Raw genomic sequence first — 144,179 nt, forward strand, 5'->3', positions numbered from 1 at the left:
TAGCCTCGATGGTCTTTACATTTTGGCATGTGTTTGCAATGGCTGGTACCGGTTGTTCCTTTCCATGTTTAGTGCTTCCTTCAGGGTCTCTTGTAAGGCAGGCCTAGTGGTGACAAAATCTCTAAGCATTTGCTTATCTGTAAAGGATTTTATTTCTCCTTCGCTTATGAAACTTTGTTTGGCTGGATATGAAATTCTGGGTTTAAAATTCTTTTCTTTAAGAATGTTGAATATTGGCCCCCACTCTCTTCTGGCTTGGAGAGTTTCTGCCGAGAGATCTGCTGTTAGTCTGATGGGCTTCCCTTTGTGGGTAACCCGACCTTTCTCTCTGGCTGCCCTTAAGATTTTTTCCTTCATTTCAACTTTGGTGAATCTGGCAATTATGTGTCTTGGAGTTGCTCTTCTCGAGGAGTATCTTTGTGGCGTTCTCTGTATTTCCTGGATTTGAATGTTGGCCTGTCCTACTAGGTTGGGGAAGTTCTCCTGGATGATATCCTGAAGAGTGTTTTCCAACTTGGTTCCATTTTCCCCCTCACTTTCAGGCACCCCAATCAGACGTAGATTTGGTCTTTTTACATAATCCCATACTTTTTGCAGGCTTTGTTCATTTCTTTTTCTTCTTTTTTCTTTTGGTTTCTCTTCTCGCTTCATTTCATTCATTTGATCCTCAATCGCAGATACTCTTTCTTCCAGTTGATCGAGTCGGTTACTGAAGCTTGTGCATTTGTCACGTATTTCTCGTGTCATGGTTTTCATCTCTTTCATTTCGTTTATGACCTTCTCTGCATTAATTACTGTAGCCATCAATTCTTCCACTTTTTTTTCAAGATTTTTAGTTTCTTTGCACTGGGTACGTAATTCCTCCTTTAGCTCTGAGAAATTTGATGGACTGAAGCCTTCTTCTCTCATCTCGTCAAAGTCATTCTCCGTCCAGCTTTGATCCGTTGCTGGCGATGAGCTGTGCTCCTTTGCCGGGGGAGATGCGCTCTTATTTTTTGAATTTCCAGCTTTTCTGCCCTGCTTTTTCCCCATCTTTGTGGTTTTATCTGCCTCTGGTCTTTGATGATGGTGATGTACTGATGGAGTTTTGGTGGAGGTTTCCTTCCTGTTTGATAGTTTTCCTTCTAACAGTCAGGACCCTCAGCTGTAAGTCTGTTGGAGATTGCTTGAGGTCCACTCCAGACCCTGTTTGCCTGGGTATCAGCAGCAGAGGCTGCAGAAGATAGAATATTTCTGAACAGCGAGTGTACCTGTCTGATTCTTGCTTTGGAAGCTTCCTCTCAGGGGTGTACTCCACCCTGTGAGGTGTGGGGTGTCAGACTGCCCCTAGTGGGGGATGTCTCCCAGTTAGGCTACTCAGGGGTCAGGGACCCACTTGAGCAGGGAGTCTGTCCCTTCTCAGATCTCAACCTCCGTGCTGGGAGATCCACTGCTCTCTTCAAAGCTGTCAGACAGAGTTCTTTGCGTCTGCAGAGGTGTCTGCTGCGTTTGTTTAGTTTACTGTGCCCGGTCCCCAGAGGTGGAGTCTACAGAGACAGGCAGGTTTCCTTGAGCTGCTGTGAGCTCCACCCAGTTCGAGCTTCCCAGCAGCTTTGTTTACCTACTTAAGCCTCAGCAATGGCGGGCGCCCCTCCCCCAGCCTCGCTGCTGCCTTGCCGGTAGATCACAGACTGCTGTGCTAGCAATGAGGGAGGCTCCGTGGGTGTGGGACCCTCCCGGCCAGGTGTGGGATATGATTTCCTGGTGTGCCTGTTTGCTTAAAGCGCAGTATTGGGGTGGGAGTTACCCGATTTTCCAGGTGTTGTGTGTCTCAGTTCCCCTGGCTAGGAAAAGGGATTCCCTTCCCCCTTGCGCTTCCCAGGTGAGGCAATGCCTCGCCCTGCTTCAGCTCTCGCTGGTCGGGCTGCAGCAGCTGACCAGCACTGATCATCCGGCACTCCCCAGTGAGATGAACCCAGTACCTCAGTTGAAAATGCAGAAATCACAGGTCTTCTGTGTCGCTCGCGCTGGGAGTTGGAGACTGGAGCTGTTCCTATTCTGCCATCTTGCTCCCCCAACTCTTTCTAACCAGTAAAAACTTTATTTGCTTAAAATTGAAGCTGACGTACAGTAAGATCTCAATTAAAGTTAATGAAAATTGTAATCCATGGTATTTTAGTCAGGCTCTTAAGAAAGACTAGGCTTTACTGAATGGTTGTAAGTATACATTTTCCAGGTTCAAAAACCTGAATGAGTATAAGGAAAAATAAGTATAAATCATGCCAGGATCAGTGGCTCACGCCTGTAATCCCAGCACTTTGGGAGGCCGAGGCGGGTGGATCACCTGAGGTCAGGAGTTCAAGACCAGCCTGGACAACATGGTGAAACCCTGTCTCTACTAAAATACAAAACTTAGGATGGGCATGGTGGCTCATGCCTGTAATCCCAGCACTTTGAGAGGCCTAGGCTGATGGATTGCCTGAGCTCAGGTGTTCGAGACCAGCCTAGGCAACACAGTGAAACCCCATCTCCACTAAAATACAAAAAAATTAGCCGGGCATGGCAGTGTGCACCTATAATCCCAGCTACTCGGGAGGCTAAGGGAGTAGAATCGTTTGAAGCTGGGAGTCATAGGTTTCAGTGAGCCGAGAATGTGCCACTGCACTCCAGCCTGAGCTACAGAGCGAGATTGCATCTCAAAAAAAATTAGCCAGATATGGTGGCAGGCACCTATAATCCCATGTACTTGGGAGACTGAGGCAAGATAATTTCTTGAACCCAGAAGGCAGAGATTGCAGTGAGCTGATATCGCACCACTGCACCCCAGCCTGGGTGACAGAGCAAGACTCCATCTAAAAAAAAAAAAAAAAGAAAACAAAGATTTATAAATCAAAAGCATAATAAGCACAATTAAGAGGCTATGCATTAATCATTTTTTGTGAGCATTGTATTAGATCATTTGTGCTGATATCACAAAGTACCTGAGACTGAGTACTTTATAAACAATAAAAACACAAATTTATTTCTTACACTTATACAGGATGGAAAGTCCAATATCTAAGCACCAGCATTTAGTGTTTGGTGAGGACCTTCTTGCTGTGTCCTTACATGTCAGAAGAGCAGAAGAGAGCAAACTCATTCCCTCAAGCCCTTTTATAAGGGCTCTAATCCCATCCTTGAGGACTCCATCTTCATTACTTAATAACCTTTTAAAGTCTCACCTCTTAATGCTACCACATTGGGTGGTTCAGTTTTGACATGAATTTTGGAAAACACATTCAGATTGTTGCAGGCATTCAAGTCATATAATAAGAAAAAGGTTGGAAAGTTAATTAGAAACATAATTATAAAATGTGTTAAAAGTCATGAAGGCAATAGATACCATGGCTGTTTTAGGAGCCAGACATCATCAGAGATTTTAAAGACTATTCTGTCAATAGCATGCAGAATGAGTTGGTATTGGGGTAAATGTCAGAAAAATGGCATAAGTAGTTACTAACATCATCTAGTTATGAGATAAAAGTATAGTCTAAGAAAATAGTAAGAAGTTAGTTAAGTATAGACAGACAAATATAATCAAAATTTACTTCATCTCGTGAATAAATGAAATGTAGAAATGGAGTAAAGAGAAGCAAAGTAGTTTCAAGCTAAAATGACTAGAATGTTGTTGGTAAGCACAGGCACAGCAAGGCAAAAGAAACATGGTTTTTTGGAGAAGGGTGAGAAGTTAAAACTTGAAGTTGTTAGCTAGTAAATGACTAGGCAAAGCTTTATGCTTCTGCCCAAAGCTATTAGTAACAATCCATTAGGTAGGGCTACTGCATTGTTTTGTTTTGTTTTGTTTTGTTTTGTTTTGTTTTGTTTTTTTGAGATGGAGTCTTGCTCTGTTGCCCAGGCTGGAATGCAGTGGTGCCATCTCCACTCACTGCAAGCTCCGCCTCCCAGGTTCACTCCATTCTCCTGCCTCAGCCTCCCGAGTAGCTGAGACTACAGGTGCCCGCCACCACGCCCGGCTAATTTTTTGTATTTTTAGTAGAGATGGGGTTTCACCATGTTAGCCAAGATGGTCTCGATCTCCTGAGCTCATGATCCGTCCACCTCGGCTTCCCAAAGTGCTGGGATTACAGGCGTGAGCCACTGCGCCCAGCCTGCATTGTTAACATGAGTATACGTTTTGTATTAAAATACTATTTAAAACCATAAAGTAACATTATCAATTTAAATTATACAGAATGTACAAAAAAGTACAGTTAATATTTTCTTTTATCAGAATAATGTATGTGTCCCATCCAATAATTCAAATTTTACAGTTTACAAGGAGAAGCAATATTCTTGTGCCCAACCTCTCCTTTCTCTAGACTCCCATCTCCAAAAGCCATAAGCTTTAAAAATTTCTGATTTTAATTCTTATGGCAACAGATACGTCTCTGAATAATGTAGTAATAGTGCTCTTTAATTGATTAATATTGAATATCTATAGGCATTCCTGCTATGCTAGATGAGAGTTGAATTCATCTACATAAGCCCTCATCATCCTTCCATGTTACACTATTGTTATAACAAGATTCTAAGCTCCGCTGCACATTAACACCGGACACCAAATAGTATACTAAAACATTCACTTATTTTTCCATCAACAATTGTCTATGCCAGTTCCCCAGATTGTGAATATTGCCAAACATTAGATTCCTGCCCTGGTCCTGGGAGTGAGAGACTCCTTGTGGTCACCAGCACCCATTTTTTCCACTTCTTTCTTGTGCACACATCTTGATCACATTTTCCAGTCTCCCTTTAAGTTGGGTGTTGCCATGTGACTACCTTACTTCTAGCCATGAAAAGTTACCACAAACAGGGGATGCCAGGCTCAATCTGGTTTCTAAAACCTTTCCATATATTTTTGTTCTCTTTCGATGCTCACAGGCTGAAGAGAAAGAAATCTGAGTGCAGATTTTGGGAAAAAGAGGGAGTCTGTTTCTCGGAATACTTCATGAAGCCCCTTTCTCTACCAAATTGTGATGTGAAGAAGAAACTAACTTTCATTTTGTTTAAATATTGAAATTGGTGAATTTTTGTGCCAGTACTTAGCCCACTCTGATCAATAGAAATATCACAACTAAAGCTCAATACTACCAAGCAAAAACATTTGCTAGCATTTGGAAAGAAAGGATCAAGGGATATTGGTGTATTGGAGAGCCTCATTAGCCAAATGTTTGGTAAAGCTATAACCCACAGCATCTTTGAAGACAGATCACGTATTTACCAGCTCAATGGGAAGTGATTGGAAAGAGACATAATAATAGTGTGTTGATTATAACTGGCCAACTTTAGTAATGTATCATTAAAAAGGAGTAAACTCAGGAAAAGGATTGGTGGCTTACAAGCAAAAATGAAAGAAAACAGAGAGAGCTGAGACAGTTGGAGCTCTAAAGGATTTGAAAAGCTGACTGTTTCTAAATCTAAAATGGAAGAAATAACAGTTAAAATTGCATTCAAGCAACAAAATCTATTAAAATCAAGTATTGCAGCAAAGATCAGTTGAGGAGACTGGCTTTTTCACCTAAGCCTGATGGTTTCACTGTGAACTTCACTAAGTTAAGAAAGATTCTTGGAGGTGAGAAAGCAAAGACATAAACCAGGCTTGAGGGTTAGGTGTAGAAGAATAACCTAGATGTGGCTACTGACATATGGAAATGAACATGTAGAGCCTAGAACCATATTACTTTTAAAGGGAATTCATATCCAAATATGTTATAAACCTAAGTTTAAAATAAAAAGCCTTTATTTAGTTATGCCTGTATGAGTTGAATTGTGTCTTCCCAAGACTCATATGTCCTAACCCCCAGCACCCTAGAATGTAATCTTATTTGGAAATAGGGTCATTGCAGAGATAATGGGTAAAGATGAGACCATACTGGAATAGAATTGAACCCTAATTCAGTCTGATTTATTTTCTATAAAAAGAGAAACTTTGGAAAGATGAACATTTATACAGGGAAACACCACGTGAAGATGGAAGCAGAAACCTACACACCAAGGAATGCCAAAGATTGCAAGTAAACCCCCAGAGGCTAGCTGGGAGAGGCACTGAACGTATTCTCCCTCATCACCCTAAGAAGGAACCAGTCCTTCCAACACCCTGATTCAGACTTCCAGACTCCAGACTGTGAGACAATAATTTGTTGTTGTTTAAGCCATCTAGTTTGGGATGTTGTGTTACAGCATCCTTAGGCAACTAATACAATGACTTATAAAACAACAAACAAACATAAAATACCAATGTCCGGCGTCCTCTTTTATCAAAATTTCATGAAGGAACTCCAGTTAGTTCCATTAGTAGGGGTCCTCTATCACTGCTGCTCAAAAAGTTACCACATTACTATGAATAAGTAAGTATTGTTTGAATCATGATTCTCCCTAGTGACAGTAACTTTCTATTATTGTCATCCTATGACTGCTAGATTTTTTTAAATGGTGAAACAGATAATTTGTCTCTTTAGTTCACGAATTTGCCAAGGGACAATCTTAGGACCTGAAATTCATCCTCGAAAAATCTTGGATAATTTGCTAAATGCGATACTTTGATGGAACTTCAAAATCTTCCCCGAAGGACAGATGAAGGTCTTTTATGTGGAGTAGAGTATGAACTCTATTTTCATGAAAAGAGGGGTGGATTTTTCAGAGATTGCTTCTGTTGTTCAATATTATTTTCTAGCCTTCCTAGGAACCACAGGATTATATTTTTCAGCTTTACTTGCAATTAGGTATAGCCTTCTGACAGCATTCAGTACAGTGAAATGTTAACAGAAGTGACACATGCCACTTTCAAGTCTGGTCCATGAAAACCATTCTTGCATGAATATACTTATCTTTCTCCATCCACATATTAAATGGAGAGGATTCTGAGGCTGCCAAGATCAATTGTCCCGGCTTGCCTGGGCAAATTGGGATAGCTGACCAATCTGCTGAGGATACTGAGGAGTGTACAGAAAAATGAGGGGAAAATGTGGGGTCTATGAATGACCATAGAAAGCAGAGGTTTTTTTTGTTTGTTTGTTTTTTGTTTCTTACCAATGCACGCTAGATTGTGATATAAGGAGAAATGAGCTTTTGTTATGTAAAGAACCTGAAGTCCCAGAGTTGTTTTTAACAAATTATAATACACTCACATCTTCCATATTTCCTTTTTCTCATGCCCATATTTTTCTACCTTTCAAGACATCAGCTCTACTTTCACTTTTTAATCATAACTAACACTAATATTCTGTTCTGTTACTTTAATTATTATTTGTAATTACTTAAGTTTATTGTGAAAGTTGGAAACTATATAGATTGGTTCATTGACGAAAGTTAAAATACAGATATTATATATATACTAAGCAGGAATAAATTTAATAATGGGGATTTAAGAACGTACACATTGTTGAAAAGGCTGAGAAGGATTGTGAATGGGTCCATTCCAATGACTTCCAGAAAAATTCATAATTAGTCCACTGTGGAAGTGCTGACAACCCTATCACACTCTAGTGAACCTATTTATGTCTATACCAGAAACTGCCATTCCACAGGCTATCACATCTAAAGATGAAAATTGAGCACCCAAAGCTATGGCCCAAATTTTAGGAAATCAAACCAAGAGGTTGCTGCTACTGACACATTTTCACAAAATGCAGCGAGCATAGGAGAAAAAGGAAATTCATTGTAGGAAACAAAAACAAAAAAACATTATATTGTTAGCCTTACTTAGGTAAGGCTAACTATAAAAAGTAAATGTCTGTATTTCAAAGTATGACACAATACAGGTTAGTGTAAGTTTTATTCCTTGTTCCTGTAAAGAGTAGGCAGCTCTTCTTCAAAAGGTCATTTAGGGACCAAGTCTCCTTTCATCTTACATCTGCTCCATCTTAAACACATTTTCTAGGGATCCTGAAAAAAACATTTGATGCCAGTTTTACTGTTTCTCTTTTGTAGGTGGAATGCTATTTTTATGTGTAAATATTTATAATCTTTTTTTGAATGCTAGGGTTATAAATTACAAACTTATGTTTTAGGTCTAAATCTTTTTTTTTTTTTCATTTATTATGTTAGATGTTTAGTTGAATTTTGATTTGGACACATGGATTCTCATTCAGCCTTGGAACTTATCTCATATCTAATTTATTTGTAATAAATCCTTAGAAGGCTGCATGGAGCACAGCAAAAAAATACCGATGGATGATTAAGGGCTAATAAAGGCCACAGCAACTACTCAGGGAGAGTGCAGCCCTGGCATCAAAGGAAATGCAGTTGAAAGTTCCAAAGATAAGAGCAATTCTGCAAAGATCCCACAAAAGCAAATGAGGAGAGAAAGGCAACTCTCTAGGACAAAACTGCTTAGACTCTCTTAGACTGCATGAATCAAGTAGGAACCTTCAGTGTCCTTTGCCGTGCTTCATATGCCCTGACCCTTCCCAGAAAGATCAGAAATTTGGGTAAGCAAGCTAGCCTCGAAGAAATAAAAGTAACAGGATGGGAAAAATAAAAATCTAACCAAAGCCCTTTTACTCATTAGCAGATTCAAAGAGAGAAATGCCATATTAGTTACTAAAGAGGAACACTTAGCATTTGAGAGTGACTAGGAATTGGCCTAATTTTTTGTTAGAGAAGCACAAACCCACTAACTAGGTTTGAAAAGCCTGCAAAACAAAAATTAAATCACTTTATAAAAACATTCCTGAAGTCTTAGTTTTTCTAAGAAGTTGTTTTAAAAATGCACTATGTATTATTGAGACATTACTCTCTGGCCATTTTATCAAATGAATTTTTAAACACCTGTTGTGAACAGTTGTAAAGAGAAAGAAACAAGCAGAGATTATAAAAATTATCCCAGCTTCATTAAAAATAGGACGTGAAAAACTACATAAGAACTCAACATATAATTGTACAAAGCCCTTTAAAAATCTTACTTTTTCCTTTGGAAAATACAAAAAAATTGAATTAACTAAATAACAATGTGGGTATAATAATCTGTAGCCAATTTTATAGCCACATCCAAAATGTGTTAAGCAATTAATTAATATCAGTAGAATAAGATATTTTACTCCTGTACTTTTGGATATTTCTGTATCTTGGGTGATACATACATGGCAACAACATCAAATGAGCAAAATAGAACAGTTTGGAATAACCTAGCTAGTATATTAGATCCAAATATTCCCCAAATCAGGTAGGATTAAACTTTGATAAAGGCGTATAATTTATCAAGAAGGAAAATACAGTTCTACATTTCAGTTTAAACATTTTATTTCATAGAGATGGTTTAGTATATCTTAAATAGGTTACAATGAAAATGATAATGTAGATGAAAAATATTTTGTGCCTACTTTGTGGAAAGTTACTGATTAAACATTTTCACATAGTACACTTAGCCCTCACAATGGTACTATCCAATAGATATTATGTTTACTCTCATTTTTGTAATGTTAGGAAACTGAGGCTTATACAAGAAAAAATGAAAATTCTGAATTACAGTCATTCCCATTGTGAGAAACAATATTTTGCTGTTTAGTGGCCTGAAAGTTCAAGCCAACTGCATTCTCTGTTTCTCCAACATGGCTTAGGATTAATGGTAGATTGATTCTTGAATGAGAAACACTAGACACATACAACTCCTTCTCACCAAGCCACAGTCTTTCTTCATTAGTTACAAATCTATAGAAGCAGCTTTATTTGCTTTAATGAGCACTCTAAGTACAGCATTAAAAAGTCTTCTTTTACTTTAGGCTTTACTCCTCAGAGTACATCTGTACAATTGCTCGTACTTTCTATTTTCTATTAAAAGTGACACCATTTACAAGGTTTTAGATTGAATATGGGACCACAGAACAAGGAGAAAGAATAAAAAGGGGGTGACACAGAAATGAATGTTTCTTTTGTTTATTCTAATTCCCAATTTCTCTTTTTGAAATTGCATATTAAAAGGGCATACTCAGCCCTGTCATTTTTAATCTGGGCTTTCATTTTACTTTGAGCATTTTATAATTTATGATGAGACACTATAGGGGATAAGCGGGTAGCTTAATTTTGTTATCTCATTGGAAGTCCCAGGGAGATACAATGTAGATTATGAATAAAGAAATAAAATATTCAGATTAGTTTTGTGATCCAATACCTAGCATCTCTAAAACTTAGCATCCCCACAACTAACTGTACTTGACATGGAATAGCTACTCCAAATAAATTTCATTGATATGCAATCATTCAGCTTTATCCTACAATCAGATTTATTAGGAGGTTGCTATTTACATTTCCAGATCTTTGTCATTATTGCTATTATCACTTGATGTAATAATATCAAAAAGAGATGTTCATCTGACACCAGATCAAAGTCAGATATTATGTTCTAGGAAAAAAAAAATATAAGCAGTAATATAAGCAATTTCTACTGTATATCATATAAAAACATTAAAAACTTTAAAAAATGTATAATCAAATGCAGGAAATTAAGCACTAGTTATGTAATATTTTAGAGACCACTGTAAAAATAAATAAATCATCATGACGCATAAAAGCCACACAATTTTGACAATTTATATTATTATAAGACATTATATTTTAACACATAAGATATATCTGTTAAAAATGATCATTTTTTCCAAGTACACTTTTTCCAGTGTTAAAGATCTAAGCTAAATAGGAGTACAGAGTGGATAAGGTGTCAGCCCAGAAGAGAGAGTTTTGATATAATTTGTCTGATTGTCACAACATTAAGCAAAGCATTTAAAGCCCCTAAGAAAAAGTTGTCTCATTTTTGAATAAGAGAATCAGATGTGTTAATCTCTAATATCTTTTGGATCCAATTTTCTATTGTTCAATTATTCTACTTCAGTACTAAATAAAAAATTATTCTATGATATTTGTTTAAGTGTGGTAAGGAAGACCATATTCAGGACCATTGCAATAGGTACAGGGACCCCTGTAAAGGGGTCTTCAGTGCAGGAGGGAGATTGAATTCAATTCCAAATGTAGCCTGGACAAGCAGAAATATATAGCCAAAGGGCAGGGTGGGTTCAGTGGATGGAATATTGCTAAGACGAAGCTTCAGGGATGAGAGGGAATTTGGGCAAACTAGCCTAACAGAATTCTTACTGAAGACAGAATAGAGTGACCAGACATCAGCTGGGGGATGGTGGAGCATGAGGAACCTGTCATATATGGAAGGTAATGAGACAGGAAAGGTTTTTGTCAACTGACTTAGCAGATTCTTTATGAAACTGGATTTTACAGGGAAGTGCACAGAGGGGCACAGAAGTTTCAAGAGCCTAACTTGAGTTTGGCCAAGCAAATAAATGTTGCTATAAGAGTGAAAGTTAATCACAGTAAAATTCTACTGGTTTTTTAAAAAAGCTGCTTCATAAAATGTTTTACTTTTTAAATTTAAAACATTTGTTACGCATTTCACACTGGATCTTATCCCACACTGACCTAAAGTAATGTTAGTCTTTCCTAAATGAATATACTAGCTCAGAACAGTGTCTGTTTTCCTGTTTCCCAATCACTTTGCAGAAAGGCATCATAAATAGAAAAGCATCATAATCTGCTCAAATAAATTAATGTTAGTTTTGCATTATATTTAAATCTAAAATGCACCTCTCATTTCTCTTGAATCTTGAAGCTATACAATGTTCCTTACTAATCACCCAGTTTTGTGGGATTGTGTCCCCTCTCCTCATGAGAGCATCCATTCCTCACTGAGCTCACAAGGGGAAAGAAAAGAGGGAAGGGAAGGGAAGGGAAGGGGAGGGGAGGGGAGGGAAGGGGAGGGGAAGGAAGGGAAGGGAAGGGAAGGGAAGGGAAGGGAAGGGAAGGGAAGGGAAGGGAAGGGAAGGGAAGGGAAGGGAAGGGAGGAGAAGGGAAGGGAAGGGAAGGGAAGGGAAGGGAAGGGAAGGGAAGGGAAGGGAAGGGAAGGGAAGGGAAGGGAAGGGAATGGGAGGGGAGGGGAGGTGAGGGGGAGAAGAGAAGAGAAGAGAAGAAAAGAAAAGAAAAGAAAAGAAAAAAGAAAAGAAAAGGAAGGGAAGGGAAGAGAAGGGAAGGGAAGGAGAAAGGAAAGGACAGGGAAGGGAAGGGAAGGGAAGGGAAGGGAAGGGAAGGGGAGGGGAGGGGAGGGGAGGGGAGGGGAGGGGAGGGGAGGGGAGGGGACCATCTGCTTTCTTGGAATAAGCACACCAGGCAGGGCCTATTTTCCCAGGTCCTCTAGTTTCATTGTCTTTGGTTTTAAATTAAGTACATGGTCCCTGTGTGGGTTCTTGGATGTTTTCAAATGGGATGTTTCAGTTGTGGAAATAAATTGTCATCTCATGTCTACAAATCTGGAGGATTACTGGACCTTAATCTACATTATTATCTTCATTGTTATTTTTTTATCTACATTATTAAAGATAAACCTTTCACCCACTCAGCATCCTACCTATTCTTCATTGATTAGAACCAGGAAGGAAGGAAGGAAGGAATGTAATTATATTACTATCCCTAAAAAACTATAGTGTTATTATCCTGGGATATTTTAGGAAACTGGGTACTTCTAGCATTCCCAAAGAAGACCTCTTTTTACATTTTTCAGCAAGCCTCCTGTTTAATGGATTTGTATTGGATAATATTACTCTGCTCTGAGAAGTATCACTGTATATGTGAATGTACATTGTTATGCATTAGTGGACACTTTAAACATCATCCAACATTTCAATAACTGGTAAACACAAAATATATTTTAGTTTAATTTTTCAAGCAAGATGATTTTAAACATCAGAGGAAGTGGGGCTTTTAAGAAAAGTATAATAAATTCTCCACTAGTGAAATGTGAAGTCTCCCATTCAGTACAAGGACCATTACCATGAAGGGACTGAATTATGCAGTGAAACAATGCCCAGAGAGTGAATCATTCTACTAAGCGTGACCTCATTCCAAAAATCCATTTCTAAAATAAAAAACATTATCTTTTGAAAAACTAATTGTGAGAAAGCACCAAAAACCTTTTAAAATATTTCACAATAAAGGAGATTCAAGCCCATCAAAATAGGAAGAGATGGTTCAATGGCCATTTTAAAAATGACAAATAGTTTCTCTTTTATATGTAAAGTCTTTAAAGTTAATTCTGTTTTTCACTCACATTTCATATTTTCAAAAGTTTTTATGATAAACTTAGATAATGTTAAACACAATAAATATCAACTAAACAGTAGGAATAAGGACATTGTTCTAAAATTAAGAAACCAAGATGCAAATAAAGATTTATATCATTTATTTGTAATGTATGAATAATGGTCTCTAAGCTTCTTTATATAATGCATTCAGTAAGAAAGATTTTCTGGTATTTAGTATGGCAGAATTTTTTATTGCCTATTTAGGAGAGCCCTCAACCTTTCTATATTGAGGAAAGAAATACTTTATCTTTCCAGAAATTTATTCATTTGCCACACTACTTAGGGATGGGTAATCTCAAATTTGATTAAAGAGATCCTGATCAGCCTAGGCTAGTCATAATAACCACATTCTCGTTTGCCAATGATTGACAGGGATTGATGTGTGACCAATCTTGGTCAATAAGATTTGAAAGAAAGTTGGTACTGAGGCTTCTGAAAAGCTATGTTTTGTGAAGATTGCTGTGAGGTGATGTTGGGATGTGCCACAACCATTTTGCAAGCATGAAGAGAAATATCCTCTAAACAAAGCCAAAACAAAAAACAAAAACAAACAAACAAACAAAAAGGCCAAAGCATAGAGATGGACATAACATTTCTATGTAAATGCAACACATAGTATCATCAACCTTCCCACCTCCCATGCCTAGGAACATTTGCATATATGAAAAAGTATATAATATCACTGGTGTCTGTGACTTGTGATGGAGGACATGATAGCTGATAAGCTAAGAATATAACTGGTTTTAACTCAGCAAGGAAGCTGTTGGAGATAGAGTAGCACTATGCAAGTCATGAATGATTTAAAATGTTAATAAGAATTCAGCTAAAGAAATTCTAGAAATTCTAAAAAATGTGATATTGTAATTGTTTATCAAGCAACATTAATAAGCAATTTTATTTTAATGTTCTCAGTAGAAAAATTAAAGAAGAAAAAAGTATAGTGGTCAGATTTTTTCACCTTCAGTTTCAGAGAAGAGTGTAGAGACCATTGAAATCTTTGAACGTTGCTTAGTCATATTCATTTGACAGTGTCTCAGCTAAATAAAGGCTTAGCAGAGAATTAATTATCCAATCCATTAGAGGTGCCCAGATAAATGATAGTTACAATTCAGGGTTTTACAATTTAGACACAGTTCTTGAAAAATTTCAAGAATGTTTAAATTAGGCATTGTGTTTTATTCATTCATTAATTTATCCATTCTTCATCAATTTATCATTCATGCATTCAATTCATAAATATTCATTTAGGTAATACATATGTACGTCTCAGAAGATGAGGCACACTAGATATATTGGAGAGTATGAAAAATGGTTTGCTTTCTTGGAGGTAATAATCTAGAGGAGAAAAAGATGTCATAATTAATCAAATAATTAACTATTTATTTTAACTGTGGGACCCACTAAGATAAAAGTTAGAGTTGTAAGGCAATGGATCATGAGTATCTGGCCCAGTGTGGAAGTTGTTTATGAGCAGTGGCTTACGAAAGGAGATGAGTATCAGTGGGAATAGTTGGCCTCATGGGAGAAATATTCTATCATTGACATTCAGAATTGCCAGTACATTATGATAATAGAAAGCAGATCAACTTTTAGTTGGCTTTATTATTGCTTTAAAATTTTCACATATTCCCCAAATAATAAACATCTCTTATTCCCTGCAGCATGGATGGGCTACTATTGCTCCCCTGTTCTTGGTAAACATTGTCCATAAAGTAGTGACCCCTATCGAAAATTACATCTTCACAAAATTCTTAACCATGTGACTCAATGAAAAACTAAGATGCATGTCACTCATCTATCTATCCCACACCAAAGAAACTCAGTTTAAGAGCTATGAACAGATTTTAAATGTGGAGATTGAGTCTATCCAATTTTCCATACTCTTATTTCTCTGAGTCATGTCTCTACTTCCCTACCCTGTTCCTTTGTAGGTTGACATAGGGTCACTCTGAAATATAATAATGGACATTAAGAGGAAACACACACACACACACACACACACACACACACACACACACATTATCTACTCCATTTTGAAAACATGAAGTAGCTTCTTTCACACACACACACACACACACACACACACACACAATCTTTTGAGGGGATCCTTGAAATATTACATCATAGGGATTGTTTCCTAATTATATCAGAGGGATTTTAATTCATTCCTCTCTAGAGCCTTCTTGTATTAGATAAACTTTTGTTTCTGGGATTGGTTAGTTGGTAGAAAACATCATAGCTACAGAGATGAATGACTGGTAACTATATTTTTATCAAAATCTAGAACGAGGATTACATTCTGGAGAAGAGTTCTTAGTTGTCAGACATCTTGCCTTGCCATTCTTAGCTCTGATTAAATTTTCTGTTCTTAAGCTAGTGATAATTTTCTCAAATTTTAATATAAAATTTTAGTTTAAAATATTATTGACCTTTTTGAGTATATGCAGCATTCAGATCTGCATCATTTCTACATTTTTAAACTAGTTTTTAAAATTAGTTTTAAATTTTTAGTTAGTTTTTAAACTTTCACAAAGTTGACAGTTTAAAAATATGTAATGGCCAGTTATGCTTTTAGTCAGAAGCATGAATATAGATGCCAGAAAATGAGACATATATTCTTTATAAGTGACATAAGGTTCTAATGCCAATGTACATTAATACAAACAATTTTGAAAGCTCAAATATATATATGTTCAATCAAAAGGAAAAGCAAATATTTTTAATTTGAACTAAAAAATCAGTTTCATTACATAAAAAATCTGTAACTATGCAAAATGAATTTTTAGTTCTATTTTTGGCCTTTTGTAATTAGGAGACAATTTTATCAGTGCAAATAAGTCATACCACTAGTGTCAATCTCATTGTGTATTTGGAAAAATTGGAGCTAATTATAGAGATGTGCTAAATGGAATAGAAATATATAAGAACCCTGAAAATATTAAAATTCCTTTAAAGGTTAGGATTCTATTTTAACATACATGTTTTCGAAGATCACCTGTGGTTTATTACTGGGAAAGGACATTTAAACAACAAACCACATTTAGATATACTTTATGTCTTAAATAAAAGTTTTAAATCTTTGAGTTTTAAATATTTGCTATTAATTTTATTTCATATCTAGTAACTGAATGGATCTTCTTTGAAATCAGTGTTTCCCAGCCTTAGCACTCCTGACATTTTAAGGGGAATGATTATTGGTTGTCATTCCTCTGCATTATAAGAGCAGCAGCATTATTAGCAGCTTCCCTGGACTCTGTCCCCAGATGCCAGTAGCACTGCCCCTGCCCAGATATGACCCAAAAATACATCTCCAGACATTGTCAAGTGTGCTCAGGGGAGGAGAATCACACTTGCTTAAGAACCACTTCTCCAAACACTATGGGGAAAATAAGAGAAGGGGCCCTAAAATACTTGCTCTAACAAGAAAATAACTCCAAGTCTCACGTGGAAACAAGAATCAGGAGTAACATTTCAGTAATTTTTGTTAATTTTTGTTTTTCAGGTAATGTGTGAGTCTCCATGACGGTTATAATAGAAGAAAACCAAGCAAAATATTTTAAAATGCTGAGATGAGAACGCTCCTAATGAGTGTTCTAACTAGTGCCCGAGGGCAGGATAATTTATAGGGTTCTAGCAGAAGATTCAAAGTTCACCCAAAATTCAGAATGTCCAATGAATTACAATATAATTCACCTATTCCCCCAAACAAGTTCACCCTGGTTTGGAAAGCAGGAGTATTATCTTGTAAGTACCACTCATTGGACAATCTGAATTTCGTTCAGATGAGTAGCAAGCCACAACTGGGGATTAACTATCATGTGCAAAGTTGGAGTGGGGATAGAAAGGAATGGCTGCAGGGAACAAGAACATAAGAGGGCCTTAGTGAAAAGATCTCAATCTTTCATTGTACTGTCTTTCTGGGTCTCTCCCACATGTGCTTAGCAATGTGCAATAGTTTAATCCCCAGATAGCTCTCGTGACTCTTTGTGGCAGTAAGTTGCAGGTTTTGGTTCTCTGTCCATAAGACTGATAGTTTTTCTCTGAGCTCTACAATCTCTGCATATTTGATTTCCTCACATGCAATTGACAGATATGCTAAATACAGAGTAGAGCCTGTTGCAAAGGAATTACGCTTTTAACTGTATGATAATGTTAATGTGTTATTGAGATTTACTGCAGACAAAAACAGAATTGATTTTTTATTTTATTAAAATTTTATAGTATCTATGACAAGAGAAACTATGTTTTTATGGTTCACAGCATTTCACATCACTAGCATGTTTTGTAAAGGAGTGAGTGAAATGAATGAATATATCAGAGTACTAGTCTATTTGCCAGGTTTTCCTACTGTGGTCCACAGAATTTTGGCTCTCAATTCCAGATAAAGTAAAATTAGCCAAGTTGTAAGTATTAAGACAGACAGACACACACACACACACACATGCATGGAAGTACACACACAGGTTAACTGAAAGCTTTTTAAATCTAGAATTTTATCAAGCTGACAAAAAATTGTTAAAAATAACTATAGTCTTATGCTACAAGGATTATATATTAGTTACTGTCCAAGTCATAGTAAGTTGAGAGAGATTTGATGTTGATACTAGTATAATTTTAGGCAATATAATCTGATTACTTTGATAACAGATTCACGACTCAACCATTTGTTAGCTCTTTTTTATCTTTGAGTATGCTTCCATTTTTTAAAACTAGAGATTCAATATTCTATCATAAGATTATTTAAAGAATCAGATAAAATTGTGAAAGTAAAATACTTCACTGCTTGATGTAGTGTTAATATGCACTCAAATATTAACAAATGTTTCGTAAGTGTTGGATCTGTTAATATTTTACTGTCCATCCCAAGAAACTGAAAACCATGCTGCCAGCACTTCATTATAATCAAAATTTCATTTTTCTTCTTTCAAATTATTTGATGCTTCTTCTGCAAGCCCCATAATGCTCTTACTTCTTATGTCTGGACTTTTGTTTTTATTCTTCCCATTTGAGGGCTCTTATTGCAATATTCTTAGTGTGTGGAACCTTAAATGCTAGTTGGCTGGTTAATTTAACAACTAAAACTTTATTTTTTTATTTTCATGGAAGGCTTTGCATAATCCAAATTGTGTATTAAAACCCTTGTTGTCTTCCTGGATGGCCAATCTATGAAAGACTTGAACAATGCTATGTTACTTGCTATCTTTAACCTTGAGTTCAACTTCTCTGGCACCCAGCTGAGTATCTCTAGTACAATATCATCAATACCTGCTCTGACAGCATGTCAGGATGTTGTTTAGGCATTTCATCCTTTCAATTACATGGCTGTAGGAAAATGTCCCAAGACCTTCAATGTCAACCTAATTGTAGTAAAGAAAACTCATTACCTTTCCTGCATTATTATTTTACCCATGTCGCTGAATAAAGGCAAAAATGTAGAAGCAATTACATAACTCACTACAGTTATTTGTACACAAATAGATTCATCTATAAATGCAGGAGGACTCCATGTGATCATGAATAATAGTACTGACCAGGTTCATGAAGACCAATCAATGTTAGGAGGTCTATAGAGCTCGATTTGATATGTTTTATGGAGAGAAAAAATTGACCATATTGTCAAAGATTTAAATCAAAAAGTAGTGGAATCATGGAAATTGTAACACAAACCTCACACACAAGCATCAAACCAATTTTAAAATGCCTCTTTGTATGTTATATTGATTTTTCATTATTTTGACCTTATGCTTAAGCCTACTTGGTTGTGATACTAATTTTCTACTCAATCTTTGTTTAGATCCCACTGGGATAGTGATACACTGTGATTATTCATAAAGGCAGAGAAAGAGGAGATTAAGACTCCCTGCTAATGAGAACAAGGGAAGGAAAGAGAAATGTGCCAATCTAAGTGTTCTACTTGTAAATTGAGCTGCCAGACTGAGGAAATAAGTAATGTTTCATCACAAATCTCTTTCTGATGCAAAAAAGGGTCTAAAAATAAACATAAAGCAAAACACACAGATTAGATTGACTACAGGGAAGTAGCATAAATTTATTATACTGCATTTTAATAATATTACAAATGAAAATTATCTTCAGATTATTATTCTATGTGACTATACACCATATTATTTTCTAAATAATTTAATTATGTTGTATGAATCTAAATATGACACATGTAAGGTACATATGTATTAGATTCACTTTAAATATGCTTTTTTATTTATTATAGTATATATAACCATAAATGGCAAGTTAATTATAATATAGAAGTATTTGTATTTATACATGAAAAAGTAAAATAATTACAAATAGTGTTATTTGTAATATTAATACCCTATTCTTATAGTATGAGGCTTCTAACAAGGAATGAAAATAAACAATATCAGAATGTTACAACTTCTGAAATATATATGTGCATATATATTTCTATATCATCACTTCATAATTTTTATAAATATTTATTTTTGTATAGGCCAGGCGCGGTGGCTCATGCCTGTAATGCCAGCACTTTGGGAGGCCAAGACGGGCGGATCACAAGGTCGGGAGATCGAGACCATCCTGGCTAACACGGTGAAACCCCGTCACTACTAAAAATACAAAAAATTGAGCCAGGAGAATAGCGTGAACCCAGGAGGCGGAGTTTGCAGTGAGCCGACATTGTGCCACTGCACTCCAGCCTGGGCGATAGAGCGAGACTCTGTCTCAAAAAAAAAAAAATATATATATATATATATATATTTATTTTTGTATAAACTTTTAGCTTTCATTTATTTTCTTTAACCTTCCCCACAGTATCTCTAATATGATGCAATGTAAATAGTTGAATTTTAAAAGTGAATTTTACTATAAGGATTATAGACACTTTTAAATCTTGCAACTATTCAGATATAACCGGAAAACATATTTTTAAATGTCAATTATATTGTGTAATTCTATATTCCATTTGGCTCCTCATTTTGAAATGGATATTCTGTGAATATTAATTAAATCCAAATGTTCAAATATACCACTCAGTTTTCATTTTCTCTCAAAATTGAATTTTCTTCTGCATTAATCTGATTTTTTGAGAATAATTTAAATTGCTTTAGCCACTCTCTTTGAATGGGTTACTAAGTTAATAGACATAAACAGGATTTGAGTTGCACCGGATACAAAGAAGTAAAGAGTATACTCTGAGGATGTATTAACCATATACATTTAAGTGGACCAAACAATGCCTGGAGCTTTCTGCTTGTGAAGCAGTCTGGTGTAGTTGCTTAGTTTGGGAACTATGAAATCTGATGAACTTAGGTTGGGAAGCACACTGTTGCTTCCTAGATATATGAATGTGGTCAAATTGCTTAATTTATCTAAGCCTTAGGTTCTTTATCTGTATTAGTGCTAAAAATACCTCTTTGCTTTATAGGGAAGTTGTTGGGTTGCTATAGGAAAATGAGTATACTTCACTTAATTGCTTTATATGCATTTATCATGATGATGTTACAGTATTATTATGTTTGAGTATCCTATTTATCATATTTGGAAGGAAATACAATGAAAGAGGGGCAAAAGCTCTCTGGTTGAAGTTGGCACTGATTAGAGTAAAATAGTTCAGAGGCAGAAGAGAAATAAAGTGAAGAAAATTCTGCTTCTCTGAAATTGGTATTTGTCAATGAAAATGCATCCTATTTTGAACAGTATTTTGACACCATCTGGAAATGTTGTATGTGTTGGTAATTATGGCATCATGGACTTTTAGGACTGGTTAAATACTATGTGCATAACTCTCTTCATAATAATGTTCTCCTTAAACAGTCTCTGACATTCTTTCTAAATTGTCACTTAGAGTAGTGACATGCTTTCTAGTATAAATTTCTGAATCAGAGGCTATCTATAAATCCACATATAAAACAGCAATTTGTATTACTTTTGAAAAAGAAAAATACATTTTACAAAAATCAAAACAGATTTTAGTATTAGGACTGCTTGCACCCCTTCAAATATATTTATTGAATCATTCAATTGACATTTTCAGTTAATTTGAAAATGGTGAAAGGATTTTTATTTGTGATACATTTCAAACTGCAGTAAAACAAGTTGAGGCCTATAAATACACCCATGTAAACATGTTAGTATTTTTCTCATACTTGTTGTAGATATTGTATAGATATTGTATTTTTTTGGTAAAGAAAGACAATAATACAGATGTATTTAAATCTCTTATCTCATCCACTTCTAACTTCTCAGAAGTAATCATTATCTTAAAGATGATATCTATACTTTTGGTTCATTTTAAAGTATTTACTTAATTTCATGTTTTATTATTTGATGTATTTTGATACTAAATAAAGGTTATCTTGATTTATACATCTTTTGTAACAATCTTATTTTATGCAACATCATTCTTTCCAGATTTATCCACGTTGATAGATAGTTGGTCAAGGTTCTTCCACTTCAACAGCTCTAAATTATTCCATTGTATAAATTAATCACAACTTTGTATCCATTCCTATATTGGTGGACCTTTACATTGTTTCTAATTATTTTATATTGTCACCAATTCTTCAATGAATAGCCTTTCTTCATGGTCAAAATTTTCTCTAGGGAATATATATTTTATTATGTCTGTATATATAATAAAAACATATATGTGTATATATAAACACACATATACATACACACACACACACACACACACACACACACATATATATATATATATATATATTTTTTTTTTTTGAGATGGAGTCTCGCTCTCTTGCCCAAGCTGGAGTGCAGTGGCCGGATCTCAGCTCACTGCAAGCTCCGCCTCCTGGGTTCACGCCGTTCTCCTCACTCAGCCTCCCAAGTAGCTGGGACTACAGGCGCCCGCCACCTCGCCCGGCTAGTTCTTTTTTTTTTTTTTTTTTTTTTTTTTTTGTATTTTTTAGTAGAGACGGGGTTTCACCGTGTTAGCCAGGATGGTCTCGATCTCCTGACCTCGTGATCCACCCGTATCGGCGTCCCAAAGTGCTGGGATTACAGCCTTGCGCCACCGCACCTGGACAATATATTTTTAATATATGTGGGCAGAATTGCTTTTAACTATAATATTTTCAACTTAACAATAATTTCCACATTTCTCTTCTAAATGATTGTACAAATTCACATGCCCATGTGCATAAAAGTTTCTTTTTCTCCATAGTCCATTCACAGTTTTATTCTGTTGCTTTTGACTGTGTTGCTGTGCCTACAAAAACTTAGGCAGGTCCCTTAGTCACTGTTTTCCAGTTTTTTCATCTGTAAAATTTGTATATTCTTACCTGTAGGAATCACTTATAAGTAAAACGATAATCTAAAATCAAATGTATTTAACTTTCCTATTTAATATTGAGAGAAAAAGTAATTGAAAATAAATATCTAAATTATATTTTGAATTATCTATATATTATAAGGTACTTCTGAGATATTTTGGCTTACTGCATATTGAACCAGTCAATTAACAATATTTAATGAGTTCTGTATTTTGGTTCCCAAATTTTGGTGCGGTGTGTGAGTAAAGAAAATGTCAAAGTCCTTGCTCTTCATGTAGGGTAGCTAGTCTAGTACCTTCAATATAGCAGAGTTCTGATAGCGTGTATGGAAAGAATGGAAAGTGAGTCTTTACCTACTAATAGTTTAGAATCTAACATGCTTAGAAAGAAGGTAATTATTTAACAATCTTACAATTAATATTCTAATTTTAATTTAATTTCCTAATTTAGAAAATTAAAATTAGGAAATTAAATATTATATGTTCAATTCATGGTTCTACTACATTCTTAGACAACTTTCTTAACCTCTCTGTGCCTAATTTTTTTAATCTGTAAATTGCGGATGATTATAGTACCCTCCTGACATACTGTTGTAAAAATTAGATGAGTTAATACCTGGGAATTATTGACAATAGGGTCTCATACATAGTACCACAAAATATTTGATGTTATTATAGCATTTGAACAAAATATTGACTGTCTTAAGATATTACTCTACCATTTCTAATTTTAATAGCTCTTTCATCTTAAGCTTTACTATGGTCCATCTATCCAATAGATCTTTTGAAAATGTAAGTGCAATAACTAGTGACCACCCACCCTGTTGGTGAAAAGTCAGATGAATATGGCGGATGAGGCAAAATTTCATTGCCCAATTCATTCAACTTTTAAAGCTTGGTTGTGCTACATGCCTTCGAGTGTTTTCATGGAGAAGAACTGGGCCATTTCTGTTGACCAATGTCGGCCGCAGGCATTGCAGTTTTCAGTGCATCTCATCCATTTGCTGAGCATAGTTCTCAGATATAATGGTTTCGCTGGGATTCAGAAAGCTGTAGTGGATTAGACCAGTAGGAAACCACCAAACTGTGACCATGACCTTTATTTGGCTTGGCTTTGGTAAGTGCTTTGGCTTTTGTAAGTGCTTTGGAGCTGCTTCTTGGTCCAACCACTGGGCATTCTGGTTGTCGTATAAAATCCACTTTCTGTTGCATGTCACAGTCTGATCGAGAAATGATTCGTTTTTGTTCCGTAGAATAAGAGAAAACGACACTTCAAAATGACGATTTTTTTTTCAATCAACTCAGGAGGCACCCACTTATCAAGATTTTTCACCTTTTCAATTTGCTTCAAATGCTAAATGACTAGAATGGTTGACATTGAGTTCTTCAGCGACTTCTTCTGTAGTTGTAAATGGATCCCCTTCGATGATTGCTCACAATTGGTCATTGTCAACTTCTAATGGCTGGCCACTACACTCCTCATCTTCAAGGTTCTCCTCTCCTTTGCAAAACTTCTTGAACCATCACTGCACTGTATGTTCATTAGCAGTTCCTGGGTCAAATGAGTTGTTGATGTTGCAAGTTGTCTCCTCTGCTTTATCACTCATATTCAACTCAAATAAGAAAATCACTCAAATTTGCTTTTTGTTTAACATGATTTCCATAGTCTAAAATAAATATAAAATAAACAGCAAGTAATAATTAACAAAAAATAAAGCAAGAAATGCACATTAATAATGTATAACATAACCATATTTTTAAAAGAAAGTATTCCAATATCAAATGGCAAATTTCAACAATGCAAAAACTGCAATTATATTTCCTCTAACCTAATACTATCCTGCGGATGCAACTCAAGTGCTGCCTTTGTATAAGGTCTTCCACTGACCAACATATTTAAAGTTCTCCTCTCCTGCATTTGACAGGTACCGTATAGTTTGTTAACATAAACATGTTTTAGTATACAATATATTAATCAATTGTATCATATATAGGTATACATATATGCATTTAGTTATACATAAAATATTTAGACCCAGAAAACTATAGAAGAGGTACTCAAGTTTAAATGATAACTGATAAGCTTGACTTCTACTTCAAAAGGCCTAAGAGTAAATTAAGTCTGTATAAAATTTTTAAAAAACAGTATACAGAATAACCATACCTGATGATGCATACTATATCATCTACTGAAGAACTGCTTCAGTAATACTTCATATTCAATACAACATAGTTATAGAGGGTTGGCTAACTAAAAGGAGGAAAATACAGTGAAACCTAAAACGTTTCCACTTTAACAACATTCTTAGTTGCTTTATAAAATAATCTTGAACATATTGCCAGTATATTATTTAATGCCATTCATTTAAAATTCAATGGATTTAGTCTTAATTTAAATATAAAATGTAAAAAGTTTCTTGCAGATAAATGTGAGTAATCAGTTCTACTTATAAAATTAAATAAGGGGGGCGGAGCAAGATGGCCAAATAGGAACAGCTCCAGTCTCCAACTCCCAGTGCGAGCGACACAGAAGACCGGTGATTTCTGCATTTTCAACCGAGGTACTGGGTTCATCTCACTGGGGAGTGCCGGACGATCGGTGCTGGTCAGCTGCTGCAGCCCGACCAGCGAGAGCTGAAGCAGGGCGAGGCATTGCCTCACCTGGGAAGCGCAAGGGGGAAGGGAATAGGAGTAGGGCAGGCCAACATTCAAATCCAGGAAATACAGAGAACGCCACAAAGATACTCCTCGAGAAGAGCAACTCGAAGACACATAATTGCCAGATTCACCAAAGTTGAAATGAAGGAAAAAATCTTAAGGGCAGCCAGAGAGAAAGGTCGGGTTACCCACAAAGGGAAGCCCATCAGACTAACAGCAGATCTCTCGGCAGAAACTCTCCAAGCCAGAAGAGAGTGGGGGCCAATATTCAACATTCTTAAAGAAAAGAATTTTAAACCCAGAATTTCATATCCAGCCAAACAAAGTTTCATAAGTGAAGGAGAAATAAAATCCTTTACAGATAAGCAAATGCTTAGAGATTTTGTCACCACTAGGCCTGCCTTACAAGAGACCCTGAAGGAAGCACTAAACATGGAAAGGAACAACTGGTACCAGCCATTGCAAACACATGCCAAAATGTAAAGACCATCGAGGCTAGGAAGAAACTGCATCAACTAATGAGCAAAATAACCAGTTAATATCATAATGGCAGGATCAAGTTCACACATAACAATCTTAACCTTAAATGTAAATGGACTAAATGTTCCAATTAAAAGAAACAGACTGGCTAACTGGATAAAGAGGCAAGACCCATCAGTCTGCTGTATTCAGGAGACCCATCTCACACGCAGAGACATACCTAGGCTCAAAATAAAGGGATGGAGGAAGATTTACCAAGCAAACGGAGAACAAAAAAAAGCAGGGGTTGCAATACTAGTCTCTGATAAAACAGACTTTAAACCATCAAAGATCAAAAGAGACAAAGAAGGCCATTACATAATGGTAAAGGGATCAATTCAACAGGAAGAGCTGACTATCCTAAATATATATGCACCCAATACAGGAGCACCCAGATTCATAAAGCAAGTCCTTAGAGACTTACAAAGAGACTTAGACTCCCATACAGTAAAAATGGGAGATTTCAACACTCCACTGTCAACATTAGACAGATCAACGAGACAGAAAGTTAACAAGGATATCCAGGAATTGAACTCATCTCTGCAGCAAGCAGACCTAATAGACATCTACAGAACTCTCCACCCCAAATCAACAGAATATACATTCTACTCAGCACCACATTGTACTTACTCCAAAATTGACCACGTAATTGGAAGTAAAGCACTCCTCAGCAAATGTACAAGAACAGAAATTATAACAAACTGTCTCTAAGACCACAGTGCAATCAAACTAGAACTCAGGACTAAGAAACTCAATCAAAACCGCTCAACTACATGGAAACTGAACAACCTGCTCCTGAATGACTACTGAGTACATAACGAAATGAAGGCAGAAATAAAGATGTTCTTTGAAACCAATGAGAACAAAGATACAACATACCAGAATCTCTGGGACACATTTAAAGCAGTGTGTAGAGGGAAATTTATAGCACTAAATGCCCACAAGAGAAAGCAGGAAAGATCTAAAATTGACACTCTAACATCGCAATTAAAAGAACTAGAGAAGCAAGAGCAAACACATTCGAAAGCTAGCAGAAGGCAAGAAATAACTAAGATCAGAGTAGAACTGAAGGAGATAGAGACACAAAAAACCCTCCAAAAAATCAATGAATCCAGGAGTTGGTTTTTTGAAAAGATCAACAAAATTGACAGACCACTAGCAAGACTAATAAAGAAGAAAAGAGAGAAGAATCAAATCGACGCAATTAAAAATGATAAAGGGGATATCACCACCGACCCCACAGAAATACAAACTACCATCAGAGAATACTATAAACACCTCTATGCAAATAAACTGGAAAATCTAGAAGAAATGGATAATTTCCTGGACACTTACACTCTTCCAAGACTAAACCAGGAAGAAGTTGAATCCCTGAATAGACCAATAGTAGGCTCTGAAATTGAGGCAATAATTAATAGCCTACCAACCAAAACAAGTCCAGGACCAGATGGATTCACAGCTGAATTCTACCAGAGGTACAAGGAGGAGTTGGTACCATTCCTTCTGAAACTATTCCAATCAATAGAAAAAGAGGGAATCCTCCCTAACTCATTTTATGAGACCAACATCATCCTGATACCAAAGCCTGGCAGAGACACAACAAAAAAAGACAATTTTAGACCAATATCTCTGATGAACATCGATGCAAAAATCCTCAATAAAATACTGGCAAACCGGATTCAGCAACACATCAAAAAGCTTATCCACCATGATCAAGTGGGCTTCATCCCTGGGATGCAAGGTTGGTTCAACATTCGCAAATCAATAAACATAATCCAGCATATAAACAGAACCAAAGACAAGAACCACATGATTATCTCAATAGATGCAGAAAAGGCTTTTGACAAAATTCAACAACCCTTCATGCTAAAAACTCTCAATAAATTCGGTATTGATGGAACGTACCTCAAAATAATAAGAGCTATTTATGACGAACCCACAGCCAATATCATACTGAATGGGCAAAAACTGGAAAAATTCCCTTTGAAAACTGGCACAAGACAGGGATGCCCTCTCTCACCACTCCTATTCAACATAGTGTTGGAAGTTCTGGCTAGGGCAATTAGGCAAGAGAAAGAAATCAGGGTATTCAGTTAGGAAAAGAAGAAATCAAATTGTCCCTCTTTGCAGATGACATGATTGTATATTTAGAAAACCCCATTGTCTCAGCCCAAAATCTCCTTAAGCTGATAAGCAACTTCAGCAAAGTCTCAGGATACAAAATTAATGTGCAAAAATCACAAGCATTCTTATACACCAGTAACAGACAAACAGAGAGCCAAATCAGGAATGAACTTCCATTCACAATTGCTTCAAAGAGAATAAAATACCTAGGAATCCAACTTACAAGGGATGTAAAGGACCTCTTCAAGGACAACTACAAACCACTGCTCAGTGAAATAAAAGAGGACACAAACAAATGGAAGAACACACCATGCTCATGGATAGGAAGAATCAATATCATGAAAATGGCCATACTGCCCAAGGTAATTTATAGATTCAATGCCATCCCCATCAAGCTACCAATGAGTTTCTTCACAGAATTGGAAAAAACTGCTTAAAAGTTCATATGGAACCAAAAAAGAGCCCGCATCTCCAAGGCAATCCTAAGTCAAAAGAACAAAGCTGGAGGCATCACGCTACCTGACTTCAAACTATACTACAAGGCTACAGTAACCAAAACAGCATGGTACTGGTACCAAAACAGAGATATAGACCAATGGAACAGAACAGAGTCCTCAGAAATAATACCACACATCTACAGCCATCTGATCTTTGACAAACCTGAGAGAAACAAGAAATGGGGAAAGGATTCCCTATTTAATAAATGGTGCTGGGAAAATTGGCTAGCCATAAGTAGAAAGCTGAAACTGGATCCTTTCCTTACTCCTTATACGAAAATTAATTCAAGATGGATTAGACACTTAAATGTTAGACCTAATACCATAAAAATCCTAGAGGAAAACCTAGGTAGTACCATTCAGGACATAGGCATGGGCAAAGACTTCATGTCTAAAACACCAAAAGCAACAGCAGCAAAAACCAAAATTGACAAATGGGATCTCATTAAACTAAAGAGCTTCTGCACAGCAAAAGAAACTACCATCAGAGTGAACAGGCAACCTACAGAATGGGAGAAAATTTTTGCAATCTACTCATCTGACAAAGGGCTAATATCCAGAACCTACAAAGAACTCAAACAAATTTACAAGAAAAAAACAAACAACCCCATCAAAAAGTGGGCAAAGGATATGAACAGACATTTCTCAAAAGAAGACATTCATACAGCCAACAGACACATGAAAAAATGCTCATCATCACTGGCCATCACAGAAATGCAAATCAAAACCACAATGAGATACCATCTCACACCAGTTAGAATGGCAATCATTAAAAAGTCAGGAAACAACAGGTGCTGGAGAGGATGTGGAGAAATAGGAACACTTTTACACTGTTGGTGGGATTGTAAACTAGTTCAACCATTATGGAAAACACTATGGCGATTCCTCAAGGATCTAGAACTAGATGTACCATATGACCCAGCCATCCCATTACTGGGTATATACCCAAAGGATTATAAATTATGCTGCTATAAAGACACATGCACACGTATGTTTATTGCAGCACTATTCACAATAGCAAAGACTTGGAATCAACCCAAATGTCCATCAGTGACAGATTGGATTAAGAAAATGTGGCACATATACACCATGGAATACTATGCAGCCATCAAAACGGATGAGTTTGTGTCCTTTGTAGGGACATGGATGCAGCTGGAAACCATCATTCTTAGCAAACTATCCCAAGAACAGAAAACCAAACACCGCATGTTCTCACTCATAGGTGGGAACTGAACAATGAGATCACTTGGACTCAGGAAGGGGAACATCACACACCGGGGCCTATCATGGGGAGGGGGGAGGGGGGAGGGATTGCATTGGGATTTATACCTGATGTAAATGACGAGGTGATGGGTGCAGCACAGCAACATGGCACAAGTATACATATGTAACAAACCTGCACGTTATGCACATGTACCCTACAACTTAAAGTATAATAATAATAAATAAATTAAAAAAAAAATTAAGGGAATATTCATTTCTTTTCTCACCATGTCCCTATTAGAAAAATGTGTTCATATGAGTCCGGGAGATTCGGTATTGTTATCACCCTATCACAAGTATACATGAATCAATATCTCTTCCATTTATTTTAAATAGATTCTGTTAGCTTAAAAATGTTATTTTGTAAATTAGATTATAAATTATGAAGATATTGGAGCACGTTTTTGAAAGAAAAATACAAGGTTTCAAAGAAGTGCCTAAAAATACAGAGTTTCTAAGAAATGTTGACTGCTATTATCATGGAGATAACTTTTTCTGAGAAGATACTTGAAATAACTGAAAAAGAATATGTAGGATCTGAATGGGTGATGAGGAAGTGAGATCCTGTGTCACTTCCAGGGAATTAGTTGTAGTAGAAATAATCAAGACATGTTTGTGGAATCATGAAGAGAACCATATGTAATATAAAAAGTGTTGAGCTAAATAAATTTGGCAGTCTGTGTACAGGTCTATTTCCTCCTACATCTTCAGTTATGCTACTCTACAATTCACAGTGATGACTCTTGAGCATCTTGAAATTCTCAGCAATCAAAGAAAGATTAAATAACTTTTAGTGAGTTGTACTTTTAAAGTATACCATTATACTCGGAATAGGTTTCTCATCATAGAAAGTTTTAAAGGACCACTATTCAAAATTTATTTGAGAAGATAATATAAATACTTCAATCTACACATAAACAATTTTTTGTTGCTATTTGGAAGCATTTTATTCAACTATAACGTCATAAGTAAAAGAGTTAAAAAAAAAAAAGCAAGTCGTAGGTAGGAGATAATAAGTGATTTTATTTATTTATTTATTTATTTATTTATTTATTTATTTATTTTTGAGACAGAGTCTTGCTCTGTCACCCAGGCTAGAGTACATGGCACAATCTCGGCTCACTGAAGCTTCTGCCTCCTGGGTTCAAGCAATTCTCCTGCATCAGCCTCCTGAGCAGCTGGGACTACAAGAGTGTGCCACCATGCAGGGCTATATTTTCTGTGTGTGTTTTTTTTCTTTTTGTATTTTTAGTAGAAATGGTGTTTTACCATGTTGGTCAGGCTGGTCTCAAACTCCTGACCTCAAGTGATCCGCCCACCTCCCAGAGTACTGGGATTATAGGCACGTGCCACCATGTATGACCAAGGTGATTCCTCAAACATTTCTAATGTTAAAATTCTTGAATATTCAAAACTCATTTTCAAATATAAAAACATTTTCTTAATTTCAAAGGCAACAACTTTAGTTGTATTCTAACTTTAGTGAGAGTTTTACATGTTAACTTAGGAGGCATTTAATTTTTAAATATACTTACCTTCCAATAGGGTCAAAATATTAAAATTATTGAAAAAGATACACATTCCATCTGTACCTGGCATAGAAATTGTTGTGTTAACACTTCGTTAAAATTTAAGTTTCTTAAAATATAGGCAGCTGTGCCTATTCAGCAGTAGGGATTCCACTGGATCTCTATATGACATTCATGTTTCTAACAATTTGAGATTGGCAAAAAATTCAAACAGCTCAATAACAACAAAAAACAAATAAAATAAGCCCATTAAAAAGTAAGCAGAGGACATGAACAAAAATTTTGCAAAACAAGACATACAAATGACCAACAAGCATATGAAAAAACATACTAGACATCACCAATCAACAGAGAAATGCAAATTAGAATCATAATGAGATACCATCTTACATTAGTCAGATTGGGTGTTATTTAAAATGTCAAAAACAAAATAGATGTTGGCAAGGGTATGGATAAAAGGAAGTGCTTACACACTGTTGGTGAAAATGTAAATTGACACCACCTCTATGGAAAAGAGTATGGTTGTTTCTCAGAGAACAAAAAATAAATCTTCTATTTGATCCAGCAATCCCACTACCCAAAAGATAATAAATCAGTATGTCAAAAAGGTGCCTCACTCATACGTTTATCACAGCACTATTCACAATAGCCAAGATATGAAATTAACGTAAGTGTCCATCAATGAATAATTGGATGTAGGAAATGTGGTGTACAAACACACACAGACACAAACACAATGGAATACTAATCAGAGCTAAAAAGAGTGAAAACATCTGTTTTGCAGCCACATGGATGGAACTGGAGGTCCCTATCCTAAGAGAAATAACTCAGAAGCATAAAGTCAAATACCTCATGTTCTCACATATAAGTGGAAACAAAATAAGTATACACATGGACATAGAGAGAAGGACAATAGACACTGGAGACTCAGAAGAGTGGGAGGGTAGGAGGGAGCCAAGGATGAAAAATTACATAATGGGTACAATGTACACTATTCAAGTAATGGCTACACTGAAAACCCAGACTTCCTCTAATATAGCCATGCATCGAAACTTCACTTGTACTTGCTACATCTATAATTTTTTTAAGAAATTAAAAAATAGATAAAGAATATATATATATATATGCCTTTAATATAAACATACTTTATATGTTTGTGTGGCATGTTCTAAAGTTTATTAGGCCAAAATAATGAAGACTGTTTTTTTATTTATTTCTTTCTTTTCTTTTTTTTTTTTTTTTTAGTCTCACAGATTCCAATAGCACAACAAATGAATAAAATAATCATAAGCTAATTTTTAGTTTGATTTGAGGCTTTTGACATTTCTGTTTTTTTTTTTTTTTTTTTTTCCAATTTAAGATATATTTGTTGGCCGGGCACAGTGTCTGACCCCTGTAATCCTAGCATTTTGGGAGTCCAAGGCAGGCGGATTACTTGAGATTAGGAGTTTGAGACCAGCTTGGCCAACATGGTAAAACTCCATCTCTACTAAAAGTACCAAAAAAAAAAAAAAAAAAAAAAGCCGGGTGTGGTGGCAGACACCTGTAATCCCAGCTACTTGGAAGGCTGAGGCAAGAGAATCACTTTAATTCAGGAAGCGGAGGTTGCAGTGAGCCAAGATGGTGCCACTGCACTTAATCTTGGGTGACAGAACAGGACTCTGCCTCAAAAAAAAAAAAAAATTATTTTCTTCAAAAGCATTCTTTATACCTACATATATAAGGAAATTAAGCATATTCATATACAAATCATGATATGATAAGATAAGCTATATGTTCCTTTACATTATGTGAACCAAATGTGGATATAATATTCAATATTATAATTCACTTACAATGAAGATTTTACAATATACCTATAAATAACTTTAGGCCTTTTCCAAAGAAACAAGGCCCATATTGTACACTATATGTATACTGATAAATTTATAATTCCCAGAGGGTCCATGATTTTATTCATAATTTATTATGACTATGACATCAAATGGCTCTAAAATATCAAATAGGATGCTTGGGAAATTGGAAACCATTTCTCTCAGACTTCGTAATTTCTGAACTTTATTTTAAAGATAATTAATACCCAGTTATTTGAGTTTATGGTATATTAAGTTTTAATTTACTTAAAAGTAAAGCAACAAGAAAGGGAAACATTTATTTTAATTACAAAAGAACTAAATCATATTTGTATTCATTTTCTAACATTTTAAGACCAAAAGAATCTTTCATGGGGAAAATATTCAAATTACCAGAATATAACACATTTTGTTTATAGCTGTGAATAAAATATCAACTACAAGCAAACTACATTTTAAACATTAATTAAAAATCTCAGACAGAGGATGGCAGGAAAAGCTTTATGTTAATTTAGCTGTTTTAATTCAATCTGACTGACTTAATTATACTGTTATACTGGGTTGAAACAGAAATTTTTATTCTTTTGATAAATTTAAAATATGCAAAACTTACTATTCTTTTCTGAAATAATGGCACAATCCACAGATTACTGACACAATGTGTAAAAATGCAAAATGATGGTCTAATTTGTTTGCTAAATTCAACTATATATTTCATTTATATTTATGAACAATTTTTTCTGTGCTCTAAATTAAGAACTATTTGTGGTCCAGAAAAGGTGTATGCTAAGACATAATGAATGAAGAATACCATTGCTTGCACACAATAATTACTTTTTCAAATTTGGTCAAGATTTTGTTTATATTCATCTTGTTTATATTAATTTGTTGGCCATGCTGAAAGAATCTGCACAGACAGTTGATCTTAGTTTGGACCTTATATGAGTTTACCAAGCATTTAAAGGTGTGTGTGTGTTATGCTTACTTTCAGAGTTTTGTTATTTGCTCACCAATTTTACCTTTTTATATATAACTCTTGTTTCAAGGACAAAATACCCAAGATATTCTAGACTGCTCAAAACTTACATCAATTATGTAATGTATGAAATAATTATTTGATAATGTTCATTAATACTGGTAAGTTTTCAGAACATAGGGCAATGGGAAAATATTTTAAATTTGGTAGTAATGAGTTTCACTCCAAACTCTATCATAGGCACCTCTCTAAACTCTCCAGTTTAGAGAACCACACTGGAATTATTTCTACTTTTACGTCAGCACATCTCTACGATGATAGGACAGTCAATACTTGTAATCAGGACTTGCATGTAGTGAACTTTGGTCACCTTTGGTTATATAAACCATCTATTAGAATATCTAGAATCCCAGAGCCTTAAAGATGGATGAAAATACAGATTTTTTTCTCATGGTAGATAACATAAAGATTCATAAATTTCACTTCAGTGAATGTCTCCTTGTTATGTAGTTTGTTAGTGGAAGACAATAATTAAAGCTTTGCTCAACTGACACTCAGGCCAAGGATCTCAAGATAATATGGCTACTTAAAAACAACATTCATATATGAGAATTTTTAATAAGCATTAAACACAGAGGTTGATTCCATCTTTCTTTATATGAATGTTTCTAATCAGATGACTTTAACCACATTCTCCTTTCCCAACTCTGACATATCCACAAATTATTTACTCATCAGATAAATTCAGCTGTGAATCCAATGAGAAGTACCATAAAAGCAACATTAATTCATGTTACACATTTCTCTTCTTCATATCCATTGTCATTATCCTCCCAAAACATTTAGACTCATTCGAATTGATGGATTCCATCAACAAATTAAAAAACAATACTCTCTAGACTTCAGTGATGAAAAATATACATAGTGAAACAATATGTTCTTCCGAAATGGAGCACTTTGTTATCTTTATGGTGCAGAGTGAAAGACAAATTAAGGGAAGAATGCTGTGCAAGCGGTTTTTATTGCTTTTATGATAATAAGAAGATAGTCCTTATTTGTTCTGATTGGGTGGTGCAAATTCATTGTCCTGCTAGAATTTATTGATTCGGTTAAAAATCAGTGGATGCCTGGTTGAAAACTTACAGGTGTTTTCTTCTGATAGTTTACATTTGCAATTTAAATTGCATTTATAATCTTAAATGGCTCATCCACAGCTACAAGATTCACTTCTCCTTATAGGAGATGTAGAACATACATTTTATGAAGCAATTTTTTTTGTTAGTGCTCAGTTGTAATTCATACAATGATTTCTTTTGATAAAGAGGTAAATGCTATTTATTGTGAGACAAGTTACAATGAGAAACTAAGTGAAAAGTAATATTTATTACTTATAGAAGGCAAGGGAGAAATTACAATATTTTTATTAGTTTTCAAAGTTTTAAATTAGAATTAAATAATTTTATTGTGATACTCAGGGTACAATTAAAAGCAATCTCCATTTTCATATAAGCTTCCCTTGGTGTTGCTCCTCTCTCTAAAATTTCAGAAATCAAGGTATACTTTTATTAGATTTAGATAAGGAGCTCAAATATGAAGATGATTCCTTGCAAAATGCAATGAGTACCTATTATTGGCACAGTGATTTTAACTGAAATCATCCTTAATCTCTCTCTATAATACTCTAATACTGCTAAGAACTACTTCTTGTGTTTGTTTCAAGTTCTGGTATTGGCTGGACAAAAACTTTATAAGAATAAAATATATATTTAAAAACTACTCTGTATTGTTGCCTTGAGTTAGTGTATATGGATTATCTTCATCAAGTTTTAAAGTAGACTAATGATGCATAAATAATATGGAAAAATAATGTTACTTTAAAATTTTATACTCTTTCTTTTGATGTGTTTCAACCAAGAATAGCAAAATTTTTCTTGCCATGGGAATTCAAAATAGTCCTGACTCTTTTATTCTCTGGTTATTTTTTGACTATATAGTAGCCTCATTTCAATGGAAGAACAAAAACCCTGTCACCTCTTTCTGAAGCCACTGATTTTTTTCCTCCTTGAAAAAAGAAGTCAAGGATGGCAACCAGCAATCATCAAAATCCCCGTATTCTTATGCCAGGTACATAGATACTTTTTAACATTAAAGACAGGACTCCTCAGCTGTGTGTGTAGAATCTGTAAATGAGAATGGAGTGCACAAAACTATTTTCTAAGTTTTTGCTTTTCTTTGCTTTTACAAAGAAGTTCAGTTATTACTATAGGTAGAATTATAATTTGTTTTGGGTTGAAAATAATAATGTTTTTAATATTACTTTTCCTTGTCAACTCCTCCTTGATTTTCATCCCTCACATTTGCTATGGAGCATTGTGATTAGACGTATTCCTCCCTTTCTCAAGTATGTGTTGTCATCAGACCTCACTTCATGATGCCTTATTTCCTGTGAAACATTTCCAGTAAAAATCCACATGAACAGTGCAACTCACTGACATCTTCAAAGTCCCAGATTAAGAATGCTTTAAATGGGGAGTTTCCAGAAACATTGCAAGTTCATATTGAAAAGAATGGCAAAGTAGAATATTGATATTTTCCTGGATTATAGATCATCAGAGAATATTCATAGACACTGTCTTTCCTGAAAATCTTCATTTAGATCACTTCTATTTAAAATGAAAATTTTTCCTCAGGGTCTGGAATATTTAAAAATCACTGATGTATTAGCAGTGCTTTCACAAAGGGGAAAAAAAAAAAGAGATCCTAAAGGAATAAAAATTCCTGGCAATGAAAATATGGAAATTTGTAGTGTTACTTTCTAAGCCTATAAGTAATTATTTATAAACTGCATTCATGGTGTAAAGACATGTCATTTATTTATTTAAATTAGCTTCCATAAATTGTCATGTCATATCAGAGGATAGTGACATAAAACTTCAAGAGTTATTTTGAAGAAAATCAAAGCACCAATGCAAACAAGAACAAAATGAAGAGTACATGCTTTTGTTTTTGATTTAGCACAGCCTTACAAATAATAGAGTAGTTCTTGTCATTTTGTTTCTAAATGATTTCTTTTTAGTAATCATATGTAGTCTAGAATAAGAAATTAGCTAGGTGACAGTCCATACGCAAGAAACTGTAAAACTGAACGGGCACAGCTGTCACCATTTACTTCCATCAATAAGTGACTCCAATGTACTCATAAGGAATTAAAACACTTTAAGTTTCAATAGTTTTAAGGACCTATGTACTTTCAAGTCTTATGCAATAAGTATTAAACTTCTTACCTTTAGTCTTTGTCCCATCGTCATTGTAATATAGGAAACTAATTTTTTTAAACAAAGTGGAATTAGAAAACAGTCAAAGCATAGCTATTAACCACCAAATTCTGCACCAGACAATTTACAGTTGTGAGAATCACCAGCAGCCATTTAAGAAACTTGAGAGAGTGCCAGTCAGTACGTTACTAATTCAGAGACACAGCCATCATCTTTGGATTTAAAAAAAAAAGCACAAGATCACAAGGGGTTTATAAATCTTCCAATTCACCCATTGTGGAGTCACAGGCATATAAATGCAGCTGGAGTGTACCAAAGGAGTGAAAACGCATAGCTCTGAAGACCAAGAGGGAGAGAAGTTGGTAGTTTCAGGTCACAATGGAGAAAAAGAACTACAAATGTAAAGGTTTAGTTGCATATTAATGTTTTACAAAGATTCTTGGCACCACGTGTGTGTGTGTGTGTGTGTGTGTGTGTGTGTGTGTGTGTGTGTCTAAGATAGATTTCAACGAGTAGTGGCCTTTCTCTACCTCCTTCATGTTGGAATTCCATGACCATTCATGACCATTGTCAGGGATCTCTCCCTTCCCAACTCTTCTGTGCTAGAGAGGCATAACAGGCCAAAAAGATATGAATGCAACCTACTCCTATCTTCATCAGTCAACCAAAGGAAATAATCACTAAGCAACATAATAAAGGTTATTTTACTATGCATTGATAACTCTCTTCCACTAGAGCCATTCCTGCATAGACTGAGGAAGTCATTTATGTTTACACAAAACTTTTAAGAATAAGAAGAAAAGGACTATGAAATACACATTAGCAATATTGACATTAATGCAGTACTAAAGCATATCAAAGCCTAATGCAGAATATTCTCACAGCACTCATCTCAAGTAAATGAAAGTTTGAGAGATCTTTGAGAGCAATTTGTTTCCATCTGCAGATAAAGACAGTTTGAGAAAACTGAGAAAATACATACAGAATTGCTTGGCACCTGCCTCATTCTACAGTTAATAAAAGATTCAATAAATGAATCAATATGAAGGACTGAATCAATAAAGTTAGAGTCAGACATATAGCTATTAATTTACTGTCTCCCAACTATATGATGGCACATAATGGATTCACTCATTATTCATTTTGAAACAAATTATTAATATAATTGGAGGACTTTAAACAGTTTGAAAAGATGGAATATTTAAATCTGATGTTATACATACACAATCAAGGGTTGAATTATTGCTTATGGTATTTTAGTTTATCATTGCATATACAAACAGTGATTAAAAAGCAAGTCAAATTTTTCTAAATACCTCTTGAATATAAGTGTTAATTCTTTTTTTTTTTTTTTTTGAGACGGAGTCTTGCTCTGTTGCCCAGGCTGGAGTGCAGTGGCACAATCTCGGCTCACTGCAAGCTCTGCCTCCCAGGTTCACATCATTCTCCTGCCTCAACCTCCTGAACAGCTGGGACTGCAGGCACCTGCCACCATGCCCGGCTAATTTTTCTTGCATTTTTTAGTAGAGATGGGGTTTCACCTGGGATTAGCCAGGATGGTCTGTATCTCCTGACCTCATGATCCGCCGGCCTCATACTTAAGGTTTGTTGAGAAGTTATTGTGTGCGTGATCAATTTAATGGAGATATTGGCACACTCTAGGGCTCTAGTGTCTTCTCTCTCTACAATATTTTTCTTTCTGTCCTTTTATTTTCCCACTTGGCTTTCAGTCACCATGCTCTCACCTCTGCCTTTGATGTCTGTGTGGTGGGACCATTCTGACCCCAGATGCATGCTGGCTCCTTCCTGCCATTCAGTTCTTGACTCAACCTTTGTCTAACCAGTAAGATCCTCACTTAATAACCAAACTGGATTTTCAAATTTCTCTCTGTGTCATCCTTTTTTTTTTTTTCCTATGAAGCCATTGACATATTTGTAATTAATTAATATTTATTTTTTAACTTATGTAATACCCTGCTTCTTTGCTCATGGATTAGCAAAATGAAGAGAGAGACACCATCTATATTGCCACCACTATATTGACAACAGTAAATAGAATTTAATGCATGATGGTTGTCTGGAACTATGTTGTTGAAAAAAATGAGCATGAGTCACAATGATAAAAACTCATGATAAAGGAGCAAATAAAAGATAGCCTGTCCTTGAGAAGCATATTGTCTATATGGTTGAGTTTTGAATTAAAGAAATCTTCAGACCATAAAATATATTTCACAATTTTGTTACATGAGAAAAAACAAAAGACTACTACACAATAAAATAAAGAACATATCCTACTCATGAAAAATTATCTTAAACACTTTTTATTTTATATTACCATATCCCTGGGGTGGGGAGATAGGGAGAGGAAGAGAGAGAAAAAGAATGGGATAGCATTTTCATATCAATTAGAAAGGTAATACAGCTTCAAATTGTATTTCTACTGTCTCTGAAGATGTGAAGATCCTTTGGAACAGGCTGTATTTCTGAAACCAGACCAAAGTAGGTAGGAGGGATCTTGGTTTGGAAAATAAGCCGTACTCCAGAAGGGATCATGAAATTTAGAGTATTCATTAGCTCATTAGTCAACCAGTGAAAATTGCACTTTTAACTTAGACATTTTCATATCTTGGCAAATAACATATTCTACTATTAGAACATTCATTTCCCCCTTAATTGTGCCAGTGTGTATGTGTATGTGTGTATACTCATACAGGAAAGTATTTCTAGGTGTATAGAAAAAGGATATGAAATATGCATATCAATATAATAACATGCATATTCCATGGAAATAGTACTGCATCTGACTTATATACCACTGACATCCAGTTCATACCAGTATCTTTCTCAAAAGAATGTTAATAAATAGTTGTTAAATATGTAAATAAGTGAAAAATTCAAACTTATGTATAACCTTGAGTTCATTTTATATTCCAAAATGAACTGCTTTTCCATTAGTTTTGTATACAAAGCAGAGATGAATTAAGGAATCCACATATAAAATCAATTAGAATTAGAAGTCTCATTTGTCCTATGTATATAGTGAATAAAAGTATTTACTATAAATGTTAATGATGAGGTATGGGTAGGAGTATAAATAGAGGTGTGGATGTAGATAGGAATATTGCTGTGAATAAAAATAGATATGAATAAACAATGACAAATGATAGATAAGTAGCTTAGATGGTACAATCATAGATATGGACACAGAGAGAGACAAACTGAAAGAGAGAAAATGAAAGAGAGATTGCTTTAATAATATTTTATTCTTGTGTACACAAATGTCTGATTTCATAATTTTATCTTTGATCCCAACATTTTTTAAAACAAAAACATTAGGTCAGATTTCTGCTTCTGGAAAAATAGAGTATATATTTATATTTATCCTGCTAAGTACAACTAAAAAACATGAACATTATATATAAAACAAATATTTTTTCAAAATATTCTGATCTGTGGAGAGAAAAAAGTAGACCTACTAGGGACTTTGTGACCCTTGACATAATTTTACTTTGCAGCAAATATCCCTGACTTGGAGCTCAATAAGTCAACAACTCAGAAACACCAACAGTCAGAGGCAAAAAAAAACAACAAAAGCCTGTTCTTTCTCAACGAATGACCCAAAAAGGGGCAGCCTAGAAACACAGAAAAATTTTGACAGAAGTCTTCTATTCCATACACACACACACACACATATCTGTGGTCTCATGCCCATAAACACCATCAAAACCATCAAAATGAGTGAAAAGCCCAGATTTTCATCCTCAAGAAGCAGCAAAGAGGGTCCCCAATACTCACATCAGAATGGTGTTAGGTAATGCCAAGTGAAATGTTAGAACTTTCATTATTGTCTAGTGGTAATAAGGCCACCACCACCATGGTATCCCTGGAGACCTTGTAGGGAGATGACACTTTCACCTCTGCCCAGTTGAAATAAGAAGTTTCTATGTTCAATTTTCAAAAAGTCAAGTGAGAAGACAGGATCTGTACCCCAAACTGGCAGTACAAGGTAGTACACACATTTTCCTAGCCTGGGCAATGTCAGAGAAAACCAGATAAAGTGAGTTATCAATCAAAAACAAAGTATCATAAAATAATATTAAAATGTTCAGGTTTCAAAGGAAAATCACTCATATCAAGGATCAAGATCTATTAAAGTTGTATGTATAAAAAAGACAATTCATAGTGATAGCACCAAGATAACTGAAATGATACAATTATCTGACAAATATTAAAGTAGCTATCATAAATCGTTTCAAACAAAAATTATAAGAACAATTGAAGCAAATAAAAAAATAGCCTCAACAAAGAATATAAAGTCTCAAGCTTTTCTAGTTTTCAAATGTCATCGTAGAATAAAGCTTACTTCAATTCTGCCAACAGAAAATAAAATACCAATACGTAGCATGGAGTTTATCACCAGCAGTATCTCAGAATTCAAATACAAGAATGAGGCAGTTCTCAAAGTCACAGAGACAAGAAAAACACTCTGAGCAGATGGTAAGAGAATCAGATATCCATGTCCACAGTGCTCCTTCTCAAAATCTTCCCAATATCAAGTGAACTAAAAATTTCTCCCAACTCATTGTTTCTACGCTGGAATGGGTGAGATTCTCCAATATTTTGGGTTCTCTGACAAAGGACTTGTCCTTGCTTCTCCCCATGGAAAGCATAACAAATACCTGAAGGGGGAACTATTACTGAGGATACTCAGAGACAATGTAGGAGAGTGGGACTACCATTCCAGGCCTGCAAATTTTGCTCTATAACTTGGCCAAAGGAGTCACAAAATCAGAGTGGCTTTTCAGCAGCATTATACCATAAGAGGTATATTCCACAGGTCTTCTGGGCATGAAACTCTAGTCAGTCTTCCCACACCACTAGGATATATCCTTTGGGATATCATCCATTCAGGACAAGCAATGATCCAATTGTTTACCAAAGAAGAGGCAAACCAGGGCTTGAGGTGCGATCTGGTGCTGAAAAGGAAGTCACGATCTAGCAGAAAAAAAAAGAAACTCAACAGGTAAATTACAAAAGAATAAGCAGAAATATTCAATAATAATAAAAAAAAAAACAGGCAGAGAAGACTATAATAAATAACTCATTTTTTAATACAGAGACATACACAAGAAACAAGAGCAAAAAGGGAACCATGACCTCTCACACAAAGCAAGGAATCAATGAATATATGAGCTCTCTGAGCAAGAATTGAAGAGTAATTCTTGCTCTCTGAGCAAGAATTGAAGAGTAATTTTAAGGAATCTCAGCAATCTCCCAGATAACAAAGGAAAGCAACTCAGAAATTTATCAGAGAAATTTAACAAAGAGATTGAAATGCTGATAAAAAACAAACAAAAATCTGGAAACTGAGAAACACATTTACTAAACCACAAAATTTACTAGATTTTCTCTCAACAGCATGAAAGGATTTAGCAGAGGAAAAAAACACTGAACTTCAGGACAGGCTATTTTAAAATAGGCAGTCAGAGCTGAAAAAAGAAAGAAAGAATAAAAGGAAATGAAGATTGCCTACAAGATATAGAAAATTACATCAAAAGGCCAACTCTAAGAATTATTAGTGTTCATCAGGGAGTGGAGAAAGGTCAAGGAGGTAGAAAGCTTATTAAAAGAAATAATAATAAAAATATCTTAAAAACTTAAGAAAGATATAAGTATCCAGATACAGGAAGGTCAGAGAACATCAAACAGATTAGACTTAAATAAGACTAAGATAAGGCATTCAATAATCGAACTTTCAGAGGTCAAAAACAAAGACAGAATCCTAAAATCAATAAGATTATTAAAAAGCAAATAATATATAATGGAGCTCCAATGCATCTGACAACAGGCTTCTCAACTGAAACATACAGGCCAGGAGGGAGTGATAGGACATTTTCAAAATGCAGAAAGAAAACAAACTACCAGCTGGGCGCGGTGGCTCATGCCTGTAATCGCAGCACTTTGGGAGACTGAGGCAGGTGGATCATGAGGTCAGGAGATCAAGACCATACTGGCTAACATGGTGAAACCCCATCTCTACTAAAAATACAAAAAATTGGCCAGGTGTGGTGGTGGGCGCCTGTAGTCCCAGCTACTCTGGAGGCTGAGGCAGGAGACTGAAGGGAACCTGGGAGGAGGAGCTTGCAGTCAGCCAAGATCCTGACAGTGCATTCCAGCCTGGGTGACAGAGTGAGACTCTGTCTCAGGAAAAAAAAAAAAAAAAAAAAGAAAAAAGGAAAGAAAGCAAGCTACCATCTGAAAATACTGTATCCAGAAAAGTAACTCTTCAAACATGAGTCTTTCCCAGAAAAACGAAAAACAAAAAAGAGCTCTTGCCTCAAAGAAAAGATCAAGCCAGATGGCTTCATTGCTAAATCTTACCAAACATTTTAAAAAGTACTAACACTGATTCTACTTAAACTGCTCCAAAAAAAAAAAAAAAAAAAAAAAAAAATGAAAAGAGGAAATCTTTCCAAACTTGTTCCATGAGGTCAGCATTTTTCTGATACAAAAACCAGACAAGAACACAACAACAACAACAAAAATCAATAAAACTACAGACCATTATCACTAATGAACATAGATGAAAAATCCTAAGCAAAATACTAGCAAACTGGATTTAACAACATATTAAAAAGATCATTTACCATGATCAACTGGGTTTTATCCTGTAAATGTAATCATGCTTCTACATACACAAATCAACAAATAGTATACATAACTAAGAAATCTAAGAACAAAAACTCATAATCATTTTAATAGATGCTGAAAAGCATTTGATAAATTTCAACATCCCTTTATGAAGAAAACTCTCAACAAGCTAGATATAGAAAAAAAAAACAACCATACCTTCAGGCTACATATGGTCCTCAAGGACCTCAGACAAACCCATGTTCAAAACTACACGGAACAGGGTAAAAACAGAAAACCTTTTATCCGAGATTGGAAGGAAGACAAGACTACCACTTTCATCACCTTTTTTCAACATAATACTTGAAGAACTAGTTAAAGCAATTAAGCCAGAGAAAAAAATAAATAAGGAGCATTCAAATTGTAAAGATACAGCTCAAATTAGCTTTGCTTGAAGATGACGTGATTTTATATTCAGTAAAACCTAGAGACTGCACACAAAACTGTTAAAACTAAAAAATTTATTCAGTAAGTTTGCTGAAAACAAAAATACATCCAAATCAATAGCATTTATATACACTGACAGTTAGCAATAAAGAAATGAAGAAAACAATCCCATCTGTAATAACTATAGAGAATATGAAATGCCCATTAATCAATCTATCCAAAGAAATAAAAGATCTATACAAGGAAAATTATAAAATACTGGTGAAAGAAATAGAAGAGGAAACCAAATTTAAAAGATATTCCATTATTATGGATTACAATAATTAATATTGTTAACATGACAATACTACCCAATGTGACCTACAGATTCAGTGCAAATTCTATCAAATTTACCAATGGCATTCTTCACAGAAGTAGAAAAGTCAATCCTAAAATTTATATAAAACCCAAAAGACATCAATTAGACAAAGCAATCCTGAGGAACCAAAGCAAAGCTGGAGGCATCTCACTACCTGTATTAGTCCATTTTCACACTGCTATAAAAAGCTCCCTGAGATTGGGTAACTTAAAAAGAAAGGAGGTGTACTTGACTCACAATTCTGCATAGGTGGAGAGGCCTCAGGAAACTTACAATCATGGTAGAAGGCAAAGGGGAAGGAAGGTACATCTTTCATGGCAGCAGGAGAGAGAGAAAGCAAAAGAAGTGCCACACTTTTAAACCATCAGATTTCATGATAATTCCCTTACTATTACAAGAACAGCATGGAGGAAACTGTCCCCATGATCCAACCACCTCCTACCAGGATGGTCCCTCAACACTTGGGGATTACAATTCAAGATGTGATTTGGGTGGAGACACAGAGCCAAAACATATCATTCCGCCCCTGCTCACTGCCCTCACAAAATCTCATGTCCATCTTATATTTGAAAGCCAAACATCCCTTCTCAACAGTCCCCAAAAATCCCAGTTATTCCAGCATCAACTCAAAAGTTTAAGTGTAAAATCTCATGTGAGATAAGGTAAGTCCCTTTCTCCTTTGAGCCTATAAAATCAAAAACAAGTAAGTTACTTCCAAGATACAATGAGCATACAGGCTTTGAGTAAATGCTATCATTCCAAAAGGGAGAAATTGGCCAAAACAAAGAAGCTACAGGTCCAATACAAGTCAAAAATCCAGTGGGTCGGTCTTTATATCTTTAGCTCCAAAGTAATATCCTCTGACTCCATGTCTTATATCCAGGGCATGCTGATACAAGGGCTGAGCTCCCAAGGGTATGGACAGCTCTGCCCCTGTGGCTCTGCAGTATAAAGTCCCTGTGGCTGCTTTCACAGGCTGGAATTGAGTGCCTGTGTCTTTTCCAGGTATACAGGGCAAGCCATCAGTGGGTCTGCAGGGCAGTTGTCCCTTTCTCACAGCTCCACTAGGCAGAGTCCCATTGGTGACTCTGCATGGGGGCTCCAAACCCACATTTCTCCTCTGCATTGCCCTAGTAGAGGTTCTCCACAAGGTCTCCCTGCAGCAGACCTCTGCCTGGACATCCAGGCATTTCCATACATGCTCTGAAATCCAGGAGGAGGCTGCAAAAGCTCTACTTTTATCTTCTGCACACCCACTGGCCCAACACCACAAGGAAGCCACCAAGGTTTGGGACCTGCACCCTCTGAGGCAATGACCAAAGCTGTACCATGGCCCCTTTTAGCCATGGCTGGAGCTGGAGTGGCTGGGACACAGGGCACCATGTTCCAAAGTTGCACAGAGCAAGGGGGCCCTGGGCCTAGCCTACACAACCATTTTTCCCTCCTAGGCCTCTGGACCTGTGATGGGAGGTGCTGTCATGAAGATCTCTGAAATGCCCTGGAGACATTGTCCCAATCCTCTTGGCTATTAACATTCAACTCTCCATTACTTATGCAAGGTTCTGCAGCCAGCTTGAATTTCTCCCCAGAAAGATTTTTTTTTCTAACACTTGATAATGCTGCAAAATTTTCCAACTTTTATGCTCTGCTTCCCTTTTAAACATAAGTTTCCATTTCAGACCACCTCTTTGTGAATATATATGACTGTATGCTTTCAGAAAAAGCCAGGTCACTGCTAGAACCCTTTGCTGCTTAAAAGTTTCTTCTGCCAGATACATTAAATGATCTTGCTCAAGTTCCAACTTCCACAGATCTTTAGGGCAGGGGAAAAATGCTGCCAGTCTCTTTGCTAAAGCATAACAAGAGTGACCTTTACTTCAGTTCCAAGTAAGTTCCTCATCTCCATCTGAGACCACCTCCTAGGCCTGGACTTCACTGTCCATATCACTATCAGCATTTTGGTCAAAACTATTCAACAAGAATCTGGGAAGTTCCGAACTTTCCTACATCTTCCTGTATTCTTCTGAGTTTTTCAAACTGTTCCAACCTCTTCCCATTACCCAGTTCCAAAGTAGCTTCCACATTTTCAGTTATCTTCACATCAATGCCCCGAACTCCCAGTACCAATTTTCTGTATTAGTTTGTTTGCACACTGCCATAAAGAACAACCTAAGACTGGGTAATTTATAAAGAAAAGAGGTTTAATTGACTCAGTTCCACAGGGCTGGGGAGGCCTAAGGAAAGATAATCATGGTAGAAGGTGAAGGGGAGAATCAGGAACCTTCCTCACAAGGCAGCAGGAGAGAGAGAGTGAAGGAAAGTACCACAGTTTTAAACCATCAGATCACACGAGAACTCACTCACTATCAGGAGAACAGCATGGGGGAAACTGCCTCCAAGATCCAGTCACCGCCTACCAGCTCCCTTCCTCAACTCATGGGGATGACAATTAAAGATGAGACTTGGGTGGGGACACAGAGCCAAACCATATCACCACCTGACTTCAAAATATACTACAAAACTTTAGTAACTAAGTCAGCATGATAGTGGCATTAAAATAGACAAACCGATCAATGGAACAGAATAGACAACCCAAATATAAATGCATGACTTTGCAGTCAACTCATTTTTACCAAAGTTGCCAAGAACATATGATGAGAAAAAGACAGTCTCTGCTTTAAATGGTGCTGGGAAAATTAGATATCCATATGCAGATATGCAGAAGAATGAAATTAGACACTTATCTCTCACTATATACAAAATCAAAACAAATCTAAATCTTGAAACTATGAAAGTAGTGGAAGAAACATTGGGAAAATGCATCAGAACATTGGTCTAAGCAAAGAGTTTTTGGGTAAGTACTCAAAAGCACAGGCGACCAAAGCAAAAATAGACAAACGGGATGATATCAAACTAAAAAGATATCAAGAAAGGAAACAGTCAATGGAGTGAAGAAACAACTCACAAAATGGAAGAAAATATTTTTATATTGTCCATCTAACAATGGATTAATAACCAGAATGTATATGGAACTCAATTAAATAACATAATAATAATATATAATCTGTTTTAAAATGGGCAAAACATTTGAATGGACGTATCTCAAAAGAAGACATATGTATGACCAACAGATACATGAAAAAAAATGCTCTATATCACCAATCATCAGGGAAATGCAAATCAAAATCCTGATGACATGTCATTTCACTCCAGTAAAAATGACTTTTATAAAAAAGGGAATAACAGTTGCTGGTGAGGAAGTGGAGAAAAGGGAACCCTCTTACACTGTTGGTGGGAATATAAAGTACTACAGCTGCTATGGACAATATATGGAGGTTCCTCAAAAAACAAAAAAAAAAAGAAATACCATAAAATCCAGAAGTCTCACTTCTGAACATACACCTAAAAGAAAAGTTGCCAGGCACGGTGCTGCTGCCTGGAATCTCAGTATTTTGGGAGGCCAAGGCAGGGGGATCAAGAGGTTGGGAGTTTGAGACCAGCCTGGCCAACACAGTGAAACCCCCTCTCAACTAAAATTACAACAAATTAGCTGGGCATGGTGGCGAGTGCCTGTAATCCTAGCTACTCAGGAGGCTGAGGCAGGATAATCACTTGAACCCAGGAGGTGGAGGTTGCAGTGAGCCAAGATTGTGCCACTGCACACTGGCTTGGGTGACAGTGTGAGGCTCTGTCTCAAAAAAAAGGAAGAAAAATCAATACATGTAGGCACCCCCATGTTTATTATAGCACTCTTCACAATAAGGAAAGTATGGACTCAGTTTATGTGCCCATCAATGGATGAGTAAAGCAAATGTGCTATCTATACACAATGGACTATTATTAAGCCATAAAAAAGAATGACGTTCTGTCATTTTCAGTAACATGGAAGGAGTGGTAGATCATTACATTAAGTGAAATAAGGCAGGCACAGAAAGACAAATATTACATGTTTTCACTGACTGGTGAGAGCTAAAAAATAGATTTCATGAAGATAGACAGTAGATTGTTGGTTACTAAAGTCTGGGTAGAGAGAGGAGGAATAAAGAGAAGTTAATTAACGGGTACAAATGCACAGTTAAATAGAAGAAATAAGACAAGGTGTTCAATAGAGCTATAGGGTGAATACAGTAAACAATGCATTGTACATTTCAAAACAGCCAGAAGAGAGTAAGTTCAATGTTCCCAGCATGAAGAGAAGATACTTATTTAAGATGATAGATATCCCAAGTACACTGATCAAATCTTTACACATTACTTGAACATATTAAATTATCACAAGTACTCTGAAAATATGTACATCTATTAAGTATCATTAAAAAACACAATCTCATGAAAAATTAGAATATATAAAAATAACCAAATGAAAAATTTAGACTTGAGAAACTTAAAGAAAAAATAATTTTAAGTTGAATTGATTTATCTTGAGAATTCTACCAAACTTTAAAATAAGAATCAGCAAAAATTATGTACAATTTCTTCTGAAAAACAGAATAGGACACTTCTTAAATTATGAAGCTGATAGTACCCTGATACAAAATCAGAAATTGACAGGACAAAGTAGAAAAGATTACTGTTCAAAATTTCTTCTGAATAAAAAAGAAAAGTTCCTAACAAAATATTAGCAAATATTGTTCAACAATATATTAAAAATATTATACAGCATGGCTAAGTAGGATTTACTCTAGGGTTGCAAATATGTTTTAACATTTGGAATTCATTCTGTATAATCTACCACATGAACAGACCAAAGGAAAAAAGTCACATGATCATAAAAATTGATGGCAAAAAGCATTTGACAGAATTCAACACCTATTCATGATAATTATTTTTAGAAACTTCTGAAAAATAGAAATTTATAGTAATTTCCTGAACGTGTGAAGGAACACCTACAAAAAACTATTGCTAACATATACTTAATTATGACATACTGAATAACTTAAGGATATGCATGAAAACAAAGCATATGTGCATTCTCCCCAATTTTATTCAACATAGTTCGGGATTTTTAGCCAACATCATAAGCAATAAAGTGACATATAATGCACCCAGTTTGGAGTGAGAAAAATAAAGCTGTCCCTATTTGCAGATGGCAAAATTGTCTACATAGAAAATCCCAAAGGATCTATAAAAAACAAAACTCTTAGAACTAATAACTGATTATCAATTTAAAATTTATACTAATTTCTAGTGGATGAATTTAATCCTATAAGTTTATCTTCAGCAAAGTGGCAGGATATAAAATAAACATGCAGAAATCAAATGTATGTCTGCATTCTAGCAGTACATATTTGAACACTAATTTAAAAATACAATGCCATCTGTAATTGCTGGAAAAAAATACTTTGGTGTAAATCTGCCTAAACACGTATGAGATAAGAATGCTGAAAACTATACAACATTGACAATACTGATGAAAGAAATCAAAGTAGATCTAAATAAATGGAAAGACACATTATGTTCTCGAATTGGAAGACTGACAATACTCAGAGATGTCAGTTCTTCCAAATTGATACAGAGTTTGAATGTAATTCTTATAAAAATTTAGGCACAGAATTGTTTAGGTGTAGGCAAGATTATTCTGAAATGTGTATAGAAAGATAAATAAATTAAAATAGCTAAAGCCTTTTAGAAAAAGAATAAAATGGAAGAAATTCGTCCAATCAAATTTGAGACTTGCTGTCTAGCTACAGTAATCTCAACTGTGTTATGTTAGGGGACAGATAGATACATTTCATAGTCACACATCAATGGAAAAATATATAGACCCCAGATATAAGGCCTCACAAATGTGCCCAACTGAATTTTGATAAAGTTGCAAAAGTAATTCATTGGAGGAAAATTACCCTTTTCCATAAGTGGTGCTGAAACAATTGGTTATGCATAGGTTTTTTCTAAAAAGAAGAAAATGATTTTACTCTTAACATAAAACTGCCTTTAAAAATAAAGTCTATTTAAGAAAATGACTCCTAACTTAAATATCACAGTTTATTTTAAAAATTGACTCAAAATTAATAAGGGATTTAAGTGTAAAATATACAACAAAATATTTTTAAAACATTCATAGAAAAAAATCTTTAGGATCTGCATTTACATAGATTGTTTTTATTTTTGACATAAAAAAGCACAATCCATGAAAGGAAAGCTACATAATGAAATTAGATACTTAGAAACCACATATCCAACACAGGACTAGTATCTAGAACATAAAAGAAACTTTGAAAACCCAATTTAGAACATGGGCAAAAGATATTTCACCAAAAAAGGTATGCAGGTAGCAAATAAGCTCAGATAAAGAAGTCGTACATTATTAGCCATTAAAGAAATTAATATAAAACCACAATGAGCTATTACTGCACACTTATCAGAGTAGCTATAATAAAAATTATTATAGTACCAAATGTTTATGAGGATGTGGAGAAACTGTATCACTCATACACATTGTTGGTGGGAATGTAAAATCAGTTTGGTGTTTTTTCTTTAAAAAAAAAGAAACTGAACATGCAACAACCATAGACCCAGCAACTGCACTTCTGCATATTTATCACAAAGAAATGAAAACTTATGTTTACGCAAAAACCTGGACACAAATATTTATATCAAATTTTATTGCAATAGTCAAAGTCGGAAACAACCCTCATGTCTTTCTATGGGTGAATAAACAAATCCATTCCAAAGAATACTGTTCTACTGGGAAAAATAGAAGAAGAAAAAGAAATGTTGACACATATGACAACCTAGCAGAATATTCAGGGAATTAAGTTAAATGAAAAATCTCATTACCAAAGTTTGCGTGCTATATGATTCCATTTATTCAAACTTCTTAAAATGACAAAATTTAAGAAATGGGAAGCATGTTAGTGGTTGCCAGGAGTTAGGTGTGTTGAGGGGGAGTGAGAATTATTTGTGGTTTATAGTATTATATAATACTAGAAGTTACTGTTTTGGTGGAAATGTTCTTTATCTTTGCTGTTTCGTGTCAATGTCCTGGTTGTGATACTGTACTACAGTTTTGTAAGATGTTATAATGGGGGAAAATGAGTAAAGGCTAGTTTCTCTGAATGAAACCTGCATTTCTCTATATTTCTTACAGTTTCATGTAAATGTATAATAATTTCAAAATAAAAAAAAAATTTAAATTGTGATGGCAATTTTTTTGTGTGTCAGTATGACTGGACCCTAGGGTGGCGAGACAAGTGGCCAAACATTAGTCTGGCTGTGTCTGTGAGACTGTTCCCGGATTAGATCAGTATTTGAATCCTTACACTGGGTAAAGCAGATTGCCTTCTCTAATATGAATGGGCCTCATCTAATCAAATGAAGACCTGAGTAGAACAAAAAGTCTGATTAAGAGGGAACTCCAGCCTCACTGCCTGAGCTGGAACTCTGGTCTTTTTCCACATTCAGACTCACACTAAAACATCAACTCTTTTTTATTCATGAGCCTGCCAGCTTTCATATTGGAACTATACCATTAACTCTCCTAGTTCTCAAGCCTTCAGATTCAGATTGGAACTACACATTGGCTCTTTTAGATTGCCAGCTTGCCAACTACAGGTCCTGGGACTTCTCAGCTTCCATAATCAAGTGAGCAATTCATAATAATAAATCTATATCTATATCTATATCTATATCTATATGCATATATATCTATCTTATTGATTCTATTTCTCTGAAAACCCTGAAAAACACAAAAATATTAGGAAGGTATTTTAAGTATAACTTAGCTAAATATAGTATAGTATACTTAGAAGCTAAATATAACTTAGCTTCTAAAAAATAATACTGCACACCCCTTTTTATATTCTCTCACACAGAAAAAAAGAGTAATTAGAACATTATTTTCACTTCATTAATATTGTGTGTTTACGTGTGTGTGTGTGTGTTTGTGTGTGTGTGTGTGTAAAGCCTAGTGATAGATGTTTTGGTGTGAAGTTAAAGGCAGCTAACAAGAAGTAGAGAGGTTTTAATTAGTAAAACACATACCCATAGAAACTTAAGATACAAAAGGGGCAGTTGATCATTCTTAAATAAATGCCTGTGTTCATTACCTATTCAGATCTGCATGTGGCAATTTTTATTTGTCAGTGAAAATCCATCAACCTCCACTTAAAAAAGAGGTAGACTATTTTGGGTCATCAGTATGATTCAAGTGGTATTCTATTTTAGAAAAGTCATTTCTTTTTAAAGATGTTTTTAATATTCATGATTTGAACATTTAATTATGGTTGATATTAAATAAAAAAGAATGAGAGCACATTTTGACTTGCAAAGTTTGTAGTTCACTAATAATTCATTAGGCCATACTCAGTGGTATATAAGTAAGTCTTCAGCTTTATGAAATTCAGGTAAAGTCTATTTAACTATAGATAAATCTAATTGTAAAACTTTTTAAATGCTTTCTTTAAAAATAAGACAAAATTATAGACTATGGCTCTATTAAAGTGAGTGTAATTTATATTTAAGCAATGTTTGTGTTTCTTATAAAAATTTAAATCAAACTTCTGCACGTCATTTCCACATCATGAGATACCAAACTCAAATTTTCTTGAAAAATACTACAGAAAGGTAAAAAATATTTCAAAGTCTGGGGGATTTTTATTGAAATCACTCATCCCTACCTATTCTGGCCTCTACAAGACAGTAACACACAGCTGCTACTCATTTTGAATGTCTAATATATGCCAGAGAATTTATAGGTGGGATCTCATTCTACTCTTATAATAATTCAGAGATGAAAATATAGCTGACCTCATTTTACAGATATAGGATGAGGCTCAGACTACTTGTAAGTCCTACATTTTCTTAGTTTTAGTTTTCTCATTAATGAAATAGAGAAAACCTCATCTACCTCACTTTATTATAAATCATAAGTAACATAATATGTGCAATACATCCAACTCAGTTCTGTGAACCTAATAATCACTAAATAACACAATATCCCCTCCATTTTATTAAAATACTCTTCAGGTTCACTTTATACTCAGAAATAAGTCAGGATCTTTCTATAATGCTAGATTAGGAGACAGAACATTCACTATGTGGCTGATCAGGGTTGAGAGTTTACAGTTAGGTTACCTGACGGGGTCAACTTCATATGCAGCAATATGTTTCTCTTTAAAAATAACTACGATGTATGAAGAATTAAATGATCTGTCCAGGACTTTGATTTTCAGGCAGAGGAAGTTTGTTTCTTATGGTATGCCATCTGTAAGAAATGGCTGACAAGAAAAGGCATTGTGCCTTATACATTTATCAAATTAAAAATAAAGTCTTGGATTCATATTAAGATAAAACAAAATTTTTAAGCTTCCTAAAATTCAAATCTAAAGACTTTTTATGCTTTAATATTCAGAACAGCACTAAATGACTCCCCTGGGCTCACTGCTAATTCTAAAGCTATTAGATATTAGGACTGGATTTCAAGGAAGGTATGCTACTGAATTCATTCTTTTTCCTTACCAGAGGGACACCCATAAGGCTTCAAGATTTAAAGTCAGTCAGCTCAACAGACCGTGACAAGCCTTGAATCTTCTCAATGCATACAAAAAATACATTAAGAACCTGTCTGATAGGGCTGTGTTGAAAATGGCTTTGAGCAAATCTTTGATTATTTAAGATTCTTAAGTCCTAGAACAGCAAAGCAATCTCTTATGTATCTCAATATTCTGAAATTTTTAATTTGTAATGTGAGTCCTGAAAATCTGAGATTGGTCTCAGTTCATTTAGAAAGTTTATTTTGCCAAGTTTGAGGATGTGCACCCCGATACAACCTCAGGATGTTTTGAGGACATATTCCCAAGGTTGTCAGGGCACAGCTCAGTTTTAGACATTTTAGGGAGACATGAGACATCAATCAATATATGTAAGATGTACATTGGTTCCATCCAGAAAGCCAGGATAACTCAAGCAGGGAGGGGACTTCTGGGTCACAGGGAGGTGAGAGAAAAAGGGTTGCTAAGTTTCTGATCAGCCTTTCCTATGGAGGCAATCAGATGTGCATTTATCTCAATGAGAAGAGGGATGACTTTGAATAGAAGGGGAGGCAGATTTCCCCCTAAGCTGTCTATAGCTTGACTTTGCCTTTAGCTTAGTGATTTTGGGGCCCCAAGGTTTCCAAGATTTATTTTCCTTTCACAGTAAATACACTTAGGAACACGGTGAAAGATATTTTTTAGATTAATGTAGCTGCATCTCTGATTAACGATATCTTACATAGCAATCCGTGTTATTTTCTAGTGATATGTAATTTCTGATGTCATTATTTTTGCACAAGATTAAATAACCAGTGTGTGACTTTTTGATCTTAATGAATAATCTCAATAACTTTTCAATTTATAAAATCATATGCTTACATAATGTGTGGTTTCACATGATACATTATGTGTGAGGTAATGTTCTTACAACATTTTGCTTAAATTATCATTAAATATCAAAGAAGTCACTGTAATTTGAAACATAAATTAATGCCAAGGGAATTTTCTAACTCAAGATAATTAATGAGATTTTTTAATTACACCAAAAATAACTTTTGTATGTCTTTCAAAGTATAGTTATTTTAGCTCAATTAAAATTGAATAAGAGGTAGTTTTAATCACGTAAGTAAAGACCTGGCTCTGTGATTCGAGGAATGCAACTAACAAGAATCAAAATTATTTTTCCTGTCTGGGCATTTCAGGCAAAGGTGTCTTTCAGCTAAACTTGTTTTGGAAATTCCCTCAATGGGATTGGCATAAGAGATATTCTAGGCAATGTGAATTATCAGTTTTGGCCGATGTGGATTCCATTTGCATCTAGAACATACAGGCACATTGAATAGACTGATCCTGACAAATTCAGCTGTAGCATAGCATGGCCAAAAGCCATCATAAAAAAGATGCTTGCACACTGAAACAAAACTAGAAAAGAAAGAAACATAGCTTTTGACAAATTACTAGGCATTTTATTTTAGGTAGTCACTTCCTTTAGAATGCCACTAGGGTTTTACTGGCTCCATTATCTTTAATTTCCCATAGCAGTGATTCATTCATGTTCCCTTGTTCACGCTTCTAAGGTGAGTGGCATGAATCAGAGAGATGCCTTGAGGGATGATTAGGAAAGCATTTGTCCAAGGAACATGATCAAGAGTTCCTTGAGGGATTGAACTCAGATCCTTGGTCTCCTTAATATCAGGCTCTAAAGAACTGTGATAATTGGCCAGATATTACCATTCTATAAAGTCAATTAAGCTATTATTTCCTAAAAGACCTCACAAGGACTCTTTTCAGCTTCATATGCCTTCAAAATTCTCTAAATTTAAAAACAAGGTTTAAGAATATTAAAAGCACTAAAATTTATCTTCATTTCCTAAAAGTGATACATTTAATTCTACATTTAAACTAGGTAAAAGGCAATCAGATAAACATTGAAGGTTATTTTTTTTCTTCTAAACGAGCAAAATGTTTCTTTTGGTAGATGATTTCTTTCTTAAGTATACCTTCATTTTCTTTACTTTAAAATAAGAAATTTAGAAGCTGTGATGTTTCCTAATAATTTTTATAATAATATATTTTATTTTCTTTATTGCTTTGTCTTTTCGCAGATACTTTTCATTTGTTGGGCTAATAATGTTCTTTACTTACCATCACCACTGACTTTCCTTTTTTACTTCCGCAATAAAAAGATGTAAATAAAATATGTATTTTAACCAAATATGAAAAGGTGGCCACAGTCTTTATATTTTCTTCTTTTTGGTAAGCTAGCTTGCAGTAACAGAAGTTTTTGCTTACCAAAGAGATTTATTTCAAATTAGCAAAATTTTCAGAACAGAGCAAACGTGAACTTAATTTTTTTCTACTAATAAAGGGAATAGTTCACATAAAGTCTCTCCCACATTATGTGGTGTTTGTAAGCAAGTGCTAAGTAAGCAAGATTGTTTTTTAGCAGCAATAACCTATATACAAACATCTATAAATAAAGAAATCAAGTATTCCAGGCTCTATGAGCCTTATTTATATAACTAAGTGTGATATCACTAAAATGTACATTTTTGAGGTATCTGAAGAATACATAACGTTGCTTTAAGAATGTGTGTGCCTATATATGTGTTTAGTTTATGAATTGACATTATCTTATAAATTCTGATGCTGTACTGTACTTCATTGTAGGCATGTATTATCATTTACCTACTCCCGTAACTGATAATAAACACCTAGATTCAGCCTGGGTACCTGGCAAAACCTAATCTCTACAAGATAATATAAAAATTAGCTGAGCATAGTGGTACCTGCCTGTAGTCCCAGCTACTCAGGAGGCTGAGGTGGGAGGATTGCTTGAACCTGGGAGCTGGAGACTGCAGTGAGCCAAGATCGCACCACTGCACTTCAGCCTGGGTGACAGAATGAGATCCTGTCTCAAAATAAATTTTAAAAATTAAAATAAATAAAAATCCTAGATTTTTTTCCCACACCTTTGCCACTGCAAACAATGTTGATATTGGTTTTTATGAGAACATCAACAAGGATTTTTCTGGTACTAAATGAATTAAGGACTACGAAATGGCTTTCTAGAATGGCTGCCCTAGTTATACTTCTCAAATATACCCATGCCTGCACCCATATACAAACATAATGTATAAGTTTAGATCTTATAGACAGTTGGATTTTTATTAGGTATCATATTTTTATTTACATTTTGAAATTTAATTCAATATTTCTTATGGATTAAAAAATTAACATGAAAGAAAAACTATGAAGTCAGAGAACACATAGAAGAAAAATAATTTCTTAACTCACAAAGGAGGAATGCATAAATCCTGAAAAATTTTATCACCTAATTTAATAAAATTATCTCTAAATTAAAACCAATATCTAGAAATTTTATCAAGCTAATAAAATTGACTCTTTAATTCCTGGTAAAACACCTCAAATCTCATGAAAGATAATTTTAGAAAATTTATCCTGAGCACTGCATGAAAATAATCCACTGTTTCATGTATTGTTGGTTCTGCAGTTTGACTGTACTTATTTGTCATGAAACACTTAAAAGTTTTATTCGTGAGTAAATAGTTAAGCTGACAGTATATAGCTATTAAAATAATAACTATTATATTTTGATATATGTTGATACCTTAAAGGATAAAGAAATTTAGCAAATATTTCCTACCCAGAAGTTACACGTCCTCAATGCCCACAGAGAAGAAGGCAATAACATATGTGGTTTCTCTCAGGTTAATTTGATTGATTTTGATAAATTGATCACAAAAATTAAATAGTTTTTTATTTCCAAAATGCCAGTTAATCTCTTTATACTGAAATATCCTTTAAATATATGTTTCATTTTCATTGCTTCATTTTCAGTGTCCACACAAGAAAAGATAATGTAAGCAGTGGCATATGTTATTATAACAATAGTTATAATACTCTAAGTATGTTAATAATAATAATATAGTGATAGGTACATTTGCTGACTACCTACTGCATGTCTAGGACTTTCTCTTTATTACTTCTTCTAGTCTTTAGAACACCACCAAATAAGGAGTATTATTACCATCATCAGGGAAAAAAAAAAAAAACACTCAAATAGGTGGAGTAATTTGACAAATGTCTCACTCTTTATAAGAAACAGAAGCTTAACATGATGGTTCACACCTGTAATTCCAACACTTTAAGTGGTTGAGACAGGAGTATCGCTTGAGCCCAGGAATTCAAGACCAGCCTGAACAACATAGACAGGAAACCCTGTCTCTAAATAAAAAAGAACTAAATTTGGCAGGTATGATGGCGCATGCCTGGAGTCTCAGCTACTAAGGAGGCTGAGGTGGGAGGATCACCTGAGCCCTGAAGTTTAAGGCTACAGTGAGCCATGATTGCACCACTACACTCCAGTCTGGATAACAGAGTGAGACCCTGCCTCAACAAATAAAAATAAAAAAGAGGCAGAGCCAGAAGACTGTGATTTCATCAACTGTATTTTTTTCGTTCTATATACACTTTCAGACATAATCCTGTGAAGGTTAATTTTATATGTCAACTTGACTAGGTCATGGGACCCAGATATGTGTGGTCAAACCTAATTTTGGTTGTTTCTGTGAGGGTATTTTTGGCAGAGCTTATCATAAATTGGTGGACTTCATGTAGATTGTCTTCTATAACATTGGTGGGCCTCATCCAATTAGTTAAATATCCAAATAGAACAAAAGACTGACCTCTTCTAAACAAGAGGGAATTTTGTCAGATGATAGCCTTGAAAATTGAACTGAAACGTCAGCTATTCCCTGTGTCTGCAGCAAGCTTGCATGCCTACCCTGAGTATTTGGGACTTGCCAGCCTTCATAATTGTGTGAGCCATTCTTCAAAATATGTTTTTCTTCCTAGATAAAAGATAGATAGATAGATAGATAGATAGATAGATAGATAGATAGATAGATAGATACATACATACATACATACATACATACATACATACATACACGGATTCTATTGGTTCTGTCTTTCTGGAGAATCCTAAGACAAATCTTAGCAGTTATAGATGTTTTTGTGAACTCCAAGTAGCTTTATTTTACTAACTCTTTATTTTATATTAACTCTTATTTTCTAAACAAGAAACTTGAGACTCAGAAAGCTAACTTACCTGAGGTTATAGAGTTTTAGTATCAAAGTCAAAATGAGAGACCATTTTCTTTTTCTTACAGGTCTTTATACTTTCTCCTAAATTATTATCCTTTTGTAACGTGAACTATCTTATAGGGATAACAAAAGACTTTGTAACTCACTTTATTACGCAAGTAACTGACAAGTGATTACATGATGCTTTTTCCTCACAAAAGAAAGGTGATTCACAGTTTTATAATTCTATTAAAGTTATTACTTAAAATTTGTTAAAAGCAAAATTGAATATTTGTCAATTAAAGTTCTGATTATGTTAATCGAAATTATACATGCATTATTTTTTCTCCTCCTCCTCCTTTTTCTCCTCCTCCTTTTCTTTTTCTTCATCTTTTTTCTTTAAAAAAATAAGATTTTGTCATGTAAAGTAACCACATTTTTTTCCTCAAAATCTCTGAAACTTTATTTTATAATTTTATTGTTCCTTTAGTCCAGTCAAGAAAGAAGTCCAGACTAAGACATTATTGTCATCTGTTCCGTGGCCAACCTGTATTTGCTTTATCACTGCAAATGGATTCTAGATGTTTACCTATTCTACTATTCTTACCCTTCATATCAGAGGAGATAACATAAATTCTCTCTGTATTTCCTATATCTTATTATTTAGTTGAATCAATTATTGTCTTATTTTATTTATTTATTTATTCATGTACTTATTGGTAGAGAAGGGGTTTCAGCATTTTGGCCAGGCTGGTCTCGAACTCCTGACCTCAAGTGATCAGCCAGCTTCGGCCTCCCAGAGTGCTGGGATTCTAGGCGTGAGCCACCACACCTGGCCTCATCTCTTTAAATCATTGGTCAAATATTTATTTTTAATAATAACATTTTTTAAGCTACATTTTAAGCTATGTACATATCAAAATCTTTGTCCCACTATGTCTTTCTGACAGGCAATTTCTTTGACCTCAAATAAATAACTCCCATCTACTTTACGTATAGTTCATGTTGTAGGATTAAAGTTGTGGACAGAAACTCTTCAATAAATTCCCTGCAAAATAAAAAATGCAAGTGTGTTTTGCCTTAATATGGCCAGCACATTCTTCTGAAAGATCTTAGGTCTTTATACTTTGATCAAGGCCCCTATCATCAGCCAAAAAAGGATGCACTAATAATTTATGACCTTATTTTTTTCTTTCCTGGATTGGTGGTTTATCTTTTTTGGGTGGTAACAGTGACAAACATTAAAGAAAGATCTTGGAGATTTTCTACTAATCTATTCTCCAAAATGAAATATAAATCTTAGTTTTACTAAAGAGAGGCTTTCTATGTTTATATTTACATTTTTCCTGATGCTTGGGGATTTCAAAACAATATCAACATAGTGTGCAAATTTAACATCATCTCAAGATAAAAAGCTGAATAAAAAAGGACATTGACAATTTTCAGGAAGTCATTTTAATTCAGTCAAACTGTAACAAAAATTAATTGTTTTCAGGTTGAATTTTAATAAATGATTTTAGCCTCAGGGCCAACAAAAATATCTGGGATGACAGATACTTTTGAGTTTAAACCATCATGATGAAGTGGCCATAGGAAAGGCTAATGAAAAAGAAGCTATTAGTCTTTAAATTTTCCTAAAGAAAAGCTATTTCTTTATCTTTGGATCTTCCACACTTAGCATAATCTGTAAATACATTTAAAGGCATAACTTTAAGCTTTCCTATTCTTCATGCCTACTTTACAAGGCTTTCTATATTCTATTTGTTCTAGATACTGTGCCAAGTTGGGAAATGAATCAAAGACACAATCTAAAATTAGCTCAAAACGTTTAATATATTTGCTAATCATACTTTCTTTGGACCATCAAAGATAATGAGGTAATTGAGCTTGTAATAGAATTTACTCATTTTTAAAATAATAGAGAATTTCAGAATCAATAGACAAAATCCTTCATTTGCCAAACAAGAAACTTGAGACTCAGAAAGCTAACTTACTGAGGTTATAGAGTTTTAGTATCAAAGTCAAGATGAGAGACCATTTTCTTTTTCTTACAGGTCTTTATACTTTCTCCTAAATTATTACCCTTCTGCAACATGAACTATCTTATAGGGATAACAAAAGATGTTGTAACTCACTTTATTATGCAGTTAACTGACAGGGGATTACATGTTTTTTTTTTTTTTTCTTCACAAATAGAAAGGTGTTTCACAGTTTTATAACTCTGTTAAAGTTATTAATTAAAATTTCTTAAAAGCAAAATTGAATATTTGCCAATTCAAGTTCTAATTATGTTAATTTAAATTATAAATGCATTTTTGAGTGTTATCATGTATATTTAAGACCTTCTGATTGTTTAAGTACAAGGAATTGGAGAAAAGATAAGTGTACTTCAAATGGTAATGCATTTCACATTTTTAGTGTAATGCTTTAACCCAATGTTTATCTTTAATCTCTTCACAATCCTTTAAAAAATGATGTCTGTGACATGTTAGTAATAAACTACTTTAATTACTTACAAATTTATATGATCTATAATTGGATTTACCAATACTATGTCAAAAGCATTTATTTCATAACTCCTTTTAAGTTCCTAACGTAAGAACAATTTGTACAAGTAATTAAGGGAATGGAACATACCATTATGGAACATACTAAAACATAGAATGTTTTAGTTACATTCTAAAAACATTAAATTTAATGAATTATACATCTAGCTACTATGTGACCTTTGTAAAAATTTGCAATGTAGCCAAATGATCAGGAAAAAGGGTTGTCCTTCAAACTGATGTTATTCTCAAGGATAGAGAATACTTTTTTTTTTTTTTTTTTTTTTTGAGACGGAGTCTCGCTCTGCCGCCCAGGCTGGAGTGCAGTGGCCGGATCTCAGCTCACTGCAAGCTCCGCCTCCCGGGTTCACGCCATTCTCCCGCCTCAGCCTCCCCGGTAGCTGGGACTACAGGCGCCCGCCCAAATACTATTTATACATCAATAATTAACTTAAAAGAAAATTGGTATTCTCTCCTTCTTATAATTTCGAATGCTCTAGTTACAGTTGAAAACATCGTTGGACTCTAAAGCTGCCAAGTAAGGAAATTTCAGCTCTTGCCTGCTAGATTCTTGACACTTTATTTGGCAGGAGCTAACAAATTTGAGAATTGGGAAATTACCAGACATACTTAGTGAGAGAGAGGGAGGGTTATGGAGGGAATGAAATAGATATGAAGGGACAATAATTTAAAAAAAAGATAAAGATTGCAAAAAAATAGAAGTAAGAGAAGCAAAAGAAGATCAAGTTGCCATTGGACTAAGGGCAGATACATGAAATAGACTAGTCACTGGTATTTATGGAATGCTTGTTAATCTTAGTTCTAAGTACTTTTTCTCTGCTTCGAATCATTTAATTTTCAGAACAACCCTAAAATACAGGTATGTTTAGCCCTATTTTTCACAAAGGAATGTTATTCACCAAAGGTTACAAAAAGTGTTTAAGGTCACAACTGCGTATTAATGTAGAAATTAGAACTCAAATCCAGATATATGACACTAGAGTTTACATTTTTAACCAAGACACCAAGAAAGATCTTAGAAAACAATGTGGTATTAAAGTGCAATTCTTCTTTGAAATATTGAGAAACTATTGGCAAAATTAAAAAGTTAATCTAAAGAACTTCTTGATAGATTGTGGTTTATTTAATGCGATAGCATGCCAATACTGTCTCACACGGTAGTTCATCATTATAAAAATTACATATATATTATTTGATAATATTTATTTAATGCTATTAATGTAATGAACTTGGCATGCCAGTGAAATTGATCAAATCGATTACAGTTAATTTTGTTGAAATGTCTTACAATTTTACTCTATTTGCAGTACATATATACTTAATTCATTCAAGAACGACAACACACACCTCTATCCATGATGTTCCAGTTGCACTTGTCATACTGAAAAGAAACTTTCTATAAGAAAAGAATAGATACTTAGTGTAGTAGTGGAACATTATTAAAGATTTTGACCAATCTATATTACACACACATAAACACACACACAAACAATAGAAACCAATCCAATTGTTTTTCATGAATCTTAAAAGATTGCATGTGAATAGTTGTAATGCAACTTTTGCTAAAATATAAATTTTACCTATTATATCTATTTTATTATGTAGTTTATTAGGAACTAATTTGTTTTCTCTAGTTCTGTAATTGCAAAGGCAATCTTTTTAAAAAGGCACAATTAATGAGACAATTAAATACATTATAATGCAGTGCCTTTTGTTTTTTATTGTGACAGAAATAAATTTATACATCACTATTTTCAAGTGTAAACAGAGTAAAAATTATAAGAAATTTTAAGAAGAAGAGTATCTGTAATTGATTTGACTAACTTCACTGGCATGTCATATACAGTATATAAACTACAAAGAATTGAAATCATTCAAATAAAAGGAAAAGATCATTTTGTGTGTTCTTGTATGTGTGTTTGTGTTTAAATATATATGCATGTGGTGTATATACATATGCAATCTGCTGTGTTATTAATTTAGGTGTGATTTTTAAAATATGTTGAATTGTTTATAAACAATTTATAATATTGAATTGAAGATTGCTTTATGAAGAAGTTTAGTTTTATCAGCACAGCTGATATAATAAAAAAATTAAATTAAAAAGAAAGTCTTTGGAGTTCTGCTATTATTCTATACATCTTTTGCTTTTATTGCTTATTCCTTTTATTTTTTAAATTTCCCATTACTTGATACAAATTGTATTTGTATTAAACTTATATAAGCCTATGAAGAATTGTTTTTGATTATTTTATCTTTTACAGAGATTGTAGGATATTAATTTTAATATTTTCTGTTTTGAATTTCAGCTTGAGATGGGTTTATGCTTCCTTAGTCGGTGGAGGGAATAAGGTCATGCTGTGCAGCCAGTACTTGCAGGAAAGAAGATTGCCATGTGGGCTTCAGGCTCCCTGACCTGCCTTTTACTCTCTCTGTTTGTTTAATTTTACAGTAAGAAAGGAGGTTGTTATTCTGTTTTGCCAGGTTATAATGCAGTGTAGGAAATGTAAACTTGGATAAATTTAGAGTTTTCAAAAGAGTAGATTAAATTTCACTGTTAATTCAGGAAATTTATTGACTAAGAATACATGAGAAAATGTATCTGAAAACATGAGTATCTGTTTTCTCTTATTCACACCAATTTCTCACACATATAAAACTAAAATGACTGGGTTAGTAGACACAATCATCAAAAAAGTAATTTATATTAATTAAAAATATGAAAAATATTTAGATCAAATATTGTATGCTGCTTGGATAAAGAAGTAGGAGGAAAGATTATTTTACTATTTAATTGTGGAAGTTTAGTTTTGTAAGTCCAAAGGGATTCTAACTGTTTAAGCTGACACACGTACACACATATACATACACACACACAAAACCTCACTTACATGCATACATCAAATGTATGTCCCCAGGGTATTATGAATAATGAGTAAGTTTACTCACTTATATCCTTGAACCTACATAGAAACAAAAATACTTCCTCCAGGCTATGCCTGAGGCTTAATATAAACAGACTGCTACTTCATCAGTCTACATTTGAAGATATCCAACCACCAAAATATTGTTTTATTTCATAACCACTATCTATTTAGGTTTATAAGGTACAATGAATATACAGAAATCAGCAATAAATAACATTTTGTCATTGTCCCTATGTTACATCTATTGAAGTAGAATTTCTAAATTAATTTCTCAATTGCACTACATTTTTATGAAAAATGACTGAAAATTTCTGATATGATATTCTCACATAAATATTTTTTCATTCATTCAAATAATTTTATTCTTTAGTATATGGACATATTTTATGGTAATTTATCTGTTCTTTGTGGTACCATATACTTTCACATAGGTACAATTATTTAAATGAAATACAGTATATGAATTAGGGCTCTATTATTCCATTCTGCCTTGCAAAAAATACAGAAAGAAAGAATAAAAAGACACACAGAAAGAAAAAAAAATTCTTGACCACCCTAATAATAAAATAGCTCTCTACTAATGGGCCAGAAATTTCCATGGGTTTTTTGAAATCTAAAAGTAAATAAGATTGTATTAACTGATAAAGTAGACAAATACAGGGATAACAGGAAAATAACTGTCAAGAAGTTAGGTGCCAATGCCAATTTTCTGAGTTCCAGGAAGGCACAACTTGAAAGCGGGTAGGGAGAAATGAAATAGACTAACAAAGCAGTCAAAATACTGGAGCATCAAGATAACAGCTGGAAAATACAAAAAGCTTTGCATTTGCCTATAACCTATTTCAATATAAACTGAGAAAAATGGGGATGGATGCAGTAAGACAGAATAAAACGAAATAAAACATTTTTCTGGGCCAAATGTAAACCAGAATCTTTAAATTGAAAGGCTCTCTACACAGTAATATCCACAATAAATGGAAAACAGTCAGCACCTTGATACATTCTACTGAACATTTAGAAGTTAATAAATTTTTTAGAAGAAGACAAAAACAGAATACTTATTTAAAAATAAAATAAGACTGGTAGCATACTTTCAATTGATGTGATTCAAGAAGGCAATAAAATGCATTTAGAGGTCTGACAAAAGAGGATTATAGATTAAAAAATCTATAGCAATCCAAAATAGTAATCTTATGTGAATTCAAAATAAACAATAAGAGAAACAAACTATTTAAAATATTATCTGTACCTTTAAAAAGTAAGTAAATAAAGATTGATATCCCCGAAATGCTCTCACTAAAATGAAAGTGGAGTATAATAAAGCAGAAAGAAGAGATTCTGTTTTTGAAACACCCAAGAAGTATAACTAAAGAAATTTCAATTTGATAATGTGCTATACATTTGCAAAAATCAGAAGTAATTAGAAGACGTAGTCAGGTGACTTTATGAGAAAAACATTAAAAATATATTATAATTTATTTCTAGTATAGTACAGTCAAGTATAGAATTAAATTAAGTATTAATGATATAGGGGTCTATGCCATTTTTTGTCAATAGGAAGGAAAATTATTAGATATTATAAGGAAGCAATAATATTTTAATGAAATCATTGTTTACTAACAAAATAGTCACATGAGTAGTTTTATTCTAATTAATTTATAAGACACAAATAAAGAGGCTTTACTTGTTTCAAATACTTAAAACATACTTTCAAGTAGCACTGATGTAGCACAGATGTGGTAACATATTGCATTTCTTTCGCTAGGAGTTCGTTCATAATGTTGACATAGTCATGACTTAAATACTATTTAAATATTTTTAATACAAGATAATCAATATTAGCAAAATATTAAAAAGAAGCATTGTTAGAAGCTATAATTTAAAAATTGGGTGAAATATTAATAACAGTAGAACTGAAAGAAATCAATCATAGTGTTGGTCATTGATTAAGAATAAGAGATTCAAATATATCACTTAAAGTTAAATTATGTAACAACTGAAGTATATAAAAAGAATAATGTAACTAACTTTGCTGACAGGGCCTGGTTGTATTAGGGTCTTTATATCATTATCCACAGCAATACTGAAAAGAACTTTACAGAAATAATTCTCTATCTTGCTAAGACAGGTCCTACTATTTCCTCAATATCAGCATTGTAAAGTTGATGATGGAGCTAATAGATTTTCTAAGTCTCTGACAAAACTGATTCTTCCAAGGATGTCTAGCTTATATTACAAAGAAAGTGATCAACCCCAAAAATAAACTACAGTTTAATCCAAGTGTTCTCTTTTCTTGAAAAGACTATAAGGACTAATCCTATCATGATTCACATCCCTGAAAACCTCAGTCAACACATAGAACCCAGGAGGGACATCAGCAAGATGGAAGAACAGGAGATACCTAGCTTTTGTTCTCACAGAAAGACCAACTACCAACTATATACAAATAAGAAAAGATCTTGGAAGGTTCTAGAATCTGAGGTGAGTCTGCAGTACCCCATTGGAATATATAAACTGAGAAAAGTCTCATTAGAAAGGCAAAATAAATGGTTTCCTTTTCACAACATCACCCCTCCACCCTAAGCTTGCACAGCAGCAACCAAGAGGATTATCCCCTACAGTCTTTCCAATGGAGAAGAGACCTCAAGATGGATTTCTACCTTCTCCAGAGTTCATTGGTACTTCCTGAAAGTTGGAATTCTCCTCACAGAGAACACTCGGGGAATTGGCAGAGCTAGACTAATGGGAGATAGCTAGAAACAAAAAAGGGAGATGGGGTCATACTCATCAGTATAAAGACCTTGGTGAATCCTAGGCAGAGAGCCTGAACAACAATCCCAATGAGCATCTTAATACAGCCTTGCAGACCCACCCAAACAGAAAGCTAAGCCATCTACTCTTTCCAAATGCAGAGCACAGGTGAAAGCTCTGCTTGATTATAGGACATGGCTAGCAACCCCTTTCAACTGAGACGCAGCCTGAGGCCCCACTCAACTTGGGAGCCCAGACAGTTTCCTCATCTGAACACAGAGCTCAGATTGTAGACCAATTTAACCTCAAGTGGCCCAGACAGCAGGCTCACCCAGCTACAGAAATGAACATCCAGATCCATGAGCCCCAAAGTTTACCAAATTTAATTTTAAAAGATCTAAAACTAGACAAATTATGATTAAATTGTCAAAAATCAAAGACAAGAGAATTTTGAAAGTTGCAAGAGAAAAGCAATTCGTCATGTATTATAGACCCCTCATAAGAATATCAGTGGATTTCTCAGCAGAAACTTTGTAGGCTGGGAGAGAGTAAAATGATGCATTCAAAATCTTGAAAGATAAAACTTCTGCCTATTCAACATAGTGTTGGAAGTTCTGGCCAGGGCAATCAGGCAAGAGAAAAACATAAAGGGTATTCAGTTAGGGAAAGAGGAAGTCAAATTGTCCCTGTTTTAGATGACATGATTGTATATTTAGAAAACCTGATCATCTCAGCCCAAAATCTCCTTAAGCTGATAAGCAACTTCAGCAAATTCTCAGGACACAAAATCAATGTGCAAAAATCACAAACATTCTTATACACCAGTAACAGACAAACGGAGAGCCAAATCATGAGTGAACTCCCATTCACAATTACTGCAAAGAGAATAAAATAACTAGGAATCCAACTTACAAGGGGTCTGAAGGACCTCTTCAAGAACTACAAACCACTGCTCAATGAAATAAAAGAGGACACAAACAAATGGAAGAACATTCCATGCTCATGGATAGGAAGAATCAATATCGTGAAAATGGCCATACTGCCCAAGATAATTTATAGATTCAATGGCATTCCCATCAGGCTACCAATGACTTTCTTCACATAATTGGAAAAAACTACTTAAAAGTTCATACGGAACCAAAAAAGGGCCCGCATTGCCAAGACAATCCTAAGCAAAAAGAAAGCTGGAGGCATCATGCTACCTGAGTTCAAACTATACTACAAGGCTACAGTAACCAAAACAGCATGGTACTGGTACCAAGCCAGCATGGTACTGATACCAAAACAGACATATAGTCCAATGGAACAGAACAGAGGTCCCAGAAATAACATCACATATCTACAATCATCTGACCTTTGACAAACCTGACAAAAAGAAGAAATGGGGAAAAGATTCCCTATTTAATAAATGGTGCTGGGAAAACTGGCTAGCCATATGTAGGAAGCTGAAAGTGGATCCCTTCCTTACACCTTATACAAAAATTAATTCAAGATGGATTAAAGACTTAAATGTTAGACCTAAAACCATAAAAACCCTAGAAGAAAACCTAGGCAATACCATTCAGGCCATAGGCATGGGCAAGGACCTCATGACTAAAACACCAAAAACAATGGCAACAAAAGCCAAAATAGACAAATGGGATCTAATTACACTAAAGAGCTTCTGCACAGCAAAAGAAACTACCATCACAGTGAACAGGCAACCTGCAGAATGGGAGAAAATTTTCACAATGTACCCATCTGACAAAGGGCTAATATCCAGAATCTACAAAGAACTTAAACAAATTTACAAGAAAAAATTAAACAACCCCATCAAAAAGTGGGCAAAGGATATGAACAGACACTTCTCAAAAGAAGACATTTATGTGGCCAACAGATGCATGAAAAACTGCTCATCATCACTGGTCATCAGAGACATGAAAATCAAAACCACAATGAAATACCATCTTACGCCAGTTAGGATGGTGATCATTAAAAGTTATGAAACTACAGATGCTGTAGAAGATGTGGAGAAATAGGAATACTTTTACACTGTTGGTGGGAGTGTAAACTAGTTCTACCATTGTGGAAGACAGTGTGGCGATTCCTCAAGGATCTAGAATGACAAGAAATACCATTTGACCCAGTGATCCCATTATTGGGTATATACCCAAAGGATTATAAATCATGCTGCTCTAAAGACACATGCACACGTATGTTCATTGCAACACTATTCACAATAGCAAAGACTTGGAACCAAGTCCAATGTACATCAATGATAGGCTGGATTAAGAAAATGTGGCACATATACACCATGGAATACTAAGCCGCCATAAAAAAGGATGAATTCATATCCTTTGTAGCAACATGGATGAAGCTGGAAACCATCATTCTGAGCAAACTATCGCAAGGACAGAAAACCAAGCACTGCATGTTCTCACTCATAGTTGGAAATTGAACAATAAGAACACTTGGACACAGGGCAGGAAACATCACACACCAGGGCCTGTCGTGGGGAGGGGTGATATGGGGGAGGGATAGCATTAGGAGCAGTACTTAATGTAAATGAGGAGTTAATGGGTGCAGCAAACCAACACGGCACATGTATACATATGTAACAAACCTGCATGTTGTGCAAATGTACCCTAGAACTTAAAGTATAAAAAAAAAAAAAAAAAAAAAAATGGAAACTGGGCTTGGAGCCAACCCACATGATTCTGAATCCAGGTCTGCCATTGCCTTATTTACTGTGCAACCTCAAGAAAGTCACTTAACCTCCAGGGTCTCAGCTTTTTCATCTCTATTGTTAAAAGGTGGTAATCATATCCAATGCCCTGTGGGATTGTGGGCAGAATAAAATGTATTACTATAATAATATACTTTCAAAAATTAGATTAGTACCCTAACCGCTTAGGCCCTTAATAAATGTGGATTATGGTAATCTCTTGCTCTGCTGGCTGACTTCACCCCTTTGAAGTTTCTTTCTGACATCCCACTGACTTGTGGGATCAAGTCCAGAATTTTACCCTTGCCATCTTTGCATCAGAATGCAGATTCTGATTCCATTGACCCAATGTAGGGTCTCAGTTTTTACATTTCTAAAAAGCCCCCAGGTGATGCCAATGTTGTTTGTTCACAGACCACAATTTGACGGCAAAACTACACATTAATTCAAATTTTAGAATGTAGTATAAGACTGGAACGTCATTTTTGAAGAGAATCTTAAAATTTATTGTGGAAAAACAAAAAATAATTACTAATTTTGCCCACTTGGAGATCAGGCAGACTTTTAAGGAGGTATTAGTGATAAGGGAAGACAAATATAGTGCAAAAGAAAAATGTAAGAGTATTGTGTCATAACTTGTCGAGGGCACAGGACTTGAATCTGATATATACAGCAGAAGGAGAACAGAGAAAAGACTGAGAAGCAGAATTGATAAAGTTGCAGGGCAGAGAAGAAGCTTTTGCTAAGTGCTGTGCTAAGAACTCCATCACAGAGATGGAGAAAATTCATAGGGTTACAGCATAGGGCATTGGATTATAGCAGCAGGAAATAAGTTCTGAAAATTTGTACACTTTTTATGCTGAATTGAGGTAGAAAATTATCACAAAATGCATTGGTTGAGCAGAATTCAATTTTTACAATTATTTTAATTTATTTTTAGAAGTATTCTTTGCCTCATAGGGATTATAAATATAAAATCAATTACTAGATATAGACAATACAACATTTTTAGATAGAATTGTGCCCAACACACAGTGTTAATGTTAACTATTATTATAAGAGAGGAATATATTCTTGGGGAAAATGATGATTTGAGAATGATGTATTGAAAAAAATAAGTAAAAGTTATGCTCTATATGTCATTTCTTTTAACAGAAAACCTAATAAAGATTGAAAAGGTAAAACACACACACACACACACACACACAAAAACTTCTGCCAATCGAGAATACTACATCAGATACAACTATCCTTCACAAATGAAGGAGATAAAAACTTTTGTGAACAAACAAAAGCTAAGAAAGTTCATTACCACTAGACTAAACTTTCTAAAGGTAGTTCTTCAAGCTGAAATGAAAGAATGCTGATTAACAATGCAAAAATACATGAATATATAAAACTTAACAGTAAAATTAAACATATAGCTATGTCAAAATTTTCTAATATTGTAATGATGGTGCATATATCACTTTCAACTCTGGTATAAGAGTTCAAAAATGTACTAAGAATAATTATAGTTACAATTATTTATTACTATATCCATGATATAAATAAGGAATAATTTATAGTATTAATTACATAAATTATGAGGCAAGAAGAAGTAAAAATATATAATTTTTTTATGTGAACAAAGCTAAATTGTTATCAGCTTAAAATAATGGGTTACAAATATAAAGTATTGTATATAAGCTTTATGGTAAGGCTTACTCCTTTCTCTTACTCTTTTGTGTATCTACTACAGGTGTAACCTTTGAGTAAGAGTAAGAGAAAGGAGTCTAAGCATGTCACTAAAAATGTAATTAAATGACAAAAGAAGACAGCAAAATAAGAAGAGACAAGGAAACTACAAAATAATCAGAAAATAATTAACAAAATGGCAATTGTATATTATCTCTTATCAACAATTATTTTAAATATAAATGAATTAAACTCTCCAATCAAAAGCTAAAGGGGCTAAATGAAAAAAAAAAAAAAAAAAGGTAACAGATTCAACCATTTGCTGCTTACCAAAGACTCACTTTAGCTTTAAAAAGGACACAGGATGCTGCAAGTAAGGAATGAAAGACATTCCATGCAAATGGTAACTCCAGAAAGCAATAGAGCAGTAGTAGCTATACATACATAAAACAAAATAAGCCTTAAGCAAAAAACTCATAAGAGACAAAGGTTACTGTAATAAGGGGCAATTCATCAAAAATATAATTGTCAATATATATGCACACATCAGAGTATCTAAATATATAAAGAGTAGAGGACATTAATAGTTTACTCTTAACAATGAATAGACCATCCAGACAGAAAATCAGTAAGAAAATAGCAGATTTGATCAAGACCAGATGTACCTAACAAACATATACAGAACAATAAATTCAACAGAAGTAGATAATGTATTCTTCTTAAAAACATGCACAGAACGTTTCCTAGTATAGATCATAAGATAGTCCAAAAGCAAATTTTAATAAATTTAAGATTAAAATTATATCAAGTGCCTTTTCTGACCAGTAATATAAAACCATAAATCAACAATTGGAAGAAAATGTAAAAATTTACTTATATGTAGAAATTAAATAGCATACTCCTGAATAAACATTGAGAAAAGAACAAATCAAAAGGGAAATTTAAAAAAAAAACTCATGATAAATAAAAATAAAAATGAAAATACAACATACTGAATTTTAAGAGTTCTAAGAGGAAATTTTTTAGCTTTAAATGCCTACATTAAGAAAAAAGAAACAACTTAATGTAACATTTCAAGAAACCAGAAAAGAAGTAAAACTAAGCCCAAAGTTAGCAGAAGGAAGGAAATAATAAGATTATAGCAGAAATAAATGAAATAGAGAATGGAAAACAATAGAAAACAAAGAAAGTCAGTAGTTGATTTTTTCAAAAGATAAACAAAATTAACAAACCTTTAGCTAGACTAACACAGAACACAGAGGACTTCAGTAAATAAAACTATAAACGAAAGAGGAGATATTACAACTGATACCACAGAAATATAAAGAATCTTAATAAACTAAACAATTATCTATCAAAAAATTAGATAAGTTTCAAGAGATGAATACATTCCTAAAAAAAAAAAAATCTTACCAAGACTGAATCATTAAGACATAGAAATGTTGACAAATGAACACTGTAAGGAGATTGAATTATTAATCAAAAACTAACAAAGAAAAGTCTAGAAGAGATGGTTTTACTGCTGAATTTTATGAAACATTTAAATAAGAATTAACCACTAACCTTACTGTGTATGGAGATTGAATCATTCTCAAACTCTTCCAGAACAACTGATGAGGAGAGAACCCTGTTAAACAGATAGGATATAGAAGGATTGTACCTCACCACAGTAAAAGCCATAATGATAAGCCCATAGCTAACATCATCTCAATAATGAAAAGCCTAAAGCTTTCTTTTAAAATTAGGAATAAGACAAGGATAACCACTCTCACCATTTCTATTCAGCACAGTACTGGAATCCTAGGTAGAGCAATTAGGCAAAAAAAAAAAAAAAAAAAAGAAATAAAAGACATACAGATAAGAAAGGAAGAAGCCGATTATCTTTGTTTGCAGCTCACAACATGTAATATATAAAAAACTCTGTAATGAAAACTGGAAAAATTGACAAATAGAGAAGCAGAACAGAATACAGAAACCAGAAACTGACCTACATATGGCCCTGAGCCTTGTGTAAAACATGACGATGTAGTTTAATAAATCAAGAATTGTGTTTTCAATAAATGGTTCTATGTAAATTGTATATCCATACAGGAAAAAAAATGACCTTTACCTCACACCATACACAACAATAAGTTTCAGTAAATTGCATATATAAATGTAAAAAGTAAAGCAATAATTTTAGAAGAAATTATCCAGTATTTATTAATAATCTTGAAGTGATAATGACAGCTTAATCATTAAAAGACTAACAAATGATAAATTAGAAAATATTAAAATCAATAATTAATGATCACTATAACATAGCATGAATACAGTAAAATGGTGAATCAGAAAGAGAGAATATATTTTCTATACATATAATGTGGAAATGCTCAAATTCAAAATATATGAAGAATATCTACAAATTATTATAAGCAATTCAGCCAATGTAACAGAAAATCAGCAAAAGACTTGAATTGTCAGTTTGTTGTAGGAAGTGGTCCTAATCCAGACCCCAAGAGAGGATTCTTGGAACTTGCACATAAAAGAATTGGGTGGATAACAAGCCCAGGAGATCGAGACTATCCTGGCTAACACGGCGAAAACCCATCTCTAAAAAATAAAATAAAATAAAAAATAATAAATAAATAAATAAATAAATAAATAAATAAATAAATAAATAAAAATTAGCCAGGCATGGTGGCAGGTGCCCATAGTTTTGTAGTCCCAGCTACTCTGGAGGCTGAGGCGGGAGAAAGGCATGAACCTGGGAGGAGGAGCTTGTAGGGAGTCGAGATTGCACCACTGCACTCCAGCCTGAGCGACAGAGTGAGATTCCTTCTCAAAAAAAAAAAAAAAAACAAACTGGGCCCATATCCATAGAGTAAATTGAAAGCAAATTTATTAGGAAAGTAAAGGAATAAAAAATAGCTACTCCGTAATCAGAGCAGTGGCATAGGTTGCTCCAATGAGTAGAGTTATAGTTATTTCTTGATTATATGCTAAACCAAAGGTGGACTATTCATGAGTTTTTAGGGAAAAGGGTGGACAATTCCCAAACTGGGGGTTCCTCCCCTTTTTAGATGTAGGGTAACTTCCTGACATGGCCATGGCATTTGTAAACTGTCATGGTGTTGGTGAGAGTGTCTTTAAACATATTAATGCATTATAATTAGTGTATAATGAGTAGTGAGGATGACCAGAGGTCACTGTTGCCACCATCTTGGTTTTGGTGGGTTTTGGCCAGCTTCTTTACTGCAAACTGTCTTATCAGCAAAGTCTTTGTGACCTGTATCTTATGCTGACCTCATATCTCATCCTGTGACTAAATGCCTTATCCTCCTAGAAATGCAGCCCAGTAGGTCTCAAGTCTTATTTTACCCAGCCCTATTCAAGATGGAGTCGCTCTGGTTCAATCACCTCTGACAAATTTTCTGAAAAGGACGTACAAATGTTCTATAAAATTGAAAAAAAAAAAAGTAAAACTTTAATAGCCTTTGGAGATGGACTAATTAAAACACAATAGTTTATTAATGCCCACACAGATGAATGACTAAGATATAAAAAGGCATTACTAACTATGGCTGAGGAAATGGAGAAATTAGAATGTTCTTGTACTACTAATAAAATGAATTTGTACAAATACTTTAGAAAGCATTTGACAACATTTACTGAAATTGAAACATGCATACATTATGATCCAGAAATTCACTCTCAGAATATACACAATAAAAAATGTGTACATGTATTCACCCAAAAGCATTTACATCTGTAATCATAGCAGAATTCTTCACAATAACCCCAAATTGAAAGCAACTCCAACGCCCACCAGCAGTAGGACTGTTAAATTAAGTGTACTACTCTATTCACACACAAAAGGATAACATAAAGCCATTAAAAAAAATTAACAGACTTCAACTGTAGGCAGTAGCATATGTAATGTTTTCAAACATAATGTTGAGTATCATAAATTAGAAACACACTGTATCATATCATTTATATAAAGTTTAAAAATAGACAAATATAATGTATATCATTAAAACTCACATACTGATTCACTTTCCAAGGGCAAGCAATTGGAAGGTGAATGGCAGAGCTCTAGTTCTCTATCTGGGTTCTAGTTCCATAGATATGTTTACTTTTTAAAAAATTATTAAATGGTACATATATGACCTTTATATGTTTCTGTATGTTATACTTCAAAAAAAAAAAAATCAAAAACAAAAGAGATCCCTAATTTTACCCTTTCTAGCCATCTTCATTACTACCATTCTATGGTATTTGCTGTACATATTATATGAAATAACCTTCTACTCTTACTTTACAGTTTATTTTTGTTGTAATTATAAATGGAGATTGAGATGATGAGATCTATTCAAATGATTATATATTTATATCCTATATTCTGTTAATATGGTCAACTAATTAACCACATTGATTGATAGCACTTAATGAAATTAGCATATGCACACATGTTTTCGTAATACTTTTAATTTTTTATTGTTTTAATGTCCTAGTTATTTTTGATATCAGAATTATGCTGGCCTCATAAATATTTTGGGAAGGATAATATTGCTCTTATTTTTTAGTGTCAGTAAGAATTTGTATATTTTTGTCATTATTTATTTCTTAAATATTTGGTAGAAATTATTGATTATGCCAAATGGACTTATGGGTTATTTTATAAATTTTTTTTTGTTTTTTAATTAAGAATTGAGTCAAATTTTAATTAGTTTAGCAAATGTAGGACTATTTGGATTATATATTCATGACATTTTAATACTAATTTAACCATTTTATCTAACTTACATTTATCAGCATAAAACAGTTTATAAAATCTTCCTGTAACCTTTAATGTCTATTACCTGCCAGGATGCTTCCTTTTTGAATTATAATGCTAATTATTTGTTCTGTAACTTTTTATGTTTTATCAATCTTGTCAGGTGTTTATATATTTTATTAATCTTACAAATCATATTTTGTTAATCTTAATTAAATATTTGTTTTGAAATTTCATATGTATGTTCTTATTTTACCGTCTTTTTCTTCTAATTTCTTTAATGTACTTTTGTTTGTAACTTTATCAGATTGATGCTTAACTTCATTATTTTTCCAATTGTTTCCTGTGTAGTATAAGTTACAAATTTCTGAGCATAGCTTTAACTATTTCCTGTAAATCTAGGCATAGAGTATTTTAATTATTGAGTAACTCAATATATTTGTTAATGTCTATTATAATTTTTTCCTTGAGTCATGTTATTTATCCTGTTTAGAGTGTTTTTTCTTATTTTTTGTCACTTTTCTATTATTGGTTTTTATCTTAATTATGGTCAGAGAATTATAAAATGTCAATCCTTTGGGAGGAGGGAGAGGATCAGGAAAACTAACTAATGAGTACTAGGCTTAATACGTGGGTGATGAAATAACCTGTACAATAAACCCCCATGACACAAGCTACCTATGTAGCAAATCTGCACTTGTACCCCTGAACTTAAAAGTTTAAAATAAAATAAGATAAAATTGAAAAATAAAAAAATAAAAATAAAATGTCAATCTTCTGAAAATTGAAATAGCTTAACACCTCAGCATCTATTCTGAAAAATAAAATAAAATAAAACTTGGTAAAGTAAGAGCAGAAAAAGGCTATCTCAGAAAATGTCTATGGCAAATATACTTAAAAGCGAAATATTGTTGAAGGTACACTGAGACATTCAAACTTAGACTGATTACCTTAGTGATAAATTAAACTTATTTTTAGGTGCTCCTCTTTCTGTCTAGTAAATTTTTGGTATCAAAATCTATTTTATATGACATTATTATAGCTGTATGTTCCTTTATTTGGTGCATATTTTTTGCCCGATATTTTTTCATCCTTTTACTTGTCAACTTTTATATATTCATATTTAAATGTGTTTTATAAGGAAAAAGTTCTTATCTACATTTCATTCAGTCAATCCACATCTATGTTTTATTTTGAGCATATAATCCAAATTTATTCAACATAATTCCTGATATATTTGGTTTTAAGTCCATAATCTTCCTATTGCTTTCTTCTTTTCTTGTTGTGTCTATATTCCTTTATCTCTCTTTTTATAATTTTTTAAATATGTGGTTTTTAAAAACTTCATTTTCTATTTATTTCTCTGTAAAAACTACATACATTTAATTGGTTACCCTAAGTATGGCAGCATGTATTCCTGACTTAACAAAGTCTATGATAAATTTCTGTTTTATCACTTCCCGGATAGGTTAAGTAATCAGAATGATTTAACTTCAGCATGTCCTATATAATTGTAATCATAGGCTATTTCCTTCTACTTTAATAATATATATGTATAATACAATTATTCATTAGTTTTTATTAATATTCATTCAGATTTATATGGTTAGTATTGATTTTTTCCTTTATGTCTGAGCTTTCATCTGGCTTTTTCCTCTATCTTTAAGAAAATCTATGCCCTTCCTTAGTGTGTCTACTAATAAATAATTTCCTGTTTTTTGATTACCGTTATTTTGCCTTTATTCTTACAGAATCTTTCATTAATTATAGAAATATTGTTTAGCCAATGTTCCGTTTACTGAAGATACTATCTCATTTTTTTGGCTTACAACTTTTGTCTTTTATTTTGAGAAGTCAGCTATCTAAATTGTTGGTCAATAGTAACATTTCTCTTTTTTTCTAATTTCCTTAGGATATTCTATTTTTCTTTATATTTCAGCAGTTTTGATATGTTGTGTCTAGTTGTTCATTTCTTTATATTGTTCCTGCTTGGTGAAGAATAAATCTGATATTACATTTATTTTATAATTTCTGAAAAATTCTCAGTAATTATGACTTTGATCTTGTTTCTGTATTGTTCTTTTATGCACTTTTTCTGGGAATCAAACTTCAGTTAGAACTTTTCAGTCTATCTTTTGTATTTCTTTCATGTTTTTTATTAAATTTTTAGCTTTATTTTGAACTTTTTTCTGATTTATCCTTCAATTCACTAATTCTCTCATTAGCTGTAATATTATGCTATTAAACCTATTCCTTCAGTTATTAATATTAGTTGTAGGGTACTACAGTTGAAGAATTTCAGAATGTTAAGACTCTGCTGAATATTTAATTTAAAAAATTAGTAGTCATTTTAAAGTCTATGTTCTATATTGTCTTTGAATCAGTTTTTATTTTTTCTTAATTTTTCTATCATGTTGACTTGTAACCTGGTATGCCTGATCATTTTTCACCAAGGTAAAAATATATATATTAAATATTCTAGAAGAAATTTGAGATTTTTGATGGGTTTATGTATTTTCAGAGAGAAAATTTCTTGTAATTTCCAGTGATCCAGACACATTAGCAAACCAGCATCACCTTTAATAAATATAGGTATCTGAAGTTAGACTTCGCCTCTTGTTGTTACTCTTAGAGATAACGCTTTGCAGCCTTAAGACAGCTTCTCTTTGAAAGGCCCTGGATTCCTATTTCCATCACTTTGCTGCCAAAAAGTTGGCTTAGGTTTTCAACTTCTGGTCCGCCCTTTAGATTCTTTTAGGAAAAAGAATGACCTAAGTAGTGAGTTCCTTTTCTAGACTTTCTTCCTTGAATTTTAGCCTCATAATTTTTCATTGCTCTTTTTAATTCTCCTATGTCTTTCTGCCTGTTTTTAAACAAATATGTTGTCCAAATATGCTCGCTGTTCTCTAGCTGTGGAAGGGCTCCTTCAGCAGTATTCAACCTGCTTTTAAAAAAGGCAGAAGATCTGAGTTTTTCTTTTCTCTAAAGCATTTATCTTCTCCTGTGATTTTTTACAATTTTTCTATTTGTTGTGGTTATTGTTTAATATCTATATCCTTAGTTAGAATAAAATATATATATCCACAGCAGGATCTCTATCTCTTTTCTTTATTGATGTATCTCTGGTGCCCGAAACAATGCCTGATATGTAGTAGTAGTCATATAATGAGTAGCTTACTATAATTTGTATAATTAGTAGCTTACTAATTATTAGTCCAGTAAATAAAATCCAATACATAAATGAATAAATGGAAAAATTGATTTAGATTGCAATTCCAGGTTTTCATGTGTTTATTATGCTTGGTATGTTTCTGTGTTAAAAGGCTATAAATTAGAATAAAATAAAATATTACTAAAAAATCAGTATCATTACACATGGTAGACAATAAATGTTGAATGAAGAAAAAACAAGTTTACAAAGAGTAGAGAAACATTTTTGTTTAGGTAGCATATAGCTACTTATCAAGACATTGAATTTTTATTTCTTCTCCCCTGGGATTGTCTGGCAGACATCACAAAGAGCTGACTCAGTAAGGAACACATTGTAGATGCCTGATAAACACTTGTTGATATTGATATTGGCACTTGGCCAATGTATAAAAGTTTCCATTTCTATGTATATAAATGCCTTACAAAACGGAATATTTAAGCATTAAATACATGTGTCCTTAAACAGATGAAGGTAGTTAAATAAAGCTATTGCATAAAATTTATTATTCTAATATAATTCAATATATTGTTGTCAAGACTGTTAACTGGGTCTATAAATTAATCTTCCTTTATTCATGCATTCAATAATGGTACATTAATTTCAAATACTTGTGAGGTATCTGTCTAAATTTTAGATATAGAATGACAAAAGAAATTAAAATCCCTGTACTCAAAGTGCTTACACTGTGCCATATATTTTAAGAAATACCGGGCACTTATAATGGAAACTATATATTTAAGAGATCCAAAATGCAAAAAAACAGTGTCATTAGTTCAACACTTTTTAAAACTTAATTTGAAATTGGAACCTAAAGAAAGTTTTAGAAAGAAACAAAACAGCAGTTTACATTTGATTACGTGATCACTAAAGATCTAGTCTCTTGTATTTCTTTCTTCATTGTTATCATGTGTAACATTTTCCAAATACACCAGTCAGAGATACCTTTTCTAATGTGAATATCATGAAGAATCTGTCAAAATAAAAAGAAAAGGCATTCTTTAAAATGTGTTTTCCCAATTATTTTTACAAAAACATGGATAACTATACAAGGAAAAAGATTAAATATAAATTTAGAAAAGCATAAGCATGTGAAACCGAAAACATGACAGTACCTAATAATATAAACTGATATCCAAGCAGCACATTTTTTTAATAGCTCTGTCATCTCAAAAATGAGATGATTCGACAAAGCAAACAGTCTTTAATATTTCTATAGCATAATAGCTAAGATTAGTAATAGTTCTCTTTGAAAGGAGGAATTACTGTGTAATCAACTGTGGTTTCTTGTGGTTGCAATAGCAGACTGTTCTCTGACAGCTCTATGTAACTGCTATTCCACCCATTTTACCTTTCAATTGTTCCTCCTTTTAAAATTACTTACTTTTCAATTAAATGAATAGAAACATAGTATTATTTAATAGGTCAATAATTATTATACAAATATATATGACTCACTAATGCTGATATAGTAAATCTGAAGAGTTAACATTTGTAGCCATTTCATAATCATTCAATAAGTAGTATTTTTATGTTATCATATAATAAGTAGTCTATGTGAAAAATTATTACAAAAGATGTGAACTCTGACTTCAAACTCAAAAGCCTAACTAGTTTGTGGTCAAGAGTTGGTTTTGCTCTAGAACAAAAGTAAAGTAATTTATTCAGTTGAGAAACTTTAGGTGATTTTAAGCATATTCTGATAACCCTTCCTCGTATAAAGACTTTAGCACCTCTATTACATTTTCCACGAAAAAACATTTGCCTTCAGATATCCAGAAGTATTTAATCAGTTTACAACTTGTAATACCCCTGCCTAGACTATTCAACAAATAAAAGCTTTTAAAAAGATATTTAAATTGTAGTTTGGTAAGCCTATACGAATTTTCATCTCTGTTAAATTCCTAGGAGTTCAGGCCAACCAAAATTTCTGAAAATCTGTATTGTAAGCAGACTAATTTCAGATCTGCCAAGAAAAGGAGTCTGAACATTGAGAATTAATGCCAAGAGTTACCTTTATGCAAATAGTGAAATGAGTAAGAAAATCAGCCTAATCTAAGATGGATCTTCCGCAAGTGAAAGGAAGAAAAAAAGATACTTGTCATTTAACATTCAGTAACTATTTTTCATGTGACTAATATAAGCAGGTGCTATTTATAGGATAAGTATATCAAAGGAACCAAAACAAATTAAATCCCTAACTTCCTAAATCTTACATTCTAGCTTTTATGGGAGGAACACAGAAAAAATAAATGAAATTATTTAAATAAATGAGTTACATAGAGTAATAAATATTGACGAGTATTGAGGGGAAAAACACTGGCATAGAGATAGGATATGTATATGAAGAAGCTGTCATTTTAAAGAGGATGTACAGGAAAATGCCCATGAAAAGTCAACATCCAAGGAAAAGGAAATCCCTGAAGAAGTGTGTGAACAAGACCATACTAATATCTAGGGGGAAATTACTGCATGCAATGGAACGAAAATTGAAGCCATTTGATTATTTTTGGTGGAATTATAATTAAGATTATATTAGTATATCTTCAAGGATGATGATGCATTAGTATAAATCAAAGATGGGTAATGACAAAACAGAGAAAAAAATAGGAAGATACTGCAAAAATTTTAATGAAAAACAATTGTGGCTTGTACCAGGGTAGTAGAGGTAGGGTGGTAAAAAGTGTTCAAAGTCCAGGTACTTTTTTTTAATCATGCAGAAAGAATTTGATCTGGCATATAAAAGAAAGCATCAAATGAAATTCTCAGAACCAAGGCCTAAATACCTATAAAAATAGAGTGACCAATAACAAAACTTGGTAAAAACTTAAGGAAGCAAATTTTTTGTTTGTTTGTTTGTATGCTTTGTAGAAAAGACAGAGCTTTGTTTAGGACATGTTAAGATCCCTATTAATCCTCCCATTAAGGTGGTTGAGTCAGCCCGCTGTGTGTATGAGACCAGACACCAGAGAAGAGGTCTAGAGAGATATATGTTTGGAAGTTATTGGTTATAAATAACTTAAGGGTTTTCCGTGAAAATTGAAGACAGTATGAGGGGATTTCTTGTCAAATGAAATTATAGAGACACACTGGCTAGACTCTGAGACTATAGAAAGTTAAGAGGTCTGGGATATGAGGGGGAACGAAGGCAATAAACTGAGAAGGAGTGGCCATAGAATTCAGTGAAAACACAACAGATTGTGATATTCTAAGAGCCAAATGAATATAATATTTGAAGGAAAAGGGGAATAATCAACTGTTAAGTGCTGCTGTTCAATTAATTACGCTAAACAGTAAGATATTTCCATTGCTAAAAGTGGCTTTTCTAGAATTGTAAACATGATAGCTCACTTGATGCAGGTTCAAGTGAGAACAGGAAGATAGGTAGTGAAGACAGGGGGTATAGCAATTCTTTCAATAAAGGCAAAGGGAAAACATAGTGCAATATCTAGACAGAAAAGTGGGATCAAGAGAGTTCATTTTTCCCCCAAGAACATGTTGGTATATTTATGAAGTTACACTAGCAACCACACACACACAAAAAAATCAGTGGTGCAGAAAAAAAGGAAAGAAACAGGAGACATGAATTGACTTGAGCCATGTCTCCATGGAGGTTAGAAAAAAGGGACAAAAATTGAAGGAGGGCTGTTTCATAATAGCAAGAGAAAAAAGACAAATTATATGAAAACTTACATAGTTAGATGGGTAGATTGTGAAACTTGCGGAAGACTTTTTTCTAATTACTTTGAATTTTTAGTAAAATAAGGAGCAAGTTCATTAACTCAGAATAAGGAGAAGGGAAGACATGTTGCAGATTTGAGGGGAAAGGAAAAAGTGAGGAAAAATCACAGGGAGAGGAAAAGCTAATGGCTGGAAGAATATCATTTATATAACATTAAAAAAAATCAGTTGAAGCTGTTGTCATATATTCAACTTAAAATTTATCAGCAATATTGTATTTTTTTCCCAGTACTATTTGATTACAAAATTACTTGTATGGGTTAGGCAAAGATGCGGGTTGCCAAAGGCTCTGGTTTAGCAAAGTAATCCACCCAGAAATTTTGCTAGTATCTCCTCTCTCCACGACTTTTCTTCTCACCTAGTTTGGAAAAATGAACCTAATTTAAAAGTAGGTAACCTATACATGACAGAACAAGGATCTTTCAAACTTATTGTTTACACTTTGAGTTATCTCTAGGATTGGACCTCAAATGTCAAACACTTAGATTTGTAATAAACTTTTAAATCTTAGAATAGTTTTAGATTTACAAAAAGTTGCAAATATAGTACAGAGTTCCCATATATTTCACACAAACTTTCTCTTGTTAAAATTGGTCACTTTTGTTATAACTAATACACAAATATTAATACATTTAACGCATAATATATTTAATATTATATAATACCTTTAATAGATAATATAACTAAACTTTATAATTTATTCAGATCTCCTTAGTTTTTACCAAGTGTATTTTTTTCTGTTTCAGGATCCCACTCAGGAAACTACACTGCATTTAATCATCATATTTCTTTGCCCAAAGCTCCTCTTGGCTGTGACAATTTTAGTTTCTCCCTTTTTGGTGGTCTTTTAAATTTTAAGAAGCCCTTGTTCAGTATTTTGCAGAATGTTCTGCAGATGGGATTTGTCTGATATTATTCTCATGATTAGACTAAGATTATATCTTTGGGGGAAGAAAATCACAAAGGTAATATGCCATTCTCATCATAATATATCAAAGGTACAAACTATTACCAGAACCTTATAACTATTGATGTTAGTCTTGCACCTATTGAGGTAGTGGTTATTAGTTGGCTCCACTGTAAAATTACCCTATTTCTTTCTTTCTAAATCTAATCTTTGGTAAAATGTCACTATGCATAGTCCTCATTTAAGAAATGGGGAATTATGCTCACCTTTCTTGGCATCAGAATAGCTACACAAATGTCCTTTGGCCCAGGAGATTTATTAATCTGTTCCCATTATTTATTCCATCACTTGTTTCTAATAATTTGTGTTATAATGTAATACTATGTCATTTATTTTTTTGTTCACGTTTTCCCAGCTTTGACCATTGAAAATACTTTTGATTGGTTCTTGTTTCCCTTTGACATATAGTCGTGGGTTTTTTAGTTTCCGTTTTGGTTTGTTTTGGTGTTGGTTTTGGCTTTTGAGCAATGTCTCACTTTCTGGCACTACAAAATGCTGCAGGCTCATCTTGTATATTTCTCACCCCAACCCTAGACTCAGCCATTTCTCCAGCCTGAAAAATCCAGATATTTTACATCAAAAAGAACTTTACAATTTTTTCTGTCCTAATATTCGTCTCCAAGGCAACGATTTTTTCTGCATAAATGACAATTAATAGAAATATGTATAATATTATAAATTATTTCAACACTAATCATATGAAAAATAGTAGGAAAATCTTTCATATATAGGGAGCCTTTTAAGACCAGATAATATTATCAGTACCTTACAACTATTAAGTCATTTAATACTGACAACAACCATGTAAGCTAGTGTAATGGGCACTGTTAATTGTTTTATTTCATGTAATACCAAATAAAGCACCATGAGATAATTAATTTTTATGATTTCCATTTGGAATTTGAGGAAACTGGATCCCAGGCTCACATGGATTTTAGTTCAAGGATATGAATTCAAGTTTATCACCTTCTTAAATGCAAAATCTTAATTGTTAAGAAGAATTGTCTCCTTCGCTATATTCATGCAGGGAAAACAAATCAAATTCTCTTTGTTATTTCTACTGCAAAATGATGGAATTGAATGTTAATACTGAAAAGCTCTTCTATAAATGCTGTAATTTGATGATTTCTTTGATTCTTCTGATGGTAGTAGATGCCTTTGTCTCTATGTTATTTTCATATTCTGTATATATGTCTAGGAAATGATTTATCATAAGAAACCAAATTATTCCTTTACGTGTCTCTTCCTACATGCTTTATCTATATAACCCAAATCATTTTCTTGTATTTATCATAGGTAAGATACAAATTTTAGTTTAATGATTAAATAAATAAATGAATGAGTCAAACATCAATGATAAAACTAAATGTCTTCACAGGCAAGGCACACATTAAGTCGTTTTTAAAAGTGTTAAAAATAACTTAACATGATTTCTTCTGAGGGTTCTCAGGTTATGGACAAACTCTTACTGTTAGTCTTAAAACTAGATATTTTAACAAACTTAGACACTATAAAAGAGAGAGAAATTTCTAAAAAGGTAAAAGACAACAGGCATTTCTCTGATTTTACATATTACAAGTATATGTGAGATACAATACCCGATGGGGAGGGAAACAAATGTTGCTTTCTAAGTAATAGAAATTTACATAGAGTGTTCGATTTCAATTTCAACCTAATTTTACTAGCATATATTTTCAGTATAATTTATGACTGCTTCATTTTGAAATACTTATTGTATTTTTAAAGGTAGATTGGTAAAGATCAGCCCAATTCTCTGTTGAACTTATCTAATGCCTGAGCTTTAATTGAGTTTATCCATCAAAGTCACATTTCATTTGGAGAATGGATGTCAGACTACAGCACTTAGCAATGACGAAGGAAGGGACTTTAAATTAACTAACAAGAGTGTCTTAGGACAAAAAGTCTATATTCATGGACTGCTTCAACTTTTAATTCAAAATTTTTTTAAAGTTTAACAATGAATCATCCTCAAATATTGGTTAAAATTAGTATCACTATAAATTGAAGGCATATGATAGCAAGACATTTAAGCCTGGTTGTGTATATGTCCTGGCATGTTATTTTTAGAGTTGTATCAATATGTAGATTAAAATTTTAAGTCAGTAGCTTTATATATAAATTATGTTAAATTTGATATGTTTTGGTTTGCATGTTTCACACACTCATTGATGGCGTTATAGTAGTTTCTCTTCATCCATCAGTTAGTTTCTATTACTTCAGTTACCCACAGTCAACTTGGGACCAAAATATTATATGAAAAATTTCAGAAATAAAAAATCTGTAAGCTTTAAATTGGTATCCCCTGTTATCTCACCCAGGCTATAAATCATCTCTTCGTCTAGCGTATCCACGCTGTATACACTACCTGCCTGTTAGTCATTTAGTAGTCACCTCAGTTAACAGATCGACTGATCATGTATAAAGGTTTGGTACTATAGCGGTTTCAGGTATCCACTTGGGGGTCTTGGAACATATTTCCCACAGATAAGGGGGGGCCACTGTATAATTGTCAATGTAATTGGATGCAAAATTATTTATTTTGATAATTTAAACAAAAATAGCTTAGAGAATGAAGAAACTGAAGGAAGAAAAATGTACATATTGTCTGTACTTTCTGGTTATCACTGCCCGTGGCTAGTGTGATTATTTCCCCAATTCTAGAATACACAGTTAAAATAAACATATTTGGTTAAATGACAAAATTCCTATATTTGTTGCATGATCAATGGAGTAAGGGCTATTGTGGAAGGAAAGACCAAGTAGAAGCTGCTATCTTTTAAAATAATATACCAAAGCAATGTCACCTATCTGGAGATATATCAGAGATCCATGCCACCACCCAGGGCTTGACAAATGCAGGAGTGTTGATTATCACCATGTAGCCATTTAATTTGGTTATTTGGCCTGTGTAGAAGACACAAGTATTAGGAGAAAGGCAGTGTATTTACATATACTTGAAAATGCGATTGCAGTTGTTGTTCTGGATGTGTGTTCTGGATGTTCTGGATGTGTGTGCATGTGTATGTGTGTACACAAACATATCTGACATACAGTTCTTGATCTGACCAAAGCATTATTTTCTGTATCTGTTCATTAAGACAATATGAAATAGTTTGCATTCAGCTGGTATAGCCAACCTTTGCAGTCTTACTTAAAGGCTATCTAAATTTGCCACCTACATGCCAAACCTGCTCTACAAAGAATTGATCACCTTTCCCTTCCATAGAATATACCCTGGTCCACTGATAATTTCATGGAGCTGGAACTGAGAAGAATGAAGTATTTTATGTACTCTGGTAGGCATATATGAGCCAATTACTAGAAAATAATTCTCATGAAAATTCAAGTGTCTGCCACCTCAGTGACATTTCTAGGAATTCAGTGATCTGAGATGTGTCATAGGTAAGGTCAAAGGTAAAGGTCAAGTTGTTCCATCTGGCCCCTCTTACCACTGAGAAAAAAATTTAATGACTGTTGCTCTTCTGTAGAATTTAGAGGAAACATAAATCTCATGTGAATGTGCTACTCATACCCAATCACTAAGTAACCCAACAGTTTTTAGTGGAGCCCAAAACAAATAAGGGATTTTCAACAAATCCAAAGGGCCATAAAAGCTGTTCTGCTATGATTTTTTCAATCACAAGATCTCATGGTGTTCTAAATGTTGGTAGGGGACAGAAATGTGCATAGCAGGTTCTCAGAAGTGAATTAAAGCACAGACCTTTACATTTTAGTTCATACCTATACCAGTCTCTATATGCAATTATTCTCCTTTGAGAAACAGCTTTTGGTTTTCTATTGGAGTTGAACAGAAACTGAATATTTTACCATGAGCCCCTGAGCCACCAAGTTGCTATGAATGAATTTATGCCAAAGCCATAAATTTGTTATGCACAACTGCTTCTAACTTCAAATGGAATATGAGTGCATGAATAATCAGGTCCTGAAAATACAAATAAGTTTAATGAGTAGGTTGCCCAGATGTCCATGATGTCTATTTCTAGTACATTGCTTTCTCTTTCCACAAATATATATGGTCTCCTGGGGAATTCCCTACAACCAGTAGTTTGTGGAATAAATTATTCAGATTTTATTTACAAATGGTTCTGCTAGGTATCATTTCACTACCTGAGTAAATGACTGTAGAATGACAGTTCAACTCTGAAGTGGCTGTAGTGACATGAAGGAGAGTGATGAAGAAAAATCTGGTCAGTGGAAATAACTTCAAATAGTGTACTTGAAAGCTCATTTTTCCTGGACATGAACAGAGCCAGAGATTTAGACCTAACTGATTAATAGTTCTAGCTAATGGTTTGGCAAGATGACCAGGGACTTGGAAGGAACAAAGTTCAATAATTAGATAATTGGAGATAAGTTAGTATAGAGAATAGGTATGCAAATAGACCTCTTCAAATGGACCCAGAATATGAAAATATTTGTCCCCCATATGAATGTTCACTAAGGAGTGACCTCAGCAGATGAGAATCTTAATCATCAAGTGGACAAAGTGACAATTTGGTAGATGTCAGTCAACATCTTTTTCTAGACACCTCTGTCCCTAATCAATGAATTCATGAACAAAGTGGCCACCGCAGAAGGAATGGAGGTTCTGCATGAGCTAAGCAACATGTATTATTGCCCACAAAGGTGGATAAAGCTACAACTGCTGCTTAGTGCCACACCAGCCAACAGCAGAAACCATACTGAGCATATAATATGACACCTTTCCCTTGGGAAATCAGCCAGCCACCTGGTTCCTTTTCTTGGATCTCTTCCATACTGGAAGGAGTAGCAACTTTTCTTAATGGAATAGACAGTTTTTGTGGACATTAAATTGCCTTTTTTACCTGTAATGCTTATGCACAAAAACACAATATATGATTTTATTGAATGCCATACTCTTCACCATGTTATTTCCTACAGCACTGCTTTCAACCAAGGAACTTATTTTATGGCTAATTTAGTGTGCCAATGACCCATGCTCATGAAATTTACCATGTTGCCAATTACTCTTTAGCAGCTGGCCTAATAGAAAGATAGTTAATAACATAGTTATAATTTCAGTTGGGCAATAAATTGCCAGGTTCAGTAATGACATTCAGGATGTCCTCTATATTGGTGACCAATGTGCAGTGCTGGTTCTCCCACAGCCAGGTTTATGAGTATAGACATTAAGGATAAAAATATGATTAGCTTCTATTACCTGTTGTGATCCAGTAGTGAATTTTTGTTTCTAGTCCCCACAATTTTGAGTTTTGCTCATCTAATGTCATTTGTTCCCAAAGAATAAAAGCTTACATTAGGGAAAACAAAAATGGTTCAATTAAACCAGAAGTTGAGACTGCCTATGGGAATAAATAAAACACTCATGTCAGTGACTCAAACAGGCAAGGAAGAGGATGTGACTCCTACTGTCTAGCCTGCAGCACATTTATCCTGTTTATTGAGGGGAAATTGGGTTGCCAACTACAATGGGTGCAAAAAGGAGAATGTCTAGATTGCAAGAGAACCACTGGAGAACCTTAGTACTCCCATACTCCATGATAAAAGCCAATAGAAGCTACAATAAACTTAGTACAGACAGAATTGCAAATGGGAGAGGCCATGTTTGTGAGATTTAGTAATAAATACAGAGTGCCCACTTACAATTGAATTTCAGATGAACAACTCTTTTTAAATTTAAGTATGTCTCATGCAATGTCTGACATGTACAGTTGACCCTTGAACAATACAGGTTTGAACTGTGCGGGTCCACTTATACTTAGCTTTTCTTCTGCCTCTGCCACCCCTTTTATTTCTTTTTCTCTTCAGCCTACTCAATATGCACAGGAGGAGAATGAACACCTTCATCATGATCCACTTCTACCTAATGAATAGTAAATACATTTTCCCCTTTTATGACTTTTTTAATAACATTTTCTTTTGTCAAGCTTACTTTCTTGTAAGAATACAATATATAATATATGAAATATGTGTTAATTTTGTATGTTATCAGGAAGGTTTTCAGTCAACTTATATTTGAGAATAAGATAATTTTTTGTAAATTTGTTTTCCTTACTTTTGATTTGAATTTTGCCTACTACTGAGCTGTGTTTGTGTATGTGTATATAAAATGACATGTTATCTTTACATAATCATATAACTACAATTATATGTAATTCATTATATATCATACACATGTAGAGAGTTTAGAAATGTTCTCGTTTGTAATCTTGATTTATTATCTATAGCTTATTATTGTGCAATTTTGTTAAATTTTATTTGTATGACTTTGATTGGCTGTTTAGTTATAACTCTAGCCATTTATTGAATATCTGTTCCTTGACCTCACCTTTTATAATCACTCTCTTTTTATTTTATTAGTGTTCTCTCTTATTTTGAAAAATTTCAAAGTTTGTTCTCTAAGTCACTGATTATTTTGGAAGTGTCAATTCTGCTTGATAGTGCCTTAGAAATAAATTTTAATTACTTGTTAAATGTTTGAGTTTCCTTTTATTTTCATCTTTCTTCAGTCACTTACCTTTCTATGTCATAGCTTATCTCAGTATGGTGTTTCCTTATGAATTTCCTTTCTTTGTCAACAGAGGGGGTGTCATATTTAACTATTTTGTGGAAATCCTAGTTTTCCCCTTAAATTTACTTAATTATTTTAGTATACCAGCAAAGTTATAGTTTTGAATGTATGTAAGGTTCATGTTTTCCTCAAAAGATATTAAAAGATATTAAGAAGATCGCTGAAGGTTAGATCTTATCTTTGACACAGACTATCTGTACCTTTCAAAAGCATTCCTCTTTCATCACCAGTTTCTTCAGCAACTATTTCTCTCAGTGAAGCAAATCAAGAGAAATCCGAGTATAGTAGCTACTTATGGCATTCAAGTATACATTCCACACATTTCTATAATTCCTACAAGGTTTTATAAGTGAATTTGTTTTGCAGCTTTTGCAGAGCTGGGTAGCTGTTACTACAAATGGTTCTGTATCACTCTTTTCTTTTCTTTTCTTTTTTTTTTTTGACAGAGTCTCACTCTGTCACACAGATTGGAATGCAGTGGAGTGATCTCAGCTCACAGCAACTTCCGCTTCCTGGGTTCAAGCAATTCTCCTGCCTCAGCCTCCTGAGCAGCTAGGATTACAGGCATGGTAATTTTTGTATTTTTAGTAGAGATGGGGTTTCACCATGTTGACCAGGCTGGTCTCGAACTCCTGACCTCAGGTGATCCGCCCACCTCGGACTCCCAAAATGCTGGGATTACAGGTGTGAGCCACAGTTGGTTTGGTTTTCTAAGCATACTATAAGGTTGAATGCCTATTGAAAGCAAGTATCTCAGAAGTACTTTCTTCCACGCCATAATTCTTATTTTCATTTTTGAATGGCAAAATCACTTACCATGGTCCACCTCGACAAGATTTGATGCCTGAAGTGTAGCATGTCTTCGCAGTGTCCACTTTAATATTGTCATATTTATCGTCCCAGGTCTAATCCTGACAAGCAGATTGGTATATACAAACTATTGTTTAATTCATTATGATTGGTTGTCAATCATCTGTGATCTTCTGCTCTACTATATGGTTATCCTGATGTGCTGGACAGATCCATTGTAACATTCAAAATAAGAATAGTGCTGTATACAAAAGATTACAGTTCCCATTGTTCATTGACCATAATGTTATTTTCATATTTATTAATCCTTAGTAAACCATTCCTGAGTGAATATTTTAAAAGGTTGTAGAATGCATCAAAGATATAGCTGCACCTTACATTTTTACTTTTTAAAGATTTTAGGTGGCAAAAACTGTATTGTTGAAATGCTGTATGAGAGGTGAACAAATGAATGCATAAATTTAGTTCTAGCTGGCTCAGGAGTAGTACCCAACCTACTGCTTTTTATTTTATTTTTTCAATTCAACATTTGAAATTATTAAAATTTTTCATAGCTCTTTTTCAGGTATTGTAAGAATGCTTTATCAATTGATAGTCTCTTTATCTTCATTTTCTCAATTCAAATATTTTAGCATACTTTAAATGGCATGCATTATTGTAGGTAAGGGAAAAAAAAAAAAAAGGCATTCCCAGAGAGATTGTGTTGATTTTTTTCTTATAGCTGAGCTTGTGAGCTTGTAGTAGTCCTGGGATTTTAATGCTGATGCTCTAGTCCTGGCAATCTGGCAGTATTATATTTGAAATATATTATGTGACTGTTTTCTTGAGATTTTTTTCCTCATCTCTATTCGATCCTTCCCTCCGTGCAAAATTCACTCAAGCAGCTGGTAATTTTCCTAGCTAATTGCCTCAACGAAGGAGCAATTGCTAAAGCAAGTAACCTAAGAATATTATCCTTGCTTTTGAGTTTCAAATGCCTTGATCTCAAGACAATGATTAATTCATTTAGTGGAATGATGTAAACAAGATGTCCCATGAAAAATCCCAAGAATTTCCACCAAGACAGCCAAACAATGAATAAACAACTGTATTTTAATAAAACCAACTAAAATAATGTTCCAGAGTATGTCCAAGGATTAACAAAATTGCTAGGTAGCACAGAAAATGAGAATAACTACATAGATAATAGAAGAAAATACTGGGACTGTATCACATCTCCCAGACAGGATCAGCCAGGAACTAGGAGGATTCTCCCTACAGTGTAAAGGTGACTAAGAGGATCCAAACAACCCTTACCAATATTTTGGACACATACGGTTCTCATCCTCAGGGTCCTTGCAGTTCTCATAGGCACTAAGCCCAGGGAAAAGAGGTCCCAACAGTGCACACCACTGTGCTCCTGCCAGAGAAGGGGCCAGCGCTGTTCCCTGTCCACTGTGCTCCTTGCAGCTACCGTGATACATCGTCTTCAAGCCACAACTATTTCCGGAGGGTTTCTTGCTCTAGGGGCAGGTAGCTGCAGCACTCCTTCATTTCTGAGGCTAAGTCACCACTGAACTGCTCCCATCCAATGACTCCACACTCTCAAGCTGAACTGCCAACAGCTGTTAGCCTTTCCCTATGTGGCTAAGCAGTAGTGGAACCAGTCCACCTGCCCCTCCCTCCCTCCAGCAGGGAAGTTTTGGGAATATACATATACACTCCATCCTGGGCAAAGGGTTATTTGGCAAAATAGCTCTATTCTTTCTCAGTTGTGGCTGTGCCCTGCTCCTAGAGGCCTTAGCTGAAACTGCACACTGCCTCCCCAGGAAACAATGTTTGACGAGCTCTGTATTCCAGGAAAATGGTGCCTGGACTACCCACAACAGTCACACACCCTGGACCTGAACTGAGGTGGCATATCGCCCACTGGGAAATTGGTGCCTTGGTGGAGCTGAAGAGATGTACATCCCAGGGCTGAGCTGACATAGTACTTCATGTCCTATGAAAACAGCACAGTAGCTACACTGAGGCACCCCACGGTACAAGACAAATAACTCTAGTACCCTGTTTCCCTGAAGCTAGACGAGCTCCCTACAGACTGAGCTGGTGAAATATCCCTCTCCCTGGGGAGTGGAGTCATTACTGTACTGCTCCCTGTCCCACAGCACCCAAACAATAGCCATGCTCAGCCACTCTAGGGTATTTGCTGTCACTTTACATGGTCTCACAGAATCTGGAATACTGCAGAGCCCCAGCATCCCACGGTATAGAGTTACCACTATGCAGTGCCTACTATCCAGGATCTGAGGTGACACTGAGCCATATTGGCTCAGGCTCCTGAATTGCAGCCATATCTTCCCTCACAGACTCAAAGTTCCAAAGCACTCCTTATCTGAAGTGGATCCAGGGTTGTGCTCTACCCCCAGGGCTAGAATCAGAGTTATAACCTGAACCCCTGGACTTGAGCTGCTATAGGGTGTATGAGAGTCACAAATCCTGGAGCTGCCGTTAATTTGCACCCCAAGACCTACATGTCACAATAGATTTGTGAGACCCTGAGTCTGGGATCCTGGCCTCATAACTGTTCTGCGCACCTATACCTAGAACCCAGTGTTGTGGCAGCTGCTTGTAGGCCATGTCAGCCCTATTATCAAGAGGCATCCCTCATCTAAGTTTCCTCATTGTAAGAAAAAAAGAATGGAAGGAGCCAAAAAGCCCTTGCCACTGAAAACGTTAACAACCTATTCTGCTACCACAAACGTCTACAGCCTAGGTCGCTGAAATGCCTATAATTATTGCTGATATTGAACATAGCTAAATAAGCTGCATGGAGACTATACTACTGCATCTGCCTGGAAAAAGCCACCATACATTTCCCAATAGAAAGACCCATTTTGAAAGTGAAAGATCCAACTTCACACTAAACTCAAATCCAGGTGAAAGTCTTTTTCTGTTAAAGCCACTCTAGAAAGTTTGGAAGAGGTGATTGTTCCACCAGGTTTACAGAAATCCATGCAAGAACACAGGAAACACAAAAAAGCAAGCAAATATGACACAATCAAAAGAACATAATAACTCTTTATTAATAGACCTTAATAAAAGGAAATCAATTAATTGCAGAAAAAGCAATTCAAAACAGTAATCTTAAGGAAACTCAATGGAATACAAGAAAATACAGGCAGACGATCAACAAAATCAAAAAAACAATTTATGATATGAATGAAAAAGTAAACAAAAAAACAAAAAGTAAACATAGAAGAACCAAACAGAAATTTTGCAGCTAAAGAATCCATTGAATGAACTAAAACTACAGTAGAGGATTTCAACACCAGATTTCATCAAACAGAAGAAAAAGTTTCTAAACATAAAGATAGATGCTTTAAAATTACTTCGTCAAAGGAAAAAAAAATAGGAATAAAAAGAGTGAAGAAAGAGTGAAAGATTTATGTGATATCACTAAGTAAATATATTCACATTATGGGTGTTGCAAAAAGAGGTGAAATAGAAAAAGTCTTAGGAAACCTGTTTAACGGCTGGGCACGGTGGCTCACGCCTGTAATCTCAGCCCTTTGGGAGGCAGAGTTGGGTAGATCATGAGCTCAGGAGTTCAAGACCAGCCTGGCCAACATGGTGAAACCCAATCTCTACTAAAAATACAAAAATTAGCTGGGTCTAGTGGCAGGTGCCTGTAATCCCAGCTAGTCAGGAGGCTGAGGTAGGAGAAATGCTTGAACCTCGGGGGGCAGAGGTTGCAGTGAGCTGACATTGTGCCATTGCACTCCAGGCTGGGTAATAAGAGTGAAACACCGTCTCAAAAAATGAAAGACGGCCGGGCGCGGTGGCTCAAGCCTGTAATCTCAGCACTTTGGGAGGCCGAGACGGGCGGATCACGAGGTCAGGAGATCGAGACCATCCTGGCTAACATGGTGAAACCCCGTCTCTACTAAAAAATACAAAAAACTAGCCGGGCGAGGTGGCGGGCGCCTGTAGTCCCAGCTACTGGGGAGGCTGAGGCAGGAGAATGGCGTAAACCTGGGAGGCGGAGCTTGCAGTGAGCTGAGATCTGGCCACTGCACTCCAGCCTGGGTGACAGAGCGAGACTCCATCTCAAAAGAAAAAAAAAAAAAAAAGATATTCCCAACAAATGACAACCAAAGGTTAAAAGGAGTAGCTATTCTTAGATCAGATATTACAAAATCTAAATCAAAACTATGAAAGAAAAAAGTAAATGAAAGATATTATATAATGATAAAGGGATCAATTCAATAAGAGGGTATAACAATTATAAATATATATGCACCCAGCACTACAGCACCCAGATATAAAAAGAAAATATTTTTTGATCTCATGGAGTATATAGGCTCCAATGCAGACATATTGGGGAACTTTAACACCTCAGTCTCAGAACTGATCAGATCATCTAGATAGAAACTTACAAAAGAAACATTGGATTTAAACTGCACTTTATACCAAATGAAGCGAACAAACATTTACAGAACATTACATCAAACTGCTGCAGAATGCACATTCTTTTCATCAGCACATGGAGCATGCTCCAAGATAGACCAAATGCTAAGCCATAAAGTAAGTCTCAAAAAACCTAAAAGAAATGAAATTATATCTAGTAGGTTTTAAAAATTACAATGGAATACAACTAGAAATCACTACTAATAAGTAATTTTCAAACTGCATAAATACCTGGAAATTAAACAGCATGCCCTTGAACGGTTAATGGATTAAGGAAGAAATTAATAAGAAAATTATAAAAATATATTCAAACAAAAACATGTACACAACACACCAAAATCTAAGAAATACATCAAAAACAGTATTAAAAGGGCAGTTTATAGCAATAAATGCCAACAACAAAAAATAGAAAGATTCCACATAAACTATCTAGTGATGCCTCTCATGAAACCAGAAAAGCAAAAACAAACCAAATTCAAAATTAGTAGAAGAAAAGAAATAATAAAGATCAATGTAGAAATAAAATTGAGACAAAAATACAATGGATCAACAAAACAAAGTGTTTGTTTTTTTTTAAAAAAAGATAAACAAAATCAACAAAACATTAGCCAGACTAATTAAGAAAGAAGAGGAGATCCAAACAAAAAAAAATATGGAAACAAAAAAGGGGGGAGGCATTACGAATGATGCCGAAATACAAAATGTCATTAGAGATTATTTTGAACAAATCTATTTCAAGTAATTGGAAAACCTAACAGAAATAAAAAAAAAAAAATCCTGGACACGCACAACCTACTAAGATTGAACCAAGAAGAAATAGAAAACCCAAAAAGGTAAATTTTAGGTAAAAAGATTGAATCACTATAAAAAGTTTATCATGCAAGGAAAGCTCAGGACCTGATGATTTCACTGCTGAATTCTATCAAACATTTAAAAAAGAACTTACATCAATTCTTCTCAAAGTCTTCCAGAATATTAAAGGGGAGGAAATCCTTTCAAACTCATTCTGTGAGGCCAACATCACCGTGTTCACTAAACCAGAAAAGAACACAACAAAAAAGAAAACTTTTTTGTTGAACATAGATGCAAAAATCTCTAACAAAATATTAGCAAACAAAATCCAAGAGTACATTAAAAAGATTATTCACCATGATCAAGTGAATTTATTTGGGGATGCAAGAATGATTCAACATCCATAAATCAACAAATGTTAAACAACACATCAACTAAATAAAGGACAAAAAATGATCATCTCAATAAATGCATAAGAAAGTATTTTATAAATTCAAAATCCCTTCGTTAAAAAACTCTCAACAAACCATGTATAGAAGGAACATATCTCAACACAATGAAGACCATGTAAGACAAACTCACAGCTAACATTGTACTGAATGGTGAGATACTGAAAGCTTTTCCTCCAAGAACTTGAAAAAGACCTCCAAGGCAACGATCAACACTTTCACCACTCTCATTTAACATAGTACTGGAAGTCCCAATCAGAACAATTCGTCAAGGGAAAAAAATAAAGAGCATCCATTTGGAAAGGTGGAGCTCAAAATATAATCCTCCACCTTTCCAAATAGATGTTCTTTAGTCCCTTCCCTTTTCTTTTCCAAAATATGTTTGCAGAAAATATGATCTTATAAATAAAAAAACCCAAAATGTCATCCAAAACTGTTAGAACTAATATGCATATTTAATAAAGTTACAGGACACAAAATTATCATACAAAAGTCAGTAGCATTTTTATACACCAATAATGATCCAGCAGAAAAAGAAATCAAGAAGGTGATCCCATTTACAATAGATACAAGAAAAGGATTTAAATACCTAGAAATGAATTCAACCAATGAGGTAAAAGATTCTACAAAGTAAACTATAAAATACCGTTGAAAGGATTTCTAGAAGTCACAAAAATAATGGAAGTGCATCCCATCTTCATACATTGGAAGAGTTAATATTGTGAAAATGACTTACTACCAAAAATGATCTGCAGATTCAATGCAATCCCTGTCAAAATACCAACAACATTCTTCACAGACAAAAAAAAAAAAATCCTAAAATTTATATAAAACCACATAATACTCCAATAGAAAAAACAGTCCTGAGCAAAAAGAACAAATACGAAAGCATTTCCTCACCTGACTTCAAAATATACTACAAAGCCATAGTAATCAAAATAGTTTAGTACTGGCATATAAACAGACAAATAAATCAATGGAACAGAATAGACGGCCCAGATATAAATCTTTGTTTTTTTAGCCAACTGACTTTCAACAAAGGTACCAAAAAAATTAGTGTGAAAAAGACAGTCTCTTGAATAAATGGTGGTAGAAAAACTGGATAACTACATGCAGAAGAATGAAACTAAAGCCCTCTATGTCACCATAAACAAATTTCAAATCAAAATGAACACTTAAATGTAAGCCTCAAAACTATGAACTACTAAAAGTAAACACTGGAAAATACTTTCAGTTTATTGGTCTGGGCAAAGAATTTTAAGTAACACCTCCACAGTACAAGGAATACAAACAGAAATAGACAAATAAAATTACATCAAGCTATGAAGCTTCTGCACAGCAAAATAAATAATCAATGAAGTGCAAAGACAACTTACCGAATAGGAGAAAATATTTGCAAACTATCCACTCAACAAAGTTTTAAAAACCAGAATATGTAGGAACTCAACGCAAAAGAAAAAAAAAAAAAAAAAAAAAAGGTTGGGTGCAGTGGCTCATGCCTATAATTCCAGCACTTTGTGAAGCCAAGGCGAGTGGATTGCTTGAACCCAGGAGTTCAAGATCAGCCAGGGCAATATGATGAATCCTTATCTCTACAAAACAATACAAAAATTATCTGGGCATTGTGGCATGTGCCTGTAATCTCAGCTACCTGGGAGGCTGAGGAAGGAGGATCCCTTGAGCCTGGGAGGTCAAGGATGCAGTAAACTGCAATTATGCCACTGCACTCCAGCCTGGGCAAAGGAACAGATCTTGTCTCAAACAAAAAGAACACCACAAACCAAATAATGTTATTTTTAAATAGGCAAATAATATGAATAGACATTTCTTAGAAGAATACATACAAAGGACCAACAGGCATATGAAAAAATACTTAACATCACTAATCATCAGGGATATACAAATTCTAACCACAATGAGACATTGTCTCATCCCAGTTAAAATGGCTATTATTAAAAAGACAAAAATTAATATATGCTGGAAAGTATGCACAGAAAGGAGAACTCTAGTAGACTGCTGGTGGGATGTAAATTATTACAGACACTATGGAAAACAGTATAGGGGTTCTTCAAAAAACTAAAAATAGATATACAATATGATACAGCAATCTCACTACCGGATATTTATCCAAAATAATGGAAATCATTCTATCGAAAGATACCTGCATGCCATGTTTACTGCAGCACTATTCACAATAGCCAAGACATGAAATTAACCTAAGTGTCCTTCAATGGATGAATGAGGAAATGTGCTATATATGCATAACAAAATATTATTAAACCATAAAAACAGTGATATTCTATCATTTGCATCGACATGGATGAAACTGAAGGTCATTATTTAATGTAAAATGAGCCAGACACAGAAAAAAACAAATATTGCATGTTCTCATTTATATGCAGGAATTTTAAAAAGTTGATTTCATGAAGGTAGTGAGTAGAACGATGGTTACCCATAGCTGGAAACATTGGTGGGGGGTGTGCGGAGTGGAAAGAGTGATAAATGTTGTTTAACAAGTAAAACATACAGTTAGATAGAAAGAATAAATTCTAGCATTTCATAGAACAGTAGGGTGACTATAGTTAAGAATTGTTTATTATGCATTTCAAAATAGCTGGAAGAGAAAATTTGAAATGTTTTCAACACAAATGATCAATATTTGAAGCAGTGAATATCATATTTATCCTGATTTGATCAATATACATTGTGAGTGTACCAAAATATCATGTATACTTATAAATATATACAACTATTTTGTATCAAAACAAGAAAATTGTTAGTAAATTAGTACAAGATATAAATTCACAGCATGAAATATATAACTAAGTTAATAAGAGAACAATCAAATAGAAGCACTTTTTTTTTTTTTCACAAGGAAGTCCAAGTTTGTGTGGTATGTAGTTCTGCTTTTCAGAAGCATCAGGGATCAAAATATTTCTATTTTATAATATGTCATCCCTTTCTTATGAGGTCTACAACAGACGACCACCACATCTGTCAATGAACATGCAGGTAGGAGAAAGGGTAAAATGAGAGAAGTCGTATCCATCTACTTTAAGGCATAACAAAGAGGTTAAGTATATCACTTTTTCTCTCATCCCATTGTACCAGAAAAGTGAGTGTGCTTGACCAGATTTTGAAGGTGCATAATAATTGTTAGTAGCAAAATATTTTATGAAGAAAAACTGTCATTTTCAGGACAACATCTTAATGAGGAGCATTAGAAGGAAGCTTGCTTGTGAGAACGGAGTAGCAGGAGAAATGACTCCAAAAAAGCAATTACATTGATGGGCACTACTAGTGACAGGGCATTTCAGGATGGGAAGAATAGGAAAGCTGAAAGAGATTCACTGCGCCACATAAAAAGAAAAGGATAAAAAGATTTTTTTTAACACAAGAAAATCAGGCATTCAGTATTAACCAGCCTGTGTCCTTATGTTATAATTTATGGCTTCTATCTCTTCAGAAATGTTGAACAATTTCACAAAAGACTCATATGTTTAGGCTTTTGGAGGGAATTAAAGGAAAGGGCTGAGTCCATATTTGGGTTGACACAGCAGTAAACATAAAGCAACAGCTGCAAGATGCATAAGTGGAGACAGAAACACAGAAGTAGCAAGAAGTAATCAAAAATATGACAAAAAGATGACAGTTTGAGAAATTTATAGAATTTCTAGGAAAGACTTTAGGTTTTTCCATAGAAAAGAACATGGAATAGAAATTAATTAATTTGTAAATTAATATAAGTTAATAAGAGAACAATCAAATAGAAGTTCAGTATATCTTAACCTAGATCCTAATGGGTGGACAAACCCTGCTGATAGGCGATTTACAAATCTTATGACACTTTTAGAGTTGAAGGCACTATGAATTTCTTGCCAAGCAATGTGAGTAGGGAAGAAAAATAAGTTCTTTAATTCTAGCTCATCAGAAATCAACCAGAAGAACAAATTCAAATTATATAATTATTTCAGCAATGTAGCAAAATCAGCGTATTATTTAATAGAAAACAGAGTTTCAGAGTTGTTAAGTACATTAACTAAGATTCTGTAACAGAGTTAAGAACAGAATTTCAGGTCTGTGTCACTTGTTTATATGTCCTTTCCATAGTGTTAAAGCCCTCTGACCATAAAGTCTTCTTAGGTGTTTACATTTATTAATTAACATCTGCTTGCCGGTCATTATTTTTCTTCATGCAAAATTATCCTGAAGTTTTTAAACTAAAGAAACTAATTAATTATTAGTTATTAGCTGTATTAATGACATTATTTTTCATAGAAAATAAATTACCCATATATATGTTGTATCTGTGTATATATCTGTGTGTACATATATGTGTAAATACATGCATGTGTATGTATACATGTATACATGCTCTCTTTCAGTTAACCATCCATCATTCATTCTTTCATTCAACCAAAAAATATTGAACACCAATTACAGGTCTAAGCACTGTTCTAGATACCAGAAAAACAAGAGTAAATGGAACAAACAGATATATTCTTCATGTATGGTACATTCTTTTTAGGAACAGCAAGCAATAAATCCACTCTTCAGAAGTCATTTATTTCTAAAGCATTTATTTGGTAGCACCTTATCAATACTATAGGCATAGCATCCAACATTTATTTAATATTTAATCATTTTTGAAGACTACTTGCAGTGCTCTCAGTCCTTAATTTACTCTTCATTATAACTCTCTGAGGTTAGTACTTTTCTCAGTTTTACAAATGAAGGCATTGAAGCACAGAAAATTGAAATAACTTGCTCAAGGTTACATGGCAAATAAGTGGCAGAGCCGGGAATGAAAACCAGAGGATCTGATTCTAGCACATGTTTATAATCACTATATATGACCTCTGTTTCTCTCCTTTGCAGAATGATGGAAAATACAGATATAGAATATTTCCTGATGGTACCTTCCTTTATGCATGTATAATCTTATTTTTCTCTTGAAGTTATCATCCTTGTTTTGGTGTATGTACATATTTAATACCAACCATTTATACATACATGTGTTTATACAATGAAGTTATTAATAAAACTGAATGTGAGAAAGTGTGATCACTCAGTATTCTTAGACAGAAGCAAAAGTGTTGACATATCAACAAAGGAAAACACTCCTCTTTATTACCAGAAGGTGTATTTTCTCCTGCTTTAGTGAAAAATGAACAGCCTGAAAACACTTGGCTAGATGAGCCTAAAAGCAATCATCCACTACTGCTCTTTTTAAAATGAAATATTCAGTACAGCAAGATAAAATAAGGGGCCATGAAAAGGGGTTTGGGAACATAAAACCAGAAGGTAGATTCTGTTGCAGCATTTCAAAAGATCTCCCCTGCAGGCCTGCCAGTGGTGATGAAGCTGGAAGTGAGAGTTGCAGTAATCAGTCTCAGTACAGCTGCAAACAGAAGATATATATATAGTAGTTTGGATTACAAGAGAAAAATAAATTAGATGTGTGTATCAATAACAACCTCTATTTGCACTTGGTAATTAATTGTTCAAATAATACATTCGGAAAAACCAAAAACTTTGTTAAACTTTAAGGAGTGATTTCTACCTAGTTTAGCTGTAGATTTATATTATGCTCTTTCCAAAAATGCACTTAGGTTTATTTAAGACCTCTTTATTTTGGAATGGATGGATATTTCAAAATACCTTACATAGTAGACTTTCTAAAAATTGTGAAATAATAGATGAATAAAAATAAGGGAGATAAATGTCTTATACTTCTCCATCAGACAACAGAGAAATACAGGTATAATTTTCTGAATTAATTTCTAAAAATAAACATAATTTTAATGTATTTGGAGAATATGCCTTTCTATTGCTCTTTGAATCCTATGAGAAAATAGCATTTCTCATAGGGAATCCTACGAGAAAAGGCAATAAGTAAGCACAGTGTGAGTTCAGTCTTACTATGGGAATACTGAGCATCAAAAGGTAAAAACAGTCAAAATCTTCAATATTCCCTTTGCCCATATTTTTCTAATTCATATTTCAGTCAAAATTAATTTAAAAATAGATTCATTAATCTGTATTCTCAATTTGTTTTCTTTAATTTCTTTTTTTTCTTTTGAGACAGAGTTTCCCTCTGTTGCCAGGCTGGAGTGCAGTGGCGTGATAGCTCACCGCAACCTCTGCCTCCTGGGCTCAAGTGATTCTCCTTCCTCAGTCTCCTGAGAAGCTGGGACTACAGGCGTGCACAATGCCCAGCAAATTTTTGTATTTTTACTAGAGACAGGGTTTCACCTTGTTGGTCAGGATAGTCTCGATCTCTTGATTTCATGATCATCCTGACTTGGCCACCCAAAGTGCTGGGATTACTGGCATAAGCCACCATGCCCAGACCTTTAATTTGTTATATTGGGTTTATAAGGCACATAGATTAACTGATTAAACTGTGTGTAGCACACTGAAATAACTTATTCCTGTTCCAAAGCCTCAAAGGAGAAAGGCCAGATATTGCTCCTTCCTTGCCTCTCTAAGTCACTCTACTCTTCTCAGTATTTGCAGTCCTTTGGGTCTGAAGCAAAAGCCTCATGGTTTAATACACATGGCAGGGAATACCGAAGGCATACTCTCTACTCACTTAGACTCATTAATTTTCAATTCACCTCCTATCAACAAATATTTCAATATATCCTAAATAAAGGGTAAGTAAGACTATACAAAATTGAATAGAATATACCACTGATTGTATTTAGAATTTTTTTTTTTACTAAATTAACTTCCATCTTTTCATTCATTACTTCTGGGTACACTGCAATGGTGATGACTATCATGTGTCCTAGAGCCACAGAGGCATATGCATGTGTGATCAGTAGAGAAATTGAACCTAATATTCTCAACGATTTTTCTCTAAACCATTTTACCTAAGCTTTCTAGAACTTCCCTTTAATTCTCTCTTTCTTTTTCTCTTTGTAAAAGCAGGAAGCCAATCGGTGTTGTTGGTTATGAATTAGGTAGCAATTGACTGATTAGTTTCAATTGGTTATAATGAGTAAAAGTTACAGGAAAATTACTTGCCCTTTCCATGCTTTCTGAGAACACACTGAAGTAAATCAAGTTCAGTTTTGAGAATCAAAATGAATCAAGAAAAACAACAAATTTAAGGAGCTGTGAGAAAGCTCTATTAGGATTGAGCAAAATACAGGAACTGGCCTAGGGTATCTATAACCACTAAAAGGGCATTCAATTTATAAATTCCACCCTGATTTAGGCTGCTTTCCAGAGTTGAAATAAAAAGTTATATCAATCACTTATATCAATTCTAACTAAATAATTTTAATTTTCTTTGTGTATTGATTAGATTTATGGAAAAATTATTCAACTGCCACATTTCTTCTACATATACAATCTAAAATGATAAAAATAATTTATTTTAGCTCACAGTTGCACTGCATAAGTTGTATATTATTTAAAATGTTTTCTCATATGTTCCCAAAAGTGATATAGATGTGAATAATGCATAAATAAGTCTGTAAATTATGTATATAATTTCTAATTATTTTATTTTGAAAAGGGGAAAAAATTTTGACCCACCTTCTTTACTTTTTCTTTCTAGGCTAGATAGTATATTGGTTCAATTAATGGTTATATATTTTAATTTAGCCTGGCTTTGTCACTTAAAAACTTATTGAGATTCAAAACCTCTGCTTTCTCATAGGAAAACATCAAAATTATCTTTAAGGTTTTTTGAGGTTTAAATAAAAAAATACCTATAGAATGGAAAGAGTAGTGTTCTTTCTGAGTGATCAACTAAATTATTAAGTAGTTACAAAACACAAACATATAAGTAAAATAAATGGGAAAAAGATCAAGTGATAACAACAAATACCCTCTACTACAAAATACATTTTTTCTTTGTCATCTGAGCTGAGAGAATATGAATACTCACTCTCTCTCTGTCTCTCTCTCTCTTTCTCTCTCCACAAAATAAAACTATCAATCCACCAACACATTTCTATATTTGGATGCAGACATGCTTTGGTTTGCTTATAGCAAAACATTTTCTATGTAAATGAATTGCTTCTTCTGAATCTGTATTCTTGTCAAATGTATATCTCAGACAAAATAGCTAGAATTCAGTCGATAATAGCACATTATCTCAAAGGCCCGACCTTCATTAAGAACAATGCAGAACATCATTAAAATGTGTGAAGAGTAATTTAAAATATAACTTTTTGATATAATAATAAGAATTTGTCATATTTATAACAAGTAAAGACTCAGTAACCAGAAAAATAAATGTATTTCTAATCATTCCATATATAACCACAAAAGATTTTTTTTTTTGTAATAATTAGAGTTTGAGAAATTGAAGGTAGGAGAAAAGTAGAAAGATTTGGAAAACATCTACTTTCATTTTAGAGTGATAGATTTTTAAAACATAAAATTGAAATCTTTATCTTTTCTACTTATTTTGTTCCCAGAGAAAGCTTAACTGCTTTCTAGCTTTCCAATTTGGGTTCCTATTTCAGTACCTTGGTGTTAATATTTGAAAGATCATCCCACATTTTTATGCATTACAAAAATTAAAGCCACTTGAAACGAAATAGCATATTTCAGGGCTTGAAATGTAGCTTAGTTCCATCATTAGGTATCTGCTGCACAACTTGAAATTTTACATTCTATGCCACTTCACCAACATTTCTAGAAACTTTTAGAAACAGAAATACCAGAGGAGAGGACTCAGTGCTATTAGAGAAGTTTAGTGATTCAAAGAGATGCTATGGAAAACAACATCCAAATGACTCAGAATTAATTTTCCCCTGCTGGGAGATTGCAACTTATGCTTTTCCCCGGGGAAAATTGCATTACCCACAAGTAGTACTTCCAACTGGGCTTCTTCTGTGTATTTTTGCTATTGAACAAACACTGGGAAACGGCAGGGGCACATCTACATGTACTTTACAGTAGTTCTCTGTGGCTGTTATGTCTCCCTAGCAGCTTTTTCCTACCTGACTTTTTACAGCCCCTCCAGACCTCAGGAGTAAGAATGTGAACTGGGCAAGACTAGCAACTGTCCTCCTTCAATTTCTAAAGTTGCAATAAGCAGGAAAGTCTGACTTTGCTTCATGACCCCGTGACCCTGTGAACAGGACACTAGACTAACCTGTTTCTATCCATTTAACAAATGTTGTTTGTGTCCACACCATGAGCCAGGACCCATTCTACATCCTAAGGACTGAGCAATTAACATGGCAGTTGTCTTGGAGCTATGATCTCTGATCTCAGTCATGAGGAAAAGATGATAAAATGAAAGTAGCCCAAATGAAGAAACACTTTAGGTGATATTTGTGACCTATCTTATTAAGTCCTCCAAAATTTGTATCTTATGTTCCAACTCCTATTTGTCCTATACTGAGTTTCAACAAGTTTGCATGCAATAATATCTTGTAGACACAAATTTCCAAAAAAAAAATTAAGAGTTCACTACTATTAGAGGTATTACAAATTATAAACTTATATGGCTATTAAATTCTTCACTCTTCTATTAGTTCTCTCAATTTGTATTATGAGAAAATGTACTACTTTTGCTACTTGCCAAAATGAAAAAAAATTGTTTATTACCCAATTTTTAATTATTGGAAGAAATTGAGAATTAAGCTAAATGAGCAATGTTAGTTAGAAAAAATGATTGACATCATCAGCTTCTGTTTTAAATATATCTGCAAATCAGGAAATATTTTCTAAAATCACAGAAATATATTTACATATTTCCTTCTCTGACATGCAAAAGTGAGATAAGGTTTTGACTATATGTTCAATATATTAAAAGATAAAATAAACACTATACTAGCAGCTGAATATTCATAGAAAATAATGACAAGGTCAAATTATATCAAACAAAAAATATTTTGAGTCCCTTCTTCTACATAGAGTGCTCCGTGAATTATTTTCAGCTGTTTATAATAACCTAAGAAAATGTCACCTTTTCCAAGGATCTAACAATCTATTGGGGAAACCAGATAGTTAACAACAAAATGAACCAAAAGGACTTAAATTAACAGTTCAAGAAAACAGAAATATTTTTCTGTAAAACACATATTTAATTACAGCATTAATTTTAGCAGTAAATGATTAGGTATTTTGCAAAACTTTTTCACAAGTTTTTTTTCGGTTACTCTACATTTTAATACATGCTCTTTCTATTGATTATATAATGATTAAATCTAACCTGTAACATTTACAATACAACATTCGCTTATTGCTGAATTAGCCAAAGATTTCTAGATTTGTGTATTTTTTCCATACATATGTACTTCTGTGTGTAATAACCTTTCCATATGGGTGTATGCACCTTTTCCATATAGAATAGGGGGATAATCAATAAATGTATCTTTTTTTTCAACTTAACCCCTTTAAATTTGAATGTTTAGTTTGAGCATTCAGAAGCATTTGGGTTGCCTGAGAAGACAGGTAAGGGTGTCTTCCATGCTTTTGAATGCCAAGGAGCAAAAGATATCCTAAACACAGTCACTTGAGTTTTAAGGCAATAAGAAATGAGATTAGGAAAATTTGTTGTTGGTAATCTAGCACAATATGAAAAGATATGCTAAAATTTGGGGGGTTTATCTCTAGAAAACAGAAAACCACTAAGGGTTCTTTTAAAAAAGAAGAAAGAAAATGTAATATTTTAAGGATATTTACTCAAGAGGGTCTCTCTAAAATGAAGAAATTTATAGGCAGTGAAATCATTAAAGAAGTTATTTAAACAGTAGAATTTTGATGCGATAAAGAGAAAACTAATTGAGAGATGAGTAAACGTATATGGGAAGTAAATAGGATAAACAATCTACCCTAATCATTCTGCTTATTATCACATATTATCAAAGAGGACACAAAAATTTCAACATTCAAATGAAACAAAATGATACAATAAATATGCAAAAGTATATATTTATAATGACTTTAAGTTACATCAACCTACTTGTATATATGTTTAAGATTTTGTTTGCATAACAAATCTTAAAATTGAATTTATCCATATTTTGTATAAAATTTAACATATTGCAGTAAATAATAATAATTAACTAATATTGACATCAAGAAAGCAATTCTTCACACAAAGTGTATCCATAATTCAATTACCTTTCACATTTCGTGTTTCATGTCAACATAATTCAAGTGTTTGTTCTTTGCTTAAAAAATTTCCCAAAGTTCTTACATATGAGGTTAGTAGTGAGCAGTTAAATATGTTGATTTACTTTTTTTGTATCTATTCCCCATAATTGCAGCATTCATTTTTCAAATGATATTTAAAATCTCAAGGAAGATTAATATAGTACTGAATAATGGTGGCACACATGTAAAACATTAACACTGCCCTTTACCCATCTTGAATATATCACATTTATTTATTTAAAATATGAGCAGTGCCACGTGGCTTTAAGCATCTGGCATACAGATGGAGAGTTGTGGGTATCAAAATATCAGATCTATTTTGGTGGAGTAATGAATACCCCTGCGTATGTTGTCTTTGAAAAAGAAAGTTTCATCGTTTTGTGCAAAGTGCAAGAAAAAAACTAGAATGTTATGGTTAAGTTGGAAAAATAATGTGGATGCATTTAATGCATTTCATGTAAGATAAATGTGTTTGGATAAGACACACCATTTCAAATAAAAATTCAAGATTAAAACAATACTTGATGCCAAAACAGCATGGTACTGGTACCAAAACAGATATATAGACCAAGGGAACAGAACAGAGGCCTAAGAAATAACACCGCACATCTACAACCATCTGACATTTGACAAATCTGACAAAAGCAAGAAATGGGAAAAGGATTCCCTATTTAATAAATGGTGCTGGGAAAACTGGCTAGATATATGTAGAAAGCTGAAACTGCACCCCTTCCTTACACCTTATACAAAAATTAATTCAAGATGGATTAAAGACTTAAATATTAGACCTAAAACCATAAAAACCCTAGAAGAAAACCTAGGCAATACCATTCAGGATATAGGAATGGGCAAGGACCTCATGTCTAAAACACCAAAAGCAATGGCAACAAAAGCCAAAATAGACAAATGGGATCTAATTAAACTAAAGAGCTGCTGCACAGCAAAAGAAACTACCATTACAGTGAACAGACAACCTACAGAATGGGAGAAAATTTTCACAGTGTACCCATCTGACAAAGGGCTAATATCCAGAATCTACAAAGAACTTAAACAAATTTACAAGAAAAAAATCAAACAACCCCATCAAAAAGTGGGCAAAGGATATGAACAGACACTTCTCAAAAGAAGACATTTATGCGGCCAACAGACACATGAAAAAATGCTCATCATGACTGGTCATCAGAGAAATACAAATTAAAACGACAATGAGATACCATCTCACACCAGTTAGAATGGTGATCATTAAAAATTCAGGAAAAAACAGGTGCTGGAGAGGATGTGGAGAAATAGGAACACTTTTACACTGTTGGTGGGACATAAACTAGTTCAACCATTGTGGAAGACAGTGTAGCAATTCCTCAAGGATGTAGAACTAGAAATACCATTTGACCCAGCCATCCCATTACTGGGCATATACCCAAAGAATTATAAATCATTCTACTATAAAGACACATGCACACGCATGTTTATTGCAGGACTATTCACAATAGCAAAGACTTGGAACCAACCCAAATGCCCGTCAATGATAGACTGGATTAAGAAAATGTGGCACATATACACCATGGAACACTATGCAGCCATAAAAAAGGATGAGTTCGTGTCCTTTGTAGGGACATGGATGAATCTGGAAACCATCATTTGGAGCAAACTATCCCAAGGACAGAAAACCAAACACTGCATGTTCTCACTCATAGGTGGGAATCAAACAATGAGAACACTTGGACACAGGGCAGGGATCATCACCCACTGGGCCTGTCATAGGGTTGGGGGAGGGGGAGGAAGGAAAGGGGATGGATAGCATTAAGAGAAATACCTAATGTAAATGAGGAGTTAATAGATACACACACTAACATGGCACATGTATGCATATGTAACAAACCTGCATGTTGTGCACATGTACCCTAGAACTTAAAGCATAATAAAAATAAATAAATAAAATAAAATAAAATAGTACTTGATGGAAGATGAAGTGTTACTTTTGGGGAGAGGCAGCTTATAATGGGTGTAAGAGCACAGGTAGAGATGCTATCTCTCACAAAGACTGACACTTCTTCTGGTAAGCTATAGAAAGAGAAACATCAGTACACAAGTTGGATGCCAGATCATCTACTAAGATAATTTAATGAAGATGAGTGAGCATATCAAATCAAACCTCCATAACTAAAGTTGCTAGGCATTAGAAACCCAAACAGAGATGTTGCAAAGAATCATTATGCCCTTTTTCTTTTCTAGGTAAAGCAACCTCAAAAACTTTAGATTTATTTACCACTCAACTCCCTTCCTCATGTTTGTTTGTTTTTAGCCATTATGTATTAGAATTTGTGCCTCTAACTGATTCCCACTAACACACACTCTTTGGAAATGCACTCAAGATTCTCTACATTGTTTTCAAAGAGAAGCGTCACATACTACATACAAGAACTAGAATTCCAAAATCAGGGAAATTGGAGAGGCAGTCTAGGTGCTATGTAGTAATTGTGTGAGCCACACACTGTAATCACACTGCATAAGGTAAGCATAAAAAATAGAAAATACATAAAATGTATTGTAATGCTAGAATGTATGTTTCCAGAGTGGCAGATAAAAGTGTTTAGTTCTCATGCAAATTAGGTGACCTGACAATAAAAAGTTAATTAAATTATAAGAGAAAAGAGATGTCGTTATTGATTAGTTCATAGTATTTGAATCAAATTATTTGTTTTGAAAGATTTACCACTTGAAGCTTTTTTCAGGTACATATGAGTCAAGAAAGAATAACTCAATCTATATTTATATCAGAGCATTTTATCCATAAAGAAGATAAATTAGATCTATTAGTTCCAAGAATTTCACTAAAAGTCATTGGAAGTCAATTAAATGAGGTAATATATGTTGAACAGTGAGTAACTTTAGACTTCCAGTAAATGTTCCATTTTAACTTTAATATGTCATTGTTTTTGCTTTTGCTTCTCTTACTCTTCAAGTTTTTCATCATTTTTCTTTATCAATTAATTTACTCCACTTTTTGCCAAGAACAGTCAGGCAAGGATTATTTTCAACCTTAAGGGTTTATTTTGGAAATTAAATCATGGTGTCTGTCATCCATTTCTTGGTGTCTGTTGTCCATTTCTTGGAATATTAACCTCAAAACTCTTTATACAACATTATACGTATGCATGTGTTCATACATACAGACACACACACGAAACATTTTTTGCCTTCAAGTTACAAACTTAATTTTCCTTCACTAGACTTAAGAGAACAGCTTTAGAATTAAGACAGATAATTGTCTCCCTTAAAAAGGAAAGAAGCCATTAAATTCCTTTAGATGGGATTTAATTGCATTTCAGCCCCAGAAGCTCCCCATACTCCATTTAAGTCAATATTTTATTAAAGAAAGAATAAATCATTTCCAAAGAAAGATTTTCAAAAGTAAATAAGAAATAAAAAAAATTGTTTGATATAAATGAAAAAAAATTGTTGAAGTGATATTGAATGTTAGAAAGACTGTATTTATTGTTCAAAATACAAGTGAACAAGAGAATTTGAATCAGTATGCAATTTGAGAAGAATGTATGCTTCTAAACTGCTAATATAACAAATAAACAATTGATTAATGAACAATTATTTGGCCAATTGTAACTACTACCATCTTCAAAACATAAACCAATATTTACTCAAAACAGCCTTACTTTTATTGTTGTTGCTGTGTTTTCTTTTTGCTTTGCTTTTTTCTTAATCTGAGGAATCCTATTCCCTCATTTCTAGATCTAGAGATTTAGGCAAGTGATTTAACCATTTAAATTATTTGAATATTTATTACTTTACTTCCATTAACATAATAATTTCATAAAAATAGGAAATATAGAATAATTTCTTTCAAATTAAATAGAACTTATTAAAAATGCTATCTTGTTATTAATAAACACTTCATAGTAGCTTCAAGGTGGGATAGGATTTGCAAAATCTATTAAATCTTGGGTTTGAAACTCATTATTGCCATTAACTAGTTATTTATATTGGACAGACCTGGCCAAATACAACAGATACGATCATTGTTTCTCCATCTAATGATTATATAATACAGTTATCTCTTGCTAGAGTCATGTGATTGGTTCCACGACCACCGCATATACCAAAATCTGCACATACTCAAATCCTGCAACTGACCCTACAGAACCCTTGTATATGAAAAATCAACACTCTGTATAAATGAATTTTGAATCCCACAAATACTGTAATTACTATCTGCATTCAGTTTAAATAAAGTCCAGGCATAAGTGGACCTGTGTCATTCAAACCCCTGTTAAGAGTCAACTGCATGTTTTTTGTCTAAGCTATCTTCCACTTCTGATAATGACATTTAAAATTTTCTTTTAGAAATTTCATCCATGGCATTCTAGTGGACTTGTCGAGGGCACACTTGAATGGTGGCAAGTTACTCGGCCAGCTAGGTTATTCCACATATATGTACACAGCTACTGTCCAGGAGTAAATGCTAACCCACAGCAGAGCAGTCTGTGTACTTTTCCAATACTGTTCGCTGTGAGGGAGAAATAAACCTAGAATTGTCAGAGGTATTCTGCCATACATGGAGGAAGTCTGCCTAAGAATTAAGCCAAAACAAAGTAAAATGGAGGCAAGTTATGAAAAGAGCAACATAGATTTGTAGTTATTTTGTTAAAGCATTTGGATATAACCATTTCAAGGCCAGCATCAAGGCCTCACATACTCTCTTTCGTGAGTTACATGGCCTAATGTTGTTACAGGATCCTTGGGGTGTCAGTTTTCTGGTTAGAAACCCCTGTGGCTGGTGGCCCTCTTTGCCTGAGTTTCGCTCAGACCTGCTGGGCTCATTTAGTCCACTCAGTCTGGCAGGCTGTGCTCAGCTCATGCTACCAGCCTGGATCCCACACTCACCAAGGATGAATCAGGTGTGGAGCTGTGAGGGTGTGTGAGTAAGCATGGGGTCCAGCCACTGACACAGTCAGACACGCTGGCTGCTACAGCAGGGTAGGCAGTTCCAGGTGCCAACATGGGCAGCCGCTCTTTGGGAGGCTGTGACTGGCCCAGGCGCACAGCAAGCAACTTCCATGGCTGGCGCTGAGGACCGTGGTGGTTCCATGAAACTTGGAGATGCTGGGATCCATAGGGCCCTAAAGAAGAAGTCACAGCCCTGGGTCCAGGAGCTCCAAGGTCTGGGTTCCCCAAAGGGACACAACTCTTCTCTCCTTCTCTTCACCCACAATATGGTAAGCAAAGGGCATGTTTCAGTCCTGATTGTGTTATAGCTCTTTTACCTCCCCATTCAGCAGATCCCTAGCTATTATCCTATAACCAGGAAGAATGAGGTAGGCAGACCAGCAAAAGGGGAGCAACATGAAGAGGAGCTTTATCACGGGACAGAACAGCTCAGAGGAGACCCACAGGGGTAGCTCCTTTCTGCAGCCAGGTTATCCCATTAAGTGTTTGGCTCCCAGCAAAGAGAGAGGGTAGTGCCTCTCTGTAGCTGGTTGTACTGTCATCTGCTCAGCTCTGGCTGAGCCCAGAGCTTTTGGAAGGTGAAGCCAGCTGGGCTTCAGGGTTGGGTGGGGACTTGGGGAACATCTGTGTCTAGCTAAAGGATTGTAAATGCACCAATCAGATCTCTGTGTCTAACTAAAGGATTGTAAAACCACCAATCAGCACTCTGTAAAAACACACCAAACAGCACTCTGTAAAATGGACCAATCAGCACTCTGTAAAATGGACCAATCAGTGCTCTGTAAAATGGATCAATCAGCAGAACATGGGCAGAGCCAAATAAGGGAATAAAAGCTGGCCACTCCCAGCCAGCAGTAGCAACCTCCTGGGGTCACCTTCCATGTTGTGGAAGCTTTGTTCTTTTGCTCTTCACAATAAATATTGCTGCTGCTCACTCTTTGGGTCTGCACTATCTTTATGAGCTGTAACACTGACCACAAGGGTCTGCAGCTTCATTCCTGAAGTCCGTGAGACCATGAACCCACCAGGAGAAATAAACAACTCCAGAGGCGCCACCTTTAAGAGATGTAACACTCACTGCGAAGGTCTGCTCTGCGGCTTCACTCCTGAAGTCAGTGAGACCACGAACTCACCAGAAGGAAAAAACTCTGGACACATCTGAACATCCAAAGGAACAAACTCCGGGCACGCCATCTTTAAGAGCTGTAATACCGTGAGGGTCCGTGTCTTCATTCTTTAAGTCAGCGAGACCAAGAATTCACTGGAAGGAATAAATTCCGGATACATTTTGGCGCCCAGCCTGGGGCACACTTTTATGGGCCTCAGAGGAGAGGAAGTGTGCAACCGACTGGTCCATGAACAGCCATGGGTGGGCCAGAAAAGGCACAAGTTCACACTTTCGTCTATGAACTGGAAGCCTAGCTGGCAGCCTTCAGACACTGCCTGGTCTGAAGATGCTGCCTCACCGGGGACCCGCCCCTCTCCCTTCTGCCCAGGAGCCTGTCTGCCTACTGTCCCGTGTGGCTGCTGACACCAAGGGACACCAGAAGGCCAATGCGGAGCAGCCCTCAGACTCCACTTGGCTTCCCCTCATGCTCATTGGCACCCAAAGTCAGGAAGGGGCCGAAGCAGCAGGGAGTTGCTGCATCAACACTGCCTCAAGCGTGAGCACACCCACTGGGGCTGTGACAGTACCTGGGCTTGGCACCAACCCCACTCTGAGATTGGAGAGGGCACCACCAGTAGTAGGGAAAGGCAAGGTAGTGGGAGCAGACACCCCTAAACCTGCAGGGGAAGGAAAGGCCTTCCTGGCTCCCAAGGATACAGACTGCGGAGATGCCCATGTCCTTACAGCCTAGGGTAGGCATTGCAGGTCCTTGCTGGGCCTCTCTCTGCCTGCACCTCTGTGCCTGACCACACTGCTCCCCTACCAGCTGGCGGCTTGGCCTGCCCCATCGCAGCAGTCCCCAGGGCAGTGGGCTTCACGGGGGACCCCACTTGTCCCTGGATCCTTCTGGGTCCCTGAATCATAGGAGCACTCTGGGCCCAACTCTGCCTCCTCCCTGCACTCTTCTTCTGCAGTGGAGGGCAAGAGTGGTGATGCAGGGCCAGGCTCCAGAGCAGTGGAAGTTCCAGGCCTGGGAACAGGTCCTACCCAGCCATTCAAAGGTGAAAACAGCACAGTCAGCTGCCTCAGTGACACAGGGCACAGGGGACCCACTGCTGCCATTGCTGATCCAGCAGCTGCTCCTGTTGCCATGCCCATGCCTCCCCATGCACCCTGCATGATGGCAGCAGCTGTTCTGAACGGCCTTCTGCTGCCATCAGTATTTTAAACATGATTGAATTACATTTCATTATCTGAGTAGGAGAGTCCTAATACCACATTGACTTTTCTTTTCTCCTTTTCTTTTCCTTTCCTCTCTTTCTTTTCTTTTCCTTTCTTTCCTTTCTTTTCTTCCTCTTTCCTCTTTTTGCCTCGCCTCGCCTCGCCTCGCCTCGCCCTTGCCTTGCCTCTTTTCTTTTCTTTTCTTCTTTCTTTCTTTGAGACAAGGTCTGTATCTATAGTCCAGGGTGGAGTGTAGTGGCGAGATCTCATGCTCACTGTAATCTCCGTCTCATGCCCTGAAGCCATCCTCCCAACTCAGCCTCTCAAGTAGCTGAGGCAGGTGTGCACCACCACACCGGCTAATTTTTGTAATTTTTTTGTAGAGATGGAGTTTCACCATGTTGCCAGGCTGATGTCTACCTCCTGAGCTCAAGTGATCTGCCCGCCTCCGCCCCCCAAGGTGCTGGCATTACAGGCACACCCAGCATATACCACGTAAAATTCTTATAAAAAGAACATGTGAAAAGTGTTTATCAGAGAACATGGATATAGTGAGCCTTCAATAAAGAGTATCAGATTATAAATGTGTATCCTACTATTTCAATCATATTAATGAAGATAGACATGATCAACAGCATGGTTATGCAAACCAGAATGCCAGAATGTGAGTACAACTATTGCTACAAAATTATAATGACTTTAAGAAAGTTAGTTAACCACACTAAACTTCAGTTTCTTCATTAAGAAAGTAGGGGAGGAGTAGAAAATTATACTATCACAAATTTGGGGGAAAAATAATTAAATGTTAAAATACAAAGGAAAATTACCTAATAGCACTCAAGAACTATTGTTTGTATTGTTTTCTTGTATATGTTATTTACAAATTATAATATTGAAAGAAAACTTAAATATCCTTTAATCCAATCATTCATCTGATGCTTAAATTCCCTTGCCAAAATCTGACAGTTTGTCTTTCATCTATAGTTAAATACCTCCAATGACAGTAGTGTCACCTCATTTGAAGAGAGGTTGTCTCCCAATTTAAACTGTTCTTTCTATACTGATCTAAAAAGGTGTGTTCTTAAAAGCTTCTACTCATTGAGCTATTTCTATCCTTATCTCATGCAAATTTATATTTATGCCTCCTCCATATGACAATCTTTCAAGTGACTAAAGGCATGTATCATGTGCCTCATAAGTAAGGTTGCCATATAATTTGCTGTCAAAATTGAAATACTTTTGTGAATAAAAGGATTAGCATTAGAAATTAGCCAGGATACTAGGTATAAACCTGGACTATACCATGGAAACTGGGTAAACAGTGTTTTCAACTATTTTCATGATACAGGACAGGTTTTACTTTAATGTTGCTATTTTGATATGTTTGAATCTTATTTTAGTTTACAGTCCCCTATAGCCGAATACAGCACTCCAGTAGAAAATATGTGTTCATATTTATCAAAGAGTTTATCAAAGCAACTCTGTAGGCAGAACAAATACTCAGATAATCACAGCATTTTGCAACAAATGGCTATTTTTTTTCTGTTTCAGTATATTCTGATCACTCAGTTGTGAGCTATGTGAATGTGATTAAGACCTTAGAAAGAATATAAAATTTGATTTTATCACTACACAAAGGGAAAGACTATGTATTTAAATAACTTGCCAATGAAACAAAAACATTTATATGCCTATGTTCATTTGTGTGTGTGTGAGTGTGTGTGTGTGTGTGTGTATTTTACTGTATATTCTTACCAGTAGTTCACAATTATAGGGTAGTTGTATTAGTGCTGTATATTATTGATAAATTCAGTTTATAGATTTTTTCCTAAAATTACCTTTGAAAGTCTTTATACAATAGCATTCAGTAGTTATTAGTTGTAAGTGGTACTTCAAATATTTAAATTTAAAAATGCAAAAAAATTGCTAATTATATAAAAAGGCTAGGATTTCCTGAATCCCATTTTGTGGGAGGTAAAATTAAGGTAAATCAAGTTGGATTTTCTCCAATATGATTTCTCTCTCTCTCTTTCATTCTCGTTTGTATATATGAAAGGTCAATTGACTTCATATATTTCCATTGATAATTACATTTAGCACTGATTTGTAAACATTCTGTGTTCCTTCTTGAAATCAGCAAAGTAAAATATCGTAACAAGTATGGATTAATTCATATCAGAGAACTCACAGAATGCAGAAAAACATTAATAATAATCATCTATAGTTTACTATAAGAATTACCCTTAAGATAAATTTTTAAGTATTTCTTACATTTATGTTACGTAAATCATAGTAAAATAAAATATACTGCCATATTCTGGAGATAATCTTGATAGGAAAGGGTTATGAATTAATATTTGAGTTCAAAAACACTTTAAAATACAGACTTTTGAGTCATTAACTTGCTTTTAATTTTTTAATTGAATTTTTTATTGAGATTATTATAATTTTACATGCAGTTGTAAAAAGCAGTGCGGCGAGATTCTATGTTTCATCCAATGGTAAAATTTTGCAAAGTTATAATGTTATATAACCAGCATAAAATTAACATTGATACAATCCATCAGTTCACTCAGATTTCTCATTTTACTTGTTCTTGCATGTGTGTGTGTGCATGTGTTTAGTTTGATACAATTTTTTTATATGTGTAAGTTCATGTGTACATGACCACAGTCAATATACTGAACAGTTCCATCACCACAAGGATCTCTCATGTTGCACCAATCTTTCTTCCTTCCCCACCCACCTCCTACCTAACCCTTGGCAACTAACACTCTTCTATTTATAAAATTGTGTCATTTAAAAAAATGTTATATAAATGGAGTCATATGGCACGTATGTGTTAGGCATCGGCTATATTCGTTCAGAATAAGTGAATATTCATTCAAGTTGTTGCATGTATCAATAGGCCAATTTTTATTGTCATGTAGTATTCTGTGGTATGTAGGTACCACAGTTATGTTTTGACATCAACTGTGGACATTGAAGGACATCTGGGTTGATTCTCATTTTTGGCTATTACAAATAAAACAAATATTATAAATAATACTGTTAACATTTATGTACAGGTTTTTGAGTGAACATAAGTTTTCATTTTTCTGGGATAAATGACCAAGAATGCAATTCTTATGCCATATGGTCACTGCATGTTTAGTTTTACACAAAAACATCGAATTTTTCCAGAGTGGCTGTCTCATTTTCCATTCTACCAGCAATGCATAAGTGATTCAGTTTCTCCAAATCCTTTCCAGGATTTGATGCTGTCACTCTTTATTATTTAAGCTGTTCAGCTAGGTCTATAGCTATATTTTATTGTGGTCTTCATTTGCACTTCCCTGATGGCTATTGATGTTGAACTTTTCTTTATGTGCTTATTGTCTATATGTAGATCCTCTTCTGTGAAATGTCTCTATTTTATTTGCCCATTTTCTATAGTTTTTTTGGTTGAATCTTGACAGTTCTTATATATTCTAGATACTAGTCTTTTGTCCACAAGCAGCTTTGCAAATATTTACTCTCAATCTGTAGCTTGACTATTTATTATTTTTTCATGCACTTTTACAGAGAGTAAGATTGTATCTTTTTTCTTTTTTGAGACAGATTTTTGATCTTGTTGCCCAGGCTGGAGTGCAATGGCACAATCTCGACTCACAACAACTTCTGCCCCTTGGGTTCACGTGATTCTCCTGCCTCAGCCTCCCGAGTAGCTCGGATTTCAGGCATGTGCCACCACACCCAGCTAATTTTGTATTTTTAGTAGGGACAGGGTTTCTCTGTGTCAGTCAGGCTGGTCTCGAACTCCTAACCTCAGGTGTACTGCCCGCCTTGGCCTCCCAAAGTGCTGGGATTAGAGGCATGAGACTGTAATTTTATAAGATTCAATTTGTAATTTTTCCTTTTATACCTTATGCCTTTAGTATCAAGTCTAATAACTCTTTGCTTAACCCTAGATCTGGGAGATTTTTCTCCTGTTTTATTTCTCCCCCAAGAGTTTTATGGTTTTACATTTTGTATTAAGGCCTGTGATTCATTTTGATTTAATTTCTGTAAAAGGTGTGAGACTAGCTCTAGGTTTCGTTGCTGTTGTCATTGTTTGCCTATAGAGTTCCAGTTGTTCCAAGCAGCATCTGCTGACAGGACCATCTTTCTTGCATTGAGCTACTTTTGCATTTCTGTCAAAAATCAGTTAAGCTCTTAGTATAAGTCTATTTCTTGGTTCTTTGTTCTGTTCTAATGATCTATGTGTCTAACTCTTAGCCAGTAACACACCACACTTATACCACCTAATTATTGTAGCTACATGGTAAGCTTTGATGTCAGATAGAGTACTTCTTTCCAATTTATTTTTACTGATCAAGAATCTTTCAGCTGTTTAAGGACCTACACATTTCTATATAGAGTGTGCTTATCTATGTAAACACATATATTTGCTGGGATTTTATAGAAATTGCATTAAACCTATAGATCATTGTAGGGAGAATTGACATCTTTACTGTATCCAGTCTTTCAATCAATAAGCACAGTACAATTCCCATTTCTTTGTTCTTCTTTTGTTTATTTCATCATTTTATAATTTTCAGCATACAGATAATTGTACGTATTTTAACTGTATGCATAAATATTTCATGTTATTTGGAGGCATTATAAATGGTATTGTATTTTTATTTTGGTTTATGAATATTCATTGCATATAATGATGTAATTGAATTTTTGTATCAGTCTTGTATATTTATGTCTTGCTAAACTCAATTATTCTATGGAAGTGTTTCTGTAGATTTCTTGAAATTTTCTACAAAGTCAACCATGTCATCTACAAATATAGTGGGATTTTCTAAACTTCCTTTTTAATCTGCATGTGTTTTGTTTCTTTTCATTAACTTTTTGCAAAGATTAGGACTTCCAGTGCCATATAGAATAAGAATGATAAGGGCAGACATGCTTGCCTTATTCATAATCTCAGATGGCAAAGATTCAGTTTTCACCATTCTGTATGAGGTTAACTGTACATTTTTTTTAGATGAACTTTGTCATGTTGAGTATTAATTCCCCTATATTGAAAACAGGTGCTGAAAATTACTCAGATTCATTTTCTGTGTCAACTGATATGAACATATAATTCAGTTTGGCTTGTTGACATGATCGCTTATATTGACTGATTTTCAAATGTTGACTCATACATGAATACACGGAATAAGTTCTACTCGATTGTGGCATATAAACCCTTTTATACATTGTTTAATTTGATTTGCTAAAGATTTGTTAAGGATTTTTGCATGTAAGTTATTGAAACACGTCAGATTGTAGTTTTCTGTGTTTGTGTATGTGTACATGAGAGTGTGTGCGTGTGTGTGTACTCTTTATCAGGTTGTGGAGTCAAGGTAATATTGGTCTCATAAAACAAGTTTAAACGCCTTCTTGTTCTTCTATTTTGTTAAATGTTTGGTAGAATTCTTAACTTTTTTCTGTCATCAGTCATTACTATTAAGCCTATCTAGCAAGTTTTTTACTTCTGTTATTGTATTTTTCAGTTTTGTTATCTTCATTTGACTCCTCCTTATAGTTTCTATTCCTTTGCTTAGATTTTTCTCTTTTTTCATTTGTTTCAAGAGAATTTGTAATTAATTATTGAAACATTTTTAAAATTGTTAATTTAAAACCCTTTGCAGAAACTTTCACCTATGATTTATCTTGGGGCTATTTTCAATTGATTGTATTTTCTCCTTCAATTCATGGTTTTCTCGGTTCTTAATAAAATCCATATTTGTAACTTGTGTGTTGGACATTTTATCTCTTCTTTTAGAAGCCTATGGATTTTATTCAAATATATTTTAGCAGATGATTCATCTATTTTGGTTTAGCACACATTTTGATTTAATTTTGTGAAATATGTTTCCAATAGTAGTTTAATTTTCAGAGTCTTCGAGGTATTATTCAGGTTTCCTTGGTTTACCTGGTGTAACTGTGGCTTTCTGGATATCTGATGGTACTGCTGGAGAGGATGAAAAGTGTTTCCCAGTCTTGGGTGCTCAGTGTCTTAGTGGTAAAGCAAAAGTGTTGGAATCTTTTTGCTAATGCTCCTCAGTGGTTCTAATTTCTCTAGACAGAGAAAGAGGATTTAGGCCCAAGTGGTCAAAGATGCTTTTTGGACCAGAATACTTACTGTTGATGTGTTCCTTCACTGGTTTTCCCTGCCTGCCACAGTGTCTCTGGGTGGAGGAGAAAGGTCTTGGGCTATGGGCTCAAAGAGGCCTCTTGGGCTGGGCCACTTGCTGTAAGTAACCAGGTTCCTTTTACCAGTTCTGCCTGTATACCCAGACCAATTTCCTTTTCAGGGTTTCAACATTTATATGAAGATAGCAAGTATAACACATTGAGCTAAAAGGATTATTAGTTCACTTACTAACAATATCTTCCAAGTGCTAAAGTGCATGTTGACAATGTCATATTGTCAAAAGATTTAATTTAACAACACCAGAAATTTTGTGACTTTGCAAAGAATATATAACATGTATCATATATATTTCAAGAAAATACATGTTATATAAGAATATATAACATATATCCCAAATTAACATATATCACATATATAAATAATATATAGAATATATAACATGTATCACATATATAATCATATATAATATATGATTATATATAAATCATATATGTGAAATGTTATACATATATTCTTGAAACCATATATATTTTTAAAATGTTATATTTCAAGAATGTTATATATATTCTTGAAACATATATATAATTTTTTCTATTTATCAAAAATATGTATTTATATGGAGCTATCCAATTATGTAATAGCTAAGTATTCCAAACTAAATATATAGAAAGTCTAAACACTAGGATATTACAGAGTACCTTATTTCCTTTATAAATCTCTTTCACAATGTTAACAATTAAAAATTACTCTTTTATTTTAATCTCACCTGGTGCCTGTAGCTTCAATTATCATTCTCTCCCATAAAGAAAGGGAAATTAATAAGCAGTCATCTGATAAAAACAACTCTTATGTTTGTTTTCATTTTTTATTGTCTTAAAAATTTAGGAAGGGGTTAACAAAATCAACATGTTTTTATCCATGAGTTTTGATGTGTGTTTGTGTGTATGTGTGTATGTGTATATGTGTGTCTAAGACACATATAGACATGCTCTCCTTCATCTGACTTGAATTTGCATGAATTATTGCAGTCTGATATAGCATATGTCTGCCCATTATTGTAACCAGGTGAATGCTTTTTACAGTAAACCTGGCCACTTTCATTTACACTTTGCTATGAGATCCTGCCAAAGAGTATAAGAGCCACCTTGGCAGATAATAAAAGCAGCACTAGTGAGTGTGAATGGATCTGGAGAGTTCATTTAACAACATCTTGGAGAAAATTATAGGGAGGGACTAGAGAGAATGAGAGGCTCTTAATAAATATTATTAAATACATGAAGGAGTTTTAAAAAGGCACTAGTTATGAAGCTAAATCTTCATGTTCAATTTTATTTTTTTCTACCATTCAACCCAAAATTATGAAGTTCTTTTATAATATTTGATCGATTAAGAAACTATTATTTGAAAAGAAAATAAGATCTCAATATTACATAGCTCTCTTGGGGAAGAAACAAGAATTAACTCAAAACTTGAACTCTCAGACTTATAAACTCTCTATTCCACAATAGTGTAACAATTTTCAATAAAAAGAAGTTTTGAAAATTTTAAAAGCCAATAATGATCTAAAAATTTGTTCACATATGCTCTTGGTTTGTGATGATATCACATATTTTATAACTGTATAGTCTTATAAAATATAAAATTGTGGCCTGCCACAATGGCTGATGCCTGTTATCCCAGGATTTTGGAAGGCTGAGGCAGGCAGATTACTTGAACTGAGCCCAGGAGTTCAAGACCAGCCTGGCAACATGGCGAAACCTCATCTCCACAAAAAAATATATAAAATAGCCAGGCATGGTAGAGACACTTGTAGTCCCAGCTACCCAGGAGTCTGAGGTGAGAGAATTACTTGAGCCCAGGAGGTCGAGGCTACAGAGAGCTGTGATTGTGCCACTGCATTCCAGCCTGGGCAACAGAGTGAGACCATCTAAAGAAAGAAAAAAGAAAAAAAATTGCCCATATTTTTAAATTATACATCTCATTGTTGCAAAGTAATGTTTATATTCCATCTGTGTTCTAGGTTTCAAGTTCTTCATCCCTGAAAAAAATTTGTTCCAAGTTATGCTGACTAAAGATTTTCAGTAGAGATTTTGCACAACTCCTATCTCTAGGTAGGCATGCCAGGGCATCCCCTGCCTTTCTCTTCAAGCCGTTCTCCTAATTTCAGGAGAACAATTACAATCCAATTCAAATAGTCAGTATTCAAATAGTAAATGTTCAATACTATAGCAATATCTGTTTATATCATTATCTGTTTCACAGAATTTGGGAAAAACTTAAACAAGATAATGTCTGTCTTACAGCAAGTACTCTAAAGCACATGCTAAAAGTAGTTGCTGTTGATGGTGGTGGTGTCAAAAACAGTAAGAGGGGTTGATATGGTTTGGTTCTGTGTCCCCACCCAAATCTCACCTTGAATTGTAAATTCCCATAATCCGCTTGTGTCAAAAGTGGAACCAGGTGGAGGTAATTGAATCTGGGGACAGTTGCCCCCATGCTGTTCTCATGATAATGAGTGAGTCTCATGAGAGCTTATAGTTTTATAAGTGTCTGACATTTTCCCTGCTTGCACTCATTCTCTCTCCTGCAGCTCTGTGAAGAGGTGACTTCCCCAATGATTGTAAGTTTCCTGAGGACTCCTCAGCCATGTTGAACTGTGAGTTAATTAAACCTCTTTTCTTTATAAATTACCCAATCTCAGGTATTTATTTGTAGCAATGAGAGAACAGTCTAATACATTAAATTGGTATTGAGGGAGTGGGGCACTGCTATAAGGACACCCAAAAATGTGGAAGCACTTTTGGAACTGAGTAAAGGCAGGGGCTGGAACAGTTTGGAGGGCTCAAAAGAAGATAGGAAATTTTGGGAAACTGTGGAACTTCCTAAGGACTTAGAGGTCCCAGAAGACAGGAAGATTTGGGAAAGTTTGGAACTTCCTCGAGACTTCTTTAATGACTTTGACTAAAATGCTGATAGTGATATAAACAATGAAATCCAGGCTAAGGTGGTCTCATATGGAGATGAGTAACTTGTTGGGAACTGGAATAAAGGTGATTCTTGCTATGCTTTAGCAAAAAGACTGGTGACATTTTTTTCCTGCCCTAGAGATCTGAAGAACTTTGAATTTAAGAGAGATAATTTAGGGTCTTAGACAGAGGAAATTTAAGCATTCAAAAAGAAGCAGAGCATAAAAGTTCAGAAAATTTGCAGCCTGGTGATGCAATAGAAAAGAAAAAAAACCTGTTTTCTGGGGAGAAATTCAAACCAGCTGCAGAAATTTGCATAATTAATGAGGAGTCAAATGTTAATCACCAATACAAGGGAGAAAATTTCTCCAGGGCATGTCAGATACCTTCAAGGCAGCCCCTTCCATCAGAAGCTAAGAGGTCTAGGAAAGAAAAATGGTTTTGTGAGGGAATCCAGGTCCCCCTACACACACTCTGTGCAGCCTTGGAACTTGGTGCCCTGTGTCCCAACTGCTTCAGCTCCAGTCATGGCTAAAAGGGGTCAAGGAACAGTTCAGACCATTGCTTCAAAGGGTGCAAGCCCCAAGCCTTGGCAGCTTACATGTAGTGTTAGGCCTGTGGGTGCTCAGAAGTCAAGAATTGAGGTTTGGGAATCTCTGTCTAGATTTCAGAGGATGTATGGACATGTCTAGATGTCCAGGCAGAAGTTTGCTGCAGGAGCGGAGCCCCATGGAGAAACTCTACTAGGGCAATGCAAAAGGGAAATGTGGGATTGGAGCCCCCACACAGAGCTCCCACTGGCACACTACCTACTGGAGTGGTGAGAAGAGGGCCACCATGCTCCAGACTCCAGAATGGTAGATCCACTGACAGCTTGCACTGTGTTCCTGGAAAAGCTTCAGTCACTCAATGCCAGCCCATGAAAATAGCCAAGAGTGGGGCTGTACCCTGCACTCAATGCCAGCCCATGAAAATAGCCAAGAGTGGGGCTGTACCCTGCAAAGCCACAGGGGCAGAGCTGCCCATGGCCATTTGGGAGCCCACCTCTTGCATCAGCATGACCTGGATGTGAGCTATGGAGTCAAAGGAGATGACTTTGGGCCTTTTAGTTTTGACTTCCCTGCTGTATTTTGTACTGGCATGGGACCTGTAGCCCCTTTGTCTTGTCAAGTTTCTCCCATTTGGAATGAACATATTTAGCCAATGTCTGTATCCCCATTATATCTAGATAGTAATTAACTTGCTTTGATTTTACAATCTCAGAGGTGGAAGGGACATGGCTTGTCTCTGATAAGACTTTGCACTTGGACTTTTGGGTTAATGCTGGAATGAATTAGGACTTTGGAGAACTGTTGGCAGGTTATGATTGTATTTTGAAATGTGAGGACATGAAATGTGGGAGGAGCCTGGGGCAGAATGATATGGTTTGGCTGTGTCCCCATCCAAATCTCACCTTGAATTGTAATCCCCATAATCCCCACATGTAAAGGGAGAAATCAGGTGGAAGTCATTGAACCAAAGCGTTGGTTTCCCCCATGTTGTTCTCATTATAATGAGTGGGTCTCATAAGATATATAAGTTTTACGTTTCTGGCATTTCCCCTACTTGCACTCATTCTCTCTCCTGCCACACTGTGAAGAGGTGTTACATAGTCCATTTCATACTGCTATAAAAAAATACCAAAGCCTGGGTAATTTATTTTAAAAAGAGATTTAATGGAATTACAGTTCCAAATGACTGGGGAGGCCTCACAATCGTAGTGGAAGGTGAAGGAGGAGCAAAGTTACATCTTACCTGGTAGCAGGCAAGAGAGCATGTGCAGGGGAGCTGCCCTTTATAAAGCCATCAGATTTCATGAGACTTATTCACTGTTACATGAATAGCATGGGAAAAGCCTGCATTCATGATTCAAGTACTTCCCACCAGGTCCATCTCACAACACATGGGATTATAAGAACTACAATTCAAGGTGAGATTTGGGTGGGTACACAGAGGCCCAGAAGTCTAGGAGGGAAAAATGTTTTCATGTGCAGACCCCATGAAACCAAACACTATCAGGTGCCTTCTGCCATGAGTGTAAGTTTCCTGAGGTCTCCCAAGTCATATGGAACTTTGAGTCAATTACACCTCTTTTTTTTTTTTTTTAAATAAATTACTCAGTCTCAGGTATTTCTTCATAGCATGATGAGAATGGACTAATACGGTGATATTACTGCGGCAGTTTCATTCCCTCCTGCCCCAAGTACCTAAAATCTGAGGAAAGTTAATGTTTAATCAGGATGTTAGGTTATGCTGTAGAAAAAAATTAATGGCTTAATCAAAAAAAAGATGCATTCTTCTCTCACATAGTATTTTAATAGGTGCATGAGGGCAGGGGTAGGAATTTTGATCATAGCAAACAGTCAAGGACTCAGGCTCACAAAGACTTTCTCTCAGGTTAATGGCAGCAGCTGGTGTAAGGTACATGTCAGCCCCTAAGACCTTCATCAGGACATAAGACACGCCACATGATTAATATTTCATTGACCACAATAGGTCACCTGGAAATGCTTACCTTCAGAATGGGTGAGATGTGAAATCTTGCCCTGTGCTCAGAAGGAGGAGAACTAGTTTATGTGTAAACAGCCCCAATCATGGGATAACTATTTATATCTGTCACATTGACCCCGTATTAAAAGGATTTATTTCTTTCACTTGCAGAACTATCATTAGTTTGTAACCTTGATATCTTGCATGAATTTGTTACAACATCTGAAACAATTAACAAGGAACTTGCCCCCTCTGTCATATGGCCAAAGAAAGAATAATTACATATGTGCACCAGAGCAAATAATAGCAGGTTATATGCCATTGTAAGTTTCAGTGACAAATACATCATTGCAAATTTTGGACCTTAAGTTTTTCATTTTACCAAATATTTATCATGCAAATATACCTTCAAATTTTATAAAGAAATAAGACACAAGCTCTATCCTAAAAAAGTTAAAATCTATTAAGCAGCAAATACTAACAGAGAGATAATCATAACACAAAGATGACTATCGAAATCACAGAAGAACTAAAGGTGAATAAAATATCAGAGCATAGGAGGAACTATCAGATTTATGGTGTTAAAAGCAGTGTTTGTGAGGTTGTAGGAGACCAAATATGCCACTCTAAATTGTGCCTCTTTGGCACAAGAACTGTTGATCTGAAGACAATTAAGAAGAAATGGATGAAAGAAATTCTTCTGTTTTATATCTGTTTATCTAAAAGCAGGACATAAATTTACAATGACAAAAGGTATACCACCCCTAACTTCTTACCATGGAGAATAAAGGTTAAACACTTAAGACGACATTAAATGTTTATGGGCCTGGAGGTGGCACCGGGGTCTGGAGACAGCACTGGCATGTCTACATTAACAAGCTTTGGGAACTAGCCTTTATCTGCCAGTGATTTGCCTTCCCCACAAGGTACTACCCTTAGAGATTCAAAGTCCTTTTCCATTGTCTTGTTACTCGAAACATTGAGTATTCCTTGTTGAAGATGTTGTCTGAGCTGGAATTGGAAGCTACCTCTTTGAGAACTGCGCATTCCCTAGGTGTCTCCCACGTATGTTTGAAATACATATGTTAATAAACTTCTGTTTGGTTTTCTCTTTTAAGTCTGTCTTTTGTTACAGGGGTCCATTCCAACTAATGACTTATGAGGGCTGTGGGAAATAAAAATACAATTTATTTCTCTACAAATTCCAGCAGATAAAGGGTAGTTATTAAAGCTTGTTAGAGTAGATTCTTCTGTTGCCGTGTCCAGGCCCTTAAGGGTCTGAAGTTGTATTAAGTAGTTAATTTCTGTTCTCCATGGTAGAAAAGGTGTGGGGGGATATATATTTCGTTTATGTGGATTTCTGTACTACTTTTAGGAAAATAAAAGGAAGGAAGAGAGCTTTCCTTCATCTATTTCTTTTTAATTGCCTTCAGCTCTAAAGTCCTGGTGTCAGAGACATACTTTGGGATGGTGTATTCTGGTATCCCATAAGGGCTTGAGGATAAATAGGATTTTGATAGGCAATAATAATTGCTAAACTTTCTGCATGTTTACTATGTGTTAGGCATTGCTTTGCAAGATGTTTTTGTATTATCTCAGGTATTCCTCACTGTAGCTTTCACACCATAATTTATAGACAAAATACTGAGGCTTTGACAGATGTTGGCATACCAACCATTTGGTAAGTAATAGGGTCAGGATTCAAATTCAAGAAGTCTCACTCCAGCCACTATATTCCATTGCCTTCAGCCCTGTTGAAATGTAACTGTAAGAGAAATTAGGGGTAAAAGGATGAAGCACCAACGAGAAAAGTGTTGCTATGTTCTGGGAGTGACACTGAGGCCAGTTTGCTATTGGCTAAGGTGTTTTGCAAGGAGAAATAGCAAAAACGGGTTTAGAAACAAAAATTTGAGACATTCTGATATAATAATATATCTGATCAAAGTCATTGGAAGCAAGAGAAAAGCCCAGAAAGATAATATTAGAGGAATTTGAGAATAAAAACTATTGGTATGAGAAATTCTATCACATGACTTGCTTACTACATTTATATTTATAATGACCAGGTTCTGGAGTGAGGTCCCTTGTCACTCTTTATCCTGCTCCCTCCAAACCTGCCAGAAAGATGTGCTTAAAATTACAGAAATATAACAATATAGTATATCTGGCTGGGAAAATAGGTTTTAAGTGATTGTTTAAATTTGTAAAATACAGTATATGAAGCAGGCATCATGGTAAACTCCCACTGTGATATATACATTAATGTGTTACTTGAAATAGAATATTTTGTACTTTTGCATAAATCATTCTAATTATGTTGTTTCACGAGATAATTAGACCTTTTGTTTGGCTTAATCTTCTTTTAATTTGAGAGAAAACATTTAACCTTGCTCTATTTTCCATCTGAGTAATATCTGACAGACGGTGTAGAGATCATGAATGTGGCACTTTTCATGTGCATGAAAAGGTCTTGGCTTTATCCCATATCTTTTTGTGCCAACCAAATACGCCAGTATTGAAATTCCAAAGTAGGCCATCAGGGCCATATGCCTAATTAAATATGACTGGTTTTCTAGTAGCCTAATTATCATTATTTTAAGAGAATGTTGGCATGAGTGTATCTGTAACACTGACTTAAGCTATGCGAGACTGAACATTAATTTGAGTTAGTGTTCCAAAATTACTTGTCCTTAACTTTATGTCTATGGCAATGATCACATAAAACTTACCTGTAAAATAGTGGCTAATTATTCCATTTACAAACTCATTTTAACCTACAAAACTATTTCATTCTTATAAGGTAACTATTTTCCTGCCTATTTGCTTTGAATTGAAAGAAAAATTGTTTTTAAATGGAGTAGTCATGTGTATAATTTATATATATATGCAAATCTACTATCTAGAGCACCGTCATTTCTTGAATGGAAATACATTTTAATAACAAAATGTAAAATAACCACAGTCACGCATTTGGGAATAAAACCTTTAAATTGAAAGAGTTAAGCATTGCAGCGTTCCTTTTTCCCCGCCCCCCCTCTTTTCTCTCTTTTTCAGTACCAAATTGTAAAACAAAGAGTTACAACACCAGGCTTGGGTACAAAAATTTTACCCTAATATATTTTATGCTTGAAATAAATTTTCAAAAAATATTTATGCATGCATGTTCAGGAGACATATATGTTAATGATAGTGTTAAATGAGATACTTTATAATGCAGTAATTCAAATAACCTAAGGATGATTATGAAATGAGCAAATAAGGCAATTCTAAAGAAGCACTGCAAAGAAAGAAACATTTCCGACTTGTTCACCACTAAATACCTATATTCTATATCATTTGTACATAGATTATCTATAAACGGACTTGAATAAGTAATTGAAGTAACTTCTAAAAGACTTGAGTATTGCAATTTTATTAAAATGTTCTGAATGCTCTCATGGCCTAGTAAAACACTTAAGTCCTCTAAACTTTCTAACTTCTTGAGAAGAAAAAAAAAAAAAGAGAGAGAACAACATTCCTTATGTCTATAAATTTAAAAATTATTTGTTAAACTATTAACTACTAAAAATGTTTATTAATTGCTTTATTGAATTTGTATGTATTTGGAGATATTAATGTAATCATATAAAACTGTCATATTTAGGGCGAAAAGAGTTCTAAATAACCCATGAACAAGATAAAATAAAAAATAAAATGATTTTAAAGTATTGTGTTTTTCTGTATTAGCTGAGATAGTTTATTAAATGCTAAGGCAAGGGACCTTAAAAAAATTAAAATATTTACCATAGGCTAAGTGCAATTGTCACAAGTTCTCAATTAACTGCTAGATAAAGCTGTACATTAGCATTTCAAACTGAGAACATTACTTGATTGAGTGAAAGGTTGAAAGAAATTAGTTCAAATGGAAGATCCCTGAATAGAATACCAAAATGCAGATCCAGGTTTGAAGTAAGGAAACATGTCACTGGTGAATTAGAAGAAAATCAGAACACAGCATTGTACACAAAAATCTAAGAATTTTAAGATTAAATAAAGAAACAAAATCATTTGAACAATTTAGTGGTATTTTCTCTCTCTTTTGGAGGAATAGTTAAAATACTGTCAATAACTTTAGATTAGATGATAGGTATTCCAAAAGAGATATGGAAAATCAAAGTTTTCGTGTTTTATTGTTTATGCCTTTTCCTAGAACTTGATATAATCTCTGATGCATGAATTCCTTTTTTCTTTTATCACTTCATTTGTGAATTATTTAAAGCAGGATAAAGTTTTGCATTACAATGGCACTGAATTGGCTGCACTGCAGGGATTAAACCACCACAGTGTGGGCACATGGAGTCCTGTTCAGAAAGAGAACGTACTAGGCTTAGAATTTTGAAAACAATATAGGTTGCATTTGTTGCTTAACTCTGTATAGCTAGTGAATTTTTTCAACAACCAGAGATTAACTTAGACATTTGTATCCTTGTATTTTTTTAAATTAACTTTTATTTGCTCTCCTCCTTCCTAACATTTTTTTAAAACATGCTAATTACATTGCTATCAGGCTTTAAATAATAATGATAATCATAACAATATTAGGAGTAACTGAATAAATGGTTAACATGAATTTCCTGAATTAATTCTCAAAACAAATGTTAGGTATATATGATTATTATTAGCTGTTACAGGCGATAAAACCAATTTCCGAGATTATAACAGGCTATCTCAAAGATTATACGGTTTAAGAACATGGGCTTTTCTAACTCTTAAACATGTGCTGTCAACCACCATACTTGACTCTTCAATCTGAAATATTTTTTTTAAAGAGGGTCTGCTTTTCTTTTAGTGCTGCTAAACATGTGTGGCCAGTCCTTGGCTGGATTCTTGATTCAGTGGCTCATGTACCTTTTCCACAAGGCTTGTTATTTTTTATTGTGAATGCAATCTGGGGTCACTCACCTCATCGTAGGTCCTCCAGATACCATAAATTAATTAACTTAACTAAGATATCCTTGATCTAATGAAATAAGAGCTTACCTCTGCCTACTTAATAATAAGTTAGCGTTTGTTACGTGTTGACTAAGAAGGACCTCTTCTAGATAATTCACATGTATTAACTCATGAAATTCTTCCAGCAACTTTACGAAGCAGACAAATCAGCTTTATGCGTGTAATACCTGTGCAGTTGCCCCAAGCATCATGCTCAGAAAGGCCTGTGCTTGATTTAATGATGTGCTGTCACCATTTTCACATTCTAAATAATGTTATCTTTGAACATGTGTTTTTAAGTAAAGTTTCATGGGATCATGAATGATATGGTTTGGTGAGTCCCCACTCAAACATCACTTTGAATTGCAATAATCCCCGCATGGCAAGGGCAGGCCCAGGTGAAGATAATCGAATCATGGGGGCAGTTTCCCCTATGCTGTTCTTGTGGTAGTGAATTAGTCTTACAAGATCTGATGATTTTATAAACGGAGTCCCCCTGCACAATCTCTCTTGCCTTCTCTCATGTAAGACGTGACCTTGCTCCTCCTTCAACTTCCACAATTGTTGTGAGGCTTCTCCAGCCATGGAGAACTCTGAGTCCATTAAACCTCTTTCCTTTATAAATTACCCAGTCTCAGGTATTTATTTATTAGCAGTTTGAGAACAGACTAATAGAATGAAGTATGCACATGAGCACAGAAGGTGCGTCATGACCCTTTTCCTTGCCCCCTAATTTGCATACATGTTCACAATCCCTCAAGAGTACGGAGTTCCAGTGGACTAATACTACATAGGAGTTTAGTGAGACTCAAAGCAAGTACAAACAAAGCATGTTACATCTACTAATGAGTAAGTGGAGAAACTGAGAACTGTGAAATGCCATGTCTTCTCTTGGAACCAAAACTTGCTTCAAACACAGAAGGAAGCCAAAGGCATTCCAAAAAACATAAGCAACCAAGGAAATTTTTTATATCCTCTCTTACTCATATTACTTCCCTGGATTAACCAACAATTTATGCTAAAAGGATGACATAATAAGAAAGGGAATGATAAGTCTAGCCATTTTTTCCTTTTCCTTTTAGTCCTTCCTTAGTCATCCGTAAGTCATAGGTAGAGAGTGTTGGTAGGAGACTGTTGGTAGAATATATATTTATCAATAAATAAAATAAAGACAATTGGCCGGGCGCGGTGGCTCAAGCCTGTAATCCCAGCACTTTGGGAGGCCGAGACGGGCGGATCACTAGGTCAGGAGATCGAGACCATCCTGGCTAACACGGTGAAACCCCGTCTCTACTAAAAAATACAAAAAACTAGCCGGGCGAGGTGGCGGGCGCCTGTAGTCCCAGCTACTCAGGAGGCTGAGACAGGAGAATGGCCCGAACCCGGGAGGCAGAGCTTGCAGTGAGCTGAGATCCGGCCACTGCACTCCAGCCTGGGCGACAGAGCGAGACTCCGTCTCAAAAAAAAAAAATAAAATAAAATAAAAAAAAATAAAATAAAGACAATTGAGTAGGTTTTTGCATTGTCCCCACTTTGTGTAAGGGTAAAATACATAGGCATCTGTGAACTATGGAATAAGAATTGTGTAACAACAGCAATTCCATATGCAAATTAAATACTCATATTAATATTTGAAACTAGTGTTATACAATACAAACTGATATAATTTATGCTAATAATTTAATTTTTAATTTTTCTCTTTACATAGAATGAAAAATACATAGAAATAAAAGCATCATGGTGAGTCAAGAGAAACTGTAAAGGGAAAAGGCTTTATATTTTGGTACCTTAACTGCAATCCTTTCCTGCTTGTTGAACAAGGGACCTGGCATTTTCATTTTGTAATGGGACATGCAAATTACATAGCCAGTCCTTTAGGGAGATATTATAATAATCATTTGTATGTTACAGATGAGGAAACAAAGACCCAGAGAGACAAATTAACTTGCTCAATGTCAAAAGGCTAATAAATGAGGGAAGAATTTGAAGGCAGGCAGTAAGGTATCAGAATCTACGATAGACATCACTAAATAAAAACAGCATAGTACAGAGGAAAGAACAGAATTTAAAATCACAATATGTGAGGGTGCATCATTACCTCTCCACTTAGTTCTGAGAGAGTCCCTTAAAGTAACTCTGATGAAAAGTTTCACACACACACAAAAAGGATTATTAATATCTATCTCATAGGTTTGTTGAGATGCACAAATAAATAATGTATATAAAATTAATTTAAAAGCAGAGAAGCACTATGCAGATATTTCTTATAAGTGTTGAGGCTACTTTGAATATTTGCATGCAGTCAACTTGCATGTAAATAAAATGAATATTTTAGGAAATAATTAATGATTGGGTGCAATTGCCAGAAGAAAACAAACAAACAAAACAGAACAACTGAGGGATTTTTAAAAACCTAAGTACAATGAGAAGAAAAATCACATGGATTATTCACATAATTCAGTTTGGAAAATTAATATATGCATCATTTACAAGAATAATCCAGGTAAATACTTAATTTACTCTTTCTTTCAGCACTCTTATACTATCTGAAATAAGGATTCTGATAAAAGCATAACTGTAGCTCATAACTAAAGAGATAAATCAAAATGTCTCTCTATAAGTAATCATTCTTCAATAAAATCAATTCTTAATTAGGTCTTATATGTTAACTCATATTTGAATGTAGTGTTCTGTGTCTCAAAATGCCTATATTTTCACATTCGTATGGTATTGAAGTGGATATCATTAAAGCGAGTTTATTCATCACCTATTCAGTACATGACACAACTCAAGAGTTTTCCTTATTTAAAAAAGTTTAAATTTAGGTTTCTCACCTGAAGTCCTAAAGTTATGTTTGAACTAATAATCAATTCAAAAGATATCGAACATTTCAAAAAAGACTAAAATTTTAAATGTTTAAAATGGAGGGCAAATAAATTTTATATACTAAAGTCAGTTAAGTTCTCCACTTAAATCTGTCCTATTTGTAAGACAAAAATTAAAATATGAGATCTCAATTCTTATTTGTGCAAACAGCTTTGAGAATGTTTGGTAAAAATAGCCTGAAGGACTCTCTTGGGAAACATTTTCTTTTCTCATTTTTAGAGAAAACATCAATCACACATTCTAACTCTCAGAGCAGGGAATGTTAGTATTTTTCCATTGACAAGAGGAAAAAGACAAAGTTTCGCCTTTTTCTTCTTTTTATGAGACGAACTCTGTCACCCAAACTGAAGTGCAATGCCATCACACCTGGCCAAGTTTTGTATTTTTTGTGGAGATGGGGTTTCACCATGTTGGTTAGGCTGGTCTCAAACTCCTGGACTCAAGTGTTCCACCAGTCTCAGCCTCCCAAAGTGCTGGGATTACAGGCGTGAGCCACCGTGCCCAGCCCTGTTCAACTCTTCTTGATTCCAGGTGTAAAAACAGACACTCTTACTGACAAACTCCTGCAAACTTGACTTTTGTTTTTATTCTGAGGTATTCTATTTCCTTTAATGAAAGGGAATATTTAATAACTTAAAAATGACTTTGAGTTTCACCTCTCAGTGTTTTACAAAGATCAAAATTGTGTATGCCCAAAATTCAGTCAGAATAATTTGCAGTTTCTGAAGTAAAATCCATAAAGTTAAATGATACCTATTTTCTGCTATTTGAAAAATGTATCCCTTGAGTTAAAATTAATTTTGTGCTTCCTTTTCCATTTTTAAATATGCCTAAATCTTCTTTTTATCATGTTCTTATTTACTATTTTTATTTTTTGCTGTCTCTGATTATTTTCTCTCAATATGGGTTTAGGTATTGCTTATAAATTTCTGTTAATTAAATCAGATATTTTATAATGTTATTCTTCACATATTCTCTGTGCCAAGCACTTTCACTTATTTACAACATACCATTTTCACAGTGCACACATTTATTAAGAGATAGACCCGCCAGGCTCAAGTGTCTATATCCTTTCAAGACAAACATTTTAGTCCTACTATTGGAATGTCTGTATGTCTTTATTTCTACCCCAATCTTAATTGCCTCTTTCACTCACTTTTTGCACATGTGTTTGTTGTCCTTTCTTTTTTCCTTTTTATTTTCTCAAATTTATTTTTCTGTCACCTCTTATTCTTGTAGGATCACTATCTGAGCTAGTTCTATAACAGATCTGGTAGGGTTTTTGAAAATTATTGAACTAAGTTTTATGCATAGTGTCATCATCTTTAAAGTATGTAAATAGCCTTTGTCCCCTGCTTTTGTTTCCACCATAAAAAAAGAATGAGGTGTGTTTGACTTGCAAGACTCCATGATATTCTTTGCTCCTACCTTTTCTTTCCTATCTCTACCTTTTCACCTCTTTTCCTTGAAACTTTCATTAAGATCTGATTTTACATCTTCTCTGCATTTATATATAACAAGAAAGAATCCACATCTAGATCAGTATAATTATAGACAAAAATGAAAAGATAGAGTATAATAATTCCTATCACAGGAAACAGCATAAGCATAATCAATACATTCACTTTCAAACTTCTACTATTGCAACTGGTTTTTACTCAGACTTCTAAGTCTAAATATTTAAAGAGCTTATGTTTTTAAAATCCCTTCTTCTAAAAAAAAATGGTGATGAAAAAAATAAAAAAAGGAACAGCATGATATGGCATCATTTATTCCTCATAATTTTTTCTCCCACCTCACTATTTTATTTTATTGTCATGGCATTTTTGTGTTTACTTATAGATAAAAGAATAATTACTGGTCACAAAAGAAAATGACAAAAGTCTGTTCATTTTGCAAAGAATAGAATAATTACTCAATTAAGTTATAACTGCAGAAAAGTAGGAAAAGTCATGAAATATGCATGTGAAATGCATTCATATATTTTCGAAGCTTCTGCTTTCTTTTCATTTGCATCTCTATATGAAAGATACTGTGTTGCAGAAACAAATAGTCACATTAGACATGCCTGCACAGCTGCTGGGCAAGTTAAGTTTATTAAAACCTTAGGGTAGATACTTAAAATACATGCTGGACTTTTTTCATGTCATGGGAACCAATGAAGTGAAGTATATATTTTCATTATATCTATTCTAATTCACACCTTACACAAATGTATATATTTTCATCTCTAGCTGTAAATATAGGATTCTACAGTTGCCAAATGCAGTGTTGATATATCTGTATGTGCATAATATATGTGACAATGAATATTGCAAGTGAAATGTGGACAAAAGTGAAGCATAAAGATTCTTATACCAAAAGCCTCTCTACATTTCTGGCATTCTCTAAAGATACTTTATGTGGGGGTGGGGGCTACAAACTCACAAATTATAAAAACAGACCTAAGCAAAAAAATAAAAGGTTGCAAATGTTTTAAGTGGTCATACTAAAACGTTTCACCTAGTTTTGGGCAATTTCTGAAATTTGGTGACCTAAAGGCTATACATTTGTCTGTTGTGTAAGTAATGGGCTGTAATTCAGAATACAGCCCTGGAATCTGAACTAGGGCCCTGAAAACTGTCACAGGAGACGAAACATGTAAAGAACTTATTAATTACAACTACATTTATTTTATTGTTGTTATTATCATATTATTGTTAGAGGACATCATATATGGTGCTTTGGGAAAATATGTCTAAGATTCATAATTACACAGATATTCACCAAAAAAACAGGCACACTGTGCTTCCCATGTATTGGCCTATGTGTATCTATCATTTGTTGGGTTTTTATATTTTGCTTATCCCCTTTGGTTATATGATAAAATCTGGAACCAGACTGTCTAAGTTGAAATCTCAGCCATGCAACTTAACAGTCGTATGATCTAGGACAAGTCATTTACTCTTTCCCCCTGCCTTAGATTTCATTTGTAAAGTGGAGATAAAGGAGTACCTTTTTCATAAGATGTTTATGAGGATTCAATGAATCAATATCCATAACAATGTTAGTGCAGTACTTTGCACACAGCACAAAATAACTATTAGCTACGTTCTATGTGTCTCCTTTTTTCTTGAATTTATTTTATAAAGAAATATGATAAATGTGACGTGATATGTATGAAATGAAAAAATACATGTATAATACCTTAGAGTGGTCTGAGTCTGCCATGCATTGCTTACCTAGTAACTGTGCGTAAACAAGCATCATACATTGAATTATATTGATGTATGTGTGTGACATTTTTAAGTGTCTTTATTGCACAGAAATATGTAAGTGAATTAATAGAGGAAAAATAATTATTTTATGCACAAAGTCACTGTGGAAAATATTTTTAGTTCTTTGAAGTGTTTTTCCTTCTCTCAACTAATTATCAAGTAGCTGCCTGATTGCTGATGATTGATGACTGATGGAGAGGAGGCTCAGCAGGTGCTAATAGTTTGGTTAGCATAAGTGATTCTGAGGAAGAAACAGCACATCTTTGAAGCAGCCAGAGCTACAGAAGATTCTCTCAAGGGTTGGGATTTGGAAGATGTGTGTAGGATTTGTGTTACAAATGGGAAAGAGTGGGATCTGAAGATTGTCTTAAATATAATTGCTAATGATAATAATGGTTCTCCTTCTGAAAATGATGCATAAAAAGGTTTTTTTTTATTTAAAACTTTGAATAGACAATAGAAAATCAAGAAAAACTTCAATAGAGACAAACCTAACTTATCTAATCAGATTTAAAGAAACATTTAGCTTCCTTTAAAAAAACTGTCACACATTAGGTGGTAAGTAAATCATAATATTGAGAAATAAATGAATTATAACTATATAATTTTGTATTAAAACAAAGGGAAACTGTCAACATAATTTTATTTAGTAAATGTTCACATTAAAACATTTATAATTTTACTTTTTTAATAAAATAAGAAATAAAAAAGTTATTTGCTTTAATGTTACTATATAACACAAATAATAATATATTTGAAACAATGGTAAGCAGTGATTTCTTTATTTCAAACTATATTATTTTAATAGGAGTATATAAATTAAAATTTCTGCACATATAAATGTTCTCGAAAACTTTTATTCTTAAATAGTAATCTGCTCATTTAGTTGAGGCACTCTCAAAAACAAAATTGAGATTCCCTTTTTTCTTTATTTCAATAGTTTTTGGGAAACAGGTGGTTTTTGGTTACATGAACAGGTTCTTTGGTGGTGATTTCTGAGATTTTGGTGCACTCGTCACTCAAGCAGTGTACATTGTACCCAGCATGTAGTTTTTTATCCCTCACCTCCCTTCCAACCTTACCCACTGAGTCCCCAAAGTCCATTATGTCATCCTTATGCCTTTGCATCCTTATAGCTCCCACTTGTAAGTGAGAACATACAATATTCGGTTTTCCATTTCTGAGTTACCTCACTTAGAATAATAGTCTCCAATTCCATTGAGGTTGCTGTGAATGCCATTATTTTGTTCCTTGTTATGGCTGAATAGTATTCCATGGTGTAAATATATCACATTTTCTTGATCCACTCATTGGTTGATGGGCATTTAGGTTAGATCCATGTTTTGCGATTGCAAATTGTACTACTATAAACATGTAGGTGTAGGTGCCTTTTTCATATGATGACTTATTTTCCTCTGGGTAGATACCCAGTAATGGGATTGCTGGATTTAATGGTAGATCTATGTTAAGTTCTTTAAGGAATCTCTGTGCTGTTTTTTGTAGTGGTTGCATTAGTTTACATTCCCACTGGCAATGTAAAAGTGTTCCATTTTCACCACATCCCTTTCAACCAATATTTATTTTTTTAAAATTTTTTAATTATGGCCATTCTTGCAGGAGTAAGGTGGTATCTCATTGTGGTTTTAATTTTTCATTTCCCTGATAGTGATGTTGCGCATTTTTTATATATTTGTAGCCATTTGCATATCTTCTCATATATCCAATATAGGAATGGCCACTAAGAGTACACAGTGTCAGCCAAAAACAGAAACATGTCACACTTATAGGATGTGAGTGACAGCCTGTGGATGGTAGGTAGACCCCTGCCTGCATCTTACATGTCTAGAGAGTTTCTAAGTGTGCTTAACACACAGGGAAGGATATTAGAATGGAAGTCATATTTCCACAACCAGCTGCAATACTAGGTCGAACTGAAGTATGTGGCCCCAGGCTAGCTTCTAGACACAGTATCCACCTCCTCGTGAGCCCAAATCTAAATCATATGATTTCAACACACTTTCTTCATGCACATAAGAAAAAATAAATAAATGTAACAGAACTTTAAAAAACAATGTGGAGGTAGAGAAGGAGTTGTGGACAAAATGACCTGGTATACACAGCCTTACATCCAGCTTTGCATCAAGCTACATGCACAAAGAAGACAGAATGGAGAGAGGAGACCATGATGGACATTCTGCAGTAAGGATCCAGGCCTAACCTAGACCTTTCTACAGGGTAGAAGCAGGAAATAACATAGATGGCCCGATAGTGTTAACTTTTCAATCCATTGTAAACCTGCTCACCAGGGAGGTGCCTACAAGACCTGTGACCCAATTAGACTCTGACAAACTATATCAGCAATCCTTCTCCCTGAATATGTTCCCAAGAAAAAATCTGGGCACCATTAGCTGAGGTAGCCTCTCCCTAGTAGTTGAGTATGCTTTTTATCTGTTGCATACATTACTTTCCTCATGCTACTAAAAGACGTAAGTAGGGACAATAATATAATTAATGAAAAGATCATTAACTAATCTAATTTAGCCATTATGATATTTCAGACATTCTTCTAGGCAAATAAAAAGGGTTCCCAATTAATAAAAAGGATTACCAATTTACCACTTACCAGCTTCCTGTAGTAAGTGCCATTGTTGCCATATTTTACAAACAATGAAATGCTACTTACAGAAAGATTTAACAACTTAATCAAGTTTTTATACCAAATAAGTTGTAAAGCTAGAATGTAGTTTGAATCTAAAATTGTTCCTTTTAAAATTACACTCTACTGTGTCCCACAATTACAGAGACTTAGTTGAAATCCTGGACCCTATGCTATTCTAGAAAAGTGACTTTTGAGAGCAAATGCTGTTGCCTCCCTGATAGAGTTGTGAAAATTAGATTAAGCCATCTATATGATCCATGTCTTTGGTCTCTCTTTTTTCCCTCCACAGTATTCTTAACCTCAAGTGCTTTTTTTCTTGCTCGTTGTCCCTCATCCCATAATACTTTCCTCATCCTACTCTAGAGTGTGTTCATTGCTTTTTTTATAAAAACTTTCTTCCTTGATAAACAAATATCTTAATTCTGTTTTCATCTTCAGGAATACATTTATTTTATCTCCCAACTGTAACTGAAATGTGTTTCCCCTACAGCATTCTCCATTTCGATTTCTGATTTCTTCCTATACTCTTTCACCACGAACTCCTGAAACAGGGACTACAGCTGGAACAGTGTGTATGTAGACATATATATAACGAAACTATATACAGTATAATTCTGTACTATATTTTATTAATATATTAATTTACATTTCTATTTTCAGTCTTCTCCAAATGTTTAGAATGTCAATGGTAGTACAACTTTGTTTGTTGTGTTCACGAGGGTATCTCCCGAGTCTAAACTGGTGTTTGACACTTAGTGGTTCTCAAAACATTATTGTTAAATGATTGAATTAATAAAACCTGAATTATCAGGTAATATATATCTTTCTCTTATAATTCTGGAGAAGGGAAAAAGGAAAGCATAAACCATTTTATAACATTTATCTCCATAAATATGTGGAAATCTCAATGGTATATAAAAGTTCAATTTGTTTCATTTAGCTGAGTGAAGAATGCTGGCATCTTTGATATTACTGTGCTTAAAATCTTTCATTTTATGAAAAGCACACCTAGCTCTAATTGCATCCAATTAAGATAAAATCAGAATACATTGTTGATGTTATTGATTTCATAAATCTAATGCTCAATTACAAAATGACTCCAAATCACTGCCAAGATCTAGATGACTGTTGCCTCTCCCAGAATTAATTTTGCAGAAACAGCCTATATTATGAATCACTTCTTAGGCAACGAAGGTCAACTGTCTATAGTTAATGGAATGTTTTCCTGTGGGATAATTTATGTATATTGCCTTTCTTTTATCAAAATATATTTCTGGCTACATATGGCCTGATATTGAAGTATCTCTCTATTTCTCAAGACAGATGTCTTACTGGATGTGACTTGGCTGAAGAAAATTGCGATAGATTTACTATACATAACTAAAGTATTAATTTTAAAATTATTAGTAATAACTATGTAAATAGTGGTCATGTTCTTATTTCAAATCAGAATACATTGTTGTACAATAATTAAGAGAACATTATATGACATGAAACTGGATAAGAGAGTAGTTGAGCTATAGACTGGGGGAACATTGGTTTTTGAAACAGAAAAAAAGACAAATAATTCTAATAGACTTTAAAATAGCTATTAAAATTTACATTTTAGAAGCTAAAACTAAGAAAACTTTATTATGATAAGCCGTATCTTGAAATCTCATTCACATAATGTACACAGTTGTCATGATTATCATGTTGTAGAGCTTGGCCCAGTGACTTCTCTAACCAAGGATTCATTTCTGAGGGCAGTAATGTTAGATGAACTGAGTTCAAATCTCAAATAGAATACTGTCAGAGCTTAATCAAATTTTCTTTACCTCATTTGTAAAAAACAAGTGTTTTTCTTTTTGGGTTTTCATGAGGATTTAATGAGTTAATATATATGACATGTTTAAAATAGTATCTGATCCCACCATTGCTCTCCAGTCTGGGCAACAGAGCGAGACTCCGTCTCAAAAAAAAAAAAAAAAAAAGTGCTATCTGACTCATAACAATTATTCTTTAAACATTGGCTCTTATTTTTTACTGCTATGGCACATATTTCTCCATGCCATAAACAGGTTAGCAATACTCACTAACATCAAAATTCTCATGAGCCTTTTCAAGTCATACCTTATGTCAGAAACAGTAAAGGTTTTAAAGAATTAAAGATAAATATGCCATTACTTGTTAAAGTATTTATTAATCATATAACTTTAGAAAACCTACTAGTCATGCCTAAAACACTATTTTTACCTGTAACTAGCTACTGTATACTGCTATTTGAGATGATTATTTTACAATCTGTGCTACCTTTTTAGTTAACTTCTGGCAATAATACAAAGGAAACAATACATTGATAAAAATGGGCTTATAAATGCACTATTTTGTAGTATTTTCGATGGTTGTAAATACCCCTATCATAGGTAAATTTTTAGCTACCAAAATGATGTCAATGAACGTGGCATTGGGAAATTATGCATACAATTGACTCTCTTGGGTCAGTATAACTGGTCCCAGCACATAACTGTTTCTACCCAGCAGAGGATTATTTATCAGTTTGTGCACCATGTTCAAAGGAACTTCCTCCAGGAGTAGCAAAAAAACTTTTCCCCATCACAACATCCGTAGAAAAATTAATGATACCAAGAAGAGTTTGCAAATTTCAGAGTAACCAATAAAAGAAATGGCTTAGACTTAGTCCTAATTATCTAAAAGAAATTTGCAGGGTATAGTGGAGTGGGGAGACAGTATTCTATAGGACTTAAATGCTGAAAATCTATGTTTGGAAATATTCTACTTAG

Source organism: Macaca nemestrina, chromosome 3, assembly GCF_043159975.1.
Source record: "Macaca nemestrina isolate mMacNem1 chromosome 3, mMacNem.hap1, whole genome shotgun sequence".
In the NCBI taxonomy this organism is placed as follows: domain Eukaryota; kingdom Metazoa; phylum Chordata; class Mammalia; order Primates; family Cercopithecidae; genus Macaca; species Macaca nemestrina.